Source organism: Schistocerca serialis, chromosome 11, assembly GCF_023864345.2.
Source record: "Schistocerca serialis cubense isolate TAMUIC-IGC-003099 chromosome 11, iqSchSeri2.2, whole genome shotgun sequence".
Taxonomy (NCBI): domain Eukaryota; kingdom Metazoa; phylum Arthropoda; class Insecta; order Orthoptera; family Acrididae; genus Schistocerca; species Schistocerca serialis.
The window spans coordinates 39,662,515-39,806,693 of record NC_064648.1 but is presented as its reverse complement, the minus strand read 5'-3'; the positions used below and the strand labels follow the sequence as shown (position 1 = coordinate 39,806,693).

At 43.0% G+C, this 144,179-nt stretch overlaps 1 protein-coding gene across 1 annotated transcript; it reads left to right on the top strand.

Annotated features, from left to right (window-relative positions):
* Positions 1 to 43,016: 43,016 nt before the first annotated feature.
* On the top strand, positions 43,017 to 143,874 carry LOC126426936 (eukaryotic translation initiation factor 2 subunit 3). Its single transcript, XM_050089041.1, has 12 exons — positions 43,017 to 43,243; positions 43,521 to 43,584; positions 44,662 to 44,772; positions 61,160 to 61,290; positions 77,181 to 77,283; positions 92,940 to 93,098; positions 94,259 to 94,488; positions 108,579 to 108,723; positions 117,801 to 117,970; positions 124,196 to 124,368; positions 136,346 to 136,408; positions 143,622 to 143,874. Exons 1-11 carry the CDS (start codon positions 43,211 to 43,213, stop codon positions 136,401 to 136,403), a joined length of 1,377 nt encoding a protein of 458 aa, XP_049944998.1. The 5' UTR covers positions 43,017 to 43,210; the 3' UTR covers positions 136,404 to 136,408; positions 143,622 to 143,874.
* The last annotated feature ends 305 nt before the right edge of the window (positions 143,875 to 144,179 follow it).

Below are 144,179 nucleotides of genomic sequence, written 5' to 3'. Positions count from 1 at the left end.
ATTTTTTTTTTTTTTCAGCCTTCAGTTGCAAGGTAATTTTAATCGTTTACCTAGGTTTCGATTCCAGTAATGGAATCTTCTTCAGAACCTATAAATTAAACCACGAGCTCTTTCCATTCCACTTTCGCCAGTCAACTTACAGAACGAATTAAAAGTCCTCGAAAACATCGCTCAGAATAATGGATATAATCCCAGTATAGTGAGACAGTTGTTCAATAAAAAAACACGAAAGAAGACTACCACCCTTTCCAATTCAGACACTCACAATCAACACCAGGCAACGAAATACATATCAGTTCCCTTTATAGGTAACATATCCTATAAGGTAGGTCGTTTATTAAAAAACCTAGGGTGTAAAGTTTCATACTCTACCACCAACAACCTCAAAAAGAACTTAGTTCATTCCCTGGATAAAGGTAATGATAAATCATCGCTGTCAGGTGTGTATAAAATCACGTGTGCTGAATGTCCTTCTTATTACATTGGCCAGACAGGAAGGGCCCTGTCTGTTAGGTTTAAAGAGCATCTGCCGACAAAAAGCGGTGATGGAACTCGAGGCTCTACATTTGCTGAACATCTGGTCCAAAAGGCGCATGCTCCCAAGCCTCTAAAAGACGCAGAGCTGTTGCATAATGAAGTAAAGGGATGTAGGCTAGACACCCTCGAAGAATTGCAAATTTTTAAACATCTTAGTATTGATAGAGACAACTTACTTAATGATCAGCTGGAATTAAAAAATAGAAGTTATTTCGAAGGATTTCAACCTTTACTCCAGTGGAGTTAACCAACAGTCCGCCTCGAATGGCCGATGCTGTTTCCCTATCTGTTTTGTCCCTGTATTATATATGCGATTGTACATGTGTGTCTTTGTATTTCGTTATATGCCTGGTAATGACACATAGTTGCTAAGGCGTTTTTATGTTAAAGACATTTTAGGCTTAGCACGCATGGTTTTGACACTAATTTTTAGTTACTGTAGCGGGGCTACGCCCTCTTACTATAATATTGAAAAAAAAAAAAATATATACCTTGGCTTTGTAGTTTGTTCTCAGGTAAATTGTTTAATGTTGCTATACCAATAGATAGGTTTGTCCAATTGTAAGACGGCTTTAGTCACATTTTGTTTATATGTATATTTGCTCTAAGTAATTTTGAGACAGTTTGTCTCTCGCCCCTGCGCTTGCGCTTGCGCATGCGCTTGGCCGCGGCCGAGCCTCGTCGCGTAACTGCTCACAACGCCTAGTTTTCGAGCCGCTTACGTGTCGTCCTGATTTTTGGCCGGCGTAGCTCCGTCTACATTCGCCTTAATGGTTTTAATTTTGACTGACATAATTTTATGATTATGCGTCTTTAATGTTTTAATTTTTACTCTGTGACATGGCCAGTGTTTGGCTCACAAAATAATTTAATTTTTTGTAAGTATCACAATTTCTTTAATATTCAATCATTAGACAGATAATGCATATTAGTGAGTAATATATGTCCGTATGTGGTTTAATTTATAGGTTCTGAAGAAGATTCCATTACTGGAATCGAAACCTAGGTAAACGATTAAAATTACCTTGCAACTGAAGGCTGAAAAGAAAAAAAAAAAAAATTGTTTATTTGCTGATTAATACCATTTTCAAAAAAAAAAAAAAAAGATCGTGTTGCTTTTTTAGCTGAGACAAAAATGTAAGATTTTGTTAAATATTCTGGACTCATTGGGAGTTTCATATCTTAAGGAGCCGGCCGCGGTGGCCGTGCGGTTCTAGGCGCTTCAGTCCGGAACCGCGGGACTGCTATGGTCGCAGGTTCGAATCCTGCTTCGGGCATGGATGTGTGTGAGGTCCTTAGGTTAGTTAGGTTTAAGTAGTTCTAAGTTCTAGCGGACTTATGACCTAAGATGTTGAGTCCCATAGTGCTCAGAGCCATTTGAACCATATCTTAAGGGATTTGCTATTGTTGAACTGAAAGCACATTTTTGTAGAGTCGCTTAAATTGTTTTTTACATGTATGTGGTTAACATTTCTTTTAACAATTGGACAATTGTAAACCTTTGTCAAGCACTTGAGTAGGCTTGCAGTTTATGCTACGAGTTCTTTGTTTAAATCTTTTAAACTTTTTTGTTATGTTTCTTAACACACTGGAAACGTTTTCTTATTGAAGAAGTTTGGATATTGTTTAAATAAAGCGTGTAAATTAAAGAGTGAAAGATGTTTTCACCGAACCTTGCCTAGCCATTGCGCATTCCCTTGGCCTTGTTTCTAAACTGTTATTGCGTTTTCGTTTTAATTGGCCATGTCAACAAGTATGTTCTTAGTGGTTATGGGAAGGAAAGTGGGGACATGTAACAGAGTGAGTGAATTAATCGTTGTAAGGCGATCAATCCTGAAATTTTGTTTTCTTTACTAATCCAATTTTCTTGAGAAATTTCTTCAACTATCTTGTATTAATCCTTATTGTTTTACGGGCCTATTCCTACGAGTTTCGGTACGTAAACTTACATTTATACTTATTTTTACGGATGCTCCATCACCTAGCTAACTAAAAAGACCGTTTTTTGCATTACATAATTTTTACAAGTTGCAGGAAAGACGTTTTATTGGATCCTAGTATATACTGAGTATGCAAACAGAGCTGAAGCTGATGCAGTGTGTATTGTTACCAAATTTATTGAAGATGGTGGCAGGAGATGTTGGAACGTCGCACTGATGACGTCATAAGCTGATGTCATGGTTTTTTCTCCACCCCCACACCCTCCTCGCCACTCCTCCCCCCCCCCCCCCCCCAAGAAAAATGGTATGAAATGCTCACTCCGTGCCGAGTTGTTGTTGTGCAAGTACACAGGGTGGTTTTTAATTATTTCGTCATTTTGGGTGTTATCCTGTTGGAAAATTTTCTTTTAGTTCACACCCTTTTCAGCATTTACGCGTGCTAATAACATGGAGACCATCAGTCTATAAGAAAATCATGAGCATGACCACAAATGCAATGGCATATTTGCGAGAAATGGTAACAAAAGCCTCACCTGTAAAGTCCCAAAAACATGAAAAACATCGTGTGTAAATACCTTCAACACAATGCACCCACATTGCTAACACACACTGCAAATGGATTCTATAATGATACTTGCACCTTCTTGAGCAGATGTACAGCGCTAGAAAGTACATTGTTACACAAGTCAATAAAACGCGACAATTTAATTTCACAGAATGGGCATATGATTAGTCAAACTGAACAGTTCAGATTTGTAGATGTTGAGATAGATAGTAAACTATTGTGGAAAGCCCACATTCAGGATCTTCTTCAATCACTTAATGCCGTCATTTTTACTATTCGAACAGTATCTGAAGTGAGTGATCGTTTGACACGAAAATTAGTCTACTTTGCTTATTTTCATTCGCTTATGTCGTGTGGTATTATATTTTGGGGTAACTCTTCCCATTCTAAAGGGATACTTTTGGCTCAGAAACGGGCGGACCGGACAGTAAGTGGTGCAAGTTCACAAACCTCTTGTCAACCCCTATTCACGAGTCTGGGTATTTTGACATTCGCCTCTCAATATATATATTCCTTACTGTCATTTCTTGTTAACGATATTAGCTTATTCGCAAGAATAAGCAACTTTCACTCAGTTAATACTCGGTAGAAATCAAACCTGCATTTGGATCGGACTTCACTAACTCTTGTGCAGAAAGGTGTGCAGTATACTGCTGCATTCATTTTCAATAAGCTGCCACTAGAATTCAAAAACCTTACCAGTCATCCACGCGCTTTCAAATCGAAACTGGAGTTTCCATATGGGTCACTCCTTCTGTTCTGTCGAGGAGTCCCTTGAAAAATTAAGTTGATTCGTGTTGTATTGTTGATTGCGTTTACTTAAACTTATGGCTTGACTTTTTTCAGGTTCATAAACATTTTATTTTTATCTGTTATTACTTTTATGTTGTGATATCATGTACTGAAACGTTCCATGACTTTGGAGATTTGCTCCTCACTTTGTTCCTACGGAACTTGACGTGTAAATAAATAAAATAAGTACATGTTTCTCTCCCAACTAAGTGTGCAGACCATATATATAGTAATTCCACTGATCGCGTTGAGACACAGGAGAAGCAGATCGCCTGCTTCCTCAGGCTGCGCCAGTGAAATGGTAAATAATGAAGCTGTAAATGTAAGGCTAGCAGCTCAGTCTATCGTCCAGTGCATGCTGTGTGGCAAAACTGCTGTGCACTAAATTCCTTAAAGTGTGTTGCTGCAGGTGAGTCGAGTTCTTTTCGTTAAAAAATTTTTATTTTTCGTGCTGTCACCACCAACCAGCATTGACCTCGTGGTCACCTAGTATCGCTGTAGGTGTTGCTCGGGTATTCCGTATGGTATCAATAGCTAAAATGGCACGGCGTAGGTACGAGTTGTTAGGTTGGCACTACGACACCGACACCGACGACAGCGCCCTCTAGCTGGCGCTGTGTAGATTTACGAGCTCCTCTCCAGATTCAGCTCATTTTGATTCCGAGCCGACGACCAAGCAACTTAGCTTCTACTTCATAGGGGGCTAGCCATTACAGACTTCGTTACTTAAGTGATAGTTTGTCCAACTACTAGTAGCTGTTAGCGTTGATACCTGTACGGCTTCGCACCTACGTGCTCATCTTCAGTACAAAGTTACACTCTGGGATGATGATGGCATTGAAACAGAGAACGACACGCGTAACGCTGAAATACTAAACACCTTTTTCCAAAGCTGTTTCACAGAGGAAGTCCGCACTGCAGTTCCTTCTCTAAATCCTCGCACGAACGAAAAAATAGCTGACACCGAAATAAGTGTCCAAGGAATAGAAAAGCAGCTGAAATCACTCAACAGAGGAAAGTCCACTGGACCTGACGGGACACCAATTCGATTCTACACAGAGTACGCGAAAGAACTTGCCCCCCTTCTAACAGCCGTGTACCGCAAGTCTCTTGAGGAACGGAAGGTTCCAAATGATTGGAAAAAGAGCACAGGTAGTCCCAGTTTTCAAGAAGGGTCACCGAGCAGATGCACAAAACTATAGGCCTATACCTCTGACATCGATCGGTTGTAGAATTTTAGAACATGTTTTTCAGTGGCGTAGCGTGGTTGAAAAGGTTGGGGAGACTCTACGGTGATTATAGGGAGACAAAATGGTACAATAAACAATAATTTAAACAAATGAAACAAAATGCATCAAATAAAACAACATCAACAGCCACTACTACCACTACCACCTCCACTGATAATTATAACTAACTTGTTCAAGAAATGATGATAAATTTGTAGAATTCCGGCAGCAAGAGAAGAAGCACTTATATTTTCTTGTACACAAGTGCAATGCGCCTGTCTTTTGTTTCCACGAATGAGTCTATAACTCGGTCTACAAAGATCTGATCACTGGATGGCTCTCCAATTAATTTCATTTCTATTGGTAACGTGCTCAAACACGACAGCCGGGTGTTGTACGTTGAATTCTTTACATAATTCTTCACTCGTTTAAGTGTACTCATGCTTCGTTCACTGCTTGCTGTAGTTGCGGGTAGGGTCAAAACCAAACGCAAGAACTTCGTTGTATCTTAATAAACCGACTCTAAATCATTGTTGACAATGTACTTTAAGAGGATTCTTGGAGATAGTATTCTTTCTCATCAGCGTATATGTTACACAGTTCATTTTCAAATTGTTCTTGTTTGAAAAAACGGTACTGTTCTAATAATTGAAGCAGTTTCAACTTTGGGAATTCTTTTTGATAGTTCGGGAAACACTTTTCCCTCAAAAGTTCAACAAACTGAATTTGGAGAAAGTCTTGAAACCTTCTTTCCATCTGAACAATTTGCAAATCCAGTGTCTCGTAAGTTAGTGTCCTGGGAGATGTCCTTTCACTGTCACAGAATGATAAGTTGCCATTCAAACACAAGCTGAATTTAATGCATTCATCAACGAATGTTTCCGTTCTTAATTGTCGTAGGTTTCTTTCGTCGTGGCAAGCAGTTATACTGACAGATTTTGACTGAAGAACAGTAAAGAGATGATCAACATAAACAAAGCACCCTCGGTAGAAGCAAAGCAAGCAGATAAACGTAGGATCATCGATCCGTCGTTTCATTCCCACACCACAGCTCAAAGATTCTGGGTCCCACTGAGAGTCTGTATCATCAAATATATAATTAAAAACACTATATAGCCCTGAGAAATTACTAGATGTTGTTGAAACTGCCCTGGAACGAAAGTTCCAGCGAGTGTTGCTCGCATGTGGTAGTTTAAATCCTTTCTCAGTTAGCAATACAGTTCGTTTTCATGATTTGCTAAAAACCGAATGGAATGCAGTAAGATCACTTACAAACATGCGTACTTGTCGTATGATTTTGGAGGCATGTAACAGTACCAAATTCAGTTGGTGTGCGTAACAATGAATAAACAGCGCACAGGGACAGAACTGCTTCACCAATTGCTGTAGTCCTCTTCCTCTGCCCGCCATAACTGAAGCGCCATCATATGTTTGACTAACCACTTTTCCTTCCACATTCCATTCTTTCAATACTGCATGAATAATGTTTGACAAACCGTCAGCAGTTTTATCTCCAGAAACATCGTAAAATCCAACGAACCTTTCCTCAATTTTGTTTGCAATACAGTACCTGAATATTACGCTCAGTTGACTCTTGCATGACACGTCTAATGTTTCATCAGCCTGAATCGAAATGAAAGTGCAGTTCTGAATTTCAGATTTTATCTTCTCATTAACTTCCAGAGTTACCATTTCTATTACATCACTCTGTATATCTGGAGAAGTTCCCTTAAAGGTTGAAGATGATTACAGATGGTCTCGGATTCATTGCTCTCCTTCAACTAGTAAATCCAACAATTCCAGATAGTCACCTTCGTTGCTGGAGGATTCGTCTTCTCGATGGCCGCGAAAGGCTGCTTCTTGTTTACAAAGAAATACAACTGCCTGAATAAGACGGGCCAATACTCTCCTGCTGGATGCAACTTGTTCGTTGTATTTTATTGCTGTCAGACGAGCGGCTTCAGAAAGGGCGTGCTCAATTCTACTCTTGCCCAGTAACTGAAATGATTCTTTGTTCTGCAGGTGACGTTTTGATATCTGATGCTTTTGTGCTTTCCTGTCAAAGTTCTTTATTGTACAAATGTCCTCATTGCATCATTCCTTTTCACCACCAAACATAAGACATTATAATATGTTATTGACTGCTTTTGCAGTCGGCCAAGCATACTTTTCGTACCAGGCTGTCTGAAAAGTGCGTTTTTGTTTGGCTCCACTTAAAACTACACTGAGTATAGGAGTAGGTCGTTTGTCCTTCAGTTCGCACTTTTCTTCGTACGTTAATGTAGAAAAAGGCGTTTTTAATAAAAATTCTATAAGGCGTGCAGTTGCTGGTTCACTCATGTTGGCGACACAACGAAAATCTCCACTAAAATCACACAAAAACGACTATGAACACAAACCGCGCGGCTTCGCTTCCGCGTTAAAAGCCAGCCTAGAAGCGGCAGAGACCATAGTCTCGATACCTGCTAGCAAGTGCAGCGCACCGGCCTCCGTGGAAGAGGGGAAGCGGTGGGGGGCCGAGAACGCCACTAGCACAGCCAGGTAAGGGGGGGGGGGGGGGGGGGGGAGGCAGAGACTGAGAGCAGGCAGGCACACCAATACTCAGGGTGCGGCGGCGCGGGCTACAAAACTGGTGCTTTCGCACATTTAGTGCTCTCAGTAGAAAGTTGTTTATATTTTTGTTGTGAACTACTATTGCATCTTCTTTAAGCACGAATAAAGGGAAGACTAAGTCTCCCCTCACACTATGCCACTATTGTTTTTTGCTCGCGTATCATGTCATTTCCGGAAACCCAGAATCTACTCTGTAGGAATCAACATGGATTCCGGAAACAGTGATTGTGTGAGACCCAACTCGCTTTATTTGTTCACGACACCCAGAAAATATTAGATACAGACTGCCAGGTAGATGCCATTTTCCTTGACTTCCGGAAGGCGTTCGATACAGTTCCGCACTGTCGCCTGATAAACAAAGTAAGAGCCTACGGAATATCAGACCAGCTGTGTGGCTGGATTGAAGAGTTTTTAGCAAACAGAAAACAGCATGTTGTTCTCAATGGAGAGACGTCTACAGACGTTAAAGTAACCTCTGGCGTGCCACAGGGGAGTGTTATGGGACCATTGTTTTTCACAATATATGTAAATGACCTAGTAGATAGTGTCGGAAGTTCCATACGGCTTTTCGCGGATGATTCTGTGGTATACAGAGAAGTTGCAGCATTATAAAATTGCAGCAAAATGCAGGAAGGTCTGCAGCGGATAGGCACTTGGTGCAGGGAGTGGCAACTGACCCTTAACATAGATAAATGTAATGTATTGCGAATACATAGAAAGAAGGATCCTTTATTGTATGATAATATGATAGCGGAACAAACACTGGTAGCAGTTACTTCTGTGAAATGTCTGGGAGTATGCGTGCGGAACGATTTGAAGTGGAATGATCATATAAAATTAATTGTTGGTAAGGGGGGTGCCAGGTTGAGATTCATTGGGAGAGTCTTTAGAAAATGTAGTCCATCAACAAAGGAGGTGGCTTACAAAACACTCGTTCGACCTATACTTGAGTATTGCTCATCAGTGTGGGATCTGTACCAGGTCGGGTTGACAGAGGAGATAGAGAACATCCAAAGAAGAGCGGCGCGTTTCGTCACAGGATTATTTGGTAACCGTGATAGCGTTACGGAGATGTTTAGCAAACTCGAGTGGCAGACTCTGCAAGAGAGGCGCTCTGCATCGCGGTGTAGCTCGCTGTCCAGGTTTCTAGAGGGTGCGTTTCTGGATGAGGTATCGAATATATTGCTTCCCCCTACTTGTACCTCCCGAGGAGATCACGAATGTAAAATTAGAGAGATTCGAGCGCGCACGGAGGCTTTCCGGCAGTCGTTCTTCCCGCAAACCATACGCGACTGGAACAGGAAAGAGAGGTAATGACAGTGGCACGTAAAGTGCCCTCCGTCACGCACCGTTGGGTGGCTTGCGGAGTATAAACGTAGATGTAGATGTCATTGACAAATATTTTCTATTAAATGTTCTGTTAAGTTAAACAGTACCGAAGCATTTCACCTTTCCCCGTCCCTACACGCTTCCTACATGCGGCCTACCCTTCAGTTTACAGGAGTAGATCCACACGCCGCCCATCCAGGCGGGATACAAAATTCCGTGTACACGTGCCTGCAATGGCTATTCAGCTGCACACAACCCGCTCCACTCTATAGCGTTAAATATCACTTTAGTGCCACAAGAGCGCAGATTTAAAAAAATCACTGCTGGGCTGATTCACGATGAGAGAGCATTCCGACTCTAACGCGTTTACATCCACTTGAATTTAGGGTGAATGACGTATTCCAAACGTATAAGTATACCTGTTGCGATGTCTATGTTGGAGGTTACTCTAGCTGCTCATCTGGAAATCGGAGAATAAAGCGAGTTAAGTCAGAAGCCCGCAGCACACTAAACCTTAGTGTATATGGCAGAACACTGATGATGTTTACTTTTTAGGCGTAGCCTGACGTTTCGTAGTGGTCATGTTACCACGCCGATTGTGCTTTGCAAGCTGAAACCACCACATACACTGCTGGCCACCGTAAATGCAACACCAAGAAAGACAAGAGGTAGCACAACAAGATTTATTTTGTAGATAACATGTTGACCAAGTATCAAATGATTACGTTTACAGACGTCTGTGACATGTGGTTCCTGCCAGAATCAGTAGCCAGAGTAGCCGCCATTGTTGGAGATCACCGCTGCCACACGTCTCGGCATTGAGTCAAAGAGACGTTGGGTGTGTTCCTGGGGTACAGCAGCCCAAGCAGCTTCCACACGTTGCCAAAGATCATCTGGTGTGGCAGCTGGGGATGTAATCTGGGTCACTCGTTGAGCAACCGTGGACCACATGTTTTCTATCGGCGAAAGATCCGGAGAGCGAGCCGGCCAGGGAAGCAATTCAATCTGGTTATTGACGAAGAACCTTTGGACAATGCGTGCCACGTGTGGTCGCGCATTATCCTGTTGAAATATGGCTGTGGCCGAGCCCTGAAGGTAAGGAAGGACAACTGGCTCCAGCACCTCGGATATGTAGCGCCGGCTATTTAAAGTACCGGAAATGCGTACTAGAGGCGTGCGAGAGTAATATCCAATACCGCCCCATACCATAATACCCGGTGCAAGACCAGTGTGGCGGTGCATAATGCAGCTGTCCAGCATCCTCTCTCCACGGTGTCTCCACACTCGAATCCGACCATCGTGGTGCTGCAGACAGAAGCGTGCCTCGTCAGTAAAGACAACGTCGTTCCATTCTGCCGTCCACATCCGTCTGTCATCACACCATTGGCGACGGAGACGTCTGTGGTTCTGCGTCAATGGTAGACGAAGCAATGGACGTCTCGCGGACAGACCACTCTGCTGTAAACGGTGTCGAATGGTACGCGCAGTCACTGGATGATGCGTTACAGACGCAATGTGCTGTGCTATGGTTCGGGATGTCACTGAGCGATCCGTCACTGCCATGCGCACTATTTGCCTATCAGCAGGTGCAGTGGTGCACCGAGGTGAATGCGATCGACCACGTCGGTCCGTCGTACCCTCCTGCATCCAACGGTCACATATCCGCATTACAGTTGTTTGGTTTCGTCCAACAAGACTAGCGATTTCTCTGTATGATAATCCACAATCTCGGTAAGCCACTATCCTTCCTCTGTCGAACTCGGATACTTGATCAAACGATGTTCGCTGTTGTCTACGAGGCATAACTGATCGTCTTGTGAAACAACCACAAGGTAAACACACGTGCCGAACGTACACTCGTCGAAATCGCCAAGCCTTAAATGGCGCTATGAGGTGGCGCCACAGGCGCGCGTGATGTGCGTCTGCGCTGAAATTCTAATCAGTTGCATATCTCATCGCTGCAAACCCATGGTGTAAATTTCACTTGATTCGGATGCTTCCTTCAGGGTGTTGCATTTACGGTGGCCAGCAGTGTATTAATGGTATATACAGGCCGTTCCAAAATAATGTATACACTCTTTGAAACAGAATATCTCTTTACTTGAAGGAAACAGAAATACAATTTTTATGGGTAATAATATAGACGGCGGTGAAAAATATAACTATGCTTTCTTTTTTTTCAGGATTCTCAGCAAACATGGCGTTATAATTTGAAGAACTGGAATGGGTGCTGAAGCCTTGTTGGAAAAACAGAGAATGTGAGTGTAGTTCCCCGACGTTGGAGAGTTGAATTTGGAACACTACCACTGACAAGAGTAACCGTTACAAGAATCAGAGATAAGTTTGAAGTCGAAGGAACGGTGCACGATATGAAGAAGGGACATAGTGGACGAAAGAAAAGTTCAACAGACAATGAGAGTGTTAATGCAGTAATCCAGGCATGAGTTGTTCATTAACAGATGTGAAGAACAACGTGTCCAAGATCGAATTCTTTGATCAGTTGAAGTGACGTTTAAACCTGATAGAACAATTAACCGCCATAATTGCGTGTACTGGGCCCTGGACGATCCATACGTAACCGAGCAGAGGCATGTTAATCTGCCAGGAGTAACAGTCTGGTATGGTCTGCCTTCTAGAGGGTTAATCGGGCCGTACTTCTTTGACAACACTCTCACGGGCGACTCGTAATTGGAAATGATAACTCCTGGTCTTAGCGTTGTGTTTGGAAATGAAGATTATTACTTTCACCTGGGTGTGAGGTCATTTCTCAATCGTACATTCCCTGTCAGATGGACAGGACGAAGAGGGAATGTGGGGTATCCCGCTCGATCTCCAGATTTAACTCCTCTAGACTTCTTTCTGTGGGGTACTCTCAAGAACGCAGTTTATGCTGCGAGACCACACACACCTGATCTAGTGTGGTCCCCTCAATCCCACAAACCAACCAACCAACCAACCTGATGATGTTAGAGAGAAAATTGAGCAAGTCTCTGATGTTATTCCGTCGGAAACAATAAAGTTACCATGTCGCTTAGTTGTAAGTCGTTGTCGACGGTTTATTGCGATGGACTGACACCAGTTTGAACATTTACCACCTTAAGTCGCACCACGAGGCATCTGACACCACTAAAATTGTATTTCTAACCCCTTTCAGTCAAGGAATGTTCAGTTTCAAAGAGTGTATACATTATTTTGGGACACCCTGTCTATTTATTTCGCAATGTCACGTTGGTATTTCATGGGAAAATTATGGGTCATGTGTTATTGTGGCTGAAGGTAAGGGGCAGGAACCTAACGTTAGAATCTTTGCTGGTATAGGAGATTGTGTGCATGTCTTACAGATACGTTACCACAGCTCTATGTGGAATCGACAGTTAAATCAGTTGCACTATACCAATCACACGACTTAAGTCACTTTTTAAGTGGATGATGCTCCGACAGGAATTGCCTTTAATGTACGATTGTCACCTTCGAGCTTCCTTATTCACTAATTGTGTTCTACCAGCTTTTGATCAATGTATTTTTTGATCAGCACATCTCAGTGTTCAGCACGAACTGTCTCGCTGCGATGTCGAAATTTGTAATCGTGCAGGATATTTCTTCGGAGCAGGCCAGTTGCTGCCTCAATAGTAGACTGCAGGATGCGAATGTGCGGCAATAGCAAGCAGGTTTAGACAAACGTCCTCTGTCGCGACACCTAACTACAGATAGGGCGAAAGCCGAGCAGGTTATGACACATCGAGAGTTTCCAATCACTTGAACACCTTTCAGGTTTTTCATGCGTCCTGGCCAGCACAGTGTGCTGCCGAAAGTTACACTCGGTTTCTGATGTGTCCGGTAGCCATTAGTGGATGCCGGGTAGCTCCGTGCGACAGCTGCAGGCGACCAGAGTGTGTAGCCAGAAGTAGGGTGGTGGGGAGGTGGCTGTTGCTGGAACGTCACCCAGACTTCCCAGCCCGTCCCTGGTCAGGTGGATAGTCAGTTGGTGTGGAGGGACTGGCTGCTCTGAGCGTCTGGCCAGAGCAGTGACGCCAGCCTGTGTGAAGCATTACACACAGAGCAGCCAAATAGACTGGTACACCTGCCTAATATTGTGTAGGGCCCCCGCAAGCATGCAGAAGTGCCCCAACCCAACGTGGCATGAACTCGACTAATGTCTGACGTAGTGCTTGAGGGAACTGACATCATTAATTCTGGAGGGCTGTCCATAAATCAGTAAGAGTACGAGGTGGTGGAGATCTCTTCTGAGCAGCACATTGCAAGGTTTCCCAGATATACTCAATAATGTTCGTGTCTGGGGAATTTGGTGGCCAGCGGAAGTGTTTAAACTCAGAAGAGTGTTCCTTGAGCCACTCTGTAGCAATTCTGAACGTGTGGGGTGTCAATGCAGCGGCATCACAGTTTAGGATAGCGAAGTTAGATTTGATGCAATATTTCGGAGCGCACAAGTTACAGCCAGGTGTGGTCGAGATTGCAGTAAGTTACACTGGCCAGTGGTTGTGAATGTAATGGAGGCCACAGGGGCCATCGAACCGCTGAAAAGCGTAAACGCAGCAGTTTGCATGTTGCAAGCTATAGGCAGAGGGGGCCCACTAGCACAGCCGGGGTGTGGGCCGTACGTGACTCGGTGCAGCCGAGTATGAGTAGGTGTTGTTTTCTAAGGAGACTCATTCAGGTGTGGCAGCTCTCCTGGATGGCGGGGCGTGTCACACCACCAGGCTACACGCAGGAACAGGTGGGGTGACAGTGTCCCAGTCCATGGCGGGTCGTCGGTTCGACCCTCTGAGGTCGCCACGGGGTCCGCAGCCAGCCAGGGCGGGCCACTCTTCGGGTCGCTACCGCGGGCAGTCGTCTTGTTTCCTGAGACTTACAAGGCGAGGGCCGCCAGCCGAGGAAGAAGCAGCAGCAGCGGGGCCGGCCTACGGCTCCCTGCGGAGCAGTGCGGAGTCAACGGGGACGGCGGCCGCTGGCGCAGCCGTCCTGACGTAATCGGAACTCTACAGCTGGCGAACAAGGCCGGCACGACACAGTGTTGTGTTGCACAGGCCGCTGGGGGTACTTCCTCAGCAATGCAGGGCCTGTGACACGGACCGAGGTGAACAAAGCTCTGTAGTGGAAAGTTATCGCCGTGTTTTAATACGGCACCTATCCACTACAGTATTGTCCTGCTGGAATTTCCCAGTCTGTCGCTATGCGCATTGCACATGAATGGATGCAGGTGATCAGACAGGATGATTACGTACGTGCCACCTGTCAAGAATCGTATCTAGACGTATCAGGGGTCCCATATCACTCCAACTGCACACGCCCCACACCGTTACAGAGCCTCCACCAGTTTGAACAGTCCCCTGCTGGCATGCAAAGTCCATGGATTCATGAGGTTCTCTCCATACACGAACGCGTCCATCCTCTCGATATAATTTGAAACGAGACTCGTCAGATGAGGCAACATGTTTCCAGTCATCAACAGTTCAATGTTGGTGCTGACGCCAGCTAGATGCACACCTTTGTGTCGTGCAGTCATCAAGGCTACACGAGCGCCCTTCAGCTCCGAAAGCCCGTGTGGATGACGTTTCCTTGAATAGTTCGCATGCTGACACTTGTCGATGGTCCAGCATTGAAATCTGCAGCAGGTTGTACTTCTGTCACGTTGAACGATTCTCTTCAGTCGTCATTGGTCCCGTTCTTGCAGGATTTTTTTTTTCCGGCTGCAGAGAAGTCGGAGATTCGATGTTTTACCGGATATCTAATATTCACGGCACACTCGTGAAATGGTCGTACGGGAAAATCCCCACTTCATCGCTAACTTCGAAACGTTGCTGCGTCCCACCGCTCGTGCGCCGACTATAACACCACGTTCAAACTCACTTAAATCTTGATAACCTGCCACTGCAGCAGGAATGACCGATCTAACAACTGCGCCAGGCACTTGTTGTCTGTGTAGGCGTCGCCGACCGCAGTGCCGTGTCCTGCCTGTTTCCATATCTCTGTATTTGAATACGCATGCCTATACCAGTTTCTTTGACGCATCAGTGTATTTTTACATATAAAAAAATTTCGAAGTGCTTTCCTTGAGCAAATGTGCACTCTTTTCTTAAGGAAATGTTTCATATTGTCTGCGAAGAATGCAATGAAACGTGTGCGAACTGTGAGTTCAGATCGACGAGTCCACACAAATCAAGCTGTGCCTGACTTGAATAGCTAGGAGAGTAACTTCAAATGTTTTACAACAAAAATGAAAGTGAGAAGAAAAGCTCGTCTCTCAGTAGACTGTACTCTGAATAGGCTTATTTTATATAACTCGCATTATATATAATTAGTTTTGATTTAGGATTAAATATGTTTAAAACTGGTTATGTTTCTGTTCCATTTAGAATGAAATGTACTCCCCATAATGATTAAATGGTACACCATTTATGCTTCTTGTGATATTTGTTTCAGAAAGGCTAGCTGCACCCGCGAGCTCGGCAGATCGTGGTAGAGAGACGCGAAGTGCCGAATGCAGTCCGTGTCCAGCCATCGACTTCAGGCTGCTATAGCAAAGCGCATCCCTCCGATTATTTGCGGATCATTTAACATCGACTTCCGATAATTTTGAGTAAGCACAAATTACGAATTATCTGGTCACAGTCTGCGATCTGTGAATCTGGTGCTCTCGTTTCAGCCGGCCTGTGTGGCCGAGAGGTTCTAGGCGCTTCAGTCTGGAATCGCGCGACCGCTACGGTCGCAGGTTCCAATCCTGCCTCGGGCATGGACGTGTGTGATGTCCTTAGGCTAGTTAGGTTTAAGTAGTTCTAAGTTCTAGGGGACTGATGACCTCAGATGTGAAGTCCCATAGTGCTCAGAGCCATTTGAACCATTTTTTTTTGCTCTCGTCTCTGTTATATGCAGGGCCCACAGAACTGACTGTCGTGCTAAATTACTATGGCTCATAAATGGTTAAATCTTCAGGAGCCAATTTTATTTTGAAATCATTGCAGGCTTTTTACACTAAAGAGGCAAAGAAGCTGGTACATCTGCCTAATATCGTGTAGGGTCTCCACGAGCACGCAGAAGCTCCGTAAGGCTACTTGGCATGGACACAAGTAATGTCTGAAGTATTGCTCGAGCGAACTGACATCATTAATTCTGGAAGGCTGTCCATAAATACGTATGAGTGCGAGGGGGTGGAGATCTCTTCTGAACAGCATGTTGCAAGGCATCTCAGATATGATCAATAAAGCTCGTGTCTGAGGAGTTTGGTGGCCAGCGAAAGTGTTTGAACTCAGAAGAGTCTTCCTCGAACCATTCTGTAGCAGTTCTGGACATGGGGGGTGTCGCATTGTCCTGCTAGAATTGCCGTCGGTATGTGCAATGGACATGAATGGTTTCAGGTGATCAGAAGGATGCTTACGTACATGTCAGCTGTCAGAGTCGTATTTGGACGTATCAGGGGTTTTATGTCACTCCAACTGCACACGCCCCACGCTATTACAGAACATCCACCTGCTTGAACAGTCCCCTGCTCATATGCAGGATCCACAGATTCATGAGGTTGTCTCCAAACGTGTAGGCGTCCATCCACTCGATACAATTTGGAACGACCAGGCAGCGTGTTTCCACTCATCAACGGCCCAATTTCGGTGTCGATGGGCGCAGGCGAGCCGTAAAGCTTTGCTTTGTGTCGCTTAGTCGTCAAGGGTACACCAGTGGGCCTTCAGCTCTGAAAGCCCATATCGACGACGTTTCATTGAATAGTTCTGTGGTATCGATAGCTGCGATGCCACAGTATAGGTGCGCTCTGCTGAGAGTTCTACGAGCTCCGCTCCAGATTCTGCCCATTTCATCAAGAGCAGACGGCCTAGAAACATCTGTTCAACCTCACAGGGTGTTGGCTTGCTATTCAGACTACGTACTACTTACGAAGGGTCTAAGGCTTTGCACCTCAGTGTATAGTTATGTATTCAGTTAATATTGTATTATAGTAAAACCATTTCTAAGAGCAATACCGAGAGATTTTCACCTTTTCCTGCTCCTACTCACTTCCAACATTCGGCCTACCCTTCAGTTTACAGGAGCAGACCCACGCGCCGCCTTCCAGGTGGGATACAAAAGGTTCACACACTGACACTTGCTGATGGCCCAGCCTTGAAATCTGCAGCAATTTGTGGAAGGGTTGCACTTCTGCTACGTTGAACGATTCTCTCGAGTCATTGTTGGTCCCATTGTTGCAGGATCTTTTTCTAGCGATGTCAGAGATTTGATGTTTTACTGGATTGCTGATATTCACAGTGTATTCGTGGAATGGTTGTACGGGTAAATCCCCACATTGTCGCTACCTAGCAGAAGCTGTGTCCCATCGCTCGAGCGCTGACTATAACACCACGTTCAAACTCACTTAAATCTTGATAACCTGCCATCATAGCAGCAGTAACCGATCTAACAACTGTGCCAGATACTTGTTGTCCTTCATAGTCGTTGCCGACCGCAGCACCGTATTCTCCATGTTTACGTATTTGCAAATGCATGCCTGTACTAGTTTGTTTGGTGCTTCAGCGTAGACACGTATGGGTAGTAGGAAGATTGCCCACCACCATCAGTAATGACCGTTGCTCCTTTGCTCAATGAGTGGAAAGCAATATTCATTTGTGGACTTGATTTTTACAAATCCTGTCACTTTATTCAAATACCAGAGCAAAAGTAACACATCAGTAGGCAGCAGCTCCAGCCTCAGAGCGATGCTGAGGCTCCTGGCACTCACAGGGCAGTGCTGGTCGATGCCGTGGTGCGGCGCCAGAGTCAGTCACCGAGGTGTGGCGGGGGAGGCAGGGGCAGCGGGAGGGGTGGGGGGCAGTGGGGATCGTTACCCCCACCAGCGACAGGATGTGTCTTTGTTTATACAAACTTTGAGTATGCAGTGACTGTACACCTCTGAGTGAATAGTAGCACTGAGCCAGAATCTCCAGTCTGCCGCAGAATTCCACACTGTTATAAATAGCCCGACAGGTTCGAGCTGGATTGTGATATCCAGAGCTGTGCCAGTATTGGCCATCTCGTATTGCAGGTCAGCCATCTTGGATTCTGACGTCATAGTTAGGCTGCTGCTCATTAGAGATGGGTCGTTCGCGAAGTAACGGGTCCAAAGAAACGGTTCACCGAGATGAACGGAACGAGCGAGGAACGAATTCTAAGGAATGGTCTTTCATAGTTCACTTCGGTCGCGGATTTCTACTTATAGTTCCCGGGAACGGGGAACGGTCGGTCTTGTTCCCGCAACGGCACATCGACCGGTCTCGTTCCAGCCTCGGTCCCGTTCCCGCCTGTCTCGGCCTTGGTCGGCTAGACTCATCCTTCTTCCCCGTGGCCGCTCGTCGCAGTTCCAGTGCCGACTGCTCATAGTTCAGTACCGATTTGTTGTTGTTTGTATCGTTCGCTTCTGACGCCCACTGTAGATCTGTTTCAAACCTTGTTTGAACTCTGTACTTTTGGTCCTTTTCATATTCTATTCAGCGTCCACGACCGGTAAATAAAATGGATTTTATAATTACATAAAAATTACGTGGTATGTAATACATACCGGGTGATCAAAAAGTTAGTATAAATTTGAAAACTCAATAAATCACGGACTGATGTAGATAGAGATGTACAAATTGACACACGTGCTTCGAATGACATGGGGTTTTATTAGAACCAAAAAATACAAAAGTTCAAAAAATGTCCAACAGATGCTGCTTCATCTGATCAGAATAGCAATAATTAGCATAACAAAGTAAGAGAAAGCAAAGATGATGTTCTTTACAGGAAATGCTCAATATGTCCACCATCATTCCTCAACAATAGTTGTAGTCGAGGAATAATGTTGTGAACAGCACTGTAAAGCATGTCAGGAGTTATGGTGAGGCATTGGCGTCGGATGTTGTCTTTCAGCATCCCTAGAGATGTCGGTCGATCACGATACACTTGCGACTTCAGGTAACCCCAAAGCCAATAATCGCACGAACTGAGGTCTGGGGACCTGGGACGCCAAGCATGACGAAAGTGGCGGCTGGGCACACGATCATCACCAAACGACGCGCATCTGTCGGACATTTTGTGAATTTAGTACCCCCCCCCCCCCCCCCCCATGAACCATGGACCTTGCTGTTGGTGGGGAGGCTTGCGTGCCTCAGCGATACAGATGGCCGTACCGCTGGTGCAACGACAACGGAGGGGTATCTGTTGAGAGGCCAGACAAACGTGTGGTTCCTGAAGAGGGGCAGCAGCCTTTTCAGTAGTTGCAGGGGCAACAGTCTGGAAGATTGACTGATCTGGCCTTGTAACATTAACCAAAACGGCCTTGCTGTGCTGGTACTGCGAACAGCTGAAAGCAAGGGGAAACTACAGCCGTAATTTTTCCCGAGGGCATTCAGCTTTGCTGTATGATTAAATGATGATGGCGTCCTCTTGGGTAAAATATTCCGGAGGTAAAATAGTCCCCCATTCGGATCTCCGGGCAGGGACTACTCATGAGGATGTCGTTTTCAGGAGAAAGAAAACTGGCCTTCTACGGATCGGAGCGTGGAATGTCAGGTCCCTTAATCGGGCAGGTAGGTTAGAAAATTTGAAAAGGGAAATGGATAGGTTAAAGTTAGATATAGTGGGAACTAGTGAAGTTCGGTGGCAGGAGGAACAAGACTTCTGGTCAGGTGACTACAGGGTTATAAACACAAAATCAAATAGGGGCAATGCAGGAGTAGGTTTAATAATGAATAGGAAAATAGGAACGCGGGTAAGCTACTGCAAACAGCATAGTGAACGCATTATTGTGGCCAAGATAGATACGAAGCCCACGCCTACTACAGTAGTACAAGTTTATATCCCAACTAGCTCTGCAGATGACGAAGAAATTGAAGAAATGTATGATGAAATAAAAGAAATTATTCAGATAGTGAAGGGAGACGAACATTTAATAGTCATGGGTGACTGGAATTCGAGAGTAGGAAAAGGGAGAGAAGGAAACGTAGTAGGTGAATATGGATTGGGGCTAAGAAATGAAAGAGGAAGCCGCCTGGTTGAATTTTGCACAGAGCACAACTTAATCATAGCTAACACTTGGTTTAAGAATCATGATAGAAGGTTGTATACATGGAAGAACCCTGGAGATACTAAAAGGTATCAGATAGATTATATAATGGTAAGACAGAGATTTAGGAACCAGGTTTTAAATTGTAAGACATTTCCAGGGGCAGATGTGGACTCTGACCACAATCTATTGGTTATGACCTGTAGATTAAAACTGAAGAAACTGCAAAAAGGTGGGAATTTAAGGAGATGGGACCTGGATAAACTGAAAGAACCAGAGGTTGTACAGAGTTTCAGGGAGAGCATAAGGGAACAATTGACAGGAATGGGGGAAAGAAATACAGTAGAAGAAGAATGGGTAGCTTTGAGGGATGAAGTAGTGAAGGCAGCAGAGGATCAAGTAGGTAAAAAGACGAGGGCTAGTAGAAATCCTTGGGTAACAGACGAAATATTGAATTTAATTGATGAAAGGAGAAAATATAAAAATGCAGTAAATGAAGCAGGCAAAAAGGAATACAAACGTCTCAAAAATGAGATCGACAGGAAGTGCAAAATGGCTAAGCAGGCATGGCTAGAGGACAAATGTAAGGATGTAGAGGCTTGTCTCACTAGGGGTAAGATAGATACTGCCTACAGGAAAATTAAAGAGACCTTTGGAGATAAGAGAACCACTTGTATGAACATCAAGAGCTCAGATGGAAACCCAGTTCTAAGCAAAGAAGGGAAAGCAGAAAGGTGGAAGGAGTATATAGAGGGTCTATACAAGGGCGATGTACTTGGGACAATATTATGGAAATGGAAGAGGCTGTAGATGAAGATGAAATGGGAGATACGATACTGCGTGAAGAGTTTGACAGAGCACTGAAAGACATGAGTCGAAACAAGGCTCCCGGAGTAGACAACATTCCATTGGAACTACTGACGGCCTTGGAAGAGCCAGTCCTGACAAAACTCTACCATCTGGTGAGCAAGATGTATGAAACAGGCGAAATACCCTCAGACTTCAAGAAGAATATAATAATTCCAATCCCTAAAATAGCAGGTGTTGACAGATGTGAGAATTACCGAACAATCAGTTTAATAAGCCACAGCTGCAAAATACTAACAGGAATCCTTTACAGACGAATGGAAAAACTAGTAGAAGCCGACCTCGGGGAAGATCAGTTTGGATTCCGTAGAAATATTGGTACACGTGAGGCAATACTGACCTTACGACTTATCTTAGAAGAAAGATTAAGGAAAGGCAAACCTACGTTTCTAGCATTTGTAGACTTAGAGAATGCTTTTGACAATGTTGACTGGGATACTCTCTTTCAAATTCTAAAGGTGGCAGTGGTAAAATACAGGGAGCGAAAGGCTATTTACAATTTGTACAGAAACCAGATGGCAGTTACAATAGTCGAGGGGCATGAAAGGGAAGCAGTGGTTGGGAAGGGAGTGAGACAGGGTTGTAGCCCCTCCCCGATGTTATTCAATCTGTATATTGAGCAAGCAGTAAAGGAAACAAAAGAAAAATTCGGAGTAGGTATTAAAATCCATGGATAAGAAATAAAAACTTTGAGGTTCACTGATGACATTGTAATTCTGTCAGAGACAGCAAAGGATTTGGAAGAGCAGTTGAACGGAATGGATGGTGTCTTGAAGGGAGGATATAAGATGAACATCAACAAAAGCAAAACGAGGATAATGGAATGTAGTCGAATTAAGTCGGGTGATGTTGATGGCATTAGATTAGGAAATGAGACACTTAAAGTAGTAAAGGAGTTTTGCTATTTGGGAAGCAAAATAACTGATGATGGTCGAAGTAGAGAGGATATAAAATGTAGACTGGCAATGGCAAGGAAAGCGTTTCTGAAGAAGAGAAATTTGTTAACATCGAGTATAGATTTAAGTGTCAGGAAGTCTTTTCTGAAAGTATTTGTATGGAGTGTAGCCATGTATGGAAGTGAAACATGGACGGTAACTAGTTTGGACAAGAAGAGAATAGAAGCTTTCGAAATGTGGTGCTACAGAAGAATGCTGAAGATTAGATGGGTAGATCACATAACTAATGAGGAGGTACTGCATAGGATTGGGGAGAAGAGGAGTTTGTGGCACAACTTGACCAGAAGAAGGGATCGGTTGGTAGGACATGTTCTGAGGCATCAAGGGATCACCAATTTAGTATTGGAGGGCAGCGTGAAGGGTAAAAATCGTAGGGGGAGACCAAGAGATGAGTACACTAAGCAGATTCAGAAGGATGTAGGTTGCAGTAGGTACTGGGAGATGAAGAAGCTTGCACAGGATAGAGTAGCATGGAGAGCTGCATCAAACCAGTCTCAGGACTGAAGACCACAACAACAACAACTGTTTTTTTGGTTCTAATAAAACCCTATGTCATTCCAAGCATGTGTGTCAATTTTTACCTCTCTATCTATATTCCGTGCTTTATTAAGTCTTCAAATTTATACTGACTTTTTGATCACCCGGTACATCTTTTCAGGTAGCAAAACGCTGTATCAGCAGAAGAAATTCTAGTAAAAAGTCAAGACTTTTTGTTAGTACACGTGCAAAGGACGTCGGCATGGCACACACGAGTGGCCATTTTCTGTCTTTTTTTGATGCATGGTAAAACAGCATGTTCATTGTTATGGAAGGTAGACCGAATGAAGCCCGTGCTTCCTAATCGAGTCTATGGTGTCTTATTTTGTAAAGAGAATATGATAACTCCTTCAATATTATTCCATTGGTACAGGGTGGCGCACGAAAAATCGGCCCCGGATACTAGACTGCTCATTGTCGCCCACCAATCGTCATCTATTGTTTCGAAGTTGTTGTTTGCGTTAGCTTCTTTGTCGTTTCTTCACTGACTAATTATTACATGTTTATCTATTCTGCTCGTAGCAGTCAACAAATCGTGCGTAGTTGGCGAGCAGTCTGTACTCGGGGACAGTTTTTTGTGTGCCACCTTATATTATTTCACTGCCATCAGCCACATAACGTTGCAGTTGGCTAAACGAGTTGTTTTGCAGAATCACGAAAATTACAAGTGTTTGAGAATTCTCTTATGAATAAAAACTCTGTACTTCTGGAGGGAGGAAAGTGCCCCTGTTGGCGCCTTCCATCTTCAGTCACCTATGCTACTAATTTTCAGTTTCTCATAAGAACCGTATACCAAGCACAATGAACAGTGAACGTAAAAAATGAACGGTTCCCAAAAAAGAATGATCACCAGTGAACTAGTTCCCAAGAATGAACGACTTTGCCCATCTCTACTGCTCATATTCCACGTCTTGGATAGTGTCATCAAAAGCCTGTCCTGGTATTCCTAGTCAGCAAGCATCACAATGCATCATTTCTAACTTCTCCCAATTTATACTGTTCTGGCGTAAGCTGTTGCCAACATACTGCTCAGAAATGGTGAAGTGTGAAGAGCGATTAGTAGCCATTGGATCTAGCGTCCCTATCAAGAGAGAGGCCAGAGACACACCGACAAGTGACATGCCGCCAACGCCACATCGACAGCGCGTATTTTGGCCGCCCCCACTGACCGCAGGGCCCTCACTCACTCACTCAGACATCCAGTCTGGCATCTGTCAGGTTGCTCGCAGAGCTGATTTAATGCATCACAGGCTACGATAGTACGTAGTGGCCAGATCAGTGATTGCTGCGGGACTATTGCTGATGAGCTTGTACCACAAAGATGGGCCCTATTCAAGTTAAGTAAGTGTTTCAAGTTCATGTAAACAAAGACCTATACTAACCCACGTGTGCATTTGTGTTGTAGACAGTGGATACCAGCCACCCACAACAGCATCCTCTCCCTTGCTTCCTTGTGGTACAGGACTTCATAGACTTATGACAGCAACAGGCCTCCTCCCGAGGGAGACACTAGTGCAAATAGACCTTTTTTTTAATTTAACGCCGTCATTCGAATTACCTCCATTTTATGCATAGGACAATCGGCCCTTGGCAGAGAGGGGAGGGGTGGGATACACCTATGACTCATTGATGAGATAAGCACACCAACACTTTACTATCTGTCACCTGTGCACTGCTTAATACTAGATGGAAAAACTGATGAGAGCAACATCTGCCTGTTCACCAGGCTGTATGTGATAATTCCACTAATCGAGTTGAGATACAGGGGAAACAATTAGCCTGCTTCCTCAGACCGCACCTTTCGAATGTAAGTGCTCTCTGGCAACTCGTCCAAAATGGTGTTACTACGAAGCCATCCTTTGCCCGTTGGCTGCTCATTACTAAATGGGAAAACTTGCGAAATGAACATCATACACTGTCCCCTGAAGTATCGTGGAGACATGCAGATTTTAAATATTATTTCTTGTGATTATGTTGAATAAATTATCACTTTATTCAAAGTAAATTTATGTAGATGCCACTACACATTTGTTGTAAGTTGATTATAACCTCTAACTACCATTTATCATTATCATTTAATTCAAATTTGTGTTTATTTAAATTTCGCTTAACTGGCCAGTGTTGTAACTATTCAATGAGAATATCACAATCCAAAATTCTTTCTTCAACTGTCTCAGTCAATCAGCACGAAAGCTGGCACGCACCACTGAACCCTTCATAATGTCGAGATACATTTTCTGAACAGTGATGCCCACTGGCCGAACACCGACCGACTACCAATCCCTTGATTTGGTGTATCACAAATATGGTTTCTCGTCAGGCAATCTGATTAGAGGACCAGGGATAGATTTCCCAAAGATGGTAACCCCCAAGTTTTCATTATTTACGGTCAATTACCACCATACAAATGTCTTATCTAAGTTATTTTGCTACTGGTTTTGATCTTCTGACGACTCTACTAGACAGTAAATGATAGCACCTTCTGCAAACATAGGGCTGCTCAGATTGTATCTTAAGTTATTTATATAGATCATGAACTATGTAACACCGCCATGGGGAACGCCAGACATCGCTCTTGCTTTCCATCGATTATTGTGTACTGTAACCCTTCTGAGAGAAAATCACGAATTCAGTTGCACAGCTGATGTGGTATTACACAGGCAAGCAACCTGATTAGAAGTCTCCTGTGAGGAACCATCTCAGAAGCCTTCTGGAAACCTAGAAATATTTCTAACGCCCCTACTTGTGAGAAGTTATTCTGACCCAGGAAACTAATGCTGAATTTAATGTTCGCTGCAGTGAGGGGGGGGGGGGGGGGGAGCGGTTTACTATCCATCCTTACACTTCCTCATACCATACCGAGTAACGTGCACAAGGTTCAGTCACAAGAAAAACTCGATGTCTTCAAATCCACACAAAAGAATTTGTGAGCGTTGTTTATGCATGAAAGAAAAGAGAGTGTTATCTTTTATGACGTTGCCGATTGAGACTACAATTAGAATCTGGTATCGTATTATGCCTCATAAGCCTAAAATGTTTATTTTCTCACTTCATACTGGAACAAGTGCAGTGAAACGAGAGAAGGAAATGAAGTATATGCTTATCAGAAAGGCTATTTACATGTGTACTACTATCGAGTCCAGAAAAGCTATACTATGTGATGAAAACTATCTGGACAGCCCCAAAAACACACGTTTTTCATATTAGGTGCATTGTGCTCCCACCTACTGCCAGGTACTCCATATCAGCGACCTCAGTAGTCATTAGACATCGTGAGAGAGCAGAATGGGGTGTTCTGCAGTTTCAAACGTGGTCAGGTGATTGGGTGTCACTTGTGTCATATGTATGTATGCAAGATTTCCACACTCCTAAACATCCTTAGGTCCACTGTCTTCGATGTGACAGTAAAGTGGAAACGTGAAGGGACACGTACAGCACAAAAGCGTACAGGGCGACCTCATCTGTTGACTGACAGAGACCGCCGACAGTTGAAGAGGGTCGTAATGTGTAATAGGCAGACATCTATCCAGACCATCGCACAGGAATGCCATACTGCAGTAGGATCCACTGTAGGTGCTATGACAGCTAGATGGGAGGTGAGAAAACTTGGATTTCAAGGTCGAGCGGCTGCTCATAAGCGACACAACACGCTGGTAAATGCCGAACGACGCCTCGATTGGTAAACATTGGACGACTGAACAGTGGAAAAACGTTTTGTGGAGTCACGAAATATTGTACAGAATCTGGCGATCCGATAGCAGGGTGTGGGTATGGAGAATACCCAGTGTTCGTCATCTGCCAGCGTGTGTAGTTTCGACAGTAAAATTCTGAGGCGGTGGTGTTATCGTGTGGTCGTGTTTCTCATGGAGGGGGCTTGCACCCCTTCTTGTTTTGCGAGGCACTATCACAGCACAGGGACGGCAATTGCATCTTTCAACACGATCGAGCACCTGTTCTTAATGCACGGTCTGTGGAGGAGTGGTTACACGACAATAACATCCATGTAATGGACTGGCCTGCACAGGGTCCTGACCTGGATCCTATAGAACACCTCTGGGATGTTTTGGACCACCGACTTCGTGCCAGGCCTCACCGACCGACATCGATACCTCTCCTCAGTGCAGCACTCCGTGAAGAATGGGCTGTCATCAAGGCTAAGGATGTACCAACATCATACTGAATTCCAGCATTACCAATGGAGGACGCCACGAACTTGTAAGTCAGTTTCAGCCAGGTGTCCGGATGCTTTTGATCACGTAGTGTATTTAATTCCTTTTGACGCAGGGTAGATATGAGTTAGTGTTCGAATGTGGATCCACCCCATGCTATACCTGGAATGGCCTCTAGAGGTGAACCCACAATACGTTATGTTCAGCACAGGGCTCCAAAGTGCATCCACCCTACATTACACACGGAACGCTGTCTAGAGGAGGATCCACAATGCATTACGTCTGGGATAGAGTTAGAGGGTGGATCCAACAGTGATAGGACAGACTCAGGTTTATGGGAGCCATGCACGACACTTGCATAGACATAGACATACTGAAAATATAGCAAATGCACTGCATCTCTAGAAATATGGTTGGTTGTAAGTGACTGGGTGCGTTCTAGTACAGAGCTATATTATATCCTCCGACTAACGTGCTGTTTTATCTCGTACTTAAAAATAATACGCATGAAGGACTGTCTCCCTCCATCCAACAGACGTCTAGCACGCAAAATAGCCGAACTGGAACGATCGCGTGGCGTCATCATGGATCTTTAAGTGTGTAAAAGGAATTGCGATAGGTATATCAGGATGCTTTGTTTCGTTGCTATTACTGGAGAATCTAGACAATCTTGTTACGAAATATTAGTAATATAACTTGCATAAAAGATTTTATGCTCTTTAGCAGGAGGAATTCAAATGTGCTTACCCCCCCTACAGAACCGTTTTTCGTTGAGTTTTTCGCTATTAGCAGGGCTGTTGCACTGTCGAAGATAACGTACAAGTGGTTGAAATCGAGACTTCCCGATTGGTGATATTCATGGAGAGTCTGTGTGTGTATGTGTGTGCGCGCGTGTGTGTGTGTGTGTGTGTGTGTGTGTGTGTGTGTGTGTGTGTGTGTAGAGCTGTCAGTGGCGAAGGTTGCGGTTCGAATCCATAACATGCTAACTGTTCGTCTATAAATTACGCTGGTGGGGAGACGCGCTCTGAATGTAGAGGGAAGGGAAACATTTACTGTCCAGGATGCTAAGTGCAGTCGACACGCTGTCAATTAACAAATAACGTATTAGTAGGGTAAAAAAATACCTTAAATCTGCAGTTTGTAGATGTCCTGACAGGGTTGTGGGGATGTATCAGAGTTGAAAGGTATAAACAGAAGTAGCGAAGCTCATCTGGTAAGTAAGAAGAGCATATACTTAATGGGAAAAATTTCCGAGCAGCAACAGAAATCAACTCTCTACACATTTCAGCCCACTGCTGCAGATACCCACACGATACAGTGGAAGTCAAATGAACATGCAGAACTGTTTCCAGACTTGAAGTTTCAATCAACTGCATCACTACTTCAGTCTACAGACAGGCTTTGTGATGTATAGTAGTAGTACACGGAAATTGTTTCCAGACTTAGAGTTTCCAATGTATCCGTCTTCTGCGCCACTTTCAAGTTCTAAGGCCTCCGATTTTTTTTCTCCGGACTTGAAAGAGATAGAAACATGCGCATTGTTTTAAAATGAGGCCGCGTTCATTGTCAATACGTCCCAGAGATGGCAGCACCACAAGGCAGATGGAATTTTACCGCCAGCGGCGAGAATGAGAACTGTTTTAAATACTTAAAATGGCGACGTTTTCCTTACTTCAACAGCGTGCAATCATTCGTTTTCTGAATTTGCGTGGTGTGAAACCAATTGAAATTAATCGACAGTTGAAGGAGACATGTGGTGATGGAGTTATGGATGTGTCGAAAGTGCGTTCGTGGGTACGACAGTTTAATGAAGGCAGAACATCGTGTGACAACAAACCGAAACAACCTTTGGCTCGCACAAGCCGGTCTGACGACACGATCGAGAAAGTGGAGAGAACTGTTTTGGGGGCTCACCGAATGACTGTTGAACAGATCGCCTCCAGAGTTGGCATTTCTGTGGGTTCTGTGCACACAATGCTGCATGACGACCTGAAAATGCGAAAAGTGTAATCCAGGTAGGTGCCACGAATGCTGACGGACGACCACATGGCTGCCCGTGTGGCATGTTGCCAAGCAATGTTGACGCACAACGACAGCATGAATGGGACTTTCTTTTCGTCGGTTGTGACAATGGATGAGACGTGGATGCCATTTTTCAATCCAGGAACAAAGCGCCAGTCAGAACAATGGAAGCACACAGATTCATCGCCACCAAAAAAATTTCGGGTAACCGCCAGTGCTGAAAAAATGATGGTGTCCATGTTCTGGGACAGCGAGGGCGTAATCCCTACCCATTGTGTTCCAAAGGGCACTACGATAACAGGTGCATCCTACGAAAATGTTTTGAAGAACAAATGCCTTCCTGCACTGCAACAAAAACGTCCAGGAAGGGCTGCGCGTGTGCTGTTCCACCGAGACAACGCACCCGCACATCGAGCTAACGTTACGCAACAGTTTCTTCGTGATAACAACTTTGAAGTGATTCCTCATGCTCCCTACTCACCTGATCTGGCTCCTAGTGACTTTTGGCTTTTTCCAACAATGAAAGACACTCTCTGTGGCCGCACATTCACCAGCTGTGCTGCTATTGCTTCTGCGATTTTCCAGTGGTCAAAACAGACTCCTAAAGAAGCCTTCGCCGCAGCCATGGAATCGTGGCGTCAGCGTTGTGAAAAATGTGTACGTCTGCAGGGCGATTACGTCGAGAAGTAACGCCAGTTTCATCGATTTCGGGTGAGTAGTTAATTAGAAAAGAAATCGGAGGCCTTAGAACTTGAATGCACCTCTTAGGTATGAAGCGAATGTTGTTATACTACAAGGTATGGGTGTGTCAGCAATATGACCATACAAATACGGAGAACTACCGAAAAAAATTGAAAAAGACACAATATCGATAAAACTCGAGGAACAATTGGTATAATTACGACAAATTGATGGCAAATAACAAAAATTGAGGGAAATACGATGAAATATGTAAAATCACGAAAACCTAGCAAAATTACGTAAACTGACTGAGAATACATAAAAGTTGAGAAAAAGTACCATGAAATGCGGGGAATTGAGGTGGGTTGTGGGGCAGCCAGACACTCAAGAGCGAGAAAAGCTTAAAAGTTATGCTCTGTCTACATTCAATCTTAATGGGTTTTCGTAACACATACTTCAAGAAACGCAAAAGAAGTATTGTACTGAAGCGCTATATTAAAGCAGGCGAAAAATATATATTTCACTCCAGCACAGTGTTCTCACACATGCTGTCGAATATACACGATGTGATCAAAAGTATCCGGACACTTGGCTGGAAATGACTTACAAGTTCGTGGCGCCCTCCATCGGTAATTCCGGAATTCAGTATGGTGTTGGCCCACCCTTAGCCTAGATCACAGCTTCGACTCTCGCAGGTTTACGTTCAATCAGGTGCTGGAATGTTTCTTGGGGAATGGCAGCCCATTTTTCCTGGAGTGCTGCCACTGAGGAGAGGTATCGATGTCGGTCGGTGAGGCCTGGCACGAAATCGGCGTTGCAATACATCCCAAAGGTGTTGTATTGGATCAGATCATTAGAGACGACGCACAAGCTTGGACTAAGGAAGGATGGGGAAGGAAATCGGCCGTGCCCTTTCAAAGGAACCACCCCGGTATTTCCTGAAGCGCTTTAGAGAAATCATGATAAACCTAAACTGGGATGGCCGGATGCGGATTTTAACCATCGTCCTCCCGAATGAGAGTTCAGTGCACCCTCAGAACGGACTCCTAAGGTGAACTTTTAAAAGCCAACCATATCTGTGCACTTGGTCTGTGTCGTCTGGTATGATTCTTCACCTCAGCACATCCCATCTGCATAAAATTCCTGTACCAGCCGGGTTTCGACGTCCGCAAGGGTATTTATTCGTATATAATTTTCGAAGTTCCTTTGAACATGTGTGTCCTATCAGGTCTGAATAAACCATTCCACACACCGTACCGAGCCTTTTGTCGAACTGTTGTCATTAAGCTTCACCCACGACATCCTAGAACACACACAAACAAAACTTTGTGATTTTATGTGTCTCAAAAGCCAAACAACGTGAATGTCTTAATTAGTTTGGGTGCTGTAACACATTGGAGTTGTAGTGTACGTATTGAGACATCCTGTACTTGGCACTCACATTCATAAAAAAGACACAGTTATGCGAAATTCTATTCCAGTATCTCAAGAGTTATCTACAATTTTGAAATGGCTGACAACTATCACAGATTTCAAACAATGATCGACATTATTATGGAAACATGTGAAGCAATAAATGAAGTATTAAAATAATAGTTATTATATTGCCATTCCACTTGTACATCGTGCAAAGGCTATAGTTTCTTTTTATTTATGTCTTCCTGCACAGTACAGTATTTTGATACAAAACACGCAACACCTGTTCCATTTTGGTAATGGCTAGTGAATTTTTGAATATGTCCACACAATCCTTTGATATTAGGTATAAAGAGATAAGCAGAAACAAAAAAAACCTTTTCCAGTTAAAATGTGCAGTGAAACATCAACATTCGTACGGTTTCTCATCCCAAAGTCTGACAAGTAACTAGCTTTTTTTGACAAACGCAACCATACGTAGTCAGACTTATTTGCCAAACCTGTCACAAATCAAAGTTTCTCCCATACATGTGAAATACAGGCCAGAGTTGACAAACACGTCAAATAAAGCAGTACACTGCCAATTAATTTGACAAACACATGAAGTTTGACGAATTGTTAGATCGTCTACAGGGACCTTTAAAATTGCTACTTAGGTACCTGTAAGGTTAGCGCCCTCCAAGGAAAGCGACCTCGATCGTGCGACATTGACATTGGCCGAGGAGCCGAGGGCCTGTGTGCGATTCCTATATCCATTCTGAATTTTTAATACATCACCAAACCCGTCACAATTCAAAATGTCTCTCACACATGTGAAATACAGGCCAGAATTGACAAACACGTCAAGTAAATCAGAACACTGCCAATTAATTTGACAAACACATCTAACTAGCTGGACATAGCCACTTCCACTTAATAATGGGTTCAGTTGGACCAGAGGACCCGCTCCATTCCACGTAAACACAGCCCACGTCATTATGGAGCCACTACCAGCTTGTGTACTGCCTCGTTGACAACTCGGGTCCGTGGCTTCGTGGGGTCTGCACCACACTCGAACCCTACAATCAGCTCTTACCAACTGAAATCGTGACTCACCTGAGCAGGCCACAGGTTTCCAGTCGTCTAGGGTCCTACTCACATTGTCACGAGCCCAGGAGAGGCACTGCAGGCGATGTCGTGCTGTTAGCAAAAGCACCAGTCTCAGTCATCGGTTGCCACAGCCCATTAACACCAGATTTCGCCACACTGTCCTGACGGATACGTTTTTCGTATTTTTTTCTTTTTTTTTTTGTTATCAGTCTACTGACTGGTTTGATGCGGCCCGCCACGAATTCCTTTCCTGTGCTAACCTCTTCATCTCAGAGTAGCACTTGCAACCTACGTCCTCAATTATTTGCTTGACGTATTCCAATCTCTGTCTTCCTCTACAGTTTTTGCCCTCTACAGCTCCCTCTAGTACCATGGAAGTCATTCCCTCATGTCTTAGCAGATGTCCAATCATCCTGTCCCTTCTCCTTATCAGTGTTTTCCACATATTCCTTTCCTCTTCGATTCTGCGTAGAACCTCCTCATTCCTTACCTTATCAGTCCACCTAATTTTCAACATTCGCCCATAGCACCACATCTCAAATGCTTCGATTTTCTTCTGTTCCGGTTTTCCCACAGTCCATGTTTCACTACCATACAATGCTGTACTCCAGACGTACATCCTCAGAAATTTTCTTCCTCAAATTAAGGCCGGTATTTGATATTAGTAGACTTCTCTTGGCCAGAAATGCCTTTTTTGCCATAGCGAGTCTGCTTTTGATGTTCTCCTTGCTCCGTCCGCCATTGGTTATTTTACTGCCTAGGTAGCGGAATGCCTTACTTCATTGACTTCGTGACCATCAATCCTGATGTTAAGTTTCTCGCTGTTCTCATTTCTACTACTTCTCATTACCTTCGTCTATCTCCGAATTACTCTCAAACCATACTGTGTACTCATTAGACTGTTCATTCTGTTCAGCAGATCATTTAATTCTTCTTCACTTTCACTCAGGATAGCAATGTCATCAGCGAATCGTATCATTGCTATCCTTTCACCTTGTATTTTAATTCCACTCCTGAACCTTTCTTTTATTTCCATCATTGCTTCCTCGATGTACAGATTGAAGAGTAGGGGCGAAAGGCTGCAGCCTTGTCTTACACCCTTCTTAATACGAACACTTCGTTCTTGATCGTCCACTCTTATTATTCCCTCTTGGTTGTTGTACATATTGTATATGACCCGTCTCTCCCTATAGCTTACCCCTACTTTTTTCAGACTCTCGAACAGCTTGCACCATTTTATATTGTCGAACGTTTTTTTCCAGGTCGACAAATCCTATGAAAGTGTCTTGATTTTTCTTTAGCCTTGCTTCCATTATTAGCCGTAAGGTCAGAATTGCCTCTCTCGTCCCTTTACTTTTCCTAAAGCCAAACTGATCGTCACCTAGCGCATTCTCAATTTTCTTTTCCATTCTTCTGTGTATTATTCTTGTAAGCAGCTTCGATGCATGAGCTCTTAAGCTGATTGTGCGATAATTCTCGCACTTGTCAGCTCTTGCCGTCTTCGGAATTGTGTGGATGATGCCTTTCCGAAAGTCGGATGGTGTATCGCCAGACTCATATATTCTACACCCCAGCGTGAATAGTCGTTTTCTTGCCACTTCCCCCAATGATTTTAGAAATTCTGATGGAATGTTATCTATCCCTTCTGCCTTATTTGACCGTAAGTCCTCCAAAGCTCTTTTAAATTCCGATTCTAATACTGGATCCCCTATCTCTTCTAAATCGACTCCTGTTTCTTCTTCTATCACATCAGACAAATCTTCACCCTCATAGAGGCTTTCAATGTACTCTTTCCACCTATCTGGTTTCTCCTCTGCATTTAACAGTGGAATTCCCGTTGCACTCTTAATGTTACCACCGTTGCTTTTAATGTCACCAAAGGTTGTTTTGACTTTCCTGTATGCTGACTCTGTCCTTCCGACAATCATATCTTTTTCGATGTCTTCACATTTTTCCTGCAGCCATTTCGTCTTAGCTTCCCTGCACTTCCTATTTATTTCATTCCTCAGCGACTTGTATTTCTGTATTCCTGATTTTCCCGGAACATGTTTGTACTTCCTCCTTTCATCAATCAACTGAAGTATTTCTTCTGTTACCCATGGCTTCTTCGCAGCTACCTTCTTTGTACCTATGTTTTCCTTCCCAACTTCTGTGATGCCCCTTTTTAGAGATGTCCATTCCTCTTCAACTGTACTGCCTACTGCGCTATTCCTTATTGCTGTATCTATAGTGTTAGAGAACTTCAAACTTATCTCGTCATTCCTTAGTACTTCCGTATCCCACTTCTTTGCGTATTGATTCTTCCTGACTAATGTCTTTAACTTCAGCCTACTCTTCATCACTACTATATTGTGATCTGAGTCTATATCTGCTCCTGGGTACGCCTTACAATCCAGTATCTGATTTCGGAATCTCTGTCTGACCATGATGTAATCTAATTGAAATCTTCCCGTATCTCCCGGCCTTTTCCAAGTATACGTCCTCCTCTTGTGATTCTTCAACAGGGTATTAGCTATTACTAGCTGAAACTTTTTACAGAACTCAGTTAGTCTTTCTTCTCTTTCATTCCTTGTCCCAAGCCCATATTCTCCTGTAACCTTTTCTTCTACTCCTTCCCCTACAACTGCATTCCAGTCGCTCGTGACTATTAGATTTTCGTCCCCCTTTACATATTGCATTACCCTTTCAATATCCTCATACACTTTCTCTATCTGTTCATCTTCAGCTTGCGACGTCGGCATGTATACCTGAACTATCGTTGTCGGTGTTGGTCTGCTGTCGATTCTGATTAGAACAAGACGGTCACTGAACCGTTCACAGTAACACACCCTCTGCCCTACCTTCCTATTCATAACGAATCCTACACCTGTTATACCATTTTCTGCTGCTGTTGATATTACCCGATACTCATCTGACCAGAAATCCTTGTCTTCCTTCACTTGACTGACCCCTACTATATCTAGATTGAGCCTTTGCATTTCCCTTTTCAGATTTTCTAGTTTCCCTACCACGTTCAAGCTTCTGACATTCCACGCCCCGACTCGTAGAACGTTATCCTTTCGTTGATTATTCAATCTTTTTCTCACGGTAACCTCCCCCTTGGCAGTCCCCTCCCGGAGATCCGAATGGGAGACTATTCCGGAATCTTTTGCCAATGGAGAGATCATCATGACACTTCTTGAATTACAGGCCACATGTCCTGTGAATACACGTTACGTGTCTTTAATGCAGTGGTTTCCATTGCCTTCTGCATCCTCATGTCGTTGATCATTGCTGATTCTTCCGCCTTTAGGGGCAATTTCCCACCCCTAGGACAAGAGAGTGCCCTGAACCTCTATCCGCTCCTCCGCCCTCTTTGACAAGGCCGTTGGCAGAATGAGGTTGACTTCTTATGCCGGAAGTCTTCGGCCGCCAATGCTGATTATTTATCAAAATTTAGGCAGTGGCGGGGATCGAACCCGGGACCGAAGATGTTTTTGATTAAGAATCAAAGACGCTAACCCCTTTTTTTTTTAATCTCATTTTGTTCGTGTTTGTTCGTTGTATCTGCTCGGGGCGGACGTCGCAAGACACCCGTTTAAGTTCGTTGTTGATCGATTAACTCAGTTTTTTTATTACAGAGGGCTGCTAACCCTCTGACCGAACACGCTGAGCTACCGTGCCGGCTGTGCGTAAACGCTGCTGCTCTCAGTCGTTAAGTGAAGGCCATTGGCCACTGCATTGATCACAGTGAGATACCTCCCACCACGGACAACGCAGTGGCCCTCAAATATGGCATTCTCGGCACAGTTTTGATACTGTGGATCTCACAATATTGAGTTTCCTAACGATTTCTGAAGTGGAATATCCCATGTATCTAGTTCCAACTACTACTGCGTGTTAAAATTTTGTTAATTCTCAGCGTGCTGCCGTGATCTTGCTGGGAACCTTTCCACACGAATCACCTGAGTGCAGACGACAGCTCCACCAGTGCACTGCCCGATTACATCTTGTGTACGCGATACCACCGCCATCTGTATACGTGCATATCGCTATCCCGTGACTTCTGTCACCTCAGTGTAAGAACATGTCAAAAGTGGAATGTTAAGTTTTGGATCCAATATACACTATCTGATCAAAAGCATATGGACACCCATATGTAATTCGGAACTGAGCACCAGATGTCGCAAGGGGCAGACCCGACAGTATAAAACGAGTTGGGGAATTTTGTGTCAGTACAGAAGTCGTAACAGCAGAGTGAGTCGCTCAGGAGAGCTCAGTGGCTTTGAATGTGGACTGGTCACTGCATGTCACCCTACCTCTGTGCTGTGTTGATGTCACCTGAGTAATAAATCTATCAGGGGCATTTCAAACCTTCTGAAGCTGCCCAGATCTACTGTTGGTGGTGCGATTATGAAGTGAGAATGCGAAGGAGCAACCATTGCTAAACTGAGACTGCGCAGACCTCATGTAGTGACAGACAGGGGACAATCGATCGTTGGGAAGGCTTGTTGTAAGAAATCGTATGAAATCGGTGGATGGAATCACTCTCGAGTTTCGAAGTGCTACCAGCGTACCAGCTAGCACAATGACTGTGCGTAGGGAGTTAAAAAGAATGAATGTGGTGCACGGGCTCAGCGTCCTCTCAAAAGCTACACGTCTCTGTAATGTTAGCAACATTCGAGTTGGTCTAAAGAGTGACGCCACATGACAGTGGCTGACTGGAAATGAGTGATTTGGATTGATGAACCATTCTACTCCCTGTGACAATCCGATGGAAACATTTGGGTCTGGCAAATGCAAGGAGAATGTTACCTGCCATCACGTGTAATGTCAGCAGTGAAGTACGGAGAAGGTGGTGTTACAGTACAGTGCGTTTTTCAGGGTTAGGGTCTGGTCCCCATGCTGTGCTTAAGAAAAGGATAATTGTTGAGGGATATGAACAGATTTTACATCATCGTGTACTGCATACACTAGACTAACAATTCAGAGACGATGATTGTATGAGCATGACACTGCACCCTGCCATAAAGCAGAGTCTGTGAAGCACTGGTTTGTGGACGCTCCTGAAATGGACTGGGCTGCCCCGAGTCAATATACAGGGTGGTCCATTGATAGTGACTGTGCCAAATATCTCACGAAATAAGAGTCAAACGAAAAAACTACAAAGAACGAATCTTGTCTTGCTTGAAGGGGGAAACGAGATGGCCCTATGGTTGGCCCGCTAGATGGCGCTGCCATAGGTCAAACGAATATCAACTGCGTTTCTTTAAATAGGAACCCCCGTTTTTTATTACATATTCGTGTAGTACCTAAAGAAATATGAATGTTTTAGTTGGACCACTTTTTTCGCTTTGTGATAGATGGTGCTGAGTCACAAACGTATAAGTACGTGGTATCACGTAACATTCTGCCAGTGCGGGCGGTATTTGCTTCCTGATACATTACCCGTGTTAAAATGGACCGTTTACCAATTGCGGAAGAGGTCGATATCGTGTTGATGTATGGCTATTGTGATCAAAATGCCCAACGGGCGTGTGCTATGTATGCTGCTCGGTATCCTGGTCGACATCATCTGAGTGTCCGGACCGTTCGCCGGATAGTTGCGTTATTTAAGGAAACGGGAAGTGATCAGCCACATGTGAAACGTCAACCACGACATGTAACAAACGATGATGCCCAAGTAAGTGTTTTAGCTGCTGTCGCAGCTAATCCGCACATCAGTAGCAGACAAATTGCGCGAGAGTCGGGAATTTCAAAAACGTCAGTGTTGAGAATGTTACAGCAACACCGATTGCACCCGTACCGTATTTCTATGCACCAGGAATTGCATGGCGACGACTTTGAACGTCGTGTTCAGTTCTGCCGCTGGGCACAAAAGAAATTACGGGACGATGACAGACTTTTTGCACGCGTTCTATTTGCGGCGAAGCGACATTCACCAACAGCGATAACGTAAACCGGCATAATATGCACTATTGGGCAACGGAAAATCCACGATGGCTGCGACAAGTGGAACATGAGCGACCTTGGCAGGTTAATGTATGGTGCAGCATTACGGGAGGAAGGATAATTGGCCTCCATTTTATCGTTGGCAATCTAAATGGCGCAATGTATGCTGATTTCCTACGTAATGTTCTACCGATGTTACTGCAAGATGTTTCACTGCATAACAGAATGGCGATGTACTTGCAACACGATGTATGTCCGGCACATAGCTAGCGTGCGGTTGAAGCGGTATCGAGTAGCATATTTCATGGCAGGTGGATTGGTCGTCGAAGCACCACACCGTGGCCCGCACGTTCACCGGACCTGACGTCCCCGGATTTCTTTCTGTGGGGAAAGTTGAACGATATTTGCTATTGTGATCCACTGACAACGCCTGACAACATGCGTCAGCGCATTGTCAGTGCATGTGCGAACATTACAGAAGGCGAACTACTCACTGTTGAGAGCAATGCCATTACACGTATTGCAAAATGCATTGAGTATTATGGACATCACTTTGAGCATTTATTGCATTAATGTGGTATTTACAGGTAATGACGCTGTAACGTCATGCGTTCTCAGAAATGATAAGTTCACAAAGGTACATGTATCACATTGGAACAACCGAAATAAAATGTTCAAACGTACCTACGTTCTGCATTTTAATTTAAAAAACCTACCTGTTACCAACTGTTCGTCTAAAATTGTGAGCCATATGTTTGTGACTGTTACAGCGCCATCTATCCCAAAGCGAAAAAAGTGGTCCAACTAAAACATTCATATTTCTTTAGATACTACACGAATATGTAATTTAAAAAAATGGGGGTTCCTATTTAAAGAAACGCAGTTGATATTCGTTTGACCTATGGCAGCGCCATCTAGCAGGCCAACCATTGCGCCATCTGGTTTCCCCCTTCAAGTTAGACGAGTTTCGTTCTTTGTAGTTTTTTCGTTTGATGCTTATTTCGTGAGATACTTGGCCCGGTCACTATCAATGGACCACCCTGTATAAGGATGGTCCCATAAGTACCCAGCTGACCAAGAGATAGCAGTCGTTATTGAAAAATATCTCTGGATCAGAAAGTATACCATCTATGAAGCATATGTTTCAAGTTTCAAGACGCCACATTGTTTAGTATTTGTTTGGCAGCCATCAATAGTGAACATTGTGAGTGAACCTGTGAAAATGGAGAAAACTGTTAATCGTTATGTGATACAATTCTACTTTGAGAGAGTCTGCTCCTTCTTTGACACCAGTAAAATATTGGGTAGCTGAGTTTAAACGAGGCGGTACGAGCTGCCAAGACGAGCATCGCAGTGGTCGACCAAATGAGGTGGCGACTCGATAAATGGTGAAGAAAATCCATGAAGCGGTACTGGATGATTGTAGACTGAAAGTGTGCGAGCTAGCAGACATGGTAGGCATTTCAAATGTGCGGTACATAGCATGTTATCTGAAAATTAGGACACGAAAAAACTGTGTGCAAGGTTTGTGCCCCGTTTGTTCACATCACATGATGTCGGCAGTTAATGGCTGTTTTGAAAAGTTTCACTGTTCTCATTATAGAAAGGGTATCGAACTTATTGAATATCGCTGGGAAAAGTGTATAGAGCTGAAAGGAGATTATCTTAAAAGATAAATACTTTTTTCCAATTTTTTTTTGTTTTCTCTGTTGGGAGGGTACTTATGGGACCATCTTCGTACAGACATTAACACACACAAATCAAATTTTTCAGTCATCGTCCGACCTGACTCCAAAGGAAGCCATTTTGGGATGAGATAGAACATCAACTTCGCTCCAGATGCCAGCATCCAGTATCACTACCTTCTCTGGTTTTGCCTCTTGGACCAGAATGTGATCCTATTGCTCCAAAGACATTCAGACACCTCACTGAAGGTGTCCCCAGCGGAGTTCTTTACGTCATAAAGCCGAAGCTAAAAACACCACATACACTACTGGCCACTAAAATTGCTACACCACGAAGATGACGTGCTACAGACGCGAAATTTAACCGACAGGAAGAAGATGCTGTGATATGCAGATGATTAGCTTTTCAGAGCATTCACACAAAGTTGGCGCCGGTGGAGACACCTACAACGTGCTGACACGAGGAAAGTTTCCAACCGATTTCTCATACACAAACAGCAGTTGACCGGCGTTGCCTGGTGAAACGTTGTTGTGATGCCTCGTGTAAGGAGGAGAAATGCGCACCATCACGTTTCCGACTTTGATAAACGTCGGATTGTAGCTTATCGCAATTGCGGTTTATCGTACCGCGACATTGCTGCTCGCGTTGGTCGATATCCAATGACTGTTAGCAGGATATGGAATCGGTGGGTTCAGGAGGGTAATACGGAACGCCGTGCTGGATCCCAATGGCCTCGTATCACTAGCAGTCGAGATGACAGGCATCTTATCTGCACGGCTGTAACAGATCGTGCATCCACGTCTCGATCCCTGAATCAACAGATGAGGACGTTTGCAAGACAAAAACCATCTGCACGAACAGTTCAACGACGTTTGCAGCAGCATGGACTATCGACTCGGAGACCCTGGTTCCGGTTACCCTTGACACTGCATCACAGACAGGAGCGCCTGCGATGGTGTACTCGACGACGAACCTGGGTGCAGGAATGGCAAAACGTCATTTTTTCGGATGAATCCTGGTTCTGTTTAAAGCATCGTGATCGTCCCATTCGTGTTTGGCGACATCGCGGTGAACGCACATTGGAAGCGTGTATTCATCGCTATACTGGCGTATCACCCAACGTGATAGTATGGGGTGCCATCGGTTACACGCCTCGGTCGCCTCTAGTTTGCATTGACGGCACTTTGAACCGTGGACGCTACATTTCAGATGTGTTACGACCCGTGGCTCTACCCTTCATTCGATCCCTGCGAAACACTACATTTCAGCAGGATAATGCACGACCACATGATGCAGGTCTTGTATAGGCGTTTCTGGATACAGAAAATGTTCGACTGCTGCCCTGACCAGCACATTCTCCAGATCTCTCACCAATTGAAAATGTCTGGTCAATGGTGGCCGAGCAACTGGCTCATCACAATACGCCAGTCACTACTCTTGATGAACTGTGATATCGTGTTGAAGCTGCATGGCAACTGTACCTGTACACGCCATCCGAGCTCTGTTTGACTCAATGCCCAGGCGCATCAAGGCCGTTATTACGGCCAGAGGTGGCTGTTCTAGGTACTGATTTCTCACGATCTATGAGTCCAAATTGCTTGAAAATGTAATCACATGTCAGTTCTAGTATAATATACTTGTCCAATGAATACCCGTTTATCATCTGCATTTCTTGTTGGTGTAGCAATTTTAATGGCCAGTAGTGTATTAATGTCCACTAATAGGTGTCCACATACTTTTGATCAGATAGCGTACGTCTTGAAAATTTGATGAAAACGTGTACTACACCCACAGTAATCGAAATTACAAGCAGTTTCTGACTGACTGATAATAATTCATGATGGAAGTAAAAAACTTATAGTACTTCGAAATCAGACATACAGAAAAACAAATGAGTTCAGATTCAAAAGTATAGTTCCACAACACTGATAATGACTGTAAAGCCACTGTGGAAGTTTGTGAACATGCAGACATATGAAAACGTGGAAAAAAAACCATATATAAACTAATTTAGTATTTCAAAAACTGTCGCCCATAACATTTATCCCACTGTGAGACAAAACAGTCAGTGCCTTCATGGAAATAGTTTTCGGTTAGCTACAGCGGTAAGATTGTACTGAGGTGTACACATCTTTGTCCAAAGCAAACCGATGACCACGAAAGTCTTTCTTCAGGGCTCCAAAAATATGGAAATTGCATGGGGAGATATGGAGACTGTATGGAGGATGTTTGAGGACTTCCCAGAGAAACTTCTGGAGAAACCTTTGCAGCAAGTGGCCTGGCATTCTCCCGCAGCAGAATGGTGTTACCCTTCAACATTTAAGCTTGCTGACGAGCTTTCCGCTGTGTCTTAACTTTGGCGCCATGTTCCGGAATGTCAATGAGCAGCAGGTGCTGGCAGTTAAAAATTAAGGTCATCATGACTTTCCCCGAGACAGGTTTTGTGCTGTTACAGTATGTTACACCATATATAAGGAGAAATGACATTGTAATGGGAAAATCAGTAAAAACACTTACAGCATCAATGAGATACTTGACAACTGGCGGAAGGTACTATGCTTATCCGAAATTTTCTGCTGTGTGAACACCTTCGTTGAGCCACATCATTCTGAAAACACATCTTGCCATACATGTAGCACTTATCTGGTCGATTCATCTGGGCTGCATTAGTTGAAGCGCTGCCAGACTTCGCATAGGCCGAATACCGACATTAACACCGACACGTTTTTCCGTCACCGATTCATCCACATGCAAGGATTTGTCTGTGAAAACAATGTATGTTCAGATAAGTCCGTGCAAATATCTGGACCCGTAAAGGGTGCTTAATGTTTACATTCGCGCCATATTTAAGCGCACTTTGGCATATTCAGCGCCGTTTTCGTCATAAAAACTAAAACTGCAACACACGTTCCGAAAGCGTTGATTAGGGAATGGACAAGTCTCCGACGAGTATTTTTATGTAGGTATATTACGCACATTTGTCGCACACAAACTATGAAAAATGCAAGGGGATGTTCCACTATGTAACATCTACCGACTGTTCCACGATATATCGTGCAAACTGGCGGAAGTCGTTAACTAGCTTCCACGATACTTCGGAGCAGAGTCTTCTAGCCATCTTCAGACACCCTTTTACCAGTATACGCTAGGTCTTGGCTATGGCAAGAAGATACGGCGTCCACATATTGCCGGCAGTTCGCCCGAAATTTCAGAAACAGTTTTATGCATGTGTAATATTAAAACTTTCTTTACAGTGCCAATGTCAGGTATGAACACCGTAATTCAGTTGGAAAAATGCAGTACGAAATTGTTAGTGGCAAACTGCAACTTGTGACACAAAAAGGAAAAACACTGCAAGTGCTTAACTAGCAGACGCTTGTAATGTCAAAGTATTTCCAACCTCAAAGCACGATATGCACTCGTGCCAACATCAAAATGCAGACAGGCGACAGCCATTTGTTGAGTAATGTAAATTATGCGGGTTACTATTTTCAAACATTCTCTGTTTACTCGTAACAGTTGCGTTCGCTATATGTAAATAACATGTTCTATTATACAAAAATGATCTTAGCTTTATTGGTTTGTATAATGTCGAATGGTTATATCAACTCTGAAAACGTGGTAACATGTACTTTGAATCTGGCATGTCGTGTTCTAACCTATGTAGATAGTAATTTGTGAGAGGTTGTGTCATTGTTACACCTAATTGCATAGGATTTTATGATTAGATCTGTGTATATCTTTCATTGATATAGGAGTCATATTTATAATTTACCTTAGCAGTAGCGAAATATTTATATACTGAAGAACATGGGTAGCCCAGCTGTTATTAACGGAGAACTCGTGAGTAAATAAGATTATTATTGTGTATATATGTATTTATAATACCGGCAGATTTTGAATCATTAATTCTAAATTTTTTGCTCGTTAACTATTATTCGATGTCACCGAAATAATGGCAGGAATGTCAAGTGGTTAAGTAACGTTAATTCTAGTTTTATTGCTACATTTATCAAGTGTGTTACTCCACTCGTCATGTGTGTTACTCCACACAATTTGTGTACCTGCTTTGATATGCAGTAACGCTCCTTTTAACAAATTGGTTTATAATTTCTTATAGGACTTGACGAAGTTGACACCCCTCTCACCTGAAGTCATAAGTAAACAGGCTACAATTAATATCGGTATGTATACATTAGCTTTAAAATATACTTTCATCTGTCATTATAGTTTCGTAACTTAGTTTTCAAACATTCACGGGTACAGTTACTCTTGAATCGTTATGAGAGCTTTATAAGTAGTTTTTTAACATTTCTAAGACCCTGACTTCAACCATAGCTATTTTGTGTAATACGGAAACCCAATGTAAAAAAATAGTGTGCACACACAACATTTTTCCGCTGTTTATAAATGAATTTGTTGGATATTTCGCAGACTCCATAACAAAAGTTGTGTGTCAACTGATCTAGTGTGAAAGATACCGATAATTCGCAGCTGGACAATCTGTTTTGTTGAAATTTGTATGAACTCCTCAAGTTTCAGCTTTGTGTGTTGTTTAATGTAATTTCTAGAGCAGTTTTCTCAAGGGAACTTTCTTCGCAATTTTAAACATGCGAAAAGGACCCTAAAGTTCACTTTTCACAGACCCAATATGGCTACTAGCCATCCTGATATTTTTTGTGCAGGATAAGAATAATACCAGAAACCAATCCTCATGGCACAATTTCTCTCCAGCTTTGCTTAAAAAAATTGTTGCAACAAATTTTGCTCAATTTTTTAAACGAATAGTTGCCCATAGTGTGTAAAAGGCACTGAAACATGGTCCTTTGTCAGTGCAGTTAATCTTCCTGTAGTAAAATTAATAAATTAAGAACTTTGCTACAAAAAGTTCATTATGTGTTTACAACTTTTAAAATTACCAAATACACCAAATTTGACCTAGCTATATTTAACACCATGTATCTCAAAATGGACAACTCTCATTTTATAAATCTTAACTCCACTGAAGATTAAACACTTTATTTTCATATAGGTGCCCTTTCAGTTAAGTTGCAGAAGTTTGATCTAATTTGGCATTAATTCCAAGGTCAGTCTGTACCAGAATTTATAACTTCACAAAGATAAAGCAGCATGTACATTTATAATTGCTGTATCGCCCATTCCAGCCCAAAGTGCATTTGTGCGTGCATGCGGTCGTTCGTTTGTTCGTTCGTTCGTGTGTTCAAAGTTTTGATAATGTTCTGTTCCCCATATTTTTGCAGGAACCATTGGTCATGTAGCGCACGGCAAATCAACTGTGGTAAAAGCAATCTCTGGGGTGCAGACTGTCAGATTCAAAAATGAACTTGAACGGAACATTACGATTAAGCTTGGTTTGTATCTCTTATTATTATTATTATTATTATTATTATTATTATAAAGCTGTTTCATATTATTGTATTACATATTAATGGCTTCAGAAGCAGAATCTTGCTGTGGCTGTTACTGTTGGCCTAGATGTCATGTGATACATTGTGAAAGATGATGATGATGATGATGATGATGATTGGTTTGTTGGGCGCTCAACTGCACGCTCATCAGTGCTTGTACAAATTCCCAATTTTCACACATTCCAATCTAACCATTGTCACGAATGATGATAACACAAGCACCCAGTCCCCGGGCAAAAAGATCCCCAACCTGGCTGGAATTGAACCCAGTAGCCCATGATCCAGAGGCAGTGACGCTAGCCACTATACCACGAGCTGTGGACGGACTCGAGGTCTCAAGACCCGCCAGCACTAAGATATAGGATGCTCAATGACAGTGCTTTATTGTGTAAGTTTTCCACAGAATATTGATCTTTGAGCAGTCTTCAACATGAGTAAAATTTTCTTGGTATGAGGCATACAACTTTTTTGGGGGGTGGGGAGATGAACACCAATATTTAAGCCATTCTTACAAGAAGATTGCATCAAGTTGACAATATATAATTACTAAAATTACATCACTTTTTAAGGAATTCAGTTTCAGGTTAATCTATTTTGATTGAACAATTGAATCTAGAATTTAATAATGATCATATTATGAAACGTATACATTGCTACTTACTGAATAGCGGAGATGCTGATGTGTATCTGTTATGCAGCAACTGACTAAAATGTACATAAATTTGTGATTCATTATTTGTTAATTAACATTTATAGTAGTTAATAAACATGAAATTTAAATAAAAATAGGAAAGAGTTGGCAAAATGGGTCGACAGAAGCGTCCGATCCCACGCGTCTGCTTTGACCCGTGACTTAAGGGTGTTGTCGTGTGTGACGTCATGACGGCGCGGAGTTTGGTTTGAGTGTGGCTGTCTCCAGTTCTGTTTTATCTTATTTTATTTACTTTTCTGATCTGTTCGTTCTATCTCATGAGGATTTTTTTAAATTTAAAAACACTTATTACTTATTTTAATTATCTGTTTTCTCGAATTTCTGTTTCAGTTTATTATATTATCTTTCTGATCTGTTCATTCTATCCCGTGAGATTTTTTTTTTTTTTTTTTTTTTTTTTTTTTTTTTTTTTTTTTTTTAAGACAAAAAACACTAATCAGCTACTGAAGCATCTTTATCTTCTATGGGTTGCAGGGGTTACGACCCCTGGGGAGGTGTGTGGGTATTCATGCATGGCTGTCTTCACTTACACGTTGTAGCTACGCAAGGCGTCTAAATTTGTTTATATTTAGTTTGCCCCCAACCCAAAACACCCCATTTCCCGCGCTTGTCCCGTTAGTGTCATTAGGCTTCTTGTGGAAAGTGTGTGTGTTTGTTTTTGTTTCCGCCGTATGGAAAGGTGGAACATCGGTTGCTATCATTAGATTTGATTCTTGAAATATATACAGATACAAAGGTTTACAAGACAATAGATCTACAATACAATGACTAGTCCATAGATGAGCCCTGACCACTATGAAAGTCTGTAGATGTTATGAAGTTGCGCGCGTGCCCCCCCCCCCCCCCCACACACACACACACACACACACACACACACACACACACACACACACACACACACAAAATGGTCTCAAGTACATGGATGTTTGAACTTAAGTAGACCCACTGCTGGAGTTCCACAGAGGATGTTTGTGCACCATCGGCAGTGGCACAAACGTTAGTGGCAGTGACCTCATGCCGGGGTGTTACCTGTCGGAAATGTGGCGACATCACTGGCGGTGCACCTATTTTGAAGTTTGTCCGACCGGGTGGTGACTGATACCACAGTTTCCTTTATTGGTTACCCCGTGTACATATTGAATAACTCCAGGAACACGTAACAACCCATTTTACCCTCTTCTGAACTACTGCCAGCTTTTCATGTCCTTAGACTGTTATAACTACTGTTTTATCCCTGCTACCTCCTGATTTCAAAGAGTGTATTGCAGCCATCATTGTCCAGACCATTCTGTTAATCTACAAACAATGTAATTGTATGTTTGCCTTTCTTTAATCCATCCTCTAAGATAAGTCATAGTTAATATTGCCTCGTGTGTTCCTACATTGCTCCAGAACCCAGAATGATCATTTGTATGTAATAGGAAGTCTCAGTAGTGGTGACACATTGATCTGGTGCGTGGATTGCAGTTTGGGAGAAGATGATAGTCTAATTAGCTGTGAACAAAAGACAGTGCTTTAACCAGAAACACAGTTTATTCACTTATTATTTAACATTAAAAACTTGTATCGGCTCCTGCAATCAGAAGTGTGTCATGTTGTCATTGCTCACTGAATCCGTCATCAGTCTACACTTCAGAGTAGATGCGTGGATGGAGTTTTAGCAGATGTTGTACCCAATACATTATTTTATGAGGCTTCCAGTATGTCTGTCTGCATGAAAGACAACTGATTGGATGTGAAATAGTTCTTTATTCCTATATATTCTTATTTTTCCTGACCTTAGCCTGCATCCTCACAGGGCTGTCATGTTATTGTGGATTTGGGAATGTTAGTGACAGAACTTGGTTGGCTGCAGTTCCTGTTTCCACCTCTTTTCACCCAGGGGATAGAATTTGTGTACCTCAACTGTCTGTGTCCCATTTGAAAGTGTGGAAAAATGTTCAAAATTTTTGTGAATCATATAACTGATTCAACAATATAGGAAAAGATGGATTGTTTGATTGTAAAGAAGACATGTTGAGCTGCAGACAGACAAAGTTAAGACACTTACATAGAGCTTTTCGCCACAGCCTTATAACATTGATTGTCTGTGCTGTTCAACTATTACTTAGGGCTGCCAACATAATTTAATTTCTGCATCACGTACATACTAGTAGTGCGTCGTAAATCAGAGGCAGGGAATAAGAATATAGGTAGGGGAAGGGCGACATGCGCGAGTAACAGTTCAGTAAGCAGTCGTAGAGTGGACCGACATTCGGATAATTGCTGCTCTACTGTACTTAATTGCAACTCCACCCCTTAAGTTTTGTACAATTTAATGTGTAACCAGAATTTAATGATATTTTTTAAGTGCTCCATTGGTGCTTCACACTTCTTACTGTTCAGGGTCAATTAGCACTTTTCACACCCTTCAGGTAGCTGGTCTAAATCATTTTGTAAATTGGTTTTGATTTTGTGATGACTTTACTAAACAGTAAACAGCAACATCATCTGCAAACAATCTATAGGTATATGTTTTGCTGAAGTTAGGAATTACCCCAGAATATTATCCGGTGGTATGTTGTTGTTGTTGTTGTTGTTGTTGTTGTGGTCTTAAGTCCTGAGACTGGTTTTATGCAGCTCTCCATGCTACTCTATCCTGTGCAAGCTTCTTCATCTCCCAGTACCTACTGCAACCTACATCCTTCTGAATCTGCTTAGTGTATTCATCTCTTGGTCTCCCTCTACGATTTTTACCCTCCACGCTGCCCTCCAATGCTAAATTTGTGATCCCTTGATACCTCAAAACATGCCCTACCAACCGATCCCTTCTTCTAGTCAAGTTGTGCCACAAACTTCTCTTCTCCCCAATTCTATTCAATACCTCCTCATTAGTTACGTGATCTACCCACCTTATCTTCAGCATTCTTCTGTAGCACCACATTCCAAAAGCTTCTATTCTCTTCTTGTCCAAACTAGTTATCATCCATGTTTCACTTCCATTCATGGCTACACTCCATACAAACACTTTCAGAAACGACTTCCTGACACTTAAATCTATACTCGATGTTAACAAATTTCTCTTCTTCAGAAACGATTTCCTTGCCATTGGCAGTCTACATTTTATATCCTCTCTGCTTCGACCATCATCAGTTATTTTACTCCCTAAATAGCAAAACTCCTTTACTACTTTAAGTGTCTCATTTCCTAATCTAATTCCCTCAGCATCACCCGATTTAATTTGACTACATTCCATTATCCTCGTTTTGCTTTTGTTGATATTCATCTTATATCCTCCTTTCAAGACACTGTCCATTCCGTTCAACTGCTCTTCCAAGTCCTTTGCTGTCTCTGACAGAATTACAATGTCATCGGCGAACCTCAAAAGTTTTTACTTCTTCTCCATGAATTTTAATACCAACGCCACATTCCACCTATGTGGAATGTTATTGAATGAGAATATGCAAAATACTTTGAAATACTGAATTCTGTGTCCCTGATGGTGGCTGTCACTGTTGTGGTAGATGTAACTGAACCTAAGTGTTCAGCAGGACTGCTGTGTTGTTTTTTCTGTTTGTAGCGGGAATGAAGGAAAATTAGGATGGAGCACTGTATCGACAAATGAGTAATTAGTTACAGAGCGCGATCTCGGATTCGAGAAGTTCGGCAGAGGAAATTGGCCGTGTCCTTCTCAAAGAAACCATTCCCAGTGTTCGCCTTATCATTTTGGGCAAACTGGTGAAACTAGGATTTCAACCACTGCCCTCCCGAAAGTGAGCCCAGTGTGCTAAACACTGCCTTAGCCAACTGGCTCAGTTTTTTCCAATTTAAATTTTCATCACAAGAACTTAGAAATACAAGGTGCAGCTGAAAAGTTCGGTAGATGGTCTCAAAAAGTAAAGGAAACAAGAGTTACAAACCAAGAACTGTGGTCACGCGTTGTTGGAACAAACCAAGAACTGTGGTCACGCATTGTTGGATATCCGCAATGTGTGCACATGTTGAACAGTAGTGCCTACACTGTCTTTGCTTATCTTAAACTGTTTTGCTGCCATTATTAAAGACAACTGCTGATCGTCTGCAAGCATCCATCACACTTATATCATTGCAAAATGTAGCAATGCGTTAATGTGAATTTTTGCTTCAAATTAGGGAAAATGGCATCGGAGACTCATTGAATGTTAGTACAAGTATACTGTGTTGAAGTAGTGAGTTAGAAGTGTCTGCTTGACTGTTTTAAATTCCTGAAAGATAGAAGTGTGGTGTTGAAAATGAGTCACATTTGGGTCAAGGTGCACAACTCCAAGACAGTGTGATGGATGCTTGCGGATGATCAGTGGCTGTGTTTGAAAATGAGAGCAGGAGAGCCGAAGATAAGCAAAGATGTTGCAAGAGCTATTGCTCGTGAACATTTGCAGACATTGTGGATATCCATCAAAATGTGACTAGGAACTACATCTGTGCTCTGCAAAGCACCGTGGAGTGCACGGCAAACAATACGGCCCACTGTACTAGTTACTAATGTTTTTTTCCCTTACCATTCACATATGGAATGCGGGAAGCACAATTGCTGAAAATTAAATGATTCTGCATATGCTGTGAGTAATCTAATCTTGTCCTCTCGATCCCAATGTGAGCAATATGTACAGAGTTGTAGTGTATTCTTAGGGTTATCATTGAAAGCCAGTTGTTGAAATTTTGTCAGGAGACTTTCTCAGTATAATTTATGCCTACCTGCAAGTGTCCACCAGTTCAGTTTCTTCAGCATCTCCGTAACACATTCCCAAGGGCCAGATGAACATTAGAGAATTCGTGCTGCCCATCTCTGTATACATTCAATATCGCCTGTTGGTCCTATTTGGTATGAGTTCCACACACTGTACCAGTGTTCGATAATGGGTTACACAAGTGATCTGTAAGAAGTCTCCTTTGCAGATGCATAGCACTTTTCCCCAGCAATAAACTGAAGTCTGCCACCTGCTGTATCCATGGCTGAGCCTATGTGATCATTCCAGTTCATATACCTACAAAATATTACACCACAGGTATTTGTAAGAGTAGGACGATTCCAACTGTGAGTCATTAATATCGTAGTCATAGCATACCATGTTTTTTTTCTATCTTTTTGCAAAGTCCACAGTTTTATATTTCTGAACAATTAAAGCAAGTTGCCATTCTGTGCACCACTTTGAGATCTTATGAAGATCTGACTGAATATTTGTGCAACTTCCTACAGACAATACATCATTATGGATAACTGCATCATCTGCAAAAAATTCTCAGGTTACTTTTAATATTTGGCTTTGGTTGGTTTTGGCTTCTTCCGACAGAAGACTTGAAGGGGAAGGAAGAGGTTTAGGAAAAGGGGTACTGTTGGGAAATGGCCCAGAACCTGTGTCGGGGGAGACTTACCAGATGGGATGAGAAGGAAAGACTGACTGTTTGGGATTGCACTGGATGAGATTTGAAGATGGAGACCTTAAAGGTGGAACACAGGATAATATGCTAGATAGTAATTATTGCTAAACATCATGCAAAAGTTAATAAGAATGAAAATCTAAATGCATTGTATGTAACAGAGGTGGGAGGAGGTTGGTGAATAATAATCGTGTCAGAATGTGAAACATGTAGAGAAGTAAAACTGATTGAAGAAAGGAGTAGTTACTTTAAAGAAAGGCTGAGACAGAAGGAAGTAATATAAATTAAGGCCAGGTGGGTGGCGAGAACCGAGGACATGTTGTAGAGCTAGTTTCCACGTGCAGAGTTCTGGGGAACTGGTGTCTGGGGGAAGAATCCAGGTGGCATTTGTGGTGGAACAGGCACTGAGGTCACGGCTGTCGGCTTGTAGAGCATGCTTTGCAACAGGGTATCGTGTTTGCAGAATGAGATTTTCACTCTGCAGCGGAGTGTGCGCTTAATCTGCCAGGAAGTTTCAGAGTATCATGTGTTGCCGGAATACATCCTATACCTATACCTCAAAATCGTCTCTTCCAAGCATTCCTCAGGTCCCTACAACATGACCATAATCTGCCCCCTGCAGAACTCAAGGCTCTACGTTCCCCAAAAGCTGACAACCCTTTCATTATCACCCTAGCAGACAAAGGGTCTAAGGCTGTGGTAGTTGACTGACAGGAGTGTGTTAGTGAAGGTCTGTGCCAGCTGTCTGACACCTCTACACACAGCATTTGCCATCAAGATCCCATCCCTGTGATTCAAACTGACCTGCTGTCCCTCCTTAAAGCTTCAGGCCCCTCACAAGGACTAACATCTCAATCCATACAACTTCCTACCCCATCCAAACCATGCTCTCCCACTTTTTACCTCCTTTGTAAGATCCAGAAACCCAATCATCCTGACCATCCTATGTTGCTGGCTTCAAAGCACTGCATTGATCAGCCTCAACAACCTATAGTAAAAAGACTCCTATATTAAAGAAACCAACCATTTCACAGATTGTCTGAAATCCTAGTCTGTCTGACTCCCAGCACACCTTGCTTATCACCATTGATAAGGCTTGCATTCATTTTCTGACCATTGATTACATCTCTAATATTTGACTGTAACGTAATTCCTCAGATGTCAGTCTGAAGCCTGTCAAATGTTGCCAACATCCCCCCAAGTACATGTTCTGTCTCCTGCTGAACATTTCCTCAGTCAGTGCCCACCTGATTCCAAACCTATGACGTCCTTCCTGCCCACCTTAATCAACTTTATATTTGGTAACATTTACTTCACGTTTGAGGTGCAGACATACAAACAGCATTAGGGGTACGTACATGGGAACCAGCATGGCTCCCTCCTGTGCCAACCTTTTCATGGGTCGCTTGGAGGAGGACTTTCCTGGGACCCATAAGGCTTCGGGCCCTTGTTTGGCGTAGATACAAAGATGACATCTTTCGCGTAAGGACTCGTGGTGAGGCTGACAGGTTAAAATTCCTGTAATTTCTGAATACCTCCTCCCAGTTGAATTTCACGTGGTCCTATTCAGAATCCCATGCCACTTTCCACGATGTTGATCTTATCCTCACTGAGGGTCAGCTGCACATATCTGTCCACATTAAACCTACTAACAAACAACCGTGCTTACATTTTGACAGTTACTATCCTTTCCATGTCAAATGTTCCCTCACATACAGCCTTGGCATTAGAGGCAAATGTATTTGTTTGGATACAGCAATGTTCCACCACTCTAACATCAGCCTTCACTGGATGTTATTACCCCACCAGTCTAGATCAAAAGCAGTTTTCCCGGGCCATCACACTCAATCCTGTTACTGCTGACTCCTCCAAAAACATCACCAGAGCACACCACTTGAAATTCAGTATTATCCTGGTCTCGAATGCATTAATCGGCTACTTCGAAAAGGCCATGACTTCCTAAAATGATGCCCTGAAATGAGATCAGGTCTGTCTAAGATTTTGCCCATTACACCTACCTTACCCCTGTGAACATCCCTTGTGCAAGACTTGCCCTATGCACCCCTCTATGACCAGCCCTGTAACAGCCAAAAAAAGAAAAAAGAAAAAAAAAGCTATCAAAGGTGAAACAACATGTCATACACCAGCTCTTATGAAAACACCATTTGGCCTTCTGCATCGGCATGACCACCACCCATTTGTCTGTTAGGATGAGTGGGTGTAGGCAGAACGTGTACACCAGCAACACACAATACCCTGTTGCAGAGCATGCTCTACAACATGACGGTTGTGACCTCGGTGCCTGTTCCACCACACACACCATCTGGATTCTTCCCCCAGACACCAGTTTCTCAGAACTATGTGCACGGGGGAACTAGCGTTACAACGTATCCTTGGTTCTTGTCACCCACCTGGCCTTAATTTACATTAATTTCTTCTGTCTCAACTTTTCTTCACAGTAACTACTCCTTTCTTCACTCTAATTTAGTTTTCCGCACCTTTCATTTTCTCACCTGTCTATTTTTCGCCATCCCCTCCGACCTCTGTTACACACAATGCACTTAGCTTTTCACTCTTATTAACTCTTGCACGATGTTTTGGCAATTATCTCTGCCTTGCATGTTATCCTATCTTCCACGTTTAAGCTCTCAGGTTTTCAAATCTCATCCGGTGCAGTCACCCGGCAGTCAGTCTTTCCTTCTCATCCCACCCAGTAAGTCTCCCCCGACCTGAGGTTTTGGCTGACTTACTAATTGTACCCCTTTTCCTAAACCTCTCCAGTTCTTTTCCTTCATCCCTCTTCCTTCCCCTTCAAATCTTCTGCCAGAAGAAAGAGCTGCTGGCTCTGAAAGGTTGCATAAGTAAAACCTTTTTTTAATGTGTGTGTTCTCCTGCTGCTGCTTGGTGAATAGATGTTTTTTTATCTGTTCAGTTACATTATATTGTCAAAAATTGATTATTTTTGTTGTTATATTAATATTGTGTTTAAGATCAATAATATACAAAATGAAAAGAAGAGTGCCAACACTCTTCCCTGGGGCACACCCAAAGTTACTTCTAAATCTGGCAATTACTCTCCATCCGATATAACATGCTGCGTCCTCCCTACCAAAAAGTCCTCAGTTGAGTCACAAATTTCAATTTATACCACATATGATTGTACTTTTGACAATAAGCTTAGGTGTGGTACTGAGTAAAATGCTTTTCAGAAATCATTAAATATTGCATCTACCCGACTGCCTTAATCCAAAGCTTTCACTATGTCATGTGAGAAAAGTGCGAGTTGGATTTCACGTGATGTATATTTTTGGAATCCATGGATGAAGTCATTCTGTTAGAGATAAATCATGTTTGAGCTTAGGTATGTTCTAAGATTCTACAATAAGTTGATGTTAAGGATAGCGGACAGTAGTTTCGTGGCACACTTCTAGTGCCCTTCTTGCAGATGGGTGTGACCTGTGTTTTTTTTTTTTTTCCAACTACTGGTGCAGTTTCTTGTTGGAGGATTCTACAATATGTAATAGAGGTGCTAACTTAGCTGCAAAATCAGTATAGAATCTGATAGGCTTTCCATCAGGTCCTGGAGATTTGTCCAGTCTTAACTATTTCATATGTGTCTCGGCACCACTGACACTGATACTTATTTCCCTCATCTTTTCACTTTTATGAGAATTAAATTTGGTCTATTCTCCTGGGTTTTGCCATGTAAAAGAACACCGAGCTAAGAATTTCAATTTTCGTTTTGTAACCCTCAATTTCAGTACCTGTCTCATCCACGAGTGACTAATTGCTAAATTAGATTCTACTAACAGCCTTTGCATATGACCAGAATTTCTTTGGGGTTTAAAGATCATTTGCCAAAATACTGCTACGGTAGTCTTTGCTCTCTTGACAGCCGAATGTGTTTCATTCAGCATCTCTCTATCTATTGTCCTGTGTTTTGTCATACCCGATTATGCTGTAGTCTCTGCTGCTTTAGAAATTTCTTTACTGTACTTGTATACCATGGAGGGTCCCTCCCATTTTGTTCTGCTGGGTACATATCTATCTCAGTGCATGGTCAACTATTTTTTTAAACTTGAGCCATAGTTCTTCTACATGCTCCTGCCCTGTGCTGAAAGTTTTAAGTTCCTCATTGAGATATCACACTACTGATTTTTTATTTACTTTATTGAACATATATATTTTTCTGATTGTTTTAGTTGTCCTTTGATAATCACTGTTGCCACACTTGGGTTATGGTCACTGATACCAGAGATCAGGTCTATTTGTTGCCATTAGATCCGATATATATCTGTCGTGAGTGGGGTTCCTATCTATCTGTTCTAGATAGCTTTCAGAGGAGGCATTTAGTAATGTTTCATAGGATCCCTTATCATGCCTACCACTAACAAAACTGTAATTTTCCCATTTAATTGTTGGATGATTAAAGTCTCCAGTGAAGATTATAGTATGATTGGGGAACTTACGTACAATCACACTCTAAAGTTTTTGGTTAGTTAAGGAGATGAGTGTGGTTGATGATATGAGGACCCATTACTATTTTATGCCCATCCCTGATACTGAGTCTTTCCCAAACAATCTCGTGACAACGGTGCTTTGAGCAGTTCCACAAGAAGTGTTTGCTGACATTTTCTGACAGCTTTACAACCAGTGTGAGAACTGTGATGTAGGCAGTGGTGATTACATTCAAGACCAGTAAAGGTATTTTGTGTGTAAATCTTGTTTCCTTTATTTTATGAGATCATTCACTGAACTTTTCGGATAGAGCTTGTCTCTGCACTGTGTTATTTTTGGTTGGAACTCTGTATTAATAGGAAGAGGGGAATTTGATTGTATAAAACTAAATGAGTTTGTGGTTTCCTAATTTAAAAACCTTTGTGCCAAACTAAATAACAAGTTGAACCAAAACATCACTTACTATTTAGTTAGTTTTCAGTCACAGTTGCATATAATCCTCAGTGGTCACTAATCTCAAACGGTTGCATTCATATGCAAACCATTGATTGATTTGACTGTAACATAATTCCTCTGTTACATTCCACAGTTGTCCGTCTGAAGCCTATTAAATGTTGCATTGTAAGTATGCTACAGGCAAATAATAGAAATGTAGGTAAAGGTTGAAAATGAACACAAGTGTTTTGAAACTAGCACCATTAAAGATTGTACACAACTGTGATGGAAAACTAAGTAAATTGCGTTGCTGGTTTTTGATGCCAAAACATTTTGGAATTCCCAAAAACACAGTTTACTTTATTTGCTGCTGCTTCTTTGCTTCACTTGACAATAATGTTCTGTCACCTGCAGAAAGACAGAGGAGGTACAGGTCTATGCCCATGATAGATGTTTTTTAGTCTAGGCAGTAGTTTGCGGTACTCTCATGAACACTTTCCAGTCAGTAAGCATGTAGGGTAATCAGACTGTGTTCAGAGTAAAGACAGTTCAACTGTAACAATTTTATCAGTAAATTGTCAAAATATTCGTAACAAAGTTCCCGTATTTACTGCCTTCCCGGAAAGTTCTAGGCCTTGAATTATTCTTGGGACTGAGAGCTGGCGAAAACACAAAGTAAAAATCTATGAGATATTTAGCAAGTCGTGGAATGTTTTATCGGAAAGACAGGTTGGACAACATAGAAGCGGCAGTGTTCACTGTTGTCGACAAATATATTGTCTCCTCTTAGCCTGAAACTGAATGTGATAGTGAAGTTATCTGGTAATGTATGTCACGTCTAAGTGAAACAAAGTAAATTGTTAAATGTTTTTGCCAACCACACGAATCGTCTGTGACAGTTCAAAGAAAGTCTATGGTTAGAGGTCTGCGCGGATAAGAAAAGTGCAATCCGCATCCGCACTGCATCCGCGAGGTACTAATCCGCATCCACAGCAATTAATCCGCATCCGCAAGTTCCTTATCCGCATATATTTAAGTTTTGAATGAGTAATTAATAGTAATAGACAGTGGTACTTAGAATTATGGTATGTAATGACATAGTTATTGTTAGGGTGCCATTTCTGCGACAACTTAACTACTTTTGACTTCTTAAATCACAGGAAATGCTCTATACCTACTCTAAAGCAGACCATTCCAAACAGGAAAGCATTGGCGCTTCGGAGCACACACAGTAGCGGCTCGGATCTCGTGAGATTGGAAACGCTATTTAAAAAAATAAAATTCAATGTAATAGTATTAAATGATGAAAATACAAGTATAAAAACAATTATATTTCGCTGCTCTTGTGCCAAGGCAGCTGAAAATGACGATGGTTTTAAACTGTTACTAGCACATTGCATCATTTACAGACAGTTTTTTTGTACTCACTGCTTGGATGTGTCAAATTTTTGAAGCCATGTAGTCTCCAGAAACCCAGATCCACACGCAACTTCGAATGGTGAAATGTCTTTGCTGACAATATTGATAAGTTTTTCTGTCGCGGCTGTCTTCAAATTTGGTGGAACTTCAGGAAATTTCACGTCTCTCTTGGTATTTAAATAAGTAATTATGCTACTTTGTCCAGCATCACACGAATGTTTTAGCAAATTTGAAGTTCCACTTTTGTGTCTAGTGTAGGAATATACTTTTTTACATGCAAAACAAGCCACTATATCTTTTATCTTTTCGTTGCCATCGAATACGTATCCGAATTTTTTCCAAATTGGCGATTTCAATTTGTTTTCCCTTCACTAATGTAAAATCACCTTTTTTCACCTTACACGAAATTGTATCCATTTGAAGAAAGAACTCTCACTGATATTTGCTACGATGCATGTTGTCACTCGGTCACTGCAAAGCGCTAACTGAAGGCAGCGGAAAATTGCAACGGGCACCTGTCTGGTAGACAGTGGGCAGGTTTGCCACCCAGAGAGCACTTCACAGGCAGCACAAAAGACACGGTCGCGGAAACGGATTAGACGCTGTTCTCTTGGGTACAGCTTGGGTACAGCTACGTCGGTCATAGCCAGGGGCTGAGGACAACAGACATCCGCTCTACCCGGGCCGTGCAAGGTTCCAAGAATGTCAACAGACTTGAAGTTTTCAACTAACATTGCAACATACGTACTGGGCAGATGCCTTGCTCATTATCCGCAGATGACCCGCGGATATCCGCACTGGTCGCGATTTTATCCGCCAAGTAACAAATACCTCGGATATCCGCATCCGCGCAGACCTCTATCTATGGTCAATATGAGAGTCATTCAATGACAGTTTATGGTCACTATGTAAAGGATAGTTGCTACTCACCATATAGCAGAGATGCCGAGTTGCAGATAGGCACAATAAAAGACAGTTACAAAATGAGCTTTCGGCCAATAAGGCCTTTGTCGAAAACACACACACACACACGTGAGTGCATGCATGCGTGCACACAGTCACTGTAACGCAACTCACACACAAATGTCCACTGTCTCTGGCAGCTGAAGCCAGACGTGTGTATGTGTGTGTGCACGCGTGCGCTAGTGAGTGTGTGTGTGGGGGGGGGGGGGGGGGTGTTGTCTTTTTTTTTGACAAAGGCCTTGTTACATTCCATCATGGATTTTCCAAAGTCTGTGGTCATTGTGCGTAAATACCCGGATCGTTCGATACTAGTTGGTGTCACTCTAACCTACGGAGTATAGGCTGGGACATGTATGGATTCATTGCAGGATTACAGTCAGTCAGTCTTGTGAAGTACTTTTGAACACATTTTCCGAAAATTGTTTTGAACAGCTAGTTTGGCAGCCCACTGCAATGGAAGCATCTCAGACCATGTAGCTACAAACAGATTGGACCTTGTCAATGGTGTCAGTGTAGAGACTGGAAGTAATGATCATGATGTCATCATAACAGCTATCGTTATGAAAATTAATAAATAAGTCAAGAAGGCTAGGCGAGTGTTTCTGTTAGAAAGAGAAGATAAGCAGTTGCCAGCATCTCATTTGGACAGTGAACTGCAATCATTTACTTCCAGAATGGTGGCCATAGAGGAATTGTGGCAAAGTTTAAACAGATCATAAATTGTGCTCTGGGCAAGTATGTACCTAGTAAGTGGATTAAGGATGGGAAGGACCCCCTGTGATTTAATAACGAAATTCACAAAATACTGAGGAAGCAAATACTGGTGTGCTCACTGCTCAAGAGAGGACAGGCAAATGATGACAGATAAACACTAGTAGAGGTTTGTGTGTCTGTTAAAAGATCTATGCATGAAGCGTGCAGCAGCTACCACCACCATACCTTGGCTTAAGCTGTGATGGAGAACCAAAAAAAAAAAAAATCTGGTCCTATGTAAAATATTTAAGCAGGTCTAAGGCTTCCATCCAGTCATTTGTTAACCAGTCTGGTTTGGCAGTAGACGATAGCAAAAGGAAGGTCGAAGTTTTAAGTTCCTCATTTAAGAAATCGTTCACACAGGAGAAACGTACAAACATACTGTCGTCTGACCATCGCACAGAGTCCTGTGCGGATGACATAGTAATAAGCATCTCTGGCGTAGAGAAACAACTGAAATAGTTGAAAGCAAATAAGCTGTCAGGTCTGAATGGAATCCGAATTTGTGTTACTGTCATTTGGCCCCTTACTTAGTTTGCATTTATCACGGATCTCTCGACCAGCGCAAAGTGCCAAACGACTGAAAAAAATTGCAGGCGACTCCTGTATATAAGAAGGATAAAAGAATAGACCGGCAAAATTGCAGGCCAGTATCCTTAACATCGGTTTACTACAGAATTCTAGAGCATTTTCTGAGTTCGAATACAGTAAATTTCCTAGAGATCAAAAAGCTCGTGTCCACAAATCAGCACACCCTCAGAAAGCATTGCTCGTGCGAAACTCGGCTGGCGCTCGATAAAATCTTCTCGGGTCGACTGCCGAGTCGATGCTTCTTCAGGTGAAGATGAAGATGATTTACACTTCACGTGAAGATTGAAAGTGAGAAACGTGCTGAAATGTTGCCAGATAGCAACACACTGACTCGGCTGTCAGTTCGATAAGATTTTATCTTCAAGATTTGCCAATAAAACCTGCATTCTCATATCAACTTGCCGTTTTTTCACATGATATACTGCAAACTGTGGATGCAGGGCAATAGGTAGATTCCGTATTGCTAGACTTGACACGGTGCCCCATTGCAGGTTGTTAACAGAGGTACGAGCATATGAAATAAGTTCACAGATATGTGAGTGGCTTGTAGACTTCTTAAGTAATAGAAGCCAGTTTGTTGTTGTTGTTGTTGTTGTTGTTGATGGTGAATGGTAATTGTAGACAGGAGCAACATCAGGAGTACCCCAGGGAAATGTGACAGGACCATTGCTATTTTCTATATACATAAATGATCTGGCAGACGGGGTGGGCAGCAGTCTGATATTGTTCGCTGATGATGCTGTGCTGTTTATGACCTAGACAAAACTTCTAGTTCGTGTGATGAGTGGCAGCTGGCTCTCAATGTAGAAAAATGTAAGTTAATGTGGATGAGTAGGAAAAACAAACCCTTTCAGCCTTAGTAGTGTTCTGCTTGGCACAGTCATGTCTTTTAACTATCCGAACAATATAAAGCGATATGAAATGGGACAAGTGTGTGAGGATTGTGATAAAGAAGGCGAATGGTTGCCTTTGGTGTATTGGGAAAATTTTAGGAAAGTATGGTTAATCTGTAAAGGAGACTAGTGTGACCTATTCTTGGGTACTACTCGTGTGTTTGGGATCCGCACTTGGTCAGATTGAAAGAAGACATTGAAGCAATTTAGATGCGAGCTGCGAGCTTTGTTACTGGTACGTTTGATCGGCATGCGAGTGTTACGGATATGCTTCGGAAGCTCGAGTCAGAATCTGTGGAGGGAAGAAGACATTCATTTCTAAGAACACTACCAATTCTACTGCCACTAAGATACATTTCGCGTAGGGCCCACAAAGATAAGATTCGAGAAATAGGGGCTCGTGCAGAGGCGTATAGACAGTAGTTTTTCCCTCGTTCTGTCTGTGGGTGGGAGGGTACCGTCCACCGTGCACTGTACATGGCTTGCGGAGTACGTCTGTTCTCCCTACCTAAATAATGGGATAGCCATCTTTGCGCTACTGGAACATGCTGGTGTAATGTTCTGATAGTAAAACAGCTATTCTGATGTATGTATGTATGTATGTCATTTGCAATGGTATTGCTTGCAGACTTGTAAAGTTTCTCAAATTTGTTCTCTCTCTGAGCTGGAAATCTCCACTAATTTAGAACATTTTAATGTTTTTTTACAGGCTACGCTAATGCGAAGATATACAAATGTGACAATGAGAGGTGTCCACGGCCAGCATGTTACATATCTGGTGGATCGGGCAAGGACGATAGCTTTCCCTGTCTCCGTGCGGCATGTTCCGGACGTTTCCAGGTGGGAACTTTCAAACATTCTATTCCAGACTTATGAGGACTTGTTTGTGACAGGAATCATTGTAGCTTCTTTTGTAAAAGCTGATATTGCATTATACTTTGATTTTAATCAGACAGTCTCTCTCTCTCTCTCTCTCTCTCTCTCTCTCTCTCTCTCTCTCACACACACACACACACACACACACACACACACACACACACACACACACACATTTTGTTTTTAATGCACCAAAAACATTTAAATGTTACAATTATATACAGGATGAACCTGAATGCCACTAACGAAATTTTGAAGGTTGTTCAAGGATATTTTCCAAGTATTTTGGTACAAGGACCTGTGGTCTCTGTGGTTCATTAGGGTAATTGCATTGCATTTGATTTCTAATCCCCATTTATCTTTCAACTGTGCTCTGTGGCTCCAGAAGCAGACAGCAGTAACAGAGGACAAGTTTGTTAGTCTGTTTCAGGGACAGTCACATTTTAGGGTATCAGAAAAGCTAGACCATGTGTTGTTATTGTGACGTGACAGTATTTGATTTCTGATGCCGTCTACTGGGGAGCACGTGCACTGAGGAGCTGAGCTGACACGCTAGATGTCAGTGGCAATCACATTAGTTGTCTGGATGCAACCAAACCAACTGGGCATACAAAAGACTTGAAATGGTCATGTAGATGGATATTGTAGATATAAAGGTACTTTTACATGGGCCATTAAAATTGAATATTGTAGACAGTATATCCCAATAGTATTGTCTGGCAACATTCCACACACATCAATTGCAGTCACATCTACAACAACATTACCAGCCACGGTTGCTGGCAATGTTGGTGGCAATACATTTAAGGGTCGGAAGTGTTCACAAAGGGCAACACAGTTGAGCTTTGTAGATACATTCTTTTTTAAGTGGAATGCTTCAAAACTGTCAGAGGCTCATGCTGGACATGTACCTCTTCCAGAATTTTATCATAATCTTGAAACATTATTTTGGATATCTCATACAGGTAGTTGTCAAAGAACTGATACAAATATGAGAGAGTGTATACCAATTCCAACCAGATTGGCGACCGCCTTCCGGTTTCTAGCTACTGGCGATCTGTACAGAAATTCAGTGTGTTCTCTTCTAATACACTGTTCATCAATAAACCTCTCAGTATCAGAAGCATGCAGTGCTTTGGTAAAAGGAATGAAAGATTTCATTATGGTAACAATTTTTATCTATATTTTATTATTGTTCGCAAGTGCACACCACATTTTACAGGTATAGCGTGTATCTGAAATGAATGTAGAAAATGAGAGGGTTGGTAGAACGGATGATAACACATAGACACCCATGTCCGCATCCCTTAGCATATGATGCTACGCATCATTGGAACAGCATCGCACTCTGCCAAGAGGATAGGCGCAAAATGTGCCATCGGAGCCGTCACGGTAGCAGGTCTGCGCGGCACGGCAACGTTTTTAATCTATTTGTGGCAACAGGGTAAAAGAGAAGTCGGTGTGAAGTTTTATAACCGTTATTTGAAAACAGTTACAAAAAGTGCTCAAGATTAGGCCATTGTCCGTGAATGTGATCCGTGCAACGACTCTGAAGTGACTGACGCACTCTTTCAAACACTTCTAGCAAAGCGTTAATTGAATCGGAGGCTGCCATAATGTGCCATCAGCTCCTCATCAGTGTCAGATTTCAGAAGGCCTCAGAAGGAAAAAAAAAAAATCTGTGGGTGTCAAGACGGGGGAATGTGAAGTCAGTGCCACCAGTCCACTGCGCCCTATTCAGTTCTCACCAACGGTTTAATCCAAATTCATTCTCACTGCATGTGTGAAGTGCACTATCATGTAGGTATCAAATTTGCTGTCGCACTTTGAGTGGAACATATTCCAACAATTCGGGCAAAGTTTCTCATAAAAAGATTAAGTATCTCTTTGTGGTCGGTCGCCGGGGAAACGTGAGAGAGCCGTCCAGATTATAGCCTGCCATACCGGCACAAATGGTGACGACAAAGCAACATTGGTGGTGATCACGAACAAAGGCGGTGGGCGATTTTCCCGTGCTGACACGTGTTGATTGCAGCTGTCAAACGTACTGTAAAAGGTACACGGTTTGGAAAGTCCGGTTGAATGGCACACCTTTGCAAAACCCACTGACAGAATTCAATTGGACATAAAAAATTACCTGGGTTAAGGGCTCAGATCTTCCGAAGGTGGTAGGAGTGCAAATCATTTTCATACCACACGCACTAAATTGTGTAATGGCTTACACCCCTTTCTCGTGCGGTATACTGGGAGCTTGTTTAGGACGTGTCCTGCAGCAGTGCCGATGCCTCCTCTTCGAGCCATGGTGTACGCACTGTGCGTCGACGACCACGTCTGTCGTGCCGTCGCACCTGTAACACAAAGTTAATACACCGCGTTTCAAAGTAGGCCTTAAATGCGCATATGCCTCTCCCTCTGGGAAACGTACCTCAGGTGAACCTCTCTCTCGTAGGGATCTGGGAATGGCAGTAAATCCACACGGATCTGTCACTCGGCGATTTGGAAACTGCCGAATGTGCAAACGGTGGGCAGTGTGAGCATTTCCATTCGCCGCCCGGTGAGCACAGTGCACGTCTGCCCTCTCCGGCCAAGAATAGCGCTCAGTTTCCTGTACCCTCCACACAGTAACAGACACAGGAGTGCCCCGGATAATGACAAACTGAGCCAGGATGAACCGGACTGCAGTGTGCACAGATACGGGCCTCTATGTGACACGTATGAAACAGGCCCTTGCCCAGCCAAAAGCAACCTGTTACATCCCAGTAAGAGGCAGAAAACCCGTAATGTCCCACCTGGAATATCCGTGACTGTGTTGACTACAGCACTTGCAAATAAATATCGCAAAACTTTGATCTCGATGGTGCACGATGCTGTTCAGTGATGCCTAATGCTGTACCCTAAGGGATTCGGACATTGATTGCTGTGTGAAATATTCTTGTTGTGACCCACTATGCTAGCCCTCTCATTTTCTACATTAATTTCAGTACACCCTGTAAATTCCTGCCTCAGGCACATCTTGCGATAGAATGAAACTCGTGGCATCAAAAGCAAACCGAATTGCACTTTCCCTATTCCTATACAAATTTTTTGACTTGCAGTTGGCAAAAGTTTGAAGACTCTTCAGCTCCTAACGTTTCGTCCAGAGCTGCGCTGGACATCTTCAGAGGGGTGTTTCTCCTCCGGTGAGTCTTGCCGACTGACGGGTCAGACGTCTGAGAGCGACTTATGTATCGTAGAAAGTGGGCGTGACCAGAGTTACACGTGATATGCAGAGATAACCTTTGTCAGAGATAAAACTTAACTATCGATCGTAATCTCGTCACGGATAAAATTGTCTAGCAATTCTGTAGTGCTACTGTCCAAATATCACTAAGTTTCATGGTCTCTTCTTTCCCATTAAAATTATCCCTATGTTTATATATTTCAATTGCTTCTCTACAAAGCTGTGGGTAATAGTTCGTCGTCGTAGATAAAATTTTTGTTTCGGAAAACTTCACTTGATGATTTCCTGGCTGAAAAGCGTGTTCTGCTACAGGCAATTTATCTGTTTTTCCTAATCGGCAAAGACTTCTGTGTTCTTTTAACCGTGTATTTACGCTTCTTTTTGTTGTTCCAACATAAACTTTACCACATGTACACGGGATTTTATATACGCCACTGGCTGATAGAGGAGCGCGTTTATCTTTTACAGAACGAAGAACATGACAAATTTTCTTCGTTGGTCTAAAAACAGGTCTAATATCATGTTTACTTAAAATCTTTCTAATCTGATCCGTTACTTTCTTTATAAAAGGGAGAGAGACTGTATTCTTCCATCGTTTTTCGGACTTGTGCTTAAGCTTTTTGTTGTTTGGGTGCAGAATTCTGCTTACTTCTTTCTTTGAGTAGCCATTTTTTCTCAAAAGCGTGCTTCAGATGTTTTAATTCGTCGTCTAGATACTCCGGCGTGCAAATCCGTCTGGCTCTGTCAACGAGACTTGTAATCACACCTCTAGACGATGAATTAAAACATCTGAAGCACGCTTTTGAGAAAAATGGCTACTCAAAGAAAGAAGTAAGCAGAATTCTGCACCCAAACAACAAAAAGCTTAAAGACAAGTCCGAAAAACGATGGAAGAATACAGTCTCTCTCCCTTTTATAAAGAAAGTAACGGATCAGATTAGAAAGATTTTAAGTAAACATGATATTAGACTTGTTTTTAGACCAACGAAGAAAATTTGTCATGTTCTTCGTTCTGTAAAAGATAAACGCGCTCCTCTATCAGCCAGTGGCGTATATAAAATCCCGTGTACATGTGGTAAAGTTTATGTTGGAACAACAAAAAGAAGCGTAAATACACGGTTAAAAGAACACAGAAGTCTTTGCCGATTAGGAAAAACAGATAAATTGGCTGTAGCAGAACACGCTTTTCAGCCAGGAAATCATCAAGTGAAGTTTTCCGAAACAAAAATTTTATCTACGACGACGAACTATTACCCACGGCTTTGTAGAGAAGCAATTGAAATATATAAACATAGGGATAATTTTAATGGGAAAGAAGAGACCATGAAACTTAGTGATATTTGGACAGTAGCACTACAGAATTGCTAGACAGTTTTATCCGTGACGAGATTACGATCGATAGTTAAGTTTTATCTCTGACAAAGGTTATCTCTGCATATCACGTGTAACTCTGGTCACGCCCACTTTCTACGATACATAAGTCGCTCTCAGACGTCTGACCCGTCAGTCGGCAAGACTCACCGGAGGAGAAACACCCCTCTGAAGATGTCCAGCGCAGCTCTGGACGAAACGTTAGGAGCTGAAGAGTTTTATGGACCACGACCTTACATCCCGGAAGGTTTACCAGAAGATATGTCATCCGGTTGTGAAAGCCTTCATACTATGAAAAGTTTGAAGACCTTGTAATTTTTTTGTACTTTGAGAATGATTCTGAGCTCATTGACAATAGTTTGGCAAGTGTACTTGTCTGGCTGCAGTCTTTGTATACATTTTTTTAATGTCCCAAACCTCTGTTCATACATGAATAACATTTATGAAATGTGTGGTTCTCTTGTTTGCCCACTTCTGCATTACTGTACACGAAATGCTCACAACAAACAACTGACAAAACGTGGAGCTATGTGTACACGTGCAAACTTTAGAAGGGAAGTGAAAAAGTGTTGTTTTCTTTTGGACATTTGACTGTAGCGACATCAACAGAGCTGAGAGCGAGAGGAAAGCATTTACATTCAAAGACAAATATAGACATTGCCATATAATATGAAATGATCCACACTCCCCAGCAAAACATGTGCAACTATCAGCAGTATTGCCTGGCCATACTGTGTGTATAGCATCCGCATTGCAGCAATGTTGGCAGCAGTGCTGTCGAGGCCAAATACTGCCTTAAAATGTGGGCCTCGTAAGTGTACTGCAAGTCAAGTTGAGGACGATTACAACTGTCTACAGTTTTCATTACTCGTGACTCGCAAAAATGAGGGTTCGTTAAATCTGGAGATTCTGTTTCCTGTGGGAGTGTACTACAAAATTTCTGGACAGCGTACAGAAAAGTAGCAATCCTCCTGCGTGTTGTGGAAGTATTTCCTACCCAGTTCAGGAGCTCGTTCAGTTCTTCACTTCATTATGATAAAGTGTAGGCCCAACTGTACTGACTGGTCGCCATGTTGTCGTCAGCCCTTAGCCATCACTGGATGCAGATACAGAGGGGCATCTGATGAGCACACCACTCTACTGGCTGTTGTCAGTTTTAGTGACCTGTAGCGCTACTTCGCGATCGAGTAGCTCCCGAAATGGTCTCGCGAGTGCTGTGTGCACCCCACTTGGCGACAGCACTCGGCAGACCTGTCGGAGCCCTAGCAGATTCCGACGGCACTTAAATTTGGTGGTAACAGGTATTACCACTGCGGCAATGCCGTTGGGAATCTCTTTGACATATAACCCTGTATTAAATTTGGCAGTGTCATGTTCTTTCAATAGTTTATACTTTCTGTAGCCAAAGCATCGCTTTCTCCACTTCCGTTTTGAAACAACAGATTGTGGCGTTTTTTTAAAACAGTCCAATCAGTCATGATATTTTCAATGCTGATCCTCAGGGCAGTTTCACAGAGCTTGTCTTGCAATATGTTTCTGCATATAGGAGTGCTGCCACTTCTCATTCCTTGAAACTGCTTTAAAAGAATATTTTCCACATCATTGAATGTAGATGTACAAATGTTCATTCTTTTGGATCAAGAATCGCTAGCTTCGGCCTTTAAGAACGCTTCCTTACTTTTCAGTGTGCCGTACATGCACACAGAGCCAAATAGTATTTCCGTGGTGTGTCAGATAGTTTTAAGTTAAGATACTCATTGACACAGTGATCGTAAGCGTTTGCTGAACTGTAAGTGTTCTACATTTGCAGGGTGTAGCTCCACAAAATTAAAATTGGTGATTTCAGGACTTCAGTAAATGAATGACTACACTTTAACATTTCATAGACTGCATGATGGTGACATCAGATCACGTGGGCTAAGTCGCATGTTAGCAGAGCAGAAATAGATTTCAGATTCATTCAGTGCACATGCCGATACCACTATAAGTGAAGTAGCGGTATTGACTACGGTTTAGGTATGTGTTGGCCAATAGAATCGATGACCATTAACTGCGTCACACAGTACAAGGTACAATACCTGAAACTGAAAGAAAGTGGAAGTTCATTCGGACATGTTAAGGTTCGAGTAAAAAATTGGATTTTAATTTGCAGAATGTTTAGAGTTTATTTCTTAAAAACAGAATCTTGGTTAAAATGGGGTACGGTAAGGGGACCTAGAATACAAAAAGAATTTTTGACATTTTTGCAATTTTATCCCATTAGCAAATTTGCAATTTTCGTAATAAAATGGTAGATAAAGGACTTATAAATTTGCAAGGGAAGTGTGTGTGTGTGTGTGTGTGTGTGTGTGTGTGTGTGTGTGTGTGTGTGTGTGTGTGTGTGCGCGCGTGGGGGCGGGGGGGGGGGGGGGGTCGCATGCACGTGTGAAATATTAATATCGTCTGCACCTGTTGAAACAGTTAAAAATTGTACAATTGTATACGCATCGCTTCAAGATCAAATAGTTGGCAACTTTTTATATAGACAGGGTTGCCACAAGTTCTGGAAATGAGGGAATTTCAAACATATCAGGGAAAAATCTCGTTTTCTTCTCGGTAGCATGAAATTTATTGTTTACTGAGATGCTTTTTTGCTGGCTAGGTGTAGCTGAGTACTTGCACCGCTTCGCGACTCTCTCTTTCCTACTGCTCCTCCCCTTCCCACCCTACACCTGCCCTCAGCTTGCAGTCACTGCTGCCACCGCTACTTGCTGCTAGCCTAGCAGTTGCCAGTGAGAGGCAGGGCGGTGTGAGTAGTAGTTTGTTCGGAAGACACGACGGCCGGAGACGACGGTCGTGTGTGCACGAGTTGTGCCTGTGTGAATATGTGTGCGCTCTGTTTTGCTGACAAAGGCTGTGGCCAAAAATTTGGTAGTGAATGTGCGATTGTCTTTTCTATGTGCCTGTCTGTGGATCGGCGATCATCTTCAGTCACTTGCTACCTGTGCTCATTAGTATCGATTCTCAGAGTATTCACGCAAGGTACGTGTTGCTCAGATTGGTCACTGCAGTCCCATTTCATCAATACAGTGTACACGACCCTCAAATAGCTGGCCGCACGATTGGACTTCCGTGACGGGCCAAAACCGCAGGCCATTTCTGTGGGTGTGTCTAACAGATTGGTCCTGCCGATCTGAAGCGCACAGTTCCCCACTGATGTGCGGGCCCTGCCTTTCGGATCTAGTCTCACCGATCGGCCCGCAGGCCGGGTGTAATGGGGTGGATTTTCACAGTTTATCCACAGGCCAGGACTGCACAGGCCAGAGGCCACGGGTGATGGATTTCAGGAATTGCGACTGTCTCACTGCAATTGCGTCGTACAGTGTGGCGTTCTAGAGATGTTTCATTTGTTCTAGTACATTTTGGCACTTCAAAAGTAGTTTATATATTGGAAAGTATGGACGATAAAAGGAAGAAAATTGTCAGTCACTGACAGTTTGTACGCTATGTACTCGTAGATTTCTCGAAAGAAAAATCACAAAATTGTGTAAAATAATAGATATAGCACATTGGGTAATAATTGACAATAATGGACATTGTAGAACCAACATTTTATTTGTGGACACATACAGTGTTGGTTTACACAACTCTTCCCCACCTTATACATTTCTTTCAAGAGGCCTACTTTTTTTGTGGTTATTTCTGAAAGCAGTGAAGGTATTTGTAAATCTTTCTTGTGATTCCAACGAAATGCGTATTTTTGCCACCAAATCTGTTTTGCTTTATTGGAATAAAATTACGTCAGTGGTCTTACTGAAACATATATACCATTTGGCTTACTTTCTCCATTTAAAAGCAGTTCATGACACAAGATGTTGATGTTTGTACTTAAGATTTTTTCTCACACGTTTAGAAAGACAGAAAGCCTTACCTCTTTTTTTTTTTACCCTTGAGATCTCAAAATTTGTCAGGGAAAAGTGCTAAAACTATTCTGGAAATAACAGAGAATTTCACTTGGGGAAACTTGTGGCAACCCTGATAGAAAGATGTTGATTGCAATATTACAAAAGTGAAATTATGTTGTTTTTGCGTATAGTAGTGTCGAAAACAGTACTGTAGCTTTTTGTAATCTAAACCCCTGCAGTATGTTAAAGTTTCAAGAATTCTGTTGCTGTAGCATCTAGTGTGGAACTGGAAAGGTAATTGACTTTCGGATATTGAAAAACAGTGTTATAAATTAAATCAGTGAGCTAAGAAAAACATACCTGTGGCCTTAACTATGAAGGTACAGGTGATGTAATGGAAGCCTCTGCAGCTATTTGAAATTTTTGGTCGGTCCATGAATGAAACGGCTGTGTGTTACTGTTGAGTTCTTAGGTGGTGGAGACTCAAAAGCATGCAACGGAGGTTTGCCTGATGGTAATAATAATATCATCATCGCAAAGCTGGAATGTGTAGAAATTTCCTGCCAGATTAAAACTGTGTGCCGGGCAGAGATTCGAATTCAGGGACGTAGCCTTTCGCGGGTAAGTGCTCTACCATCTGAGCTACCCAAGCACGACTCGCACTCTGTCCTAACTGCTTCACTTCTGCCAGTTTCGTATCAGCACACCCTCCACTGCAGAGTTAAAATCTCATTCTGGAATGTGTTGATCACCTAGAGAAGAGTATGGGCACCAGGCCGAGGGAGTTGACACTAAGTTTGAGAAACCAGGAACTTTCTGACAGTAAAGTCGTGTAAGTGGTTGGTTGGCAGACAAAGTTATTGATGAAATACAGCAGTACTGTAGGATAACCATTAGGAATAACATTGATGATTTGTTCAGAGTAAGGCAGGCACAAACTGTAACAGATGACAAACCAATACATCTACATTACCCTGTGGGACCAAAATCGTGGTGCAAATAATGCAACAGCTAGTACTCAGACACTTCATACAGCAAGAAACATTCTATCCCAGCAGCAGTCATGGAAGGCATAAATCCCACTTACAGAGACCTGGCTCATCCTGATTTGTTGAGGAAGTGTCCACAAGGACAGACACAGAACCCATACGAGCCTTTCATCGATCTCGTATCTGCTCGCGTACCAAAAGATGTTTTTGTTGGGAGGATGACACTAAAATGGGGGGACATCTGTGATGCTGTTATTGCATTTAATGATAGCAGTATTGCTAGGGGAAAGTGCTACAGCATATGGAAATTATTCCTAGAGTAAACTGAATCAAATTATTTCAATGAATGGTAAAGTTTCGCATCATAAATAGGTATACCCAGCAGAAATGGCCACTAAGTAGTCCAGGAGGGAGAAAAGAAAGAGGTCCATGGAAAAATGATCCAAAGGGTGATACACAGTATGGCGCAAGGTGCTTCTGAATGAGTAAAAATAAAAAATAAAACTATATATGATGGTAGTATCTGTTCCCGAAAGAACAGTTACCGTGGATGACCATGCAGCTTTGTTAGAAATGAAATGAGGATATCCTCTGTGCCTGCGGTGGCTCAGATGGATAGAGCATCTGCCATGTAAGCAGGAGATCCCTGGTTCGAGTCCCGGTCGGGGCACACATTTTCAACATGTCCCCAATGGAGTAGATCAACGCCTGCTTGCAGTTAGGGTATCCATTTAATCATCATTTCAAAAAATAAAACCTTTATTTAGTAAGGTGTCCGTTTCAAACTTAAGAAACCATTTTTGAAAATTTACATTTTCATTTACATTATTTGCTAATTCTCAGGAACCATGTGGAATAGAGTATGCAAATTTTCAAGGAGTTGCAACAAATATACTGAGTCTACTGAGCTAAAATAGAAACATTATGTCAAGTATAATTAAAATTGTTTTGGAGAAGGTACAAGAAGTCATGCAAAATTTTAACCATGTAGTTACAAAATTATATTTCCCAAACCACAGGCTGAAATGGAATAATTTTAGTTCAGTACATGAAAAACATATTGTATAACGTCCTGTAAATGTTTCATGTTCATTTCTACAGTGGTTTCTAAAGTACAGGAAACTTAAGTGACAGAGTTTAACATTGTTGACACTAGATGTTCAACTTCCCGTTAAAAACATAGAGGAATAAAATTGTTTTTATGGGATTTTTTCCAGGACTGAAGGACATCTTAATTGAAAGTGAGATTTCCTTAAAAGCAGGTTCATTAATCAGGGTTTTATTGTTGAGAGTTTTGCAAAATTCTTGATCGCAGTTACGCTGATACTTTGAGATCAGGGTTTTATTGTTGAGAGTTTTGCAAAATTCTTGATCGCAGTTACGCTGATATTTTGAGGTGCCAGCCAGTCAAGAAATATTTTCGGGAATTGGCTTAAAAATTTTTATTTCAAAGCCCCCAGTTAAGTCTGTACAAGTTATCTCCCTTAGCAACTTCAGCTATGCATACGTTATCCGAGCTGCCTGCTTTTGGAACCGAAGCAGTTCTGTGTGGTTAAATCTGCTGACACTAGACGCCTTCACCCCTCTGCCAAAGTTCGCTGGCGAATTTGCCACATCGCTTTAGCCAGTAGTGAACTCGTGAGGCAGGTCACGTGTTTGGACACTGGATGGTTTGGAGAGCAGAACTCATTTGATCCAGGCCTCTACTAAAACAGATGTGTTTCTGGGGGGCAGAGCATCTGCCTCTGCGTTCCACGACTGACGACCAACAGAACGTAACGTGAACTGCCTCCTCTCCCATTGCCTACTTTATTTAGTTTGTTGAACCTTCTAGAATGGCCTACACCTGGTAACTTCCTACCCTAGGCCCATGCATCCCTTACATTGAAATATATTCTCTTTATTTTACCATTTAGTATCAGCCCTGGATGCCCACTCCCAATTCCTGACAGCTTGACTGCCTGTACTATACCGTCAGTGGAGCAGACACTGAAGAAAGATTCTGTTTCTCAGTTTGATGTTAGTGAGTGAACATAATAGGACCTGGTGATTGGTTAAAGACTTGTATCACTCATCCGGGTCTCAGCTGGCTGCTATGCTATAATCACTGTAGGTTTTTTAATATGTGTGCAGTATAGAAATATTTGGTGGTCATGCTTGCATGATGTATTTAGATGTCTAATGATGAAACATATCATCAGATACCACTTTGAGGATTAGTCGCATTACACATCCAGACTCTGCAAGCCATCTGACATGAGTGTGAGGATGTGGTTACTTCTGGAATCACTAGCTAATCCCAAAATTCCCTTTTTCATTGAGGAATGGTGTGTGGGATGAATGATTGTCGGTAGACGTCTGTACGAACTCTGATTTCTCTTGATTTTCTCATCGTGGTCATTTTGCAATAAATTTGTGCGAGGAAGTAACATGTTACCAGACACTTCGTCGAACGTACACTCTTGGAATTTCCAGAGCAATGCTATCCGTGATGCACACCTGTGTCGTATTGTCTACAAATTGAATCTGTTGAGCATCTCTAAAGCTACGTTTACACTGGGGGATTTGTTCTGGAGATTTGTGCCCGGCACAGGCTGCAGAGAAAAGTATCTCGCGACCTAGTCCAGAGACATGTGCCTGTCACAAGCAGCCGACGTGAGTGTTCTTACTGGTGACATGTTTCACGGAAAATGGTGTCCAATGCAGAACTTCTATTTCTCTGTGTTAGCACTGTGAATATAATTGTAAAAAAAGAGAATAATCTGAGAAATGAATGTAGATGTTGGGATGCGTAACTTTCTCCATAAATGATGTCGTCGTGGAGCTTACTGTTCAGTGATGAGTGACCCGAAAGTTGAAGACAAACAGGATTTCAAAAATTTTGTTCGTGTCTCTACAATGGACTTTGAAGTATTACTAAATATGATAGCTCAATACTACACACTGAAGGATACAAAGTTTTAGAAGCTGTAACTGCTGCTGAACAGCTTGCAGTTACATTACATTTTTTAGCAATTGGAGATTCGTACAGCTCCTCGATGTACATGCGTAGCATTTCCAACCCCAAAATCAGTCAAATCATTATAAAAAGTTTGTCAGGCTAATAAAGGCACTTAAAAGATAAATTGAGGTAGGAACTTGTTATGCTTACTGATATTTTATTTAAAACTAAATGCCATTAACTGCAGTTATAAACAAATTGATTTGGACAATAAAACATTAGTTGTCCTCAGTTAAATATAAATATTTTCCAGCTGCCCCTCATTTGTGTCAGCTGGTGCAGAGTTTCCGTTATTGCCCTTGATTCATTCTGTAATTCATCTAATGTTTCAGGTTTGCCTCAAGAATGTTCTTTATCCTCTCCTACAGGATCGTAAGCCATTTTATGTTTCAAAATTCTCGATGTTAACATTCCATATATTTTGCGAATGATGTAAACTTAGGATAAGTTTGGCCTTCTTGCGCTGTGGACTTTGAGGTGGCTCCGAATGAGTACTCGAAGTACTGGTACTTCATTCCTCCTCCAGCAGTTCTGTTTCCTCTTTGACACTTGTCTCTTCTGATGTAACCCCCCCCCCCCCCCCCCAAAAAAAAAGAAAAGGAAAAACACATTCTTCAGATTTTTTGTTTTTTTTTTTGTTTATTATTGAGGATACCGATTGCTGGAGCACAGTTGAACGAAACTCCTCAAGAGAATTTGAGATTAGGTGGAACTTTCCTCACTGCATAAGGGCTTTAGGTGGAAAACATTTGCAAACTACCGAGCGAGGCGTTGCAGTGGTTAGCACACTGGACTCGCATTCTGGAGGACGACTGTTCAATCCCGCATCTGGCCATCCTGATTTAGGTTTTCCGTGATTTCCCTAAATCGCTCCAGGCAAACGCCTGGATAGTTCCTTTGAAAGGACACGGCCGACTTCCTTCCCAGTCCTTCGCTAATCCGATGAGACCGATGACCTCGCAGTTTGGTCTCTTTCCCCCAAACAACCCAACCCAACAATTTGCAAACTGTTAATCCTGCTCATGCTGGAAGCACTTGCTGCAACTATATAGACACATTCTCCATGGTGTTAATGGCATTAGTGGATGCCGATTACCAGGTTCTTTATGCAGGTGTGGGAGTACAAGGGTGTTTTTCAGATGGAGGTGTATTTAACCATGCATCCTTTAACAAAGCCCTTCAAGCAGGTGAGCTGCACATACCAGGACGGTAATCTCTGTCTGGTAGAGCACCCCTTATATAATTGTTGCAGATGATGCTTTTGTACAACAAGAATATGTCATGAAACTCTTTCCAGGTAATCATAACAAAGGAAGAATATTTAACTACGGCTCTGTAGAGCCTGGCGAGTGGTCAAAAATGCCTTTGGAGTATTACTCTCTGTTTGCCATTTTCTATGAAAACCTATTAATCTTGAGCCCCATAAAGCAACTATTGTGACTTTGTGCTGCGTTCATCTTCATAACTTCGTAAGAAGAAACTGAGAAGCTTGTATACTTTATTCACCACCTGGCAGTTTAGATACTGATAACCTAGCAGGGGCGACTGTAGAACCAGGGAGGTGGAGAGCACCCCCACCCGTACCACCACCACTTACATTGCTATGAAGACTCAGTAGAAATGTTGCCGAGGACGGTAAGCAAATTAGAAATGAGTTGCAGTATATTTTGTCACTACCGGCTAGTGGAGTGGCAATATTTGTTTGCTTCGTGTCGATGATAGTTCAGTGATAACTATGAAGTTCATTGAAAAGGCTTTCCTTTTCAAGCACTACTGTAAACAACACATTTACATTCTTCGTTGTTGTGCAGATAAATAAATATCTGTGATAAAAATGATGTAAAATAAGTATGCTCTAACTTCCCTCAAACGTGTATAAACTCATTCTCAGGCTGTTTATGTCCTTGAGGAAGTGCAGTGAATTGTATGCCTGAATATGTAAAACTATTCTCTGCCGGATCCTGATGTGTTTGAAGATAAAGATTTATTGTATTCTCGGAGGAATTGGGACCTGAGGTTATGAAGTTTGCTGTCTCTCTCCCTTTATCCGACACGCCGATTAAAGACATTAGCTGGTGAGTTTCATCATTTTTGGAATTGCGGGTTTCATGATCTGGGGATGTTAGATCCCACAACGAGCATCTTTTGTGAATTCTTCAGTATGTTTTACTGTATTATTTTTTGTCCACTCCATCTTGACAAACAAATGGAAAACAAGGTTATTCTGATTACTATGGAATGTATACGGCTACAATCTACTTGTATGCTTGTACCCAAGATGCAACATCACAGGTCTGCCTGTGAGCTGCGCATGTGCAGTTGATGATGTATCTGGGATTTGTGCGATGTTTTAGACGAGCCAACGGATACAGGACCATGTGCCAGAACGGAGTATTTCTCAGAGTTCTAGCATCGGATGTTGCAGGAACTTGCAGCTTGGGCCACGCCTCATTGGCTGCACGAGCCGGGCATAAATCTCCACAACAAATCCCACAATGTGAACATAGCTAACACTCATGTTTGCGCTCTCTCTCTCTCTCTCTCTCTCTCTCTCTCTCTCTCTCTCTCTCTCTCTCTCTCCCCTCCCCCCCCCCCCCCCCCCCCCCTCCTTCTTCTGTAAATCATACTTGGCTATGGGGCTGACAAACAGTACTAGCAAATCGGACGATCGAGTGTTTTATAAGTCACTTCTTTTGCGAATGAAGTGCATTCCCTTAGGATTCTTCCAGTAAATCTCAGCCTCGCATGATCTTTCCCTAAAATTTTTGTTACTTGTGTGATACACTGTTTCAATAATGTTGATACAATGTGTCCACTAAACAGACTTTTGTAATTATTCTGAGAAAAAAAAGTAATGGAATGGTGTGTTCACTTTACTAAAATATAATTTTTTTTCTTAGCTGATGGTCTTGAAGGTGCCATCATCTTCTTTTCAGGGATCATCACGGTTACTTTCTGGAGAAAGAAATAAAAATTTTATGGGATTGTAAATATTAGTTGGGTCACTAACAAAAAGGTGAAAAAGTTTTCACACTTTTAATATCTATATTAGGAAACATTTGCGTGATTGACAGAACATGCAGTCTTCAATTTCCAACTTTAACTCTGTTACATCTATGTAACTGTTTGGGCACCCTCTATTGTGAATTGTGTTTGTTTCATCTCACTTTATCACATACTCTACAGTGGTGAACTACCTGTAACGTTTTGTTTGACCTTGCACTTGAAGCCGTTGCATTTTTTCCAATAGTGATGTTCCTTAATAGAAGTATTTTTATAGGTGTAAACTTGGAGTGTGTTTCAGGATTTTCTCACCAAATTTTCCTGTGAAATTACGCATTACTTTTTCTTAGTCGTTCACAGAGTTGTGCGATGCTTGGTGGTTGCAGGTCGTCCGGCACGTATCGTTTGTGGATTGCCCGGGTCACGACATTCTTATGGCGACCATGTTGAACGGTGCCGCCGTGATGGATGCAGCGCTCCTGCTTATAGGTAAGTGGGTATTGTGTCCCTGTCTCCCTGTACTGTGCGTAATGTGATTTAGCACACTTGTTCCTTAAAAATGTTGCATGCGACAAAAGAACTTCTGATTCTTATACATGCAGTGACCAGGGCTATAGAGAAGTAGGTTTTTGCTGTAGTACATATGTGTGTGTATATTATTTAAGTCAAAACAGTTACAACTTTTAGTGCTATTTTTTGACAGCATAGTTTTCTGTTCTTAAGAAGTTAAAGAATGAACAATTTATATGTTTATAAAAATCATTGTAACAGTATTATGAAAGGGAGAGTTCCTACTCACCATATAGCGGAGATGCTGAGACGCAGGTACTCACAACAAAAAGACTATCACAAATAAAGCTGCATGTCTACCCTCTTGCTATTTTTTTCCCCTCCCTTGGGGAACATGTCTGGGGTGTTATTGGAAATGTTCTGCATTGTCCGTCACCGACATTAGAACCGTCTCACCACCAGTTATTCATTCCCTTATTTTTCTTTGTTTCCCTTCTCCTGTCCTTCCTCCGATTTGGTGTTTGAGGATCCTCTTTTTCTTCTTCCTCCCTGTGCGCTCCTGAAGGCCGGCCCAGGCGTCTCAAGCGCAACATGTGAATGGGTAATGCGTAATTCCCAGCCACGGGTGGACAGGTAGGGTTCGCACGCAGCCCCTGGTACAGGCCGGGCCCGGGGAGGGGTGATTGCCTGAGCTGCTACCTTCCAAAATCGCTGATTGTTCCTTCTGTCAGGTGTTCAGGATGTGTGACCTGAAGTCTGAACAATCGTCTAAGGCAGGTGTGCCCCCTTGTGAAGTGGGCCCCAGTTGGAAGGAGTGTGCCATTACAGACGCTGGGAATCGTAGGGGATTTTCTCGCAGTGAACCAATCACCTACACAATCGACATTTATGAAACGTAAACGGAATTAGGTTAACGATTGAAAGACTCTTTCAGCTGCATCACAGTTCCTAGTGGTTTCACGTACTGAAGACAGTCAGTCCTTTGCAATGGTAAATCCGTTTATTATTCAGAAAAGTGTTGACGCAGTTGCCGGCCCTGTGAAATCCTGCTCTCATTTACGGACTGACGCTTTGCTTTTGGAGACTACTACTGATTATCGAGTATAACAACTGCCTGTCACCGCGCTTCTCCACGGCTATCCTGTTTGTGTCGAGGCCCGTAGAACTTTGAATTCTTTCCGTGGTATTATTTACATTTGGCTGCTTGACGGTCTGACCGAGGCTGAACTCCAGTCTTGACGCAGTTCGCGCACGGAGATGTGCTCTCCACATTTTTAACAGTCATCCTACGATGGCAAACTGCATTCATTATAGGCAGATGCATGTCAGGGTATCATTGTCGTCCATCAGGTGATGAAAAATGTAGATACCTTCTTAGTGCACTCTTTTTCTCACCTCTGTTAGAGTTTTGCACCATCCGAGATGAAAGCAGGCTATGAAATTATCGCAGTCCGGCTGTACATTGCGAACTCGATGCACTGCTACCGTTGCCATCCTTTCAACCACACTAGAATTTCTTGTCAATACCCAGCCAAATGTGTAACCTGTGGTAGAGATTCACACGAGGGCGACTGTCTGCCACCTCCTACCCGCCGTACCGACTGCAGTGGCGGCCATGCCTCCTTCTCTGAGGATTGTTCTGTGTATCTTGAGGAGTGGGCTGTCCAGGAGATCTGGGTAAAGGAGAAAGTGGCTCACCCAGTCGCTCGCAAGTTGTTGGCCGGTCACAAACCCTGCGTTCTCCCGTCTGGCACTTACAGTTCTGTTGTTGTTACTCTCGCTCCGTGAAGGACAGGGTCACGCATACGTGTGACCCCAAATTCAGCTCTGAGGTTGTGAAATCGCCCAGTGTCGAGGTAGCATCACCGTCCCCTCGTCCAGCTGTGCGACGAGCCGTCAAGCTCTCGCCTCGAGGGGAGGAGCCAGCAGCTCCACGACCGGCCGGCCAGAAAGGACAGGAGTTCTCCCGTGAAGACTTCCTACGTCCCTCCGGCCAACTGACACCCGAGTCTTCCTCTGCTAACCGGAAAGGCTCAAAGGAGGCCAACAGAGGCAAACGGTCTTCTCTTTTGCTGACTCGAAGATCCACTTCGACGGTGTCGCCACGTAATACACTAGCCCGGGCGGCCTACGTCTCGCTGGTGTGCACCACCGACTGTTTTTCTGCGCCGGACTCTGCAGACTGACAGCTCGAGAGAGCCGATGCTTATGTGAAACTCGTGAAGTGGGATCCTTCTGCTTCTGTGCCCTCAAGTGGCGAGTCTTCGCAGGCTGTCACTTGGCAGCCGCCCCCCAGGGGATCCACAACTCTTTTTGTGGATACGTGCGTAGCGAGCACGGGACCCCGAGCTAATGTGGCCTTCCTTCCTTTCCGGGCTGCATACTTTCCCTTTCTGCATCCTTCCTCATCCCCCATCTTCGCCCCCCCACCACCCCCCCTCACCTCTGGCTCTTTCCTTCCCTTTCTACCCCTTTGGGAGTATGGTTTGTGCCTACGTCCGGAGACGGATGCTTGTAAATGTACCGCATTCTTCGCCTTCCTTGCTTGTATGTCTTCATCCTTCCTTTGTCCTTCTCTTTTCCTTACCTCTTCTCTTTACCCTTTTCTCCGCTGCGGCGTTTGAGACCTCTCTTCTTTCCTTTCCCTTTCTCTTTCTTCCTCCCTGTGTGTCTTAAGGCCGACCCATGCACTTCCATGCGTAGCCGGTGACGGGGTAACGCGTAATTCCCCGCCCCGGGTAGACAGGTAGGACACGTACGTACCCCCTGGTAACGGCCAGGCCCAGGGAGGGGTCATTACCCGAGCTGATACCTTCCGAAAGTGCCGATTGGTCCCTCCGTCCGTTTGTCGGGAGGTGTGACCTGAGGTGTGAACAATCACCTAAGGCGGGAGTGCCCTCAGAGAGGGCCCCCACGAGGGAGGAGAGCGCCATCGGAGACGTCGGTAATAGTGGGGGATTGTTTCGCAATGGTTTCCTCACCTTCCACTATGTCCGCTCACAAACGTAAGTTCACTGAGTCTCAGCCACAGTCAGTTCTTCCATCATTGCCACAGTTCCTTGTTGTTTCTCGGTCTGACGAAGGTCACGACTTCTCCACGGTCAACCCTTTCATTATTCAGAAAGGTGTCGACGCAATTGCAGGTCCTGTAAAGTCTTGTTCCAGATTACGGAATGGCACCCTGTTGTTAGAAACAGTCAGTGCCCTCCAGGCACAAAAATTGCTGCATACCTCACTACTACACACCTTCCCTGTCTGGGTGGGACCGCACCGTACTTTAAATTCCTCGCGTGGAGTCGTTTATACACGCTCCCTCGATGGATTGTCTGACGAAGAAATTCAGCACTACCTGTCTGACCAGGGCGTAACGGCTGTTCATAGGGTTATGAAAAGGGTTGACACGAACATCATTCCAACCCGCACTGTCTTCTTGACATTTGACAAAGTTCAACTCCCATCGAAAATCAAAGCAGGCTATGAGATAATTTCTGTTCGCCCTTACGTCCCAAACCCTACGCGTTGCTATCGATGTCAGCGGTTCAATCACACCAGCGAGTCCTGTTCCAATCCGGCCAAATGTGTTACGTGTGGCAAGGATGCCCATGAGGGTGCTTGTCCACCTCCATCCCCTTGCTGCATCAACTGTATGGGTGACCACGCTGCTTCCTCTCGAGATTGTCCCGTTTTTAAGGACAAAAAGCTCATCCAGGAAATTAGAGTAAAGGAAAAGGTGTAGACCTTTGCTGCTCGAAAATTATTCGCCAGTCGACAGCCCACCGTGCCTCAGAAAGGAAAATACAGCACGGTCCTTGCTTCTCCTCGGCCAACAAAGGAGGCGGCCACGCAGACTTGCGACCTCACCTTTAGTGCCACGGTCGTCAGATCGGCCAGCGCAAAGATCGCCCGTTCAACCTCACCACTTTCGCCTGCCCACTCTATGGCTCACCCTTCGTCGGGTTCTGCTAAATCTCGAGCCCAAAAGTCAGACACCAAGACTTCGAAAAAAGAGCATACTCGTGAAGAGTTTTTACGTACGGCAACTTCCCAACCATCGGTTCCTCCTTCCTCTAAACATCATACTTCCAAGAAGGCTACAAAGAAACCCAGTTCCTCTCCTTCTCCGCCAAGGCGTGTCCATCTACAGCACCACCTGGCAGAAATCGCCCTCAGCCGTCTTCCGTGTCGCCGAGGCGCACTGCTGGCGGCCGATCAACCGGCCGATCGCTGGTGGCAGGAGCTGCTCCTGACCAACCTATGGATCAGGATCTTCTGCCTTCGGCTGAATGCGATTCCATGCTGTCGGTCACAAGCTCAGAGCAGTTGTTGAGTTGACAGCGACCTTGGTCACATTCCTCCATTTTCTGTTCACCCTATGTCCATTATCCACTGGAATATCCGCGGTATTCGAGCCAATTGGGATGAATTGTCGATCCTCTTACGATCCTACTCGCCGGTCATCTTCTGTCTTCAGGAAACAAAGCTGCGTCCCCATGACCGCTTTGTTCTCCCTCATTTTCAGTCCGTCCGATATGATCTCCCCTCTGTTGAAGGCACTCCAGCACATGGAGGACTCATGATTCTTCTCCATGAAACTCTCCATTATCACCCAATCCATTTAAACACTTCCTTCCAAGCTGTCGCCGTCCGTCTTTCCCTTTCCGGATACACGTTCTCTCTTTGTACTGTATACATTCCATCGTCCACACCAATGGCACGAGCTGATCTCCTTCATCTTCTTGGTCAGCTTGCACCCCCATATTTGCTGGTTGGGGACTTCAATGCCCACCACCCGCTTTGGGGATTTCCGCATCCTTGTCCACGTGGCTCACTATTGCTAGACGTCTTCCGCCAAGCGGATCTAGTTTGCCTCAACACTGGGGTCCCTACATTTTTGTCTGCCTCCACGACAAATTCATCTCATTTGGACCTTGCGGTCGGTACTGTTCCGCTAGCTCGGCGCTTTGAATGATTCGCCCTTGACGATACACACTCGAGTGACCACTTTCCATGTGTCGTTAGACTGCAGCCTCAACTGCCCTACATGCGCCCGCGACGCTGGAAGTTTGCCCACGCCGATTGGACACTTTTTTCGTCTCTAGTGACATTCGATGACCGTCACTTTCCCAGCGTCGACGATGAGGTCACACATATTACCAACGTTATTCTTACAGCTGCGGAACATTCAATACCACGCACCTCCGAATTGCCCCGGCGCCCCCCAGTTCCTTGGTGGAACGAGGCATGCTGTGATGCAATACGTGAGCGGCGACGTGCTCTTCGCGTTTTCCGCCACCATCCTACTGTGGCCAACTGTATCCGCTATAAGCAGTTCCGAGCGCGATGCCATCGTGTCATCCATGATAGCAAGAAGGCAAGCTGGAAATTCTTTACTAGCTCATATAACACCTTCACTCCCTTTGGAGTCGGCTCCGACAGTTCTCAGGCGCGCCTAGTTTCTCCCCGGTCTCTGGGCTCACTGTCGCGCATGACATTAGAGGACCCCGTCGCAATTTCTAACTCGTTGGGTCAGTACTTTGCTGAGATTTCGAGCTCTTCAAATTACCCACCAGCGTTTCTCCCGAAGAAACGTGCAGCGGAAGTGCGACCTCTTGCTTTCTCCTCTCAAAATCGCGAAAGCTACAATACTGTTTTCTCCTTGCGGGAACTCCAACATGCACTCTCTTCTTCTCGCTCCTCCGCCCCAGGACCGGATGGTATCCACGTCCAAATGTCGCTGCATTTATCAACCCATAGTCTGCGTTACCTCCTTCGCCTTTATAATCGAATTTGGGCTGATAGTACTTTTCCCAGACGATGACGGGAAGCTATCGTCGTTCCTGTTCCGAAACCTGGAAAGGACAAACATCTCCCCTCTAGCTATCGCCCCATTTCTCTCACGAGTAGTGTCTGTAAGGTTTTGGACCGGATGGTGAATTACCGTTTAGCGTGGTGGCTGGAATCCCGCAGTCTTTTAACACCTGCCCAATGCGGATTCCGAAAGCATCGTTCTGCAGTTGACCATCTTGTTGCTCTCTCCACTTATATCATGAACAATTTTCTCGGGAAACGCCAAACAGTAGCAATATTTTTTGATCTGGAGAGAGCATACGATACCTGTTGGAGGACAGGCATCCTCCGCACACTGTTCTCTTGGGGCTTTCGAGGTCGGCTGCCCCTTTTTCTTCACGAATTTATGGCAGAGCGCACATTTAGCGTGCGGGTGAACACTACTCTCTCCCGTACTTTCTCCCAAGAAAACGGGGTACCCCAGGGCTCCGTGCTGAGTGTTTTACTGTTTGCCATTGCCATCAATCCAATTATGGATTGTCTCCTTCCTGATGTCTCGGGCTCCCTCTTTGTGGACGATTTTGCGATCTACTACAGCTCTCAATGGACCAGCCTTCTTGAACGACGTCTTCAAGGATGTCTCGATCGCCTCCACTCTTGGAGCATCGAAACAGGCTTCCGTTTTTATCCCAGTAAGACCGTTTGTGTTAATTTTTGGCGACGTAAGGAGTTTCTTCCGCCCTCCTTACATCTGGGTCCTGTCAACCTTCCGTTTTCAAACGTCGCTAAATTCTTGGGTCTTATGTTTGACAGAAAACTTTGCTGGTCCTCCCACGTTTCCTATCTTTCGGCTCGCTGTCTGCGATCTCTCAACACCCTCCGTGTCTTGAATGGTACCTCCTGGGGAGCGGATCGAGTGGTCCTTCTCCGCCTCTATCGCGCCTTAGTGCGCTCGAAATTGGACTATGGAAGCATAGTCTACTCCTCTGCTCGGCTGTCTATTCTTTGGCGTCTTGACTCTATCCACCACCGTGGATTACGTTTAGTGTCTGGAGCTTTTTACACCAGCCCTGTGGAAAGCCTTTATGCTGAGACTGCTGAACCTCCGCTGTCCAATCGGCGAGCCATCTGTCTTCCATGCCTGCTAATCCAGCCCATGACATTTTTTTCGACGCCTCCTTTGATGTAGGGTATGCAGGCCGCCCCTCCTCCCTACTACCACCGGGAGTCTGCTTCCGTCAACTGCTCCATTCTCTTTCCTTCCGCTTTCCTAAAACCCTCTTGACAACTTGGGGTACAGCACCGCCTTGGCTCCGTCCCCAGATCTGCCTGCTCTGTGACTTTTGTCGATTTCCCAAGGATGGTACCCCTTCACTTGTTTATCGTCGGGCATTTGCTGCTGTATGTGCATAAATGACGGACGCCACATTTATTTACAACGACGGCTCGAAAACATCGTTAGGTGTAGGGAGTGCCTATATTGTTGGTGACACCCCAAATCACTTTTGGCTTCCCGACCAGTGTTCGGTTTATACTGCGGAGCTTTACGCTGTTCTCCAGGCTGTCCACTACATCCGCCGCCATCAGCGGATACAGTACATAATCTGCTCAGATTCTCTCAGCTCTCTCCTTAGTCTCCACGCTCTTTATCCTGTGCACCCTCTGGTCCACCAGATTCAGGACTGTCTGCGCTTGCTCCACCTGGGGGGCGTCTCGGTGGCGTTCCTCTGGCTCCCGGGACATGTTGGTATCTGTGGAGGCTGCAGCCTCTCTTCCTCGGCCAGCTATTCAATTGATTCCCTTCGCCAATCTACGGAGCGTTCTATGTCGATGTGTTGTTCATTTATGTCACACGCATTGGTCGACACTTACCCATAATAAATTGCGGGACATAAAAGCTCTTCCTTGTGCTCGGACCTCTTCCTCCCGAACGCGTCGTCGGGAAGAGGTCATTTTAACTAGACTCCGGATAGGGCACTGTCTTTTTAGCCATCGACATCTTTTAAGCAGCGATCCTCCCCCACTCTGTCCCCACTGCTCTCAGCTGTGGACGGTAAGACACCTTTTAATTGAGTGCCCCTATTTTAATCCGTTACGCACCCGTCTACAGCTATCGCCTGATATATCGTCGATTTTAGCAGATGACACGCGCTCAGCCGACTGCGTTCTCAAGTTTATTAGTGCCAGTGAAATGACGTCAGTCATTTGAAGCTTTTTTTGTGGACAACCAACCCCTTTCTGTAGTGGATTTTTAAGCCTTCCTTCTGCTTTTAGTTTCTCCAATTTTATGACTTTCGTTCCCATTGCTGCTGGTTTTCAATTTCGGTTTTTTACTGTTTCCTAAGTCACGGACCGGGCGCTAATGACCATAGAAGTTTTGCGCCCTAAAACCAAAACAAACAAACAAACTTAGCAGCCGCGGTGGTGACACCTCTCCGTTTCTTCCTCGTCGTGACTCTCCTCGGACAGAATGTTTGTGGCCTTCTGTTCCACAAGGGGGATTTACTGCTGCTTTTAGCAACCCAGTCTCCCCTTGTACTCCGCCTTCAGGAAACAAAATTGCGTCCTCACGGCCACTTTGAGCTTTCGCATTTCTTCCCTGTCCGTTTTGACCTTCCCCATAAGTCGGCATTCCATCTGACGGGGGAGTCGAGCTACTCGTACGGGATGACATTCGTAGTCAACATGGCTCCCTGACTACCCATCTTCGAGCTGTTGCAGTTTGCTATTTTTTTCCTCACCTGACTTTTTCCTTTTGTTGCATTTATCTCTCTCCATCATTCGAGGTCACCAGGACTGACTTTCTTCAGCTTATTGGGCAGCTACTTCATCCGTTTCTGCAGCTCGGTGACTTTAACGCACATCGTCCTCTTTGGGGTTTTCCCAGAATCTGTCAGTGAGGTGCCCTCTTGGCTTATCTTATTAATCAACTTAACCTCTTCTGCCTTAACAGTGGAGCACCCACATTCCTTTCTGACTTCTCACACACCTAGTCCCATTTGGACCTATCCTTCTACACTGCCCAGCTTGCCCATCGTCTCGAGTGGTCCGTTATTTCTGGCACCTACTCGAGCGACCATTTCCGGTATGCTATCCGTTTGCTGACTCCTACCCCACCTGCGTACACACCCAAATGGCAGCTTACTAAGTCTGACTGGTGGCTTTACTCCTTCCTGGTGACCTTTGAAGAACCAGGTTTCCCAATTGCAATGACCAGGTTGAATATCTTACAAAAGTTATCCTTACTGCTGCGGAATGTTCCATTTCTCACACTTCCTCTTTACCGTGCTGTGTCCCAGTCCTTTGGTGGACTGAGGTGTGCCGTGATGCAATTCACGCGTGGAGACGTGCTCTCCACATTTTTAACCGTCATCCTAAGATGGCTAAGTGCATTCATTATAGGCAGATGCGTGCAAACTGCCATTGTGTTGTTCGGGATAGCAAAAAAGCTGTCTGGATTTCATTCACTAGTTCTTTTTACAGTTCCATCCCTTCCTGTGTTGTGTGGGCCAACCTTCACGGGTCTCTGGAACCGAAATCCGTTCCTCACTTTCTGGCCTGACAGTAGCTGATGATGTCGTCATGGACCCTATTCCTGTCTCTGACACCTTGGGCCTCCATTTTGTGGAAATTTCGTGCTCTTCCCACTATCAGCCTGCCTTCGTCCATCGGAAACAAGTGGAGGAAGCTCAGGCGATACCCTTCTCTTCTCAGAATCGTGAGTGCTACAGCGCTGCCTTTACTGTGAGGGAGCTAGATCGTGCTCTCAGTTTACCCCAGTCCTTTGCCCTGGGGCCAGATGCTGTCCACATTCAGATTTTGCAGCACATTTCTCTTGGAGGGAAGCACTTTCTGCTTAATACATGCAACCGCATCTGGGCAGAGGGCACGTTTCCCGGACGTTGGGTGAAGCCACCGTAATACCCGAACCTAAGCCCGTTAAGGACAGAAACCTTCCTTCTAGCTACCACCCCATCTCCCTCACCAGCAGCGTTTGCAAGATGATGAAATGTATGATTCGTGCCCGGCTGGTATGGCGGCTCGAGTCTCACAATTCACTAAGCACTGCAAAATGTGGATTTTGAGCATGCTGTTCTGGAGTTTACCATCTCATTGCTTTGTCCACCCATGTCGTGAAAGGTCTTCTGCTGAAATCTGGCTGTGGCTGTGTTATTTGATTTGGAGAAGGCCTATGACACCTGCTGGAGAACTGGTATCCTCTGTACACTCCACATGTGGGGCTTCTGTGGCCACCTGCCTCGATTCCTTCAGGAATTTTTAATAGGTAGAGTTTTCAAGGAGCATGTGGGTTCTGCCTTGTCTTGGACACCTTTATCCAGGAAAATGGTGTGCCTCAGGGTTCCGTCTTGATCGTCGTCCTCTTTGCTATCGCCATTAATCCTATAATGGTCTGTCTCCCGCCGGGCAACTCCGGCTCCCTTTTTGTTGACAATTTTCCCACGTATTGCAGTCCTCCGTGGACTTGTCTCACTGAGCAGCGGCTTCAGCATGTCTTGATCGTCTTTACTCCTGGAGCATCAACAATGGCTTTGTTTTTTCACTGACAGAACTGTCTGTATGAATTTCTGGCAGCGCAGTTTGATCCTCCCACCATCTTTACATCTTGGACCTGTTGCCCTTCTGTTCGTTGAAACTGCAAAATTCCTGGGATCATGCTCGATAGGAAAATATCTTTGTCCTCCCATGTATCTTACCTGGCAGCTCGCTGTACACAGCCCTCAGTGTCCTACATTTCCTCAATGGTACTTCGTGGGGTGAAGGTCAAAATACTGCCATCCATTTCAGCTGGTCTTTTGTCCATTCTTAGCTAGACTATGGGTGCTTTGTTTGTGTGTCTGCACGTCCATCCCTCTTACCCCGTCTCGACACTATCCACCATCGTGACATCCATTTGGCCACTGGCACTTTTTACACCAGCCCAGTTGAGAGTGTGTGTGCTGAAGCTGCTGATCTACCACTGTTCTACTGCTGTGACGTTCTCCTCAGCGGGTAAGCGTGCCATTTGTATACTGTGTGTGGCCATCCATCCTATACCTCCTTCTTTGATGACTCCTTTGGTCGCCGCTATGTTACCTCCTGGTGTCCACTTTTGGCACTTGTTATGGCGGCATACCTTCACACAACTTTCCCGGTGGGTGTGAAACCCTCACAACCTTGATTTTGTGCGGCGGCCTGTAGTCACCTTGGCCTTAATTCTCTTCCTAAGGACACCACTCCAGCCCCCGGTTAAGAATTGGACACTGCCGGTTCAGCCATCGCCATCTGCTGACGGCTGCGCCGGCGCCGTTCTGCCCTTGTGGGCACTTGCTGACGGTTAGACACATTTTAATGTCCTGTCCAGATCTTAACACACTGCGCCTCGATCTTAACCTGCCAAATACTTTCGATGCCATTTTAGCGGATGACTCACGAGCAGCTGCTCGTGTTCTTCGTTTTATCAATTTGACAAACCTCGCTAAGGACATTTGATGATGCTGTTTTTTAATCCTATGCCTGTCAGTCTGTCTTTTATCGTGTTTTCCCTTTTAGTTGTTGTGGTCAACTTGTGCCTCGCGGTGTATTCTTAGAGTAGTCAGGGCGCTAATGACCATTGAAGTTGTGCGCCCTAAAACCACAAAAAAAAAAAAAAAAAACCTCTCCAGCCTCCGTCTATCGCCTTCAGTTTCATGACCTTCTCGTGGAACTGATGGCTCTCGGACTGATCGTGGTGTCAGGAGTGCCTTCGTCATTGGCACTGGCATTTTTCGATATCGGCTTCCGGCACACTGCTCAGTGTTTACAGGCAAGCTCTTCGCCCTGTATCAGTCCTCAGAGTGCATCTGGCGACACAGCCTTTTCAATTGTGTCCTCTGCTCAGACTCTCTCAGCGCACTTCAAAGTCTCTGTTCGCTGTACACCGCCCATCCCTTAGTGCAGTGGGTCCAGGAAAACCGTCACTTGCTCACTGTTGGTGGATCTACTGTGATGTTTCTGTAGGTCCCCGGTCATGTCTGTCTGCCAGGAAACGATGCTGCTGACGCTGCTGCCGAGGTTGCAGTCTCGTACCTCAGTCCACCGGTTCCTAGATTCCCTTCGGAGATCTCTGTGTTACCGTCTGTCAGGAGGTGGTGTCACTTTGGCATCACCATTGGTTCTTCCCTCATCGTAATAAGCTCTGGATTATTAAGCCCCTCCCAGCGGCTTGGATAACCACCTCTCTGCCTTCCTGCCAGGATGTGGTGATCCTAACTATGTTGCGTATTGCGCACTGCCTTTTTAGCCATCACCATTTGTTAAGTGGCTCTCCCCCGCCACTTTGTACACATTGCGCTCAAGTTTTACCTGTCCAACACTTCCTGGAGGAATGCCCATTTTTTAACAGTTAACATTTCCACTTGGGTTTGTCGTCTGTATTTTGCACCCACTGCCTTCAGAATTTCAGAGAGAGTATTCCAATCAACAGTGTCAAAAGCTTTCTCTTAAGTCTGCAGATTTGTATTCCCTTTCCCCTGTCTCCTTTTGCTGATTTTTATATTTTCTCCTTTCATCAGTTAAATTCAGTATGTCCTGTGATATCCAAGGATTTCTACTAGGCCTTGTCTCTATATGTATTCGATTTCCTCTGCTGCCTTCACTACATCTACATCTACATTGATACTCCGCAAGCCACCCAACGGTGTGTGGCGGAGGGCACTTTACGTGCCACTGTCATTACCTCCCTTTCCTGTTCCAGTCGCGTATGGTTCGCGGGAAGAACGACTGTCTGAAAGCCTCCGTGCGCGCTCTAATCTCTCTAATTTTACATTCGTGATCTCCTCTGGAGGTATAAGTAGGGGGAAGCAATATATTCGATACCTCATCCAGAAACGCACCCTCTCGAAACCTGGCGAGCAAGCTACACCGCGATGCAGAGCGCCTCTCTTGCAGAGTCTGCCACTTGAGTTTATTAAACATCTCCGTAACGCTATCACGGTTACCAAATAACCCGGTGACAAAACGCGCCGCTCTTCTTTGGATCTTCTCTATCTCCTCCGTCAGCCCGACCTGGTACGGATCCCACACTGATGAGCAATACTCAAGTATAGGTCGAACGAGTGTTTTGTAAGCCACCTCCTTTGTTGATGGACTACATTTTCTAAGCACTCTCCCAATGAATCTCAACCTGGTACCCGCCTTACCAACAATTAATTTTATATGATCATTCCACTTCAAATCGTTCCGTACGCACACTCCCAGATATTTTACAGAAGTAACTGCTACCAGTGTTTGTCCCGCTATCATATAATCATACAATAAAGGATCCTTCTTTCTATGTATTCGCAATACATTACATTTGTCTATGTTAAGGGTCAGTTGCCACTCCCTGCACCAAGTGCCTATCCGCTGCAGATCTTCCTGTATTTCGCTACAATTTTCTAATGCAGCAACTTCTCTGTATACTACAGCATCATCTGCGAAAAGCCGCATGGAACTTCCAACACTATCTACTAGGTCATTTATATATATTGTGAAAAGCAATGGTCCCATAACACTCCCCTGTGGCACTCCAGAGGTTACTTTAACGTCTGTAGACGTCTCTCCATTGATAACAACATGCTGTGTTCTGTTTGCTAAAAACTCTTCAATCCAGCCACACAGCTGGTCTGATATTCCGTAGGCTCTTACTTTGTTTATCAGGCGACAGTGCGGAACTGTATCGAACGCCTTCCGGAAGTCAAGAAAAATAGCATCTACCTGGGAGCCTGTATCTAATATTTTCTGGGTCTCATGAACAAATAAGGCGAGTTGGGTCTCACACGATCGCTGTTTCCGGAATCCATGTTGATTCCTACATAGTAGATTCTGGGTTTCCAGAAATGACATGATACGCGAGCAAAAAACATGTTCTAAAATTCTACAAGAGATCGACGTAAGAGATATAGGTCTATAGTTTTGCGCATCTGCTCGACGACCCTTCTTGAAGACTGGGACTATCTGTGCTCTTTTCCAATCATTTGGAACCCTCCGTTCCTCTAGAGACTTGCGGTACACGGCTGTTAGAAGGGGGGCAAGTTCTTTCGCGTATTGTGTTTCTCAGCATTAGTTTAGTTTAGTGACACTATATTCAGAAATTTTATGGACGCACAAAAGTGGGAGAGCTGTCTCATGTAATAATTGAATTAATCTTTGTGGAAGTCGACATTACTTAATACTTGTATAATTAGTTACACTTTCCGTGATATAAAAACAAAAAGATTTGACACCTTCCTCCACTCGTGTTACACAAATCAAAACCAAACCACATATTCAGTTAAGGAAAATAGAACATTGATTGTCTGCACTGTTTCAGTTCTTGTTTGTTTCTCACACCTGCTCCACTCAGTTTTCTCCACATGACGACTCCCACTTCTGCTTCTTATAATTTCCTGATCCATTCTTGATCATTCAGTATCTCCTGGCTAATCAGTCTTGTCTATCACCTGCTGCTGCTCTCCAGTGGCAAACACGAGAGTTGTCCAGGTGTATTGTATGAACTTGTCCCATTTCGAGCTCATCCTCTGAATGAACTGATTGATTTTGATGAAACCTGTCACAGTTTGAGAGACACAGTTCAGTGTCAGAAATTGCTTTCACACTAATACACTGTAACAGGGCAGTTCTTTAATAATGCTAAGAGTCACATTTCCTTTGTATCACAGTAATATTGAACTATAACTGTTTGGCCCCAGCCTTCATTTGTTCCTTTGGTATGTTTTGTTAGTGAGTTACGAAAGGAGAGTCTACAGAAGTACGGTTGGAGTCAAAGTAAATACAAATGGAGAGATTCAACTAATTCTATGCACAACATTAATAATGTGCCGTGCTGTGTGTGTCTCTATACATCCCACTCTGAAATAAAAATTATTGAACCAGGAAAATCTAAACACTTTCTTCTAGCTGAAATGATGTCAAGCATATCTACATCTTCTCTCCCCGAGCATCTTTCAGCGTGTGGGTAACCCTTTCCTGTCAAATTAGGAAATGATGCAGAGGAAGAACAACTGAATGAGAGCCAACATGTTTAAGATTTTCTCATCCTGCTCAGTTGACTACATCCACACGGGACTAAATAACATATTGCTCTACTCTTCTGCAAATGTATGCTCTCGAAATTTCAATAGTAAACCACTCAATGGTGCACAGTGCCTATCTCGTAGTATATGCCTCTGGAGTTGGCTCAACATCCCAATGATGTTTTCTCATTTACTGAACGAGCTCGTGATAAAAATGCGCTGCTCTTCTTTAGACATTCTCTCTTTTCTGTATTGATCCTACCTTATGAGGTTGATAGACAGAGCAGTGCTATTGGAGTAACAGTGAAAGTAGGGCATTTAAAGCTGCTTCTTTCCTGCATCGACTAAACTTTGTGGTGATCCGTCCAAGGAATCTGTCGCCTGCCTCTCCTAGGACTAAATATTGTGAAGTTCTGGCAGAATGTAAATAATTTAGGAGTAAAAGTAACAACTAACCAAATAGTAGATGCATTGTGTTAATGGCAATCATAAAAACAACACTGAAAACTTTGGTAACTTTCAGATGAATTCTTTTTCGAGCTCAAGTATGTACATTAGTGCTTGTGGTTCTCCCACACACACACACACACACACACACACACACACCTACCTCTATTTCTCACAGGTGCACTAATGACCTCAGGGCTTATCACTATAAACACTGGCTGCGTTGCATCATACTGTATAAGTTTATCTCACATTTATTTACAAAGGGCTACCCTAGCAGCAATAGTGGCTTGAGTCACCTACAAGTAGAATACCCATAGAATGCCATACAGAATCGTGCTATCCACATGCCCTAATGGTATGTTTCAGCTGGGAACGAGTCTTGTCCGCAGCCGCAGACGTCGGAGCATCTGGCGGCCATCGAGATCATGAAGCTGAAGCACATCCTCATCCTGCAGAACAAAATCGACCTCGTCAAGGAGGGACAGGCCAAGGAGCAGTATGAGCAGATAATAAAGTTTGTGCAAGGTGAGACCACTTACAGGCTGTCTTACAAGTGAAGTAAAGTTCCCATTTCTTGTCGGGTAGGTTCAACAGTTCGTATGCTGTATTGGTGACAGTGTTTGCCTCGAGATAAATCCTGTTGGGAAATTAATCATCAATACATTGCAAGGAATTGGTGTCTTTCCTCATTACTCTTCTTTGTTTGTTAATTAAAACTTTGAAGTCTGGCATTATGTTCCTTGAGTCAATGTTTCCCAACTGTTTACTTTACCAGTCCATTCAAATTCTATATGGTCAGAATGTTAATTCTCACCCTCTTCTACATTATAATAATTGTAAATTTTCCACCATTTACACTTATAAATGTCAATAATGGAGAGAAAAAAAATCAAAACGGGCAACTTGTAACTGAGGTGTAGTGATGTTGGCAAGGCGTTTTAAAAACATTACACAATGTAATTAGTTGAGCATTAGTCTCCCTAGTTCTGAATCGGTAGAAATTGTTAGAAGTTGGAACAGCTTGTGCCATTTGTGCTTCTTCTTCCAACACTTCTATCCTAACAAAAACCTCACTGTGTGTAGTGTTGTTTGTATTCACGTAACTGGACAAAGTATTCGGTTGGGCTAAAACTTCAGAATTAGCTTGAACAAAAGGAGAATTTACTAAAAGCTGCACGAGCTACTGTATCAACTCTTTCAGATAGTCCGCAGCCCGAGGTCTCGCGGTCGCGTTCTTGCTTCCCGAGCACGAGGTCACGGGTTCGATTCCTGGTGGGGTGAGAGTGTTTCACCTGCCTACAAGTTGTGTGTAGCAGTGTATTCTAAACAGAAACATTTGTTCTAATTATGAGATAATACTTAGTGCTTCATTTCCTTGGTAACGACTGAACTATGTACGGATAACACACGTACCTTATAGTAAGCACTCGGTCTCTTTTTGCCCTGAGCTTGTTCGTGGCACTGTAATTTCAGTTGTCTTTTATATTATGAACTGCATATAAACTAGTGTAACTACTACTAGCTATACTACTAGAAATAAAAGGATGATTTAGGTGTGGAATATTGATGTACGAACTGACGTGTTGTGTCTTTTGATACTGCTCGCTTGTAAAATTTACTCACACAGATCTGCCCCCTTTTCTCCTGCGGAGTGCATTTTGTGAACTCGTCGTACGGTGTCACAGGCACAGTAGCCGAGGGAGCGCCGGTGATACCCATCTCGGCGCAGCTCAAGTACAACATAGAGGTGCTGTGCGAGTACATCACGACCAAGATACCCGTCCCGATGAGGGACTTCACGAGCCCGCCACGCCTTATCGTCATCCGTTCGTTTGACGTCAACAAGCCGGGCTCGGAGGTTGATGACCTGAAGGGAGGTGTCGCCGGTGGCAGTATTCTCAGGGGTGTGCTCAAGGTACTGTATCGTATCCAGTGTGCTCGTGGTGTAGGCGGACTGAGGTGTGGTGGATGTTACGCAGCATGAGGAGCCTAACCTCTTCACTTCAAATAACTTTTGGCTCATTAGATATGTGTAATTTCCATTGCACCTAGACAGATCGTAACTGCCGGCTCGACAAGGGAAGTATGCTATTTTTGTCAGGTATAAAGTTTGACCCAAACATGTAAAATTACTGATAGGATAACAATGTTTCATTTTGCATTGTTCAAGTATTAACTTTTTCCAAAAGGTTCTTATATAGTTTACCTGAAGATGAGGGCCTGCTATTTATATGTGTTGTGCAGTTTCTGATTTTATCACAGATTTTTATGTGGTTGAGCCAGATTTTAATAGCTTACAATAAAAAATATATATATATATATATATATATATATATATATATATAAAAAACAAAGATGATGTGACTTACCAAATGAAAGTGCAAAGATGTTGTTGAATGACAGGTGGGGTATGAGTGGCGGCAACTTGAAATTAGCGGAGATTTCAAGTTGCCACCACTCATACCTCACCTGTCATTCAACAACTTCACCTCGACTGACATCTCTGCCCAAACTCTTTGTCTTTAAATATGTCTGCTTGTGTTTGTATATGTGTGGATGGATATGTGTGTGTGTGCGCGAGTGTATACCCGTCCTTTTTTCCCCCAAGGTAAGTCTTTCCGCTCCCGGGATTGGAATGACTCCTTACGCTCTCCCTCAAAACCCACATCCTTTCGTCTTTCCCTCTCCTTCCCTCTTTCCTGATGAGGCAACAGTTTGTTGCGAAAGCTTGAATTTTGTGTGTATGTTTGTGTTTGTTTGTGTGTCTATCGACCTGCCAGCGCTTTCGTTTGGTAAGTCACATCATCTTTGAGATATATATATATTTTCCCACGTGGAATGTTTCCCTCTATTATATTCAATCATAGAGAGAGAGAGAGGTTCTCCCCCGTGCCCTTCATGGGAATAGCAGATCTGTACTAGACAAATTTAAGTCTGACAAGAAGTTAATCAGTAAAAACACACTAAATGTAATGGTCCATGTGGCATGTGGTGTTGTTGCTGCAGCCTGCATTTCCCTTTATGATGATCCAGCTATTCCCTCGGTTCAACTTTTTCCTTTTGCTCTTGTGTCCCATGTTTCCACTTTCCGTCTGGTGGGGCTTGGGGCTGTTAAGTATCCGTCTGACAGAGACCCCAACTAGTGATGTTGGCTGGGCAAATGCCCAGTGGGCAAGACATTTATAAATCGACATTTGCCCAAAGCAGTCTTAAATGCCCAAAATCTGGGCATTTATAAAAAAGTACATTTTAAAGTTTTTAGGCTGGAATGCATAATTTACCAACTAAAATAAGGGATGGAATGACACTCTCGATATTAGAAGTTGGTAAATGTTTATATTGAAACATACGTACGTCCCTCATTACTATTATTACTAAAAATGAAAAGAAGAAAGAGAGAAGCATTTTTTTACTAGCATTTCAACTTGTTGCACCAAGGAAGGGTGTGTGAAACTGACAGCTGCTTGTCATTTAGAATCACCTTTCTACTTTTACCTGTTCGTTCTCTCTCTCTCTCTCTCTCTCTCTCTCTCTCTCTCTCACACACACACACACACACACACACACACACACACACACACACCTGTCATTGAGTAGCTGTGTAGTGATAAGCTGGTATTTAAAGAAAAAAAATTGTCCTTAGATCATAATCGCTGAATATTACTGAAGAATGATAATTGATAGCAAAATTATTACTGATAGTATTAAGCAGCTGGCATGTGTCTCTTGATAAACGGTTTGCAGTGGGAGCAGGTTGGGGTGTAAGAATGCTTTTGTCAGATGTAGTGACATTTGAGACGGGCTATATTCTTCTGTTCTCTTTCTTCCTTTATCTACTTCCCTATAATTGCACTGTTGTGAAGATAAAATGAGAACACTAATGTAAAAAAAAAAGATTTAATAACAAAGAATCGATGCTGATGACGGCGGACTTATTGAATTCTGATACTAGTCGATTCTCAGAGAATCGGCTATTCTTGGACTTGTGGAATTGGAATCGGCACATGACTCGTCCCTAATTAAAATCATTATGGATAAACTTTTTTTACTCTAACATTTTTACTGTAGTATAGTATAAGTAAAAATACTACGTACAGGCTACCTACTTAAAGACTTACTTTTAAACTTGAGTTGTGTTTTCTTTTTTTTATTATGTACTGTCCCAAGAACTAATTTCATTAAAAATGTATAGTTACATTTACAGTCCAATTTATTTCCCCTGATAACTCTTCCCTTACTCTCGAGCAGCTTTTTCAACTCGGTTAGACAACTGCTACAGAACCATTGTTGCAAAACACCTTTTCCACTAAAAAACATCAGCTTAAATTTTTTTTATACGTGCCACTTATCAGTGAATCTTTAAAATGAATAAATGCCCCCCAAGCATTTATGAATGTTGGGCTCTTACCCAGGCATTTATCCTGGACATTAGCCCCTACTTATAAATGCCCAAGCATTTTACATCACTACCCCTGACAACACAGCGATCACTTTTCTAGTACTCGAGCTTTCACCTCCTCACGTATGCCTGGAAGTGGCTGCTCACCTCTCCGGTGCATCGGAACTCCCGACAGTGGCTGCCGTGCCGGGTGGCCCGCTCTGGGACTGGAGGGATCCGCGGGGGGAGCTCGGACTGGGTAGCACTCGCGTGGTGAGCCTGTGATCGGAAAGGGTGGTACTGGTGCTAGACACTCTGCAGGTGAAGTGTGCTGAGCTCCATTCTTCTGGCCGCTGTTCTGTGGCCGTCTCTCCAGACGGGAACGGTTCACACTCTGCTCCTACGTTTGCTTGTTCGACCTTCCCCTCCTCGGCCACCCCGTCGGAGGAAAGCCAGGCCTGCTGGTTCGGGGTGAAACCCTTCTGCCATTACATGGTTTGCTCCAGGACTGACAGAGACGTTCACTGCTACCAAACTGCTCTTTTTTGTAGAACATGTGGAAGGTAAGTTCGGTGAAGTCGACTCGATAAGATGAGATCTGGTTCCCTGCCGATTAAAATTTCTTCTGCCAGTCATTTGACAGCCCTTTGTACTATTGAGTGCTTAGGAGAAACGCCAGTGTGCATCACTTCTCAACAGTCCTTAGATATGACTCAAGGCATTATCTTCCACAGACTCTCCTACAGTCTGGCAAGGAACTCGGCACTAACCTGGCACGGAGCGACATTCATTTTTTGCGGCTTGTCCAGAGAGGTCGTAAGGACATTGACATCGATACTGGCACTTTGTCTGTCTTGTGAGGGGATACCCATCTGGAAAAAGTCAGTTATAGTGTACCGTTGCAATGTGCAGCCTCGTATCCCACCTCCCACGCTCCGTTTCCGGCCTCTCTGTTTCGGTCCCACGTTTTCACAGCACGAGCTGAATCCTATTTGCAGTGACTGCGGCTGCCCTCTCCATCTGGGACGCCTTTGCACTCCATTACCAAAGTGCACGAACTGTTCCGGCCCACATTTACTTCGCTCACCGAATTGCCTGAGATATAACGAGGAAAGGAGGAATTGAAAACTCTCGACCGTATGTCCTACTCTGCAGCCTAACAGAAATTTGACCGTCTTTACCCGGTGTCTTTAACGTCTACCTTTGCTTCTGTTATGTCTTTTCCTCCTCCACTTCCTCCTTACCTCTGTCGTGTCCTCCTTCCCTTTCCTCCTCCCTGACAGTTGCCGTTCCCTCTCCTCGTGGAACTGCTCTTTCTCCACAGCTGGAGGAGAAACTCTGTTTTCTGGCACCTGCCGGGCATCTCCAGGATGAGGAACTTGTTACATCGAGCTGGAAACGGGAGCCACGATCTGGGCCCCGAGGCTGCTCGTCCTCTTTCAGATCCTGATATTATCAGAACTTGTTCTCTTCCTGACCACACTTCCTCTCACTCTCCGGAGGAGAAGTAGAAGATACGTAAGTCTCTGAATGAGCCCCCGATATCCCAGGAGCTGTCACCCCTTTCCTCTTTGTCAGGATCCAATCTTACAGTCGCAGATGTCATTCCGTCCTTACCAGTTACTGGCTCGTTCGATGTCCGTCCGGCCTCTCGTATTACTCTCTCTAGTGGAATTGTAACGCTTATTATCATCACTTTCTGGAATTGCAGTCTCTTCTTTCTCTGTACTCTGTAGTTCGTGTTGTATTACAGATTTCATTTTGTGGATACTGACTCGCTGACTCTTCACGGTTTCCGAGCTTTCTGCCAAGGGTTGGCCCTTTGCGAGCCTCTGGTGGTATCTGTGTGTCAGTCTGCAAGGACATTGTTCTCGGGTTCCTCTTCATACTGTATAGGAAGTTGTGGCCACTTGGGTCAGTTAAGATGCTGTAGTAACAGTATGCTGTCTTTATCTCCCCCAGACTGGCCTCCTGCTCTTCTGACCCTCCTCAGACAGCTCCCTCCCCCGTTCCTTCTCCTTGCAGATTTTAACACCCGCAACCCTGTGTGCGGTACTACGACCACTGACGGGGCAGGATTGTTGAAGATCTGCTGGCACGGCTTGATCTCTACCTCCTCCACACTGGGTCCCCACACACCGTGTGGCACACGGCACTTTCTCAGGTACTGATGTTTGTCTGTAGCTCTGGATTCCTCCCCTCTGTTCGACAGAGAATTCGTGACAATTTGTGTGACATTGATCATTTTCTGACCGTTTTACCTTACCTCCGGCACCACTCTCCTGGACGCCCTTGTGGGTGGATCTTTACTAATGCAGACTGAAATGCCTTTTCCTCAGCTGTCATCCCGTATGTTGCACCGCACGATGGCACTAGTCAGTCTGTACGAAGTTTGACAAATGCCATCCTTTTGGCAACTGCTTTGGTGATTCCTCCTTCCTCGGCTTCTCCCCAACGGGAGACTGTCCCTCGGTGGACCTCAGAACTTCTGCAGCTACTGCAGACTGCTGTCGTGCCCTCCAGTGCTACAAACGGCATCCGTCTCTCGACCACCTCTCGGTCTTTAACTGGCTCCGTGACCGGACCCTTTGTCTTATTAAACAGGAGAGAAAGATTTTTTGGGAACAGTATGTCGCTGCCGTAGGGGCACAGTGCTCTCTGCCCGGACACGGCTCCTGGACCAGACTGGGTGCAACTGTTTCCCCAATGACGAGAAAGTGTCGTTACCCCAGTTTCAAAATTGGGTAAACTACTTCTTCAGATGCACAACTGTAGTCCGATCAGTTTAACCGATGTCCTCTGCAGATTACTTGAATCCGTGACAGGTTGGAGGCCTTATTGGATCCTTGAATCCTGGGACCTTTTATTTATTTATTTATTTATTTATTTATTTATTTTCTGTCCATATAACAAAAAGTTTTCGGACATTGTCAGGAAAATTTAGATTACATTACGCATATACAGTAAAATATTTACATTCTTTCATAACAACATATGGATCAGACACATGTCTGTACACATTATTTTTCAAAAGGGCACTACAAGTAGATTCCTCTATAGTGTAACACAATTTAGCTTATATTTATAATAGTACAGTACACATAATACAGTGTATAATTACATTCTTTCATACCACTGATAGATCGGAGAATTGTCTATATACACTGTTTTCCAAGATGGCACTACAACTTAAAGTCCTCTATAGAGCAACAACACTTCTCTATTAATAATTGCTTCAGTCTACTCTTTAGCATATTTAGATTTACCTTCTTGAGTTCACAGGGTAGTACATTGTAGAAAATTGCTCCCATTCTGTGTGAGCTGTGGTCCGTTGCCTTTTTATTGGTCACAATTCTATGAAAATTTTCCCTTCCCCGTGTATCATAGTTGTGTACTTTACTGTTTCTCATATTAAATTCAGGATTTTGTTTCACAAACATGACTGTCTGCAGTACATACATGGAGTACAACTGTAAGAATTTTATATTTTCTAGAGATGTCTCTACAAGGCTCTCTCTTCTTTACCTTGGTTACCATTCTTACTGCCTGTGTTTGTAATCTAAAAAGTCTTATCTATATGAACTGCTGATGTCCCACCCCATATACCATACTGAAGGTGCGGATGAATTAACCCAAAATATATTTGCCTTGAAGTATCATGGTCCAAGAAGGCTGAGACCCGTTTCAGTAGATACACATTTCTACTGATTTTCTTGCGAATATTATCTACATGGTCTTTTCATGATAAGTGTTCATCAACAACGATGCCCAAAAATTTATGTGAATTTGCATATGCAAGACCCAATGGGGATGTAAATACAGTATTAGCTATGGCAGCATTATAACTGTGGATGAACTTCATTATTACCGTTTTGTCTTTATTTACAAGAAGCTCGTTTGCTGTAAGGTATGCGGACAGAGTATTGAAACTGATCTTGGTACTGTTAGCTGCAGACTGCATATCGCTGCTTCAGCTGATGAAGGATATGTCATCGACTTAGCTTACAACCGTGCAATTTTGAGGTTCAAATAAGTTATTTACATATACAAGGAACAGAAAAGGCCCTAGTATGCTTCCTTGAGGTACACCACATTGAAGTGTCCTGAAGTTTGATTTGGTTGTTAGGAGCTGCTCATTATTTTGATAAGTTAGCTTTACACACTGTTTCCTGTCTTTTAAAGAGGAGGTAAGTAGTTTCAAGGCTAGTCCTCTCAACCTGTACTCTTCTAGCTTACACAGAAGAATGGTATGATTCACAGTATCAAAGGGTTTGCTCATATCTAGGAAAGTGCCTATTACCTTGTCACTTTTGTCCAGCTTATTTAATATTTCATGTATAAAAGATGCTACAGCTATTGTAGTAGATCTCCCTTTTCTAAATCCATGTTGTAGGTTGTTTAACAGATTGTGTTTGGTGAAATATGATTCAACTTGATTTAGTATTACTCTCTCTAACAATTTGCCTAGTTCTGAGGTTAATGATATTGGCCTGTAGTTTTTAGTGTCAGTTTTTAATCACTTTTTATGCACTGGTATAATTTCAGTAATTTTCAAAAGGTCAAGGAATACTCCATTTCTGAGGGAGGTATTTATCAAGTGAGTCATGGGTTTCACTAATTCATCCCTGCATTCCTTTAGCAGTTTAGGTGAAATGTCATCCCAGCCACAAGACATTTTTGGTCGAAGTGCTGATATGATTGCTAGGACGTCCCTCTCAGTAAAGCGGTGGATGTAAAAGGACTGGCTAGATTTTGCAAGACTAAAATTTTGTGGCTTGACATGAACTTCATTTGTACCAACTGTACTGAACTTTTGTATAAATTTCTCACACACTTCTTTTGGGTCATTTATTTCTTCACCATTTTCTTTTTGGCTTTGACCCAGGCCGGTTTTCGCCGAGGCCGCTCTACTGCAGATAATTTTGTTCACCTGGAGTCTTCTGTCCGAGCGGCTTTTGCACGGTGTCAACATCTTGTTGCAGCCCTCTTCGATCTGCAGAAAGCTTATGAAACAGCACGGTGCCACTACACCCTTGCTATCTTACACGAATGGGTTCTCTGTAGCCCACTCCAGATTTTTATCCGGAACTTTCTTCCGTGTCTTACTTCTCAGTTTCAGGTTGGTGTCTCCTGTTGCATCATCTAGCTCCTCCAGGTGCATAAAGATCTGCAGGGTTCTGTTTTGAGTGTACCTCTCTTTTTAGTGTCTATCAATGGTCTGGTGGCGGCTGTGGGGCCTGTGGTGATGATTTTTTAATTTATTTTTGTTCATCCACAGTATACATCGTCGAGCGCAGACTACAGTTACCAATACACTGAGCACAATCTTGGGCTCTCACTCGCAGCTTCCAATTTTCGGATGCGTAGATCCGTGTAATCTGTTTCTGTCATCACCACACAGTCAGTCTCCATCCAGATCAATAACTTGACAGGCAATCCCTCAGTGTTTTGGGGTCTTATTGTTTTTTGGGACCGGTCTTTGAGTCCTGCTTGACATGTCTTCCCCATCTTTGCCAAGTGAAGCAGGCCTGTTGGTCGCACCTCAGTGCCTTTTGATGCCTCCGCAACACCAACTGGGGCACAGGCTACTCTGCCGTGATGCAGCTCTACACGGCATTTGTCGAGGCCCGTCTAGAATACAGGAGTCTCGCCTACGGCTCGGCATCTCCTTCAACGTTACGAATGACGGGTCTGATACACCATTGTGATGTTGTGGCACAGTCAGTGGAGTCAAACATTCTACAGTGACAGTATCAACAAACTGACCTCATTGGGAGAAGTGTGTTTGTGACCAGGATGACTATATTGAGAAACAGGTATGAAGGCATGAAGAATAAAGATGTAGAATGTTAATAAAAAAAATCATTTAATATGTTTGAAGAATTTAAAAAAAATTTGGAGGCATTACTTTTCATCACACTATCGTACTATAGAGAAATCCTTATAAGCTGCAGGTGACAAACTGTACCAAAATATCATCTTTACTAGAGATAGTAGATAACTGTAGGAACATCAGTATTTGCTAATAAGGCGTATACTTTGTTAAAATGTTATGGAACATAGTGGCCCCGATCCAAAGGACTGTAAGTTTTAATACAACTTTTTTACCTGTTTTCATCAGAGATTAAATGAACCCACTGTGGTGGTGTAGTTGCACAGAAACATGTAAGGGTGGAAAAAAGTTGGAATCTTTTCCTAAATACATTTATGTAATTTATTACCACTCTCATAACATCATTTGGCATGGTTATGACAATTATCCTGTGTTATAGTAATAAATCTTTTTGAGGGTGTTGTGTCTACAACAAGAAGTAAAAAGACACACTGTGTAGTCTGTAATGTATGAAGACACATGCAGGTTATTGATCTCTGCTATAGGGTAGTGATAATGTTGTGACAGGTGGAGCAGGGAATACTGTGTGAAGGGAGCACGTGAACGAAGTCTATAGATCTCGACATGAAAGAGAACCCTCTTCGGGTTAGAAAGACATGAAATAAATGAATAATTTATGCAAGAGCTACCTATATCGTAAAACTTCTAATATTTTGGAAGGGTTCACTACATCAAAGTCAGACAATTTGCCGATTCAGTTGAAATGTAAATAAGTAAAAATACAAAATGGGCAATTACTATTCCAGAAGTCAGTTGTCACATGTTGAAATGTTCCTCCCCTTCACGAACCGTAATCAAAATATACACAAATTGAATGAAACACAGTATTATTTTTCTTGATGTTCTTGTTTCCAGTCTAATTATGAAAAGTTATCACTATATGCGTAGTTGGCAGTGCATCTTAACATAGCATAATTGATTTTAATAGTGTAAGCTTACATTAAAAAACTTGCTGTTGTGATCTTCAGGTTTTGATATTTCCAAATCGTACTCTTTTTTGATGTTACATTCCTTAGTTGTCCATAGCCAAGCAACCATAATGCCAGCAAAGAAATGGGTACAGCAGCCATCAAACTCATCTCGGTCAGGATAAAGATAAAAACAGGGAAACCCTACAGCAACCACTTGTCACCTTTTTGGTACATCATTTAAAATTGATTTTATTACACAGTTGAAATTTTTTTTTACAGTTTTTGCATGAAATTTAATATTTCTGTGTAAAATTATTAGCATTGTAATCTTTTGTACAGTTACACTCTTACTATCAGAAGAACATGGTTTTCTATTTTCTATTTCTCTCATTATGATTAACATAATAATTGTCACACTTTTAAAAGGCTTCAACAGTTGCTCACCTGTCTTCATAAGTTTCTCATAGTTATGTAAAGTACGCAAGCTTGGTTACTTCCAGAAGTCACATTGTTAAAGCTGAGTATTCCTTTGTACACCCTCAGACTGTGTTTTTGTCTTTGCGTCTTAACTGTATCTACATCTACATTTATACTCCGCAAGCCACCCAACGGTGTGTGGCGGAGGGCACTTTACGTGCCACTGTCATTACCTCCCTTTCCTGTTCCAGTCGCGTATGGTTCGCGGGAAGAACGACTGTCTGAAAGCCTCCGCGCACGCTCTAATCTCTCTAATTTTACATTCGTGATCTCCTCGGGAGGTATAAGTAGGGGGAAGCAATATATTCGATACCTCATCCAGAAACGCACCCTCTCGAAACCTGGCGAGCAAGCTACACCGCGATGCAGAGCGCCTCTCTTGCAGAGTCTGCCACTTGAGTTTATTAAACATCTCCGTAACGCTATCACTGTTACCAAATAACCCTGTGACGAAACGCGCCGCTCTTCTTTGGATCTTCTCTATCTCCTCCGTCAAACCGATCGGGTACGGATCCCACACTGATGAGCAATACTCAAGTATAGGTCGAACGAGTGTTTTGTAAGCCACCTCCTTTGTTGATGGACTACATTTTCTAAGCACTCTCCCAATGAATCTCAACCTGGTACCCGCCTTATCAACAATTAATTTCATATGATCATTCCACTTCAAATCGTTCCGCATGCATACTCCCAGATATTTTACAAAAGTAACTGCTACCAGTGTTTGTTCCGCTATCATATAATCATACAATAAAGGATCCTTCTTTCTATGTATTCGCAATACATTACATTCGTCTATGTTAAGGGTCAGTTGCCACTCCCTGCACCAAGTGCCTATCCGCTGCAGATCTTCCTGTATTTCGCTACAATTTTCTAATGCAGCAACTTCTCTGTATACTACAGCATCATCCGCGAAAAGCCGCATGGAACTTCCGACACTATCTACTAGGTCATTTATATATATTGTGAAAAGCAATCCATTGATAACAACATGCTGTGTTCTGTTTGCTAAAAACTCTTCAATCCAGCCACACAGCTGGTCTGATATTCCGTAGGCTCTTACTTTGTTTATCAGGCGACAGTGCGGAACTGTATCGAACGCCTTCCGGAAGTCAAGAAAAATAGCATCTACCTGGGAGCCTGTATCTAATATTTTCTGGGTCTCATGAACAAATAAAGCGAGTTGGGTCTCACACGATCGCTGTTTCCGGAATCCATGTTGATTCCTACATAGTAGATTCTGGGTTTCCAAAAACGACATGATACTCGAGCAAAAAACATGTTCTAAAATTCTACAACAGATCGACGTCAGAGATATAGGTCTATAGTTTTGCGCATCTGCTCGACGACCCTTCTTGAAGACTGGGACTATCTGTGCTCTTTTCCAATCATTTGGAACCGTCCGTTCCTCTAGAGACTTGCGGTACACGGCTGTTAGAAGGGGGGCAAGTTCTTTCGCGTACTCTGTGTAGAATCGAATTGGTATCCCATCAGGTCCAGTGGACTTTCCTCTATTGAGTGATTCCAGTTGCTTTTCTATTCCTTGGACACTTATTTCGATGTCAGCCATTTTTTCGTTTGTGCGAGGATTTAGAGAAGGAACTGCAGTGCGGTCTTCCTCTGTGAAACAGCTTTGGAAAAAGGTGTTTAGTATTTCAGCTTTACGCGTGTCATCCTCTGTTTCAATGCCATCATCATCCCGTAGTGTCTGGATATGCTGTTTCGAGCCACTTACTGATTTAACGTACGACCAGAACTTCCTAGGATTTTCTGTCAAGTCGGTACATAGAATTTTACTTTCAAATTCACTGAACGCTTCACGCATAGCTCTCCTTACGCTAACTTTGACATCGTTTAGCTTCTGTTTGTCTGAGAGGTTTTTGCTGCGTTTAAACTTGGTGTGGAGCTCTCTTTGCTTTCGCAGTAGTTTCCTAACTTTGTTGTTGTACCACGGTGGGTTTTTCCCGTCCCTCACAGTTTTACTCGGCACGTACCTGTCTAAAATGCATTTTACGATTGCCTTGAACTTTTTCCATAAACACTCAACATTGTCAGTGTCAGAACAGAAATTTTCGTTTTGATCTGTTAGGTAGTCTGAAATCTGCCTTCTATTACTCTTGCTAAACAGATAAACCTTCCTCCCTTTTTTTATATTCCTATTAACTTCCATATTCAGGGATGCTGCAACGGCCTTATGATCACTGATTCCCTGTTCTGTACATACAGAGTCGAAAAGTTCGGGTCTGTTTGTTATCAGTAGGTCCAAGATGTTATCTCCACGAGTCGGTTCTCTGTTTAATTGCTCGAAGTAATTTTCGGATAGTGCACGCAGTATAATGTCACTCTATGCTCTGTCCCTACCACCCGTCCTAAACATCTGAGTGTCCCAGTCTATATCTGGTAAATTGAAATCTCCACCTAAGACTATAACATGCTGAGAAAATTTATGTGAAATGTATTCCAAATTTTCTCTCAGTTGTTCTGCCACTAATGCTGCTGAGTCGGGAGGTCGGTAAAAGGAGCCAATTATTAACCTAGCTCGGTTGTTGAGTGTAACCTCCACCCATAATAATTGACAGGAACTATCCACTTCTACTTCACTGCAGGATAAACTACTACTAACAGCGACGAACACTCCACCACCGGTTGCCTTTCTAAACACCGTCTGTACCTTTGTAAAAATTTCGGCAGAATTTATCTCTGGCTTAAGCCAGCTTTCTGTACCTATAACGATTTCAGCTTCGGTGCTTTCTATCAGCGCTTGAAGTTCTGGTACTTTACCAACGCAGCTTCGACAGTTGACAATTACAATACCGATTGCTGCTTGGTCCCCGCATGTCCTGACTTTGCCCCGCACCCGTTGAGGCTGTTGCCCTTTCTGTACTTGCCCGAGGCCATCTAACCTAAAAAACCGCCCAGCCCACGCCACACAACCCCTGCTACCTGTGTAGCCGCTTGTTGCGTGTAGTGGACTCCTGACCTATCCAGCGGAACCCGAAACCCCACCACCCTGTGGCGCAAGTTGAGGAATCTGCAGCCCACACGGTCGCAGAACCGTCTCAGCCTCTGATTCAGACCCTCCACTCGGCTCTGTACCAAAGGTCCGCAGTCAGTCCTGTCGACGATGCTGCAGATGGTGAGCTCTGCTTTCATCCTGCTAGCGAGACTGGCAGTCTTCACCAAATCAGATAGCCGCCGGACGCCAGAGAGGATTTCCTCCGATCCATAGCGACACACATCATTGGTACCGACATGAGCGACCACCTGCAAATGGGTGCACCTGTACCCTTCATGGCATCTGGAAGGACCCTTTCCACATCTGGAATGACCCCCCGGTATGCACACGGAGTACACATTGGTTTTCTTCCCCTCTCTTGCTGCCATTTCCCTAAGGGGCCCCATTACGCGCCTGACGTTGGAGCTCCCAACTACCAGTAAGCCCACCCTCTGCAACCGCCCGGATCTTGCAGACTGGGGGGCAACCTCTGGAACAGGACAAGCAGCCATGTCAGGCCGAAGATCAGTATCAGCCTGAGACAGAGCCTGAAACCGGTTCGTCAAACAAACTGGAGAGGCTTTCCGTTCAGCCCTCCGGAATGTCTTTCGCCCCCTGCCACACCTTGAGACGACCTCCCACTCTACCACAGGTTAGGGATCAGCCTCAATGCGGGCAGTATCCCGGGCAACCACAGTCGTAGTCCAATCAGGGGATGTGTGGGACGAGCTGGCCGTCCCCGACAAACCCCCATCCGGACCCCCACAGTGATGCCCACTGGCAACAGCCTCAAGCTGTGTGACCGAAGCCAACACTGCCTGAAGCTGGGAGCGAAGGGATGCCAACTCAGCCTGCATCCGAACACAGCAGTTGCAGTCCCTATCCATGCTAAAAACTGTTTTGCAAAGAACGTCTGAACTAATCTACAGAGAGCGCAAACAAATCGACAAAATTTAAACGGTTATTAAAATACAAGATTGCCTAGTAAATGCAGTAATGCTGCTACTTGCGCACTGCTGACACTGCTCGGCGGCGGAAGAAGACTACGCGAATTTACACTATTCAGGTACTAAAACGCGATGCTACACTCTCAAATACTATAATACTCCCGAAATTTATGAATTAAACAATGCAAGTACCATATTTATGAAAAATAATTTCAAATTGAAATAAAACCTCTTATCATCCAAAAATATTACCCCACACCATAATATCATTTGGAAATGCTCAAAAATCTAGAAAGGAAAACAATTAATAATAAAAAAAAATGCACGTGTTCGGTACTCCACTAGTCTTTCGGATGAGATACCGTATTAACTGCTAGCTGAGACAGTCGCATTTCAATGTGCAGGTGGGCATGGAGATCGAGGTGCGGCCCGGGCTGGTGTCCAAGGACAGCGACGGCCGCCTGACGTGTCGGCCCATCTTCTCGCGCATCGTTTCGCTCTACACCGAGCAGAACGAGCTGCAGTTCGCTGTGCCGGGTGGCCTCATCGGTAAGAGAGTGTGCCGTCCCTCTGGCACGTGGCCGTGCGAGTGGAAAGAGAATATATAATTCCAGGATGGAATGCGACAGTATTTCGAAAAGGATAGTTGCTGGTTAACATATGGTGGAGATGCTGAGCTGCAGATAGGCACAACAAAAAGTTCTTTGGTCAACAAGGCCTTCATTGGAAATAGAGAATGCGCACGCATGACCCCCCCCCCTCCCCCCTACACACACACACACACACACACACACACACACACAGAGGCAGTCTCCCTGGCTGCTCAGGCCTCATTGGTCAGAGACTGTGGTCATGTGTGTGTATGATGTCTATTTCTGATAAAGATCTTGTTGTTCGGCCGATAGCTTAGTCCTTTTGTTGTGCCTATGTCCAATACAGCATCTCCGCTATATGGTGACTAGCAACTATCCTTTTCATTATATTGTCGGGTGCAAAGTTTTTACTTCATTCTCTTCTCTGTACCAGCACGGAAAATCGTGTACATTCTTCACTGTATGTCGACAGCGCAGCCTCATGAATTGTTGACATGCAGCGAGAAGTAGTATACATTTTTTGCATCAGAATGCCACGTGCAGACTGTTATTCTCACACTGTAAGCAGGTTCTCTAACTATGAATATTATATGCAAATTGAGGGGGATCACTTGCTGTCAGGTACAGTGGGACATTACGTGGAGTCACAGCGACGAGCGAAAATGTGTGCCGGACCGGGATTCTAACCTGGGATCTTCTGCTTGCAAGGCAGGTGCGTTAACCACTGCACCAATTGGGACACGGCATTATCGCAACTGTGTGGGCTATTTCAGCACGCCTCGTAAGCATAAGATGCTGGGCTCAAATCCCGATCTGGTACACATTTTTGCTCGTTGCCGCTGATTCCGCTTAATGTCCCTCTGCAGCTGCCAGCGAGTGATCCCCTTAAATTTATAACGTTTCACAGCTGTGGATTCTGCATGATATCTTTTCTTTCGGATGTGTCCAAAAGAACATAGAAGTATAGCGATAGAACGCGCATTTTGTACAGAAACAAATACAATGAAGAGTGAAATAATTTTGTATTACTTCACGAGTCAGTGTATGTAATCCCAGTCATGATCTTTTAATTCTTCCAGCCCAAGGTGAGAGGGTTTCAGTTTTCTCGGCCACAAGTGAGAAAAGTAGACAGTTTCACAACAAGATATTGTACTATGGTTCCTTAACTGTTTCCATTAAACAATGGCACTCTGTATCTATAGACACGGCGGCAATTTTCGATTCAGCACAGGGTGCTTTTACTGGAAACTGTCAGGAGGGGACTTGCTGGATACATGAAGGGAGAAGACCAGACAGGAACAGACACCACACATTCACGTAATACCTACAAATAACCTATGAGTAAAGGTAACAACTCGCTGAATAGTGGTCGTAGTAAGTTGTCGACAAGAAAATAAATGAGACCATCTATTTACTCTAGTCAGGAAATAAATATAGGATTCTAGAAATCTAAAATTTCAGGTAATGAAATAGAATTGAAATCGAACAGTCTTTGCCCAGGAACGAGTAACGCTACAGCATTTTCTTGTATTGTGAACAACTCCTCCGTATTACAACAATCGTGGCAACATAAGCACTGATGTGGATGTTTTGTTGTCTGTATTTCTCCACATTCACTCAATGTAGGTCATTATAAGTGTCGTGGTTATTCGATGCCACATTGTGTAGAGGCTCCCACGTGACCATAACAGAAGTCCCTGAAGTTTTGTGTGAACTTTCCCACATGTTCCCAATAAACACTGGTAAAGTTTCACAGTCCTGTACTTACAGAGAGTAATCATTTGTCTGACACCATAATCCAGTTATCGACAATGCACTCGTTAGTTGTGGACAATTTTTAGACATAACGTCTCTGTCAGTACTTCTTGAAAGAAACAAAACTAGGCCATGCTGTACAATTTTTTGTGCTCTCTTAAGCTAAATAATAAAAAAGATTTAGGGAGCAATTTTCGTAAGGGTAATTTGAAGCAAAGTCGGTCAAAAAAATAAATGCTTGAAAAAATGTGAAATTTAGCTTTTTATGCATGCAGAGGTAATTGTGAGATAAACCTGAAACTTTGCATTTAATAACTTAACAATGCGTGGTTGTAAAAGATAAAATTTCATTCTCCTACTGTTTCCAGTAGTTTGCAAATTGAAGACAAAGTTGACAGTTTTCCTAAAAATGTCAAAATGGCCAGTTTTGGCCCAGTTTCACAAAAAAGTATCTTCTACAAACTTTCTTCAACCATTTTTAGTAGAAAGACCATGTTCTAAACCAGCTAAAACTAATTATGGTTTACAATCTGAAGATATAAGGCTCTGAAAAGCAGTGATAAGATGGAGGTGCATTGAAAATGGACTTATATTTCACTGGTTCTCAAATTAAATTAGACATCCTTTGTTCTACAGCTTTTTAGTTTTTTTCCATGGAAGATATTATCAAAAGTCCTGATGACTAAGAAATGAACTTGAGTCAGAAAAACATCAAAGAAATAGCCCTTTTTTGACATCTCTGTGCAGCATTCAGATCTACAGAATTCTTTTTATAAAAAATTAAATGGAATAAAGAATCCGGTATAGATAATAGTTTTCCCTTTTGTAAGGCTCTAATAATTTGGGGCAATCAGATCTGAAAAATATAATTTTTGGGTTCTGTCATATCAAAATTTCTTCTCATACAGTCCCGTCAGTGATGTCATACAGCCACCAGTATAGTTTTCCTCGTGACACTCGACAACAAATTAATGAAACCTGTAAAAAAATTCAAGTAGCTTGAAGTAAACTTAAGCTTAGGATCCTAAAAGAGATCTCTTCTAGCTTTGGCCTGTGACACTTATAAAAATGTATCATCAGGCTTGGTACCCTGGTTAAAGAGACCCACCCATGGCTGATGTTGCACAGCTGTCAGGCATGGCCCCTATGGGGATGCCGATTTTCTCACTAAAAAAGAACCAGCAGTGGTTAAGCCACCATGGACCATCACACTTCAATGTTCCACATAAACTGCAAACTATGCTAAGAAGAGATGTTATCCTTAAACCTGAATTACACTATCACTTCAATAGCATTGCACAAGAATCATACTAATAATTCTCTATAGCATGAATCCATTTCAAAAAGTTAGGAAGAAATTTGCGACAATGATGTAAAACCTGATAGCTATTTGTACAATGTGTGGTGCAGCTGTCATGCAACAATTTTGCTACCTTGATCTCCACTGCCTTGGTAATGCACAGCAAAAACTACGACCATATAAGGCCCTAAAAATCAACAAGGTGGAGGTAAATGGGCTCATATTCCACTGGTACTCAAATCTGAGATCTCTTATGATGATCTACAATTTTTAGTACTCTCTGGGGAAAGCAACTTCTGAATTATTGATGACTGGGATGTGCAATTAAGTCCTAGTAACTAAAAAAAAAAAAGAGAGATGTCTTATCCTGACTTATTGTGACAAATTTCAGTCTGTTTTTCTGCTACAACTACAGAATCAAACTCATTATGAACTTCACAATTTAACTGTGCAGCATTTAGATCTACGGAATTCTTTTTATAAAAAATTTAATGGAATAAAGAATCCAGTATAGAGAATAGCTTTCCCTTTTGTAAGGCTCTCCACCTTGTTGATTTTTAGGGCCTTACATGGTCATAGTTTTTAGGTGGTTTAGAACGTGGCCTTTCTAATGAAAATGGTCTAAAATAGTTTACAGAATACTATTTTATAAAAATGGGTAAAAAATATCCATTTTTGGCATTTGTCAATAACATTGTCAATTTTGCTCTCAATTTGTAAACTATTGGAAACAGGAAGAGAACGAAATTTTATGCTCTAGGACCTTGTATTGGTAAATTATTACATGCAACGTTTCATGTTTATCCTGCAATTTTTTCTGAAGAGATAAAAAGCTAACTTTGACTTTTTAAGCATCTATTTTTTTAACCAACTGCCTCAAATTATCCATGTGAAAAATGGTCAAGAAATATTTTATTATTTTGCTTAAGAGCACTTAAAAAGTTGCATGAAATAGTATAGTTTAGTTTCGTTACTGTCGAGAAAGTATTGATGGAAATACTACGTCTCAAAATTGCTGAAAACTCGTGGGTGCACTGTTGACAGCTGTGCTGTGGGGTCAAATGAGTGCCCATATCTGTACAAGTATTGAATTGGTGGTAGCAAAACCTTACCAATGTTTATTGTGAACATCTGCAAATGGCCTCACAGAAAGCAAAATCAGTGATGGGCATGCGGCAACTTTTCTGAAAGTAGACCACTGGGCACTGATTAGGCCATCCACAGAGCTTTGGGTTGTCCTCAGTTTTTCCACTGCTCATCTGTAACTGTTCAGTGATCTGCTTCTGGTGCAGTCAGTTCTGTCTGGGTGGTAATGATCCTGCTGGCTTTACTGTAGCTTGGAGAAAACTTATTTTGGCTTTCTTACATGTTGTATTTTGTGTAAATGTTGACAGTAAAGCTCTTCCTCAGCTTCAACCTAGTTCTCAGTGGAGTATGTCTGTGCATTGGGTGTACCTCATGTTCTTTGACTTTCTTCCTTTCAGCATTTGCAGCTAGTTTTCAGCATACATCAGGAGGAGAGATCTCCTGCCATGCATTACAGTTTATCTCCAGGAATCAATTTTGGGTGCTCATAATTAGCCTTGCTGTTTCGTTAAGGGCTAAACCTACTTGTTTTGTATGCTTGTATTTATACCACACTAAGCAGATACATTCACCAGCTCAGAAACTGAGTGCCGTTGTGGAAATACAGACCTTCCCCCCTCCCAGGCACCAGAGTCAGTACTGGCAAACTTCTGGAAGATGATGATTCAGGCTGACACTCACGTTCAGTATTTAAGGGTGTGCCGCTGGTGACTGAGTGAAAGGTATTTGGGTGTTAAACAGTGCTCCATCTTGGTGCCTTCCAAATCATTTTCTACCTCCCAGCCTTTGTTGTAGGTGGGAAACACAGACCTGAGTTTTTTGTCGGTTTGGATTCAGACCGCTCACGTTACAGTAATCGGAAAACATTCCTAGAGCTCTTTTCAGCACGTGTGTCGCATCTTGAAAATCATCTGTCTGTACTGTCAAAGTGAGGCCTTCAGCGTATATGAAACTTTTGCACGGATTATTTGCCAGCTGATAGGTTGTGTAAATGTTAAAGAGCACCAGTGACAATACAGTTCCTTGGGATAGACCATATTGGGTTCCTCCTGTCATTTGACCCACCAAACATTTGCTGCCGTGAATGAGCTACCCGACTCTGAATGTATTCTGTGTGTGTTTCCCTCCCCAGTGTTTACTTGGAAACTGGCTGAGGTAAACCTCCACCTAATGACAGTAGCAGTTCCTGTTATCTTTGAAATAGATTGTAATTGACGAGACACAACACTCGTATTGGGTCACTGTCGGTTAGGATCTTTTTATGAATGCCGTTCTTAGAATGCATTATGTGGCTGCAAGTGATGCGCCGTTCCTCGTACAGGTGGCTAACATGTTACTGGGTTGCCAAATTGGTCAGTTTCATTCACAGTGCAGTCAAAGGCACCTCCAAACAAAATATACCCTTGCTGCTGTTCTGTCACATCTGTGTGTGGAATTACCTTATTACTCTGGTTCCGTACAACCGACGGTCACGTATACGTCACTCGACTGCTGTGACACATCAGCAGCAGAGGGTCACTTGATGGGTACGTTCCAAAGCAACGAGTGTACTGTAGGAAGTGACTAAGATTTTTTTTCCACATATCCCTTTCCTAGTGGATAATGGGACAACAGCTGTTATATTTAGGTGTAGCAACAGCTGGGTTTATTAATTTTGTTTAACTGCAACCACTTTCAGTGATACAAAAAAATTAAAAATATCATTATCACACTAGTGGTTAACTGAACTGATTTATATAATATCTGTGCATGTGCCTATCACATTATCAAAACAAATAAATCAATGAAAACAATCATTTTTTTTTTTTTTGAAAATAGAATGTAATTGGCCGACAGACCCAGCCAGTGGCTGGAAACTGTCCAAGATGAAGAAGAAGAAGAAGAAGAAGAATGTAATTGGATGGACCAAAAATCAACTTGCCAAATGGTGGTAGGAGCAAACATACATTCTCAGAATTAAATTTCATACAGTCCTGTTCCAAATCCCTGGTCGTAATTACCCTGCCAGCCTAGTTCGAAAGCAGATTTCCAGGGCCAGCACATCCGATCCTGGTACCGCTGATCCTTCCAAAAACAGCTTACGAGTACACATCTTGTCACTCCCTACTAATGTGGTCTCAAATGTATTAATCAGCAACTATGACTTCGTAAAATGATATCCTGAGATGAGGTTCTTTCTGTGTGACATTTTGCCCACCACACCCAGAACAGTTTATCACTGCCCTCCCAGTCTCCGCAATACCCTTGTCAGACCCTATGCTCCTCCTGCACCCATCTCCCTACCCTATGGTTCCTACCTCTGTTATCGACCCCACTGCATGACTTGCCCTATACATCCTCCTACCACTACTTATACCAGCCCTGTAACTGGCAAAACATATGCTATCAAAGGGAGAGCTACCTGTGAAATGAAAGGACATGTATCATGTACCAGCTGCTGTGTAAACACTGTTCAACCTACTACATTGGCATGAATATCACTTGGTTATCAGTCAGGATGAATAGACATTGAAGGGTGTATGCTGACGCGACCTCAGTACCTGTTTCAAGACACGTGCCATCTAGATTCTTCCCCCAGACATCAGTTTCTCGGAACCCTGCAGGTGGGAACAGGCATTACAACATGTCCTTGGTCCTTACCATCTACCTGTCTATTTTTTGCGTGTTCCTCTTGCACAGTGTTTTGTCACTTATCTCTATCTTGCTTATTACCCTATCTTCCCCTTTCGAGCTCTCGCATTTTCGGAACGCATCTGGGTACAGTCCCCAACCCGACAATCAATCTTTCCTTCTCATCCCGTGCAGTTAGTTTCCCCTGACCCAGGGTTCTGGGCAACTTTTCCAAACTCTCCCCATTTCTTAAACCTCACCAGTCTTTGCCCTTCATCCCTCTCCCTGACTCCTCCGTTCTTCTGCCAGGAGGAAAAACTATTGGCTCTGAAAGCTTGCACATTTTTTAATGTTTTATATGTTTAGTCCTGCTGACACTTGGTGAGTAGATTAGTCTATTCAGTTACACAATGTTACTACTGTAACTGACAATAGCTACTGACACTGCTCCACAGTAACATACATTTAATAGCTGCTAAAACTAAACAGTTTACACAACAGGTGCATTACACAGTATGAAAACCATATACAAATAACGGAAAGGGATGTACGTATGTTTGTTTTGTAGGGTCTAAGAACCGACTAGGCTAAAGTAACTGTACGAGGAGGATTGTGTTCCTTTTGTCATACATATAATGCTGATAAAATGCCGTGGACAACAATGCGTCACCTGCACGGGGTGAGATAAGAATGTATAATGAAATATGTATATCTCAGTTGCTTTAAACTGAGTCGTCGTAAAAAAACTATCTGTACAAGGTACAAATAATATTTGTGATGCAGTGCATATTATGCATAGCTTCCTGTGATGCTACATTGCATCAGAAATATTATTTGAATCCTATAGGGATAAATTTCTACCAAAGCTGTACGTATTTCATTTTACATTTTTATTCCACCCCCATGTAGATGACGCATTATGCAGCACAGCATTTTATCTGTTTTACGTGTATGACAAAGTAAATACAGTCCTCATTGTGTTACTTTAGTCTATTTGGTTCTTAGACACTATTAAAAAGACATATGTACACCCCTCCCATTTACATATATGTACTGTGCTCTTGTTGGTTTTTGTTTTTGGGACATACAGGTGCATAATGGTGTGTACTGTTCTTACTGAGTGATACACTTGTTGTATATGTTGTTTCATTGTAGCAGCTATTAAATTTATGTTACAATGGAGCATTATCAGTAGCTATTGTCTGTTACAGTTTTAGTAGTGTGATGGTGGACCGTTTACCAGTTCTTTATTTCCCTAAAGGGGGTTTTAGGAGTGGGCTGCTGAAACAGTCCAGTAGTCAATTCGTAACTTCCGTATCTTGCTAGGTTTCTTGCTGCTCTTACTTTTTCTCACAGTTGCTGTACATACCAGTGGGGGAAAGGTCCTGCTGTTCAGTACCATCAAACTGTCAGACAGCTTCTCCCTAGTGGAAATCAATCTGTTGCATCGAAAGGGCTGAAAGAATTTTTTCTCGTTCTGGTGGAATTACACATTTGGAGAAGTTGAACCCTACATACTTCTTATAATGTACTAGTCAACATTATCTTAATGAAATGACTACACGTGTGTTACATTCCAGCTAGATGTTGTTGTGAGTCCGCCCCACACGAGACTCGGAACAGTAGTACAATAAAATTCTTTACACGAATGCTGTGACAATTTCTTCGGTGTGACGGAGGTCACGTGCTCTCCGTGCCTTTCCCTTACGGCCCCACAGAGCGAACGACTCCACCCGGCAGACGAAAGGGCCAGTCCGCGGTCGACGTCGCCGACAGCACGGGATCGGTACAATATCGATACGTGCAGACCGTCGAAAAACTTCCCAAAAGTGGGGCGCTTCCTACTTTCTACCTACCTTGAGCCACAAATGTCTTTTGTTGGAAAAGTGATACTGAAGACATGGAACACCTTATTCTACGAATGACGTGTTATACCTCGATAGTCGTGTGCACGTATATAAATTATATCGGCTCAATTGATGAATGGTGATATAACGATACATTTGCCACATCTACCTAGGGGACAGGTTACGGTGGACTGTATTGCCAAAATGGGTCGCAGTTAAAGGAAACTAATACACTCGACTGAAGGTGTTGCTGTCGCTACACGTTAATACTATTTCGTTCGGCGACACTCCGTGCAGACAGTCGCTCCGTAGCCCGAAAGCTACAGACATTCCCGGTCACGACTCTGTTCCTCGACTACTCGACCGTCCGGTGAGCCGCAGCACGCGCTCCTCAAATCGTGTACTTCGTGCCGAGGACACTCCGTGTGCCCACAGGTGTGGGCACGAAGATCGAGCCGACGCTGTGCCGCGCGGACCGGCTGGTGGGCCAGGTGCTGGGCGCGGTGGGCGCGCTGCCGGAGATCTTCATCGAGCTGGAGGTGTCGTACTACCTGCTGAAGCGGCTGCTGGGCGTGCGCACCGAGGGCGACAAGAAGGGCGCCAAGGTGAGTGCCGGCAGCCTATGGCTACACCGTCGAATATTGCTACTTACAATTATTTCACGCCGTAAACTAACATCCACGCCACAGATGTAGTCTGTCGTTACTGGCAACTCTGTTAGATTGTCGGGAAAAGCTTTCTGTGACAGTCTTATATATTGTTCCATTAGTGTAATTAAATCTTGCTACTTTCTTTTGTTATGTCCATACTAATAGATTATATATCTAAAAACAAAGAAGATGTAACTTGCCAAACGAAAGCGTTGGTATGTTGATAGACACACACACACACACACACACACACACACACACACACAAAATTCGAGCTTTCGCAACCTAAGGTTGCTTCGTCAGGAAAGAGGGAAAGACGAAAGGATGTGGGTTTTAAGGGAGAGGGTAAGGAGTCATTCCAATCCCAGGAGTGGAAAGACTTACCTTAGGGGGAGAAAAGGACAGGTATACACTCGCACTCACACACACACATCCATCCGCACATATACAGACATAAGCAGACGTATGTAAAGGGTCAGTGTATCTGGACATGTGTATCCTCGGATACAAGACTTGCAACCCAACATCATTTTACCCAACATCATTTTACAACAAGATGCTTCTCCGCCCCATTGATCAGTGCCTGTTTCCAAGTCCCCCACCCCCCCACCCCCCCCCCCTGCCCCCCCCCCGTCGTCTACAGGTGTGAGGATGTTCACGTGACCACTGATATTAGCATTGTCGCACAACTGACACAGCATGTCGTACTTCTGTAGCGATTCACCTTTACATATGTCTACTTGTGTCTGTATATGTGTGGATGGATATGTGTGTGTGCGCGCGATTGTATACCTGTCTTTTTCTCCCCCTAAGGTAAGTCTTTCCGCTCCCGGGATTGGAATGACTCCTTACCCTCTCCCTTAAAACCTGCATCCTTTCGTCTTTCCCTCTCCTTCCCCTAAGGTAAGTCTTTCCGCTCCCGGGATTGGAATGACTCCTTACCCTCTCCCTTAAAACCTGCATCCTTTCGTCTTTCCCTCTCCTTCCCTCTTTCCTGATGAAGCAACCTTTGGTTGCGAAAGCTCGAATTTTGTGTGTGTGTGTGTGTGTGTGTGTGTGTGTGTGTGTGTGTGTGTGTGTGTGTCAACATACCAACACTTTCGTTTGGTAAGTTACATCATCTTTGTTTTTACTAATAGATTATATTGTGGATAAAATGTGAGCAGCTTTTTGAAGTGTGTTCCCACTGTTTGCAGTCACAACTTGACCATCACCAAAGAGAAATGCTGTAGATTATATCCTTTCTGTGAGGTCACAAGTACACAAATTTATATATCCGATGCCTCAGCATGTCATCAATATGAATATTAAATTTGTCCTGGTCTTAGATTTTTCCATCTCATGGTACATGCTTTCTACTAGTGTTATTATGTGCAGAGGTATTTCTGTTTTCTTCATTATCTCCCATAGCTATTCTTTGTTTACTTGGGCTAAAGTTTTCACGTAGTCTACAAATAGTAAGTGTGTGTGTGTGTGTGTGTGTGTGTGTGTGTGTGTGTGTAATGTATTACCTGTGCACTCTCTACCTTTCCTAAAGTGCAATTGCGTTTCTGGCAGAATATTGTCAACAATTATGCTATTCTGTGTGTTACTATTTTAGCATATATTCTACACTCTTGTGTTTAGCAGAGAGACACCCCTATGATTTCGCAATTACTTCCCTTTTCTTGTAAATAATACATTTGCCATGTCTGCTGAAATGGTTTGCATTTGCTACACTCTATTCCATCCAGAAAAAAAATGCGAATACTTGAGGAACGAGACGCACTGCCCACATGTGGCCTAAATGGCAGCAACTGCTGCGTAACTCTGTAAACTGTAGTAACAACAAACTATGATTACCACTAACTACTCAAACTGATAATTAGGTTTAAAAAATTTATTCTCTAATAATGTCGTTAGGATGTATATTGTTTGGACTTTGTGACATTTTCTCTTCTATTATACGATCCATACACTCAATAGATTTAGACGCCATATTTGTTTACAAAATATGACAGTATACATGTGATGTGTTAAGACTGTGAAAGGAACCTGTGACCACTGGAGGTACTTTATTTTACTTACTTTATGTTTACCATTCGATACGTGTTTATTTTTTTGTCAAATTTCTCCACTAGACAGTTCCATAAGTTCCTCCAAAAAATCGTAACACAGTACACACACAAATGTCATATTAACAAATGTAAATCCACCTGATGATGGAGGGTTAAACCTTTGATACATGTCATGGAGATAAATAAACAGTGTCTGGTTACAGTAAACTTGTTGTTTCATTTAATGTCAATAACAGTCACAATAAAGCCTAACCTAAATTTTTGCATTTAAAGGTGATCATATCACATCTTTTATGTATATATTATAAGGGAGCAGTCAAATGAAAACAAGGCAAATGGACAAAAAGTGAGTAAACTAATACATTTATCCCAGTGTGATGCAAAATGGTCATTGCCTTTATGAAAACATGTTTATGGTTATTTATGGAATTAAGATTGTATCCATGTGTGCTTATCTTCATCTAAAGCAAATTGATGGCCACAAAGTCTTTCTTCGGGACTCTAGAAATACAGAAATCACACAGGGAGAAACCGTGACAGTACAGAGGATGTGTAAAGATGTCCCAGTAGATCCTCTGCAATGTTGTCAAAACAACTTTGGCAACATGAGGCTGGCATTATCTTGCAACAGAAGGTTTAGTAGAGGTTTTAGTAGACAAATATAACTTACGTTGCTATGGTTATCTCGTCCTCTAGTGTGTCTTCATTCCTGTTGAGGCATTGCAATGAAGGGGTCCAAGGCGTTGCAATTACAGATCGCTGGAACATTGTTACTCTTTGTCACTGTATCAATGTATTTTTACATTCCTGACACATTTTCTACACCACCACATGTTAAGTAAATACATTGTGCAACACTTCTACGCAATACAAAGAATGTTATTTCTCAGATAGTAACATGGACTCGTCTCAGTGGCTGCTAAAACCACTCTGGCTCAACTCAGGTGCACTTGGCACCAAATATACGTCATCTAAAAGTCCAGCGGTCTAATACCTTGTAGAACAGGATGTAGTCAATTTAGTATTTGGCTCTTTTAATTGAAATAGCTTTTCAGATATAACTTACATAGTGGTCTCTGGAAATCAGTATTTATGTGAAGATTTATGCACCTAGTAGTTAATAATAAAGGTTGCCTTTTTTGACAATCTGAAAAAATCAGTTCCCTGTAAGCATACCCGGCCAACTGTATCAATTATAATGAAATTATAAATGAAAACGTTTTTTTTTTTTTAAAAAAACGGAAGTTTAATATTATCTTTACAGTAAAGTAGTTCTTTTATTAAAGTGGAAAATTTGATTACTAATTATCACAGTTCAAAATTGATGTTGTGAAATGAATCTATATGAAAAATAAAATTATATTTTGATGGTCAGATATATGTAAAAAATCTTCAGATATGGAATAGTAATTTAAGTATCAAAATTAACTCAGGTCAGCCCAAAATTTATACGGAATTGAACATTTCATTTGACGTGCAAATGTCCCGTGGAGGCAAGATTCATTACAGTAGGCAACCACACATGTTTTTCTTCAGAGGCACTGACCATATTGTCTCTCTGTATTAACAATTATGGCAATCTCTTTTGAAGTAATAAACTGTTTACTTAATTTTCTCCATTTGTCTCATTTCTATTTGATTGCCCCTTATAAAAGAACAGCAGCTATTTTGAAAGAAGCCACTATTCCTCCTCCTATACGACTCGGCTTATAACGGAAGATATATGACTACAGCCGCACGAGAATATCGAAATAAAACGGTGGCGACGATAAAAATTTGTGCCGGACCGAGGCTTGAACCCAGATTTCCGGCTTTATGGAAGTGGAGCTTTAACTACTTCGGCTATCCAGACACGCTTCCCAGCCAACCCAAACTCCCAACTTACCGCATACTACTTCTGTTCGCCGTCCTCATTGCTCGCTGCTCGTGGCCCGATTCCCGCAGGAGGTCAGACCTGCGGTGCATCTACACTGAGGTTATGTCGATGAAATGTCGTCAGTGCATATAGGTATTACCATTATACAGAGTGATTCAAAAAGAAAGAACAGGTTTCAGTTGTTCATTACAGACAGACTATGGAAGATAGAAACACATTGCACATGTCACTGGATAAAGAAAGGTTCAAAGTTTTATGTCGCACACACACTGTACCTTACGAGAACCCCGTGCTGCTCGAGAAACGTCGAAACGCCATTTCATTCCACTCACAGACCGACAGGCCACTGTTTACCGAACTGACAGCTCCGACAGTTCGATTTCCCAGATCTTGGAGAGTAGTTGCCATAGGTCGGACAAAGACTCTGTCTTTTATGTACTTCAGAGGAAAAAAATCATTAGGTGTGAAGCATAGTTACCTGGGAAAACAATGAATAACATCGTTTTCCACCACTTGTGATCCCATACTGTGGGATTGTGGTGTTAAGATAACACCGCACCTTGAGGTGAAAGTCAGGTAGGGCACTGTTGTGGGTAAAAATTAAGTCCTTAGAATCTTCGTGAAACTGAGGAAATGACCAGTTTTGTGGCATGTTCGAGTAAGACATTTCTGTCACAGTTTCTTCTGCAAAAAAGGAAGGTTCATAAACTTTGTGAACAGAAACTGAACCAAAGGGATCCAGTCTCTCATTCTGCGATGATGCAAGGATTTTGTGACGTCCAAATTCTTACAGTATGGCGGTTTACTTTACCCGATAGAGGAAACGTCGATTAATCCAAAAAGATGAGTTCTTCACAAAAAGTGTCCTCTGCCATATCCTGGAGAACTGAAATGCAAAATTCCTATCCTCTGTTATGCAATTGCTGCAGTAACTGCATCGTGTAAAGCTTCATAAGCAGGTGTCATTTCAGAACACGCAACACCGTTGTCGAGGTACTGGTCTGCCCGTCTTGTCGATTTGAGAGGGCTCCACGTGTACACATCTCTTATATGCTCGACATTTTCATCAGACGTGCGTGGCCGACCAGTGTTCTTTCCTTTGCATATGCGACCGACTTGCACGAATTTTGTATGCCAGTCGTAAATCTGCTTGTGCAGAGCCAGTTTCTTGCCGAATCGACGGTCGAATGTACATTGCACTCAAAAAATGGATTGACGTTGCAAAATTCCAACACGCAAAATGATTTCTGTTGTGATGAAGTTGCCATGTTGCCACAAACAAAACAACAGTGCAGCAGTGTCAAACCTTGGAACCTACTTTATCCGGTGACAAGCACCGTGTATTTGAATCTGTTACAGTTTTTCTGTAATAAACAATTGAAATCTAGTCTTCCTTTCTGTCTACCTGTGTGTTTGGTGTCCGCTCTTCCAGATGTTCCTAAAAGAACACACACCACACGTACGATAGTAAGGTACTTAAAACAAAGCATTTTTAACATTAAGCAGATCAGCATTAGTTGTCTGTGTCTTAGCAAAGTCAGGATCTATCTAATACAAATGTCAGAGATAAATGAAATTTACATTCCTAAGTCCAAGTATTTTCATAAATTGTAGGAGTGGCTACTATGGTAGTCTTTTAAATAGAAATATTCAATTTTGTACCTGAAATTTTTGCACCAGAATGTGAAGCTTCTTTCTGAACCTTAGGGGAATCGTAGACTCTATGGAAATCATTTCCACTTCTAGTACTGTCATGATGAATTGTTGAGCTCATTCTAAATTTACTGTTGTTGTCAACCATAAATACCACTAGGAGATGTACGTACTGGCATAATGTAAGAATCTGTAGGTGCCTTAAGAGGCTTTCACAAGATCTTTGGTTATCAACTTCACACAATATTCTTACTGCACACTTCTGCAAATAAACATTTTTTCATATTAACAACAATGCCCCGAAGATTACGCTGCTGCTCGGGATAGCCGTGTGATCTGAGGTGCCTTGCCACAGTTCGCGCGGCTCCCCCTGTCGAAGACTCGAGTCCCCCCTTGGACGTGTGTGTGTGTGTGTGTGTGTGTGTGTGTGTGTGTGTGTGTGTGTGTGTTTTGTACATAGCGTAAGTTAGTTTAAGCAGTGTGTAAGCCTAGGAACCGATGACCTCAGCAGTTTGGTCCCGTAAGACCTTACCGCAAATTTCCAATTTCGAAAGCACTCGTGTCACTAACTCCCCGTTCGCGTCGTTCTCGCAGGTCCAGAAGCTGACGAAGGGTGAGGTGCTGCTGGTGAACATCGGGTCGCTGTCGACGGGCGGGCGGGTTCTGGCGACCCGTGCCGATCTGGCCAAGATCTCGCTGACCAACCCCGTGTGCACTGAGGTCGGAGAGAAGATCGCCCTGAGCCGCAGGGTGGAGAAGCACTGGAGGTATGTACTGCTGGACTGAATTCACACATATAGGATTGCATCGAATGAAAAATTTTCTTGAGAACACTGTAAAGTTGAGAGACAGAATTGCTTGCCAGTACTGAGGTGAAGTGTGTAGTGCTGCTGTCGTCGTCGTCGTCGTCATCGTCGTCGTACTTCGAAGACTGGTTTCTATGGAGCTTCCCACTCTAGATAGGCTATCCTGCGCAGGTCTCTTCGTCCCTGTATAACTGCTGCAACCTACAGCCTCTTAAACCTGAGTACTGCAATCCCTCTACAGTCTTTATCCCACAGTTTCCCTCCATCACCAAATTTGTAATTCGTCAATACCTCACAACGGGTCCTATCCGATGGTTTCATCTTTTAAGCAAGTTGTGCCACATATTTTTCTCCCCAGTTTGATCCTGCACCTCCACATTAGTTATGTTTTCTTTCTGTCTAATTTTCAGCATTTTTCTGTAGTACCACATTTCAAAAGCTTCAATTACCACATCTGAACTGGTTATTGTCTACATTTCCCTTTTGTACGTGACCACACTCTGTTAAATCATCATCAGATAAGAGTTCCTAACACTAAAATTTATGATGGTTACTCTAAAAGAAATGAACAAGATTCCCCCTCCCAAAAATCCAGTTTTTGTTCTACACCTTTTCTATTCGGGAAAGTCTTAGAAATATTCTTTCCGCTTGTAGTTAAATTTAATCCATCCCATTTCTGCAAATCGCATTGTCATAGAGCTCCATCAGAGGAACTACTGTGCTTCACGTTCGTCTAAAGCAGCGTTCTGACGAGTTCCTGTGTTGTGAGAACGGGACGGTGACGAACATTCACGAGAGATTGAAGAATGTGTATAAGGTTGACACTGTCTATTGCAGTACAGTTAGTCATAAAGCGAGCAGATAATTTGTTGAAAGTGTGCGCACTGATATTTGGGACCTCCCACCTGGTGGTAGAATGAGCACTGCGCACACTGCGGCGTGCGACGTATTCGAGGCCAGATTTTCCCTGACACGCACATCGGTGAGTGAGCTGTCAGTGAGCAGGAGTTGAAGTGAGTGCGTGCACAATGTCGAGAAGGATCTGTGCCGAATAGGTTCTACGAATTGTTGACAGCTGTCCACGAGCAAATGCAGAAAACAGTGCACAGTGAAATTTTGGAATGATACGAGAATTCTGGAGATGACTTCCTTACAATAATTGTGACAGGAGACAAAACATTTTCGCATCACTTTGAACCGGAGACGAAAATCCAATCCCTGGAATGGCGGTGTGCAAACTCTCGTAAGAAGAAATCCAAAACCGTGCCTTCAGCAGAAAAAGTGATGGCTACCAATTCTGATGCATATGTGGGAGCTCAGTTGTGTCCTGTTTGACTACATTGTCAAAAACACGATACTTTACAAGGGCTATTCAGAAAGCTGGCAAAAGTTTCCGTCTGACGACACTAGGCGCGCGCTGATTGCGTATATTTTGGTACGTGCATGCTCGGCAGCACAGTCGGCATCCCTCTGTGTCAGTGGGAACGTCGCTGTGCGTCTTTTTTTTTTTATATTAGAGTTTGAAATGTGTGCTGCAATTTAAAATCCTGCCAGTTGTGGGGTGTGGTCTGTGATACGGTTTTTGTTGGCAAAGGACCTTAAACCCATAGAAATCTATCATGAACTGTGTGAACTGTACGGAAACAGTGTAATGAGTGAATGTTCCGTCCAGAAATGGTACATTCGATATAAAAATGGCCGAACCGACGTTCGTGATGAAGAGAAGATGGATGCCCGAGCATTGTGGCTGACGATTTTGTCACAAAAGTTGACTAAATGATTCGTGAAAACTGTCACTTCACAATAATGGAGCTTTCGCTTTATTTTCCACAAGTTTCACGGACTTTGTTGAATTGCCACTCAAAAGCTTGGCTATCACTAATTTTGTGCACGACGGATGCCCAAAATGCTTAGAGAGCACCATAAAGAACAGGAATGTAGTCGATGTTGACATTTCTGGAGGCCTACCACAAACGTGGTGATTCGTTACTGGATCGAATCGTAACCGGTGACGAGACTAGGGTGAAACACGTCAATTGCGAGACAAAATTACAGTCCGTGGAGTGGGGGCACACCAGGTCCCCCCCAAAACCAAGAAAATGTTTGCAAACCTTGTCAGCCAGGAAGCTGATGGCGACAGTGTTTTGGGATAGGCAAGGTGTGCTTCCTATTGATTTTCTCGAATGTGGAGCAACCGTAAATTATGCCCAGTACTGTCAAACTTTGCACAGCCCCACAAGAGCAGTTCAAAACAAACAGCGAGGAAAGCTGACGTCCAAAATTTTGTTTTTGCGCGACACTGCCCGACTTCACATGGCAAACTGCACTAAAGAACTCCTTAATTCACTCAAATAGGAAATTTTCCCTCATCCACCCTACAGCCTCGATCTTGCACTGAGCGCCTCTCCTGTTTCCCAAGATGAAGAAGTGGCTTGCAACGTAGCACTTTGATGACGGCACGGAACTCCAGTTGGGCATTACTCTCTGGCTGAAGTCTCAGGTGACAGAATTTTATGACGAAGGTTTTTCAAAGCATGCCCACAGCTATAAGTGCCTCAATGTGTTTGGTGACTATGTGGAAAATTAGTATGTCAGTCGCTCTTTCAGATGTCTATAATAAAATGTATTTTTTTTACTTAGTTTTTTTAAGTGCTAGAACGTTCCCTACTTTCTGAATAGCCCTCATACTATTGCACGATAACACCAGGCCACGTGCGTATGAGAAAACCACCACAGAGATCACAAAGCTTGGGTGGACAACATTAGGGCCCTGACCTGGGACGACACGATTACCCCCTCTTCTGTAAACTGAAAGAATCGCTTTGCGGGATGAGGTTTGAAGGTGGTGACTTTCTTGTGAAGACCACCAAACTGGGGCTAGATTGCCTGGGTCCCAACTTCTGCCGTGCAGATATACACGGCTTATGTCCGTAATGGCATTAAGCAAATGAAAGGAACTGAGGTAATGTGGAAAAATGACAACATTTTGTCTCTGAAGAATGTACTGACATGCTGTAAAAATATCAGAGATATGGTCAACGAATTACATGTATAAACCTCATTACAAGTTAACAAATGTCTATTATTCAGAAACTCCTTTTCTTACTGCAGTCAGTTTGAATTTTGCACACACTCTACTTGGGGCATCATGAATTATTTTACTGTCCTTGTAGCAAAACTCATGTTCTACTTTTAGTGTTTCATTTCGTAATCCAATTCATTCAGCATCATTATATTTAATTTGACTACATTCAGTTGCCCTCACTGTACTTTTCTCGACATTCATTGTGTAAGCTATTTTCAAATCACAACTTATTCTGCTCAGCTAGTCTCCCATGTTATTTGCCATCTCTGATAAAATTAAAATGTCGTTACCGAACCACAAAGTTTTTATTTTTTCTCCTGGAACTTTTGAATCCCTTTCCAAATTTCTCCATTTTATTTCCTACTCGTTGAATGTACAGGCTCTGTGTTGGGAGGCTACAACCCTGCCTCACCCCTTTCACTACTACTGCTTCCCTTTGACATCCTTTGAGTCTTAAAACTGCAGTTTGGTTTCTGTACTATATGAAGTGTGACTGGAAAGTTTTAAGAATGGATCCACTACTGCTTCTTCAATTGCTTTCTTCATTGCTGCTTGACTAATATCTTCAGTAGAAGATCCCACTAATTCATTATAAAACCCAAACTTGGTTTGTGGTTTTGGCAAGTTCATAATTCCACATAACATTGTCCCTGCAGCGCTGCCCTTGCCAATGCAACGCAAGCCTTACACTAGCTTAACATTTACATCATACACCTTCTTTCCACTATTACCCTACAAGGAATACTGTTAGAATTAGGAAACGAAACTTCTGCATCACATTTGTTACACTTCAATAACATTTTACATGCCAAACCAACATGTGAAGTTATTTTCAATTCCAGTCCTCTTTCTTTGCAAACTTGGCATAGTAGTAATGTTTCAAAATATTAGAGAGCAAGGAAATGTTAATTGCTTCATTCACGTCTTTACTGTCACTTTCATAGTTTTCAAATTTTCTTTGCTGTCACAAAGTTTCTTGCTGGAAGGAGTTCTATCACATTCATTTGGAGTAGTCGGTGAAGCAGCCTGAGCAGCATCTCCCTTCGAAACGACAAAAGATTTCTTCTTCCACTCGTTGTGCCATTTCTTAATCACTCGATTGTTGAAATGGGGCATGTTGATATCTGCAAACCAAATACGTAAAACAGGTACGAGCAATATTCGTCAAATATGCAAAATTGAACAACTAACAACCGATAACAAACTCCACAAGTCAACACGCACGGTATAGCGTTTATGTTTACCGATACGAACAGTCTCTCGTCACTGAGATAAAAACCGTACAACATTGGAAAACAAAACACTGTCTAATTCCGCAAAGATATCCCGCTTGCGTCCAGCGAGTGGCGCCGTCAGAGGTGACACACCGAGTCGCTACAACCATTCACGCGGCGCGTCAGCGATAAAAAACATACTTAGAAGGATGAAATTTGATTTGTTTTGTTCAAAAAACTCTAAATAATTTTATAATGGAAAAAAAAAACATTAATTTTGTCATTTTCATCATTCCGGCTCCCCTTAAGTAAAAGGAAACTAGGGTGTGTACCGAGGAATAGAGAGCTCGAGTTGTCCACCCTCGATTCACAAGTGGAGGAAGTCAGAAATTTCTAAGGTTGGTATGAGGGTCATTCAATAAGTAATGCAACACATTCCTTTCTGACAGCAGATTGGCTTTATTTAGGATTCCAATGCAGCACATTATTCTCCATCCTTTTGGCCACAAAACCTATTTTTGACAGAATCTCCGTTCAGTGCGATGGTCCTGTGCCACATTAATTGGAGAGCCAGTGTGTCCGCAACTGTACCACTTCACTGGTAGACGTCAGACCCGTCTTCCTGCTTTATCAGTAACCTCTCCATCGTCCACGTACTGCTACCCGTAAAGTGCATCCTTTTTGTATCGGACAGGTGGAAGGCAGAAAGTGCGAGATCTGGGCCGTACGGCAGACGAGGAGAACAGTCCGATGAAATTTTGTGAGCCCTTCGGGGTGCACAGTCTCGTGAGGCCTCGCACTGTCACGGAGGAGGAGAAGCTCGCCTGCGTCGTTTTGGCGGCGAACACGCTGAAGGCGTTTCTTTAATTTCCCGAGGGTAGCATGATACACTTCAGAGTTGATCGTTACACAACGAGGGAGTACATCGAACAGAACAATGCCTTCACAGTCCCGGGAGATTGTTGCCACAACTTTACCGGCTGAGCGTAGGGCTTCGAACTTATTCGTCAGGGGAGAGGTGGTGCAGTACCACTCCACAGATTTCTGTTTTATTTCCAGTTTGAAGTGACAAACCCACGATTGTCACCCGTCGCAATGTAAGACATAAAAGTGTCACAATTGGCCTCGTAAAATGCAGACAATTCTGCAAAGGTGGTCCTTCGTTGCTCTTTATGTTCCTCTGTTACTTGACGGGGAATCCAGTGGGCACACAGGTTTTGACTACCCCCAACTGGTGGACAAGTGTGTCAGCACTGCCAAAAGGGATGTCCGGTCGAGCAGCGAAGTGTGCGGTTGCGAGCCGTCTGTCACCTCGAACGAGTGTGCGAACGTTCCGACGTTACAGGAGTAACACCTGCGTTTGGCAGGCGGGAGAGCGGACAGGTTTCCACCACCTCATCGTGATAGTGACGGACGCTTCACGCAGTGACTCGCTGTGCTTTCGTACACTACCGGGCCTCTGTAGACGTTCTGCGAGTTCCTCCGAATATCTGCGACACTCTGGTCTTCCGCTAAAAGAAACTCGGTGACAGCTCTGGTTGGAATGCACGTCCGTTACAGACTCCAATTTGAAGGGTGCGTGTAGTACTGCCACCTGTCGGAACTTCGCGAAACTGTAGGGACGAAACGGGAATGGTCCACGGTGGCCCACAACAAATTCCACATTTTTTCAACTGAAATTGGTCAACCAAAACTGTTGCATTACTTACTGAACACCACTCGTATAAAGCCACTATCTGTACAGTGGCTTGTGGGGTTCTACGTCTATGTACTTGTGGATGGTGATCTCGATATTTTTATCTTAGAGTCCAAAGGTAGTTTTGACACAGCTCTCCATGCTAGTCTGTGCGTCTTCATCTTGGCATAACTGCTGCAACTTAGAACTGTAAACTTGCTTTCTGAAGTTAAGTCTGGGTCTCCCTCTACTATTCCTATCCCAGACACTTCCATCCATTACCAGATAGACGATTCCTTAATACCTACTTCATTTAAGTCTACATCTAGTTTCAGCCTTCGCCCTTGGCCATTTTCAATTATATCTGAAACGGCCATTGTTAGTATACCGTATAATGGATGTACATAAATATTTTAGATAACAGGGCACGAAAAACAAAATTTACACATGTGCGGTATAGGTACAGAAAAAATATACAGGGCAAGGCAGCTAAGACAGGCTCCCCAAATACAACCAGAACAAATAGAAATATCAAGGTGCAGTTTCACGGAGTTATAGAGGACAGTATGTTTTTAGTCACCAATTTATGACACCGATTTCATTTTTTTCCAAAAGGGAACTATATAGTTTTTTCTGTGGTGGTTGAAAGAAGCTTCTAAGGAAACTCCAATGGTGTAACACGTACAAGTCTCGATCGAGTAATACCGTGATAACAGCGCCACGAGCCACTGTACCGCTGTCAGGAAAAGAGGTTCCACAAAACATTTGGTCTGTTATACCAAATGTAAGCAAACACATAACTCGGGTATGTTCTCATTTTTACCTTTGTGTTTGAAGCCCATCGGTTTATCTTCTGGTGTTGTAGCAATTAGATAACTTGCTCGTAAACCTTTTGAGACATTCACAAAGCATATGACAGTCAGAAAGAGAAATATTGTTCATGGCAGATGTTGCCAAACTACTAGAGCAGTGGTGCAGTCGTAGGCTAAAGAGTATCCAGATTGTGCCAGGCACTTGTTGTGTTCTTGTAGACATTATAAAAAGAAATTTTCTAGAAAGTGGAAGTGTGGAGAGTAATATGCCAAAGAAAAAGAGAGAGCAGCTGGTTAAAGAAATGAAACTAACACACAATGAAGATGTCACCAAGAAGCATCTCAGAAGTACTAGAAGAATCAACCGAACATGTGTTCTCGGAACACTACATCCCGTCACATTTAAACCTCTTCGCATTTTGCTGCATCGACATCTTTGTGGCAGTGACTTCCAAAATTGGTTACATTTCTTTGAATGTTGTCTACAAAAAATGCAAAGTGATGTGACATATCTGTGCCAAATTTTGTTTAAAGAAGCATCATTTACAAAGCAATGGCAAGTCAGTGTTTGCTATAAGCACTAAACGTCGGCTGAAAACGCCCGTGGACTCGGAGAAGTGGATAAAAATAGTTCTCTTGGTCTGACAACATTTGGTGTGTGTTCTTCTGTTTTATTAATGGAAATCTAAATAAACTTGAGTGTCTAGAGTTCCCGGTACATACTGCTGCTGCTGCATTTATTGGAAGACATCCTACTTGGTACAAGGGAGTCAGTGTGGCATCAGCACAGTGGACGTCCCTCGCACTTTGTACAGGTAGTGACAGATCCTCTAGAGAGAGCAATGGTTGTTCAGAAAATTTAAACTGGTCTGCACACTCACCAAACTTAACACTTTTATACTTTTATCTGTGCCAAAATTAAAACAAGTGGTCTGTTAGGAAACACTGACGGTCCACAAAGGCATGAAGTGCCGTATAGCACAGGCGTATGCTGCTTTTCACCCCAGATGAAATTCAGCGTGCAGTACTGTTTCTCCAGAATAACTTTGTAGCACGTAAAAATGCCCGAGGTCAACATTTTTGAGCACTCAGTATGACTGCTGTGATTATAAACACACAAACCGTACCAGAGTTCTGCGTCGGTTTACATTTGTTGAGATAGGGCAGATGTTAGTGGAACTTCTTTTCCTGATGGTTGAACTGTGGTTTGCAGCGCTGATATCTCGATATTATTTGAAAGAGTCTCTCATGTTTTGTCGTTTAAGAACTCTTAGAAACTTCTTAGAAAAAACTATATATAGTTCCATCAGGAAAAAACAGTTGGAACCATACATGATAAAAATTACTTGTGAGTGCCAGGAAGTTGGCTGTATTGCTCGCAACAACTTGGTAAAACTGCACCTCAATATATTTATTCATTCTGGATATATTTGGGGTTTCCTGTCTTAGCTGCCTCACCCTGTGTACCTACATTGAGTAGTTTTAAAGTAACATTATATGATTAAGAAAGTAATAGTTGGGTGGATTTAGAAGCGATATGCCCATTCGTATCATAGGAAAAACAGTTCTCATTATAATAACTTTACAATTTGATTAATTATAAGTATTAGCATGCTTTAGCTTTAACTATTGTGACATGTTCAGAATTTCACATTGTAAGCTATTCCAATGAAAAGCTTAAAGAAATTTTTAGATTTAATAAAATTCTGAAATAGTTGCAGTTCAGATCGAGTGTAAAGTTGCATCCTCTAAGACTGAACGGACAAAAGGTAAAACATGGGTAACTAGAGGCTGCAGTTCCCTGTCAGATTCTGCTGTTTGCTGTACCAGCACAGCAAGACTGTGTCAGCTAATATTACAAAGCCAGAGAAGTCAGTCACACAGATTATTGCCCCTGCAACTACTGAAAAAAGATTGCTAGACCGCCTCGGGAATCTTACGTGTGTTGCGTGATGGTGAGGATATTAAGCTACGAAATGAGATACCGAAGGTGGTGGTGGTGGTGGTGGTGGTGGTGGTGGTGGTGGGGGCGGGGGTGGGAGGAGGAGGAGGAGTTGTTCTGCTGTTTCTACAGCAGGATAACTGACATTAACAGTAGTAAAAAGGATGTAAAATGTAGGCAGGAAATGACAAACAGCTTTTCTGCAGAAAAGAAGTTCGTCGATATTGGATATAAATTTCGCCATTACTGTATATTTTCTGAAGGTATTTGCCTGGAAAGTGAGACGTGGACAACAAACAGTATCAAGATTAGAAGACACACTCTTGATGTGGTACTACAGAAATGTGAAGAAGATTAGATGGCCAGATTGAATAACTAATGAGGAGATACTGAATAAGATGAGGAAAATGTTATTTGTGGCACAACCTGGCTAAAGGAAGGGATCATTTATGGGACACATCCTGAGGCATTGGAGGAATCACCAGTTTGGCAACAGAGGAGGAAGGTAGGGGATAAAGAGAGAAATTCTTTTTGGGTGGGGGAAGCTGAAAAAGAGGCAAAAGCAGAGCGACATCAAACCAGTGTTTGGAATAAAGGCTACAACAGCAGTAATAGTAACTAACACTGCTTACTGATGTCTGATGATGATAATAATAATGTGGATTATGATAAGTCAACATCTAATCAGATTCAATACTGTATGTGCCATACATCAACATTGTTTGTTTCCCGTTTCATGGGCACACAATGTTCTTGTCTCACATTGTGATGACGCCTCATAGATTAGACTAATAGCCAGCCTATTAATTTGTTGCCTTCATAAGCATTCGATGAAGGTATTATATTGTAAGGTGCACATGTTTTGCTGTGGGGCAATCTCTGTGATTGGAAATAGAGAACACGCTTAATATGCTGTGTTTACAGTATCAATACTTTTGTTGTTCCGAGATGACAGAACATGAAGATAATAAGGGGGGAGGGGAGGGGAGGGGGAGATTACAGTTAATTTCACCTGTTATATAAAATACAATATTCCACTTTCCACATGGGACTTGTATATAAGTGCCACATTGTCTTACTTGCAGTCAGAACACAAAAGGCACTCCACACATATACAGATCTTGGGGGGAGGGGGGGACAAAAAGACACACACACACACACACACACACACACACACACACACACACACAAATGCACAGTTGATAACCACCTCATACCATCTGTGCATATCAGCATCGGGCATAACTCTCCCAAGCTTCTCGCAGTGCACTGTCCTATGGGCAGAGTGTTAACATAGATATGGTAGATTCACTACAAACTTACCTCCATGCTGCTGGATATCATAAATAGTACACAATTATGTGCTGAGGTTACAAGCAATGAATAGCACGCACCAGAAAGAGAGATGGATTTTTCAGAATGCCCAATATAATGATTAGGAATGCCAGTTGGCCATGTGTTTAAATTTAATCCAGGCTTACTCTTCATATAAAATCTATAGTCATACATAAAAAAAAATTTAAAATATAACCTATACCCTTAATTAACAAAGCAGCTAAAGCAACAAAGCAAATGAAGAGAGAACCACACAGGTGAGAACATGAATGCTAAGCTGGCCAGACCTGCAGGTGTTCTGCAAGGTGACACTCGTGAAGAAGGTTAGCGTATGCTACAATCACATGGGGCTGAACCTACTTCAGCAGTCATCTAATTCAGAAGCAAGCCCTATTGAGTACAAGCTGTCTCTTACAGAGTCAAATCGAAATGTGTACTATAAATAGTAATGTGGACAGCTACAATAAAGTATAGGTATGGATGGGTCGTAACAGTGAATATGGTGAACAGGACCTGATGGTGCACGAAGGGTGTCTGCAGTCCAAGCTGTGCATCAGAAACTGATATAAATGGAGGCATTTCAGAAAATAGCAATGATGGAAATCAAATAACTGTACTGAGTCCGAGGTCGATATTTAGTATTATGGCTAAGGGTTGAGGCTGAATCTGTAAAACCTGCAGTCCCTCATGGTGATATGATGATGGTAAAGCTCAGATTAATGTACTAGATGATCAAATGATAACTGACTGTCATGTGAGATACCAGTTACACGCTGTGATGCAAAGTATTTATTTGTTATACAGTGAGACATTTACTTGGGGTTAGGTTGGTTTGGGCTAGTGACATGGTATCACTCATAAAAGGGGTTGTTCCATTACAAGCACCTATGTGTGTGTATATTCACACTTCGCGTATAAACCAAGCAACTTATTAACCTGCCACCTCTTCCATTGCCTTACATGAACTTGTAATACACCATCAAAAATGCTAAAAAATGTGGTGAGCTGACTTAGTTGCTCATTAAGAGGGTGTTCCGGGTATCTCTTTTTAATTTCTGTAAATTTGTATGTTTTTCAATATGCTATGATTATCATCAATTGTACATTTTATCAACTATGTGTGTGTTTCATTAAGATACGTATATGTTGGAGTGCCTTTTGTGCTCTGACTTCATATAATGTGACATGATACTTGTTGTAACAAGTTCCATAAGGTATCTGAAACTAAGCATTTTGTATGGCAGTATTATGAAAAGGATAATTGCTACTCACCATGTAGCAGAGATGCTGAGTTGCAGATAGTCACAATGAAAAGTCTGTTAAAGAAAGCTTTCGGCCAAACAGGCTTTCATTAACACACACACACACACACACACACACACACACACACACACACGAGTTGCATTTGCGCTTTGGCCGAAAGCTTTGTTTGACAGTCTTTTCAGTGAGGCTATCTGTGGTTCGGCATCTCTGCTATGTAGTGAGTAGCAACTATCCTTTTCATAGATTGTCACTATTCCATCCTGCATTTTCTGTTGTTTGTATTTTATAAACTAGGTGGAATTAATTGTGACTCCTTCCCCCACACCCCACTCTCATTATCTCCAAGTTCGCCGCTTAGATCTGGTGATGGCTGTGTAAGACTGTTGAAACATGTCATCTCAGGACACAGTGTACGAAGTGTGTTCCTCATTTTTGAAAATGCTGTACCTTATAATTGTATATAATGTAACACTTAATATTTTGGGTAGCTGTTTTTATATCCAGAGCACTTGCAAGTATGTGTCGAATACCACGATAAATCACCAGGTATTGAGTGTATTGTGTGTGGTTTTGGTGTGTGCAGAGCTATACTGTATGTTTTGTTTGCCTCAGGTTGATTGGCTGGGGACAGATCCGCGGAGGGGAGAAGATCGAGCCCGTCAGCCAGTAAAAAAGGTGAGGAAGCTGCATCAGACGCGACCGTGGTTAAACACAGCATTATCCCCTGCCGTCATGCGAGCTCGTCATTGTTTCAGCTGTAAAGCCGGCATCTTTTGCTGTGCGGTTTCTCCGCTACTAGTTGTCTTCTTTTGTTTGCAGTGAGAAATACTCACTGTAAATTAGTCAACAGTAAAAAAGTATGAGGCATATCCAGAAAGAAAGAGCGCTGAGCCTCTGACACTTTTAGAGGGAAGGTGTATTCCCCCTCCCGGTGAAGTTTGAAGCACTGCATTCGACGACAAGGTGTTGCTAGTAGAAAGCATGCTCATATGTTTCAGTCAGCTGAAAACTCTTGTTGAACTTCCGTGCTGAAATGAGTGTGTGTCTATTTCGAATCTCACCAGCTGCGAGCTGAGGAGTGTAATGGGATTTTTTCTCACAAAGGGGAAATCAGATGTTGCAGATTTTTTAAGGAAATGAGAACCATTCATGGGGATGGTGGGGTGAACCGTACTAATATGTTCAAGTGCTATTGTGCTTTTAGAATTGAAAGAATGAATGTTAGTGACAAACAGACGATTGAGCATTCCTCAATTGTTTCTGACGAGGTGGAGAACCGAGATTAGATCAAAGAAATGATACCTGACAACTGTCGATGGACTTTGGATAAAATGAACACGTTTTCAGAAATCTCCATATCTCTTATGCATGAAATTATTACTGAAACACTGTTTTTTCAAAAATTGTGAGGTATGTGGGTACCACGACAGCTCACAGATGACAACAGTTGACGGTTCACGGAAATTTCTCGAGCACTCGAACTGGGAGGTGAACGCTTCCTTCACTCTATTGTGACTGGCAACAGAATGTAGGTTCCCCACCACACTCTCGATAAGGAAAAATAGTCCGTGCAGTTGCGACATTGCTGTCAGTGAAAAAATTCAAAAACATGGCGTCTGTCTCTTGATACTGTAAAGGAACTCTTCTCGTGGAGTTTTGGCCCCAGGGGGAAACAATTAAAGCCATGTGATGCTGTGAAAACTATGAAAATGTGTGTATGGTTGGCACAGAACAAAAGAAGGGGAAGGTTAACAAAAGGAAGTGTGCTTGTTCCTACATAGCCAAAGCACAAAGCAACTCTTGAATTAATTTGGTTGGGACTTTGTGAACCATCCCACTCACAGTCATCTGCTCATCTGACACATCCAAGTTTTCATCTTCACCTCTCAGAAGATGTTTACGAGTAGAAAAAGGTTTTTTGTCGATCACGAGGGCTACAGTGCCATCAAACGATGTGCCAAACAGGTGCCTGAAGACTTTTGAGAAATGCATCAGAAAGCTCATCTTTGGATTGAAAAAAGTGTTGAGATTGAAGCTGACTACGTTGAAAAATAGTATTTGATGTAATCTATGAATTCTTTCTCCCCCCCCCCCCCTTTTTTTTTTTAGAATGTATTGCATTTGCAATTTTTAAACACTTGAATACCCTTAACTTACGGACATGCCTTTTGTCGTCTGTTGTTTTAGTCACTAGCATAAACACTGGACAATACTTGTAACATTGGACGTAAGCAAAAGGTGGTGTACCTTTTTTTCCCACTAGCCTACAAATTTGTAGAACTTCAGTTGCTGCTGCCTCGTTTGCCATAGCTGTTCTGTACTCACTCAGGACAATAATGAGAGAAACTTCTTAAATGAAAGTAGCTTATTCTTCTGGTTTTAGTGTCCTTTACAATAACAGAAGACCTATATCATCCATCAGTTTCTTTGCAGTTAATACTCAGTATTTAAGAAACACAGTTTTGGTTATTTTAATGATAAATATTTGATGTACTTTCTCAATGAATATTAGGAAGTTTAAATTTCAGAGCCAGTGGTTGCTGTTGTTAGTATATAGTTACTACTATGTTCCTTCATCAACACTGCAGTGTGGTTTCAGATGCCTGAAACTGCAGTCATGTGTGTGTGTGTGTGTGTGTGTGTGTGTGTGTGTGTGTGTGTGTGTGTGTGTGTGTGTGTGTGTGTGTGTGTTGTTGACAAAGGCTTTAATGGCCATAAGCTTTAATTGTGAGAGTCTTTTTGTTGTGCGTATCTGCCACACAGCATCTCTGCTATATGGTGAGTACCCACATGTTTTATGAAGATAGAATACTTCTAAAACTCTGAAATAAACTTGAAAGACATTCATGGCAGTTGATTTGCTTCAAATACAGAGGTGCACGCCTGTGTACAATTGGGGTTCCGTAGGCAGCCACAAATGTTTTTCCATTAACGCATTGAATATCTTGTCACATTGAGATAAATGTACAGTAAAACATGCTCAAAACAAAATCTGGGACTAAAATAATTTTCCAAATTGGACAAGTTTCTGAACTATACACAACTCACTGGGTTACATAAAATTTGTCAGGTATCCTGCACAAAAGTAAAGTAATAATTTTTAATTATGCTTATACTGTATTTATGTACCTTCACTCCAGCACAGTAGATGTTCATTTACTGTATATTGGACAATAGAACACTGGACTATTACACTAGTTGATAAATTACACGCATTCCTATATTTTTACTCGATTTTTAAATTCGTTTATTATTGTACGTATATACATATTATTCCCATGTTTATTTGCTTTACATATCACTTTTTTTTTGCCACATATCGAGGAGGGAAACTTGTTTTAATTTCCTGTTCAAAATTGTTTTTTCTAGGCAGTTTTTTGCACAATACAATAGTTCCATTAAGTTGGGAGAATTTGTGTGTGCTGCAAATTGCATGACATTGGTTATGCATGCAATGGTTTCTTCAGGCATATTAATTTTTCTAGGGACATCATTTCCTTCCTCCTCTTCTTCCTTTGGTTCTTCTTCATCACATCTGAAATTACTTCATTCTCTGTAGATGACACTCTACCTGAGATAACATGCTGTGTCCTCCATACCAGAATCAATTCACAAATTTCACTCTACACCTCATACATTTGTATTGTCAATAATAAATGTAGATGTGGTACAGAGTCAAATGCTATTTGGAAGTCACGAAATACTGTATCTACCTGACTGACTGGATACGTGGCTTTCAGGATGTCGTGTGAGAAAAATGCTTGTTGGGTCTCATGTGATCGGTGTTTTCAGAATCTTTGGTGATTGGTGGGAAAGAGATCATTCTGTTTGAAATACTTCATTATGTTTGAGCTAAGAATATGTTCTATGATGCTACAGGAAATGGATGTCAAGGATATTAAATGGCAGTTATGTCGATCACTTCCGCTACTTCTCTTATAGTCAGGTGTGACATGTGCTGTCATCCAGCTACTGGACACGGTTTTTTGTTCGAGGGGTCTACAATAGATTATACGAGTAGTTAACAGAGGGGCTAACTCGGCCACAAATTCACTCTAGACTCTGATATGGTTTCTGTTGGTCTCTGGAGCTTTGTTCAGTTTCAGCAATTTAAAGTGTTACACAATCTGTATCACTCATCTTTGCAGTGGTGCAAGAATTAAATCGGGACAATAGCCCAAGATTTTCCTTTGTAAACATTTAAAAATGAAGTGGAGCATTTCTGCTTTTGCTGTACTACCCTCAATTTCAGTTCGTCTTGTCCACGAGTGTCTTGACACTGGTTTTGGTGCCACTAACAGCCTTTACATATGACCAGAATTTCTTTGGCTTTTGTGAGAGATCTTTTGACAGTATTCTCCTACAGTAGCCATTGAAAGTTTCGTGCATTGCTATCTTGTCAGCCAAACACATTTCATTCAATGTCTTATCTGTCTGTAGATCTTTGTTTTGTTTGACATTTATTATCGACTAGTATCTAGGATCCCTACCATCATGAACTGTTCTTTCGAAGTCGAGCCATAGTTCCTCTACGTGCTCCTGTCCTGTGTTGAAAGTTTCAGGTTCCTCATTGAGATATAACGCTACTGATTTTTTATCTAGTTTATTGAACATATATATCTTTCTGCTTGTTTTAGTTGTCCTTTGTACTTTGATAATAATTCCTACCAGAGCCACGTCATGGCCACTGACACCAGTTTTGACATAGCCATCCTCGAAGAAGTCAGTTCTGGTTGTTGCCATTAGATCTAATTTATTTCCGTCGAGAGAGAGATCTGTTGTAGGTAGTTTAGTCTCCTTCGATGATAACAGTGAGATTGGGGATTGTGATTCTGATTGTGGTTCTGATTCCCAGTAATCAATCATTAGCCTATCATTTCAATATACGGTTGAATTTTATCCAAAAATTTGACTGCTATCAACGTCCAAGTTTAACCATATTTTTGTGACTACTATTATGTGAGCTTCAGTGCTTTTCAGGAGCCCTTTTACTGTGGCACTTCGTTGGGAATGCTTCAGTAGTTAATCTCTAGGATTTTAATACTATCATCTGTTGGGGCATTTCTTTCGATCCTGTACTGCCATTTCCACGTCCTCTGCATCCATCGTTATCTGGACTGGATGGAGAGTTGCCTAATCTAAAAACCAAGAAGCAGCTTGTGTGCATCTCGCACAGCTATGCGAGTAGTGCACCCTACCCATTTACGGGAACCCTACATGTCTGAACGCAATGGCACAAGTCCGGGAAGTTGCAGCCTAGCTTGTCACAGAGCCTTCGAAGTCTGTGGTTCCGTCCCCTCACTTGACAGAGAACTGGCAGGCCACAATCAGTTTGAGGGACAGTGCTGCAAGTTGTAAGCTTCACTGAAACACTGTAAACAGTGCTGGTCTTCTCAGCCATCTCTGCCAGTCACTGAAACGATCAGAGTGTGACCTCGGAACCCCAACTGCGCAGGGTAGTGTAGCGGTTAGGCACCGAACTCGCATTTGGGAGGATGACGGTTTGAACCCGCGTTCGGCCATCCTGATTTAGGCGAGGCCACTTTCCTTCTCTGTCCTTCTGTAATCGGAGCTCCCGCTCTGTCACGAACGACCTCGTTGTCGACAGGACGTTAAACACTAATCTTCTCCTCCGAGCCCTGACGACGGGCGCTGTTTATTCGATCGTGCATCACAATCTGGAATTAGTTAAGTCCTGCTCCTTCGGTGGCTAGTGGAATAGTCTCTTCAACAAGTCAAATTAGGTTCCCGGGCACACACATTGAATGCACTCGGTGTTTCTTTCCGTCTCCGGATGCCATTTCGTTGTACGTTCAAACTTCTGACGAGTAATAGACCCTTGTATTTACCTCCTCTCGACACGGGACAGGTTTACCGAAAGGTGAAACAAATACTAACAAAGAGATAGAGGGGCTGGCCAGTACTTACCTCAGCTCAGTACAGCCGATAGATACACATAAAACAGGACTGAAAATTTACATTCCTAGCTTTCAGAACTTTGTTCCTTCATCAGGGAGGAGAGAGGGGGAAAAAAAGGGAAGAAAGGAAAGTGGATTCAGTTACTCACAACCCAGGTTATGAAGCAACAGGGAAAGGTAAACAGGGAGGGTGGCAAGGATGGAGGCATGGTTGTCAGAGGGAAGCTTCCCCCTCTCTCCTCCCTGATGAAGGAACAAAGTTCTGAAAGCTAGGAATGTAAATTTTCAGTTCTGTTTTATGTGTATCTATCGGCTGTACTGAGCTGAGGCAAGTACTGGCCAGCCCCTCTATCTCTTTGTTAGTATTTGTTTCACATCTTATATGAGACTTTCCATTAATCATTTAGATTACCGAAAGGTGATGCGAGTCTCACTGGCACAGTTGCCCTTTCCGTCAAAGATGCCACCTTGATCTTTGCGGTTACAGATATAGTATCCCAAATATGCTCGGTTCCCGTGTCCCCTGTACAGGATGCCCAGTACTACTACTGACATGCCGCCCACTGTCATTGTAAGTTCTTGCTAGATCTTGTGAGTTCTGCTGGATGCACAGGAGAGAATAATGTTCGAGGTGTCTCTGCCGTCTCGGGTACGTGGCTCCGGGGACCAGTCCCTACACCCGCATCTACAAATACTCACATTCTAGTGCGATTTGTAATTTAACAAAAAAAACCTGATTTGGTACTTGTTAATTGTTTCCATTTGATAGTTAATATAGAATTTGAATGAAAGTAAAGAAAAAGTTGCTCCAAGCAAGATTTGAACTGCTGATTTTACAATAATAAGGTATTTATGTTACACATTCAACTGCTGGTAACTGTGCCAATGAGATACAAATGTTTTGAGTTTAAGAGTCCTCGAAAGTCTTCTAATCTTCAGAGGCGATTTTTGATAATTTTGTTGTGCTATTTTAAGAATTAATATACGGACACTGATCTTCAGATCCTGTAAGTATGAAGAAAATAAAAGTAGTTTGGTCTTAACAGTAATATGGAAAGGGATAGCTTGCTACTCACCCCTTAGAGCAGACATCAAGTTGCAGACTGGAACAGTAAAAAAGAATGCCAGACATATTGCAGCTTTTGACAGAGTCCTCCTTCAGGAGTAAACAACTTGCGCACATACGTGGCCATTGTAGTCTCCAGGCACTGAGGGCCGGGTACGTGCACCCGGGTGTGACAGTGGGCGTGCTTGTATGTGTGTGTCAAACTAATCCAGACTGCATATACCTATGTGGTTTCTGTATAAGTGAAGTCCATAATAAAACATTTAAATTTATCTGCGCCGACTGTGTGATGTAGTAGTGTGCATGAAAACTGTTGTAGCCAAGTACAGAAATGAAATTATAATGAAATCCAGACCTTTAGCTGATGAGTATGGTGGTCAGGGGCACTAAAAATGTAGTGTGTGGACAGAAAGTTGGAAATTGTGGGTCTCACAGGGAGCGTGTCAGAGATAAGTCCCTGCAGTCGCACTATCAACTCTGTCATCAGTGAATCAGTCGGATAGAGCGTCTACCTTGTAAGCGGGAGGTCCCGGGTGCAAGTCCCAGCCGGGGCTCACATTTTTCAACTGTCCCCGTTGATATTTATCAACACCTGTAAGAAGCTAAAAGTCTGCATTTCATTGTAATTTCATTCTTCGAGAGCTGCAAGGTCACCATTGGTATTTGTACAGATACCAGCTTCATACAAGTAAGGAAATGGGTCATGAAAGTTGATACCCTCCTCAGCAAATGTTAAAAATGTAGACAAGTTGGCACGAATCATGTGCTTTAATGTTATGACTCTTTTATAATTCACATAGAACATTTCCTGCCGACACAAGAGGTGCATTGTGATTTACTGTTATAATTAGCATTCCTGACAGCTTGGATGTGATCGTGATAAGTTACATTCACTTTGTTGCAGGACTTTCTCCGGGCCTTGCAGCCAGGCAGCTGTAAGGAAGAAAAGAGAAGGAAGAGAGAGAGAGAAGAAAGAGAGAGAAACTACTGACTGAGGTGGCCACTTTGCGAAGTTCTTTCGCAGTTTCGGCTGTCCTCGGTCACTGTTGCTATCGATATCGGCACTATATTCTAGGGATGTTGTCTGGACTGTGGTGCTGTTTCATTTTCTTTATGTATCACACGAGACTTAAATCAATAAAAAATATAGCTCAAAATGGAAAGTCTCAATATGTAACTGAGAATGTGACACCTGCGTCTGTACGCCCGAGTTCACCAACCTGTCAGTTGATCGAAAGTTGGGGTAACCTCGAGTGATTCCCACATGACCATAACAAGTTTCCCAGTTGGTGATAATACAAAACACTATTCCAGCAACACGTAAAGTGGAAGGTCTCAAAAAAAAAAACACAGTCTCCTCAGATACACAAAGTAATTAAATCTAATAACACACAAAATAGTGATCTTCTCGATTTGAATTTAGCTTAAGAATAAGTCTCCAATGTGATTAATCGGGTGGCAG

Excerpts from the sequence above, each read along its gene's own strand:
- LOC126426936 (XM_050089041.1), top strand. The coding sequence starts at position 43,211 with ATGGGTAGCCCAGCTGTTATTAACGGAGAACTC. Across the intron at positions 43,244-43,520 it reads CTGTTATTAACGGAGAACTC|GACTTGACGAAGTTGACACC; the intron begins GTGAGTAAATAA and ends AATTTCTTATAG. Across the intron at positions 44,773-61,159 it reads GAACATTACGATTAAGCTTG|GCTACGCTAATGCGAAGATA; the intron begins GTTTGTATCTCT and ends GTTTTTTTACAG.